Genomic DNA, 117354 nt, shown 5'->3' with positions numbered 1-117354 from the left:
AGTCAAGGCATCATTTCTTGATGCAGACCTGACAAATGTGATGACTGTCAACAAACTGATAGTGTATGAATATGAGGGATATGGTAGAAACAATTGACAGATCATCAGCATTTGTGAAACTTCAAAAATTACTAACTATTCCTAACACAGCAAATTCATTCACATAAGTAAACTAGAAGCTCTGTAATTACTAAAATATTCAAGTGCTTCACAACCCAAATTTAATCTTTAGATTTTACTGTTTGGACGGCACACGTACATATGTGCACATCATCACAAAAGCCAACCATTTTAAAGTGAAGACACTGGAAAAAACACACATAATATTCTTCTACAGAGTATTTCTTCAGATTCTTAGCGCCCAAAGGTAAGGACTTTGTTCCCTATTTTCCGTATCAATTTTAGTGGAAATACTCATGCAAGAGACACTATTTTGAAGCATAATTGTTATCAAAGGAAAAAGATTTGTCTCCAAATTACTCATCACTGTCTGTTCCACTGTCTTCTGAGGAGTCAACCAATTCTTCGGTTACTGCAGCAGTGCAATACAATTTTTTTGTACCTAGAAGTAATTAACAAAGTGTAACATTTATAAAGCAAGAAAAACCAAGAGCTTTAGAACAAATATGTAGTAGTATTGAAACAAAACAAAAACCAAAACAACAAAACCCCACACTTTAGACTACAAACCAGACCAAACCACTAAAAACTACTTCAAACTGCTCTTTGTCTGTGCTGTTCTGATAGAAAAACGCCCTGCTGCCTATAGTTTGCTATTAGAGGTCCTCTTATCTGTTTTCAGAGAATTTGAGCAAGTCAGCTAAATGTCACATATCTGAAATAAATGAGTGTTTTAGATAAAGCCTATCCAAAAATAAGGATGTTAGTAATTCTATGCGTTACAAACACTGACTCATTCATTCCTTACCAACTGGAAAAGGACTTCTATCTTCAAAATCTTCCCAGTGTTCAAAATCAAAAGACACATGAGGATTCTGTTGAAAAAAAACATTGTTTGAAGTAACTGCACTGACACACAGCGAATATGTTCAGAACATTCAATAATTCTCAAATTTCCACTTCACCTTGTTCTTCAGTAATTTGCACCACGCTCCTTTTTTCTCTTTCGTGAGAACAATAATAGCCTCTTTATCCTTAATCACACACGTAGACTTTTCTGCAAGTATATCTTGATGCAGCTCCATGTCAGCCAAATAAAGTTTGTCTCCTGAACAAGCACTACATCATAAAGAAGTTTAAAAAAAATTAAATGCAAGATGACAGTCAAATGTTGTGTTTACTATACTTAAATTTCTTAAACCTACCTGAAAACCACCTTCTCTTTAGTGAAGTCACATTTACAGTCAGCTACACTTGTTATTTTTACCTTCACTGTAACAGTCTCTTCATTTTGAAACCATTTTATTTCTGGATAAAAGCTAAAATAAAGAAAATTTAATTGGATTTTTTCCAAAATAGAAAACAACTGAGTTTTAGACAAGCTGTCTCACATACAGCCAGAATTTTCCCATTAGGTTACAAGCAACCAGCTGAGTTTCAGTGTCTGTAGGTGTACTCAACCATAATTATTTGACACTGAACAGCAGTATCAGGAAAGCATGTGATAGGATGTCAGCAAAGCTTGCGACAAAAGCACTGCAATCTCAGTCTTCGGAGGAGAACATCTACTAGTTCAAGTGGGGAGACACACTCCATTAACTTTGATATCCAAAGGAATCAAACTTACTGCCTCATTTAAGGATGTTATCATAGTCTAATCTTGAAATGACAAAGGAAAAGTTAACAGTAGCAAGACCAACCTCTGAAAGACAAAGTAAACTTTTCAACTGACCATAGACACAAATACACACTTCTCATCAAGGTTTTCAACCGCTTATTCTACAGCTCTTATGCCTCAAACTTCCCCCAAGTGCTGAAAGGTTTTAACCAGTGAAAGATAAATCCTATTAGCAGACTGCAATATACATTCATTCAGGTTCATTCCCTTATCATACCCTCAGTCATACCCATACCTCAACATGTATGACACAAAGATCTTAAACTGTGCTAGCTAAGCTGCAGGAGGAGATACATGTGGATTCAATTACCCTACCAACAACTCTTCCAATAGACTAAAATACAAAATACTTCTGGTACTTGCACAAGAAAATGTTAGTCACCCCGTAACTAGCATTAACAGGTAGAAGACGTAGAATAAGCCACCAAAGAAAAGCACTGCCCAGTCCCAAAGTGTGTAAGAAATTTAAAAACTTCTCAGGATCCACTATCTGCTGACTTTCCTCACAAACCACACCCAATATGTCCCTCAGCATACTTATAATCACAAACCTAGCATTCATTTCTACTGCATGCTTCTCAAATTATTCATCAACAGGAATTGTCTTATCCGCAAAAGAAAACAAAAAACCACAAAAGAAAGAAAGAAAAGGAAATGGGCCATAGTTTTGTGTTGCAGACACATTCTCAAAATAGAATCAGAGATTCCACGCTTCCCCCCCCACCCCAAGAACAGATTCACATTAAGGGGAAGAGACACAAAACTGATTCATCTCATTAAATACCAATATGCAGAGACAGAAGGGTAGGAGTTACAATTCAGACTTCAAATAGGATTGTCTTTGGTTAAAACATAATCCAGACAAGTGCAAGTCAGAGCTGGCATTTTATACCCATGGACTGAGCTGAAAAAGTGTTTGTTTTCATTCACTTCCTAGTACTATGGTGTCTAATTAGATTACGTAATTTCAACAGATAAAGTTAGCTTCCAGGAATAAGCAAAAGGGCAATTTAAATTACTTAAGGGATTCACAAGATGATGTGTGTGTATACATACATATCTAACAGCAACAGTAATCTCTCAAGCTCAACAGTGATGTAACAGAATACTTCTACCTGTATTATACCTATTTACTCACAAAACATAACCTCAGTAAGGATGATTGTCCTGTTTGGCAGTTCACATAAAAAAAAGCAAGCGTGGGAACAAGTCACTCTGAATTTTTTGTACCATTTACGCTGACACAGGGTAGAGTCTTCTGCTTCCTTAGTTTGAGCTACACCATCTAAAAATAAGAAATCCAGAAAGATATTTTATACTTACCTATACTACAGAAACCAGATACTTCCAGAATACCCCAGTACCATCATAAAAATAACTTGCTAGCAATCAAATTACTGCTGCAAGACTCTATTCGGCATTTATATTGGGTACTTCCTATTTGGAAAGATTTCATGAAGTTAATAATTCAACTGAAAATTTTTACCAGAAGGAGTATTATAGTTGGTATAAGAAAATTAAAAAAAAACACCAAAAATGCAGTTTTCCAGGTCAGGTAAAGGTCCAGGTTTTTTTCCAGTTGTTTCCAGTTTCAAGACATTATTTATTTGAAACCTGAAACACGTCATTTTAGAAACTGACTAAGAGTTTCAGGGATGAAACAACTAATATTGATGTTACCATCACAGCTTGAAGCATGGCATTACAGTCACTCCACCAGGTAAAAAGCCATCTATGATAAGCACTCCAGGATCTTATCTGACTTTTGCCTGCTGCAATTTTTTAATCGCTCAGCTTTCATTGCTCCAGACTCACATGCTAACTGCCAGATCATCCTCTGTCCCCCTTCTATGACTGACACAGCCGTGTGCTTTTAAGCCTCTACTGACTGAATACCACATCCTTCAGCATTAAAAAGAAAAAAAAAGATGGGTACAAAAAAGAGGGGCGCAAAAAAAAGTGACATTTTCTACCACCTTGAATCTTAGGATGGAAAAAAAACCCAAAATCTCCCAGAGTACAATGCTGTTATTCACCTCACATTTCAACAGATTTCAACTTCCTTAAATCCTATGGCCTTTGACAGCTCGTCCTCTCTACAGGAGTTTTCTTGCTCACACATTCCATTCAGAGCCAGACAATTCTCAGTCTCTCAAGGACAGAATATTTCCCAAACAGTAATACAGCTATATTCATATGGCTTGCTCTCACAGCATCTCCAGGATGCTAACTATATGGTATTTGTGGCTGTATTGGATTTGCGTGGCAAGGTTTTGGTAGTGGGAGGGCTACAGGGGTGGCTTCTGTGAGAAGCTGCTAGAAGCTTCCCCTATGTCTGACAGAGCCAATGCCAGCCGGCTCTAAAATGGACCCGCCACTGGCCAAGGCCAAGCCCATCAGTGACAGTGGTAGTGCCTCTGTAATAACATATTTAAGAAGGGGGAAAAAAACCAGAGGAACACAAAAGCTGCAGCTGGAGTGAGGAGTGGGAATATGTGAGAGGAAGGACTCTGCAGACACCAAGGTCAGTGAAGAAGGAGGGGGAGGAGGTACTCCAGACACCGGAGCAGATTCCGCTGCAGCCCATGGTGAAGACCATGGTGAGGCAGCTGTGCCCCTGCAGCCCACGGAGGGCCATGGCGGAGCAGAGATCCACTTGCAGCCCAGGGAGTGCCCCACGCCGGAGCAGGGGGATGTGCCCGAAGGAGGCTGTGACCCTGTGGGGAGCCCATGCTGGAGCAGGCTCCTGGCAGGACTTGTGACCCTGTGGGGGACCCACACTGGCACAGTCTGCTCCTGAAGGACTGCACCCCATGGAAGGGACCCACACTGGAGCAGTTCATGAAGAACTGTAGCCCGGGGGAAGGACCCACATTGGAGAAGTTTGTGGAGGACTGTCTCCTGTGGGAGGGACCCCACGCTGGAGCAGGGGAAGAGTGTGAGGAGTCCTCCCCTGAGGAGGAGGGAGCAGCAGAGACAACGTGTGATGAACTGACCTCAATTCCCACTCCCCATCCCCCTGCGCTGCTTGGGGAGGAGGTAGAGAAAATTGGGAGTGAAGTTGAGCCGGGGAAAAAGGGAGGGGTGAGGGGAAGGTTGTTTAAGATTTAGTTTTTATTTCTCATTTTCCTACTCTGATTTGATGGGGGAGAATCAGTTTAATGTATTACCAAAGTGAAGTTTGTTTGGCCCGTGATGGTAATTGCTGAGTGACCTCTCCCTGTCCTTACCTCAACCCACAAGCTTTTCGTTATATTTTCCCTCCCCTGTCCAGTTTGAGAAGGGGAGTGATAGAGCAGTTTTGGTGGGCACTTGGCATCCAGCCAGGGTCAACACAGCACAGTAGCTTATTGTAAACATTTGCTATATGGTGCTACTCTGTATACTCAGAGGTCTGCATTTGGTAAAATGACATTTAAGCACCTAACTTTAACTAAAGTTTTAAAATTTTTGGAAATTGTGAAAAGGTTTACCACATGGATGATTTCCAAAAATAATTTTAGAAGAATTACCGTTTTCAGTAGAATTTTCTTGTATTGACATATTCTGTGGATTGGACACATTCTCTGGACCAGCTGTATCTTCCTTTATGCTTCTGAACAAAGAAGACAACATTTTTAAAAGAAAGGGTTTAAATATGTTTAATACTTAAAGGATTCCTAATCATAGTTGGAAATCCTTTTGAAGTTAAGTTTTTCATTATAATATATACAAAAATACAATAAAATGCACTTCTAGCAAACCATAAATATCACCACAGGGTCACTGAACTTCAGTAACTCAGTAAGAAGCATTTATACAGAAATTCAAGTTAGGAGAACATTTAGAATTCTGATGGTACCAGCATTTCCTTTGAATCATCAAAAGATATTGGCCTTACTGTGTGTGACAGGCCTAGATAGGAAAATGATTCCCTTTTGCAAAGATTTCCAGTAGGTTTGGGGGCTTTTTGGTCATATTTCATTCTGACTTGGAAAAAGTAAAATTTCAGAATACTCAAAGTTCTTCACTCATTAGTAAGAGACCTCTGGCTTTCCAGCTGTACAGCTAGGGGCTTCACTAGCTGAACTCAAGATTCAGGAAACGTTGCAACAGAGGCAATCTACTTGAGAGCTTAGACAGATGCCACAACCCCCTGTTCTGCAACAGCCTAGGAGATCTGTCAAAACATTACTGAGAAGAACACAGCGCTGCATAATTTTTGAAACACTGAGTCATCTGTCCAAATGAAAAATACTTTCTTGCATTACCTCCAAACACCTAGTGGCATAACAGGACTGAATCCAGTCTAGTAAGCCATCACCTAATGTTTCAGACTGCATAAATAAATACTCACTTTTCAATTAATCCATATTGAAGATTTAGTATTAAATACCTATGCAGCCATCTTTATTCAGCACTGACACAGCTTACTAATTTACCTCCAAAGTAAGGTGAGATTAAAGTCATTTTAGTCATAAATGAGACACCTTTAACCACTTCTACCTTTAAAAAATGCTTTGAATCTTTTCCAGATAATTCCAACTAAACAATTCTTTGAGGATAGGTAAAATACAGCACAGCAATTTCAACTTACAGTATTTTTTAGAAACTATTTCTGAGTAATGTACTTGAAGGAATCAAACACTTTTTCACTTTTTTTAAAAGTCAAGTCTCCTACAATTTACTGAATAGCTTTGGAAAGCCTAAGTCTGAGAGAATCTAATCTTACCTTAAAGCAAGCAAGGTTCTACAAAAATGTTTAATTATTTGCACGCCACACAGAAACCCTAAAAACAGCCACCAAGCAAGGAGGTGCCTCACAAGCTGAAGGAGGACTTGAAAGGTAGGGGGCTGAAAACTGGTCAAACAGAGAACAAAGTTAGACAAAAGCTTTGTATATGAATTCTGCAATGAAGCACCTGAAATTGACACAACCAACATGTAACTGCATATTCTGCAGCAAGGAGAAGATATTCCTGCCAAAAAAAATAAAAACCAAACCACTTTTCAACCTAGGCCTACTATCTCTCCAACTGTGGAAACACTTGCAGTGAAGGATATCCTGCGTTTCTCAAACACCATTAATCAGGAGTGACTGGAATATTTGCCAAGTCTTCATGGGACGACATCCAAAGATCACATAAAGAGATTGAAGGATCTAGTGTTTTGATTGTGCATTTATTGAACAGTCAACAAGGTAGTAAATTAGAGAGATGCCTATGCATTAGAGATGGGCCATGACCTCCTCCATTATCATCAAAAAGGTCTGGAGAGAAGGCCCAGAGAGAGTGGCTTTATTCGTAACTGACTGATTATTCCAAAGCAAGGATACTACTTATATCTATAGACCATGTTAATTTTGGGAGATGATTATGTGAGCCATTTTCTTTCCATGACAAAGATGCTTACAGCAATTAAGACTGAACTTGATCTTACTGACAAGTGCTGTTTACGACATGCAAAATTCTGGCTATGCCAAGCTTGCCTGAAAGGCTGTGCAGCCTATATATGCTAAGGTCCACTGGTTTAGAAGACTGCTAACATCTGTGGGAGTAGAACACCACCACTTTCATTCTGGTCACAGAGGTAAGATCCTTGCACTGCATCTGACAAACCACAAGCATTTAATTAACTGAAGAATCTTGCTGGCTTTTGAACTAACGAGGGAGACTGATGAACAATCACAAAAAGACCAGGACTCTGTAGCAAGGACACATCATTGAAGTGAATGGCTGAGGCAAAAGAACAGAAAACTCACCCGCTATACTGAGTGCTGCTTGATGCACTAATGGGAGGTGGTTTGGGCTGCGGATGTCAGGCCGGAGTTCTGCAATGTAGGCAATTTGCCAAGTAGTTCAGAGAAAAATGAGTTTTCAAAATAGCATGGGAAGTGTGTTTTATCTTTGTGCTGTTTTATATAGTCTTTCACTGGGCAGAAGCATTCTTTGATGCAATTATCATGACCAGAGAAAAATAGGGTGATACAAGTATTAAGGGTACCTGTTAAGTAATGAGCCATACTCATAGCCAAGAAGGACAACGATAAGAGACTAGCACACTGCACACACAAATCCTAGACAAAAAAACAGAGTAATACAGAATGCTTGTCGAACTAGCACAGATTAAGGGGAGGCAAAGTGATCTGCCACATACGAAGAAGTACAAATTTCTTTTATAAAATTTAAATCTGCAATGAAGCATCTGAAATTTGCATAACCAACATGTAACTATGCATATTATGCAACAGGGAGAAGATACTCTTGCAAAAAACACCAATGAAGTTACTCAGTCAACTTCAGCTTACAGGAGCTCTTTGAGTCCCCTTTATTTAACTAGTACCTTACTAAAAAAGACTGCAGCCAGTTCTGAATGTTTCAACAGTAGTATCAGGCTTAGTGAATCTGCAAAAAGTAATCCAAGCAGTTGCGTTACAGATATTTGAGACAGAATTGCTGCACACAGCACCACAATAAAGTTGTCTGGTCTCTGGCATTACGTGCTCTGGTGACCATTAGGAGATTATCAACCTTCCTGTTCAGTAACAGCATGAAACAAGAAATAAATTCAAAAAGGTTGTGCTCGAGGTAGCGGAAACCTCAGAGCCCAAGATCCTCTGTGAGGAAAAAAGCCTTCCAAGCATCAACACTGCAAACACTGTTCTCAAATACTGATTTTTAAGGCTGAACAAAATATGGGAAAAAACAAATCCTTTTGTTAAGATTAAACTCTGGTACAGTTCCAGATAGAAATGCAGGAACCTCAATCTAAGATGGAAATGAACTATAGAGGGGGTTAGGCTTCCTCATCTTGTTGACTGGCTAAGTCACAGAAACAACAGCCGTAATTAACTTGCCCAACCCTGAGACAACACATACAGTGCCCATACTGGTATTACAGGGACCTTTTTTGTTTATGAAGCAGTATTTACTCTCTGAAAGAATATATTTGAGATTTCTCTCTTCCTTGCAAATATTAAAGAAAACTTGGTTGGTCAGACAAAAGCATTTAAATTGTATTTTCAATGATGGCTCTCCAAACTGAAGAATACATGGCTAAAGAAACTCTTGAACAAGGTGCCACACAGAGGCCAGAATGAAAAAGCTACAGATGTCTTGCTCACAAGCATTTTAAATCAAGGGTCCTAGGATCTGGGACAGGCCATGGTGAGATGTGCCCTTCCACCACATACAGTATATACTCAGTTCTGAAAGTTTACAAGGCACAGACAAGAAAAAAAAGTACAGTGCTCTTACTGCAAAAAACATCATGTAGCCATACTCTTTAAGTGTATGGCCCTAATCCTTTTAAAGTAAACTGTTTAAATATTCCAGCTTGAACTTGCAGTTGTACAAACACCAACAGTATGCTCTACTGTATTGACTGGTATTATGTACTGACTAGTCAGCATTCAAAAAAGGCACTGCTCATAATAAAAGGTAACAGAATTTGAATTCAGACTCCGTATTTTCATGATAAACTTGACTATCTGCATCAAATACTAGTTTAACATTTTCTAGAACTGGTATTTTTCTTTCCAAGATGATTACGTGGCTAAAAGGAAAGCAGACATATCACAAACACTGTTGTCTCTGTGTTTAAATGAAAATCATATTCAGTAATATTAATCATGAAAATATCCAGTCAAAATTAAATAATAGATTTTTTTTCCTAATAAAGTATATGCGGAAAAAAAAATTTGTAAACACTTACAAAGGCTCCAAGTCCTCTGCATGATCCAATACCTTCATGTATCCACATAACTTCTGAAGTTGTGTTATATGTTCTGGATTGTCAGTCCCCAGGCCCGTAGACAAAATCTCAGATCGAATGTTGTATTCATTGATAGACATCTTCAAATCTGAAAGCCTGGTAACTCGGACCTTGAATTACAAAAGATACTAAATGGAAATCATAGTTCATAAATGGTCTCTCTCCAGCTCTGAGCTGTTCTTTAAGTAAAACTTTAAACATACCCCTATTTATTTATACCTGTAAGCAATTTGTTTTCTCTGATTTTCAAACAGGAACCTATCCATGTTTAATTGTTTTCAAAGTAAGCCATCTTTTTCATTGTGATAATGGCTGAAGTAACTAGTAGCTAGTCCCATCCAACAGAAACAAGATGGCAATGAAGTAAACAGTCCTAGCCCTGATTACACAAATTACAGCCAAAATACACACTGCATAGTTAGAATAACTTCTAGACCCAAATAACAATAAAATTGCTGGGGGGCATGGTAAGAAAAACCCTAAACAAGAACAAAAGCATAGAAATCAGAGAAAGGTTGAGATATGCCATGTGTGGAAGAAAGCTACTAAAGAGAATTACTTCCAGATCATTTTCTCTTTCTACTTTATTTTTCAGCTGACTGAACGGTCAGATGGAAAACATCGCATGACACATTTTTAAGCACAGGAATAACTTACTGTACTCTTTGGCAGGACCAAGCAGCCACAAGAGGCACATCACGATCCTGCAATATAGGGAGGCCCTTCTGATGAACTTGTCCAAACCATTAAAAAAAAAAACAAACCAAACAACCCAAAAAAACACCCCTCAACTTCCGAGCTACCTTTGATAACAGTTCTTCACACAACTTCTTGCTCATAAAGTGAAATTATTTCTTCACAGATGTCATAAAAATGCAACTAGCTTGTTCATGCCATTAGTAAAGACTTAAAAGGCACATGATTTTTTTGTCCTTTGATGTAACTGTCAGAATAGATTCCTGCCTTTCAAAAAAAGCCAAAAAAAACCCCCAAAACCCCCTCCTTTCAGGTAAAACACAGCCCTAAGGCAATCTTCTACCTGCAAAGTTTTGGGAGAATAGGAGAATACTCAGAGGCAACATCATCACATGGATGACATTGTCTCTAACTCTTCCCTAGCTATCACCTTCCAGTCAGCACTACCAACAGGAATACTCTGTCCAGGCCAGTACTGCCTTTCTCACAAGCCAGGGAACTGACAGAAGAACAATACAAACATGGTACTGACCGTAACATTTTAATTTCAGGAAAACCTAAGAAGTCATCTCCAAGAGAACCAGTAATTAAAGCACTTTTATCACATGTCTGAGATTACTGCAGTGAGAAGATGTAAAAAAAACCAAACCAAAAAACCCCCCTTAATATCTGAAAAGTCAGAATCACAGCCTTTATATCCAATTGATGGTTACAGGTCCTCTTTTGAATGCTGACAGAAAGAAATTCAGTTTATGAAGAAAAACTCACAACACTACACATTAACAGTCTGCAAGACCAAGAATTCTTCTAGACGTTAGAATAAGTAAAATTGTGAAAAAATCCAAGAACAAGAGCACCCATTCTTCCTATTCTGATCAAGAAAACTAAGGAAAACAGCTTAAAAGCATTTTTTAATTTGCAGAAAAATTTAGAATAAAATTAACTCTAAACTAGTGCAAGAACCATAAAAGACAGCAAAGACTTAGAAATATAAACATAATAAATTGAGTCTCACAAAAAAGGTCTTAGACATCAGCAAACAATCTTGGAGGATCAAAGTTTCATTCTTTCAGAGGAATGTGTGACAAACTACAGAACTGATTTTACAAGACAAAACCCTAAAAACTAGTACTTCCAAAATATACTTTTGTTATTAACTTTGGGGCACAGTCTGGATGACATTTATAATTAATTTGGTGCTCTGTAACTGGTGCATATTCAGCTCTCCAGATTTAAAGTTCAGGTTTTACTCAGTCATGTATTCTATCTATATACAAGCATACATATTTATCACAGAATGGCTGAGGTTGGAAGGGACCTCTGGAGGTCATCTTGTCCAACCCCCCTGCTCAAGCAGGGTCACCTAGAGCCAGCTGCCCAGGACCATGTCCTGAGTGCTTCTGAGTATATCCAAGGATGGAGACTCTGCAACCTCTGAGCAACCTGTTCCAGTGCTCAGACACCATCACAGTAAATTAACCAATAGTATTATGCAAGTGCCACATAGAATAAAATTAAAATAGAAATGGTCAGAAGGAAAGAGAAGAATGGGTGCTCTTGTTATAAAGGAGCTTAGACACAAATATTTTGTAATGCTACAATTCTATACCTACCATTGGATCAACCCAAGCTGTGTTTCCCAAGGTATGTACTATTTTTGCTTCATGTAGTTTTCCTTTAATTTTGTGATGAATATAATCAGTTACCTAGGAAAAACAAATTTTTACTGCACTTGATATGTATACCAACATAACTTCAGTTACTTTAATTATAATGAAACAATCCTCTGAGCTTAACAATGAAAAGGGTATTCAATAAATAAAACCAGTTTTGAGTAAACTAGTGAAATACTCCAACTTTACTGTAGGTTAAAAAAATAGCACTAGCCTTTAAGTAAGGAGCTTTCTTAACGGAAGGATACTCAAACACAGGTTAATTTGCAGAGGCTACCCTTCCTGTTACTCCCCACAGATTCAAAAGCAGCAATAACTTGTTTTGGAATAAGCCATTTAAATCACAGAGAAGAAAATCCCCTAAAATTTTGCTTTATTATTTTGTAGGAAAACAAAAAAGAAAACTGACTACTTAGACTCTGGCCCAACAGCAGATTATTTATCAGTAATACTAATAAGCACTGCAAATTTGGTAACTAAATTTGCAGTTCATAATCATTTTCTTGTAGAAAATGACACGCAGAGAGACACTGAAGAACTTAAAGTAAATACCATGAAAAACCTGATAAATATTACCTTCGGGTTCCATTCAATTTCATTATCAATGGGTTTCACTCTACAAACTACAAATTCCACAGCCTGAGGTGGCAGACACTGAAACCTCGCAGGTAAGTGAAGCAGCTGATAGCTTTGAACTTGACTTGTTCTGCCTTCATCTATATATTTAATTTTGATGTTAAAGAACGAATTTTCCTCCTCTTTCGGGGAAATCTCTACCACCTGAACCCTTCATACAGTAGGGGAGGAAACACAGAATTATTATTCATATAATTAGCTGTAAAAAGTTTTTTAATCTACTCTTGTTTAAAAAAAATGGTATTTGCATAGCAAAATATCTAACTCTGTGTGTGCATGTGAATAGTCATTCTGTTTTCCATTCAGTAACTGAAAAACTATATGATAGCTTTTTAAAGAATGACTTGAATAGCAGTGAATTTTTGATGGTTTTGGGGGTGGGTTGACTTTTTTTTTTTTTTTTAAATGAAACAGTGAAAGTTTTAAATTACTTTGTATAAAAAAGTGCACATGAATAATTTAAAAAACAACATTTTTACCTGTGAAAAAGTGTTTTCTCACATAATCCATAAAGTGCTAGCTTCTCCACGTTTTTAACAGAAATTTTATTACTAGGTTTCTTAAAATACTCATTAATTTCTTCAGCAAGAATTGTATATTGGTCCTTTTGTTTATCTACTATTCGACCAAAGTAGTTTGTTGCATTTACAATGTGGAGAGGCAGTATCTGAAAGCATAAAATACATTAGAAAAAAAGAAGACTGGATGATTTCTTATATCAATGAAATGTTAAGTTTTCATATTCAAGATCACCTACCTCCTTCCAGCCCAGAGATGTGACAGAGAGGCTGCTACATGCACACATTTCAGAACATTATGAGTTATTATTATATTAAGATTATGAATAATACTAATTGCCCATAGCCCAGTCAACAGTGGACAGAAATTTATAGAGCAAGAACTGTTAGGTCTCAGTGGTATTTCACTTAAATGAACACCAGTGAACTATACTATTACCTGCCCAGCTACTAGCCACTAAGGCATTGTACACCATTCAAACTTAATTCGAAGTGTTCTCCAACCTCACAGTGAGTTTTAGAAGAACTGACTGGGGAAGCATGAGGCCTTCACTCTCTTTGCACTAAAATTACTTAAATGAAAAACTATGAATATACTACTGTCTAATGCATAGAATGCTGGCTGCATTCCATCCAAAGGGTCATACCAGGCAGAAATACTGAGATACAGCTGGGTGTATGAGGCCAGACAGGATAGTAAGAGGAACAGAAAGGTAATTTCCACTTAAAAAAAGCCTAAAAAAGCACAATGTGACTTGAGATTCTTAAAGGAAGGAAACATTATACTGGGTTCCAAACAAAAAAGAAAGTGAATACTTATCACAGTGATAATTGATTTGTAAGAGGGACACCCAGGCTCTGCAGTCAGCAGAAGCTGAGGTAGATGAGGAAATGGAAAAGGCCACAACTGCGGTCTTGAGTGCACCACAGGTTAAGTGCAAGTTTCTAATGGGAGCATCATGAAATCTGTCCACTAAATCCAGCAAATCCATCTGGCACTAAAACCAGATACAGGTAGGCTGTCAAAGGGTTTGAACTCGTACCAACCAAAAAGCTTATTTTAGGCAGAAATTGAGCGACACCAAAGAATCTACCCAGTTCTCCATATTTTCTATTCTCACAACCTGTGACTTTTCTGAATGGATAACACCCACTAACTGCATGACCTGAAGGCACCTGAATTCTATAAAAGACAGGACAGGAAGAAGGTGGAAGCAGCTCATCCAAATGGAAGGCATCCAGCACTTCTTAGACCCAAGTGCTAACTTCGGAAGGAAGCACCAATGTCTACACACCTGCCCTCAGCAATCATCATCCAGCAAGGAGACAAGAGAGAGACTGTACAATACTGCTGTATGGGAAGACACTCTAGTATAGAAGGGACTGAAAAGCCAGGTGAAGGGAGCTGGAAATACAAACTGTTGCTGTAAAGAACCACCACTGCAAAGTCAACCCAATAACCATGAAGGTTTAATGACTGTGAAACTATTAAAAAAAAAAAAAGTCCAATTAGAACAGCATGCTGTACCAAAATGGTTTTCAAAAAGCACTGACATCTTAGTAGGAAATAACTGTTCCATCTAGAAGATAAAGGAGCTGTATCCCATTTTCTGTGGATACTGCAAATGAAAATACTAGTTTCAAATGACAAGGCCAGAACACGTTCATTTTTCAGCAAGTTTGCACGAACATGTCAGCTAAGAAAAAATCCTCACTTCCAAGAAAACATGCATCATCTTCAGCTTCTCTTCAAAAGATTAATTTGTGTTTCCTCTACAATAAATGTAATTGAAGTTTGTAAGAACTTTAACCTTTGTTAATTTTGGTATATGGTCTCAATTTATAGAGGGAAGGAATAAACAGAACATAAGCCCTCTTCCCACAGAACGTCAATCTTAAATGCAGAAGAAAATGTGAGGTAAACTCAGAATCACCTGCAGAACAATTTCAATTCAAGCTAAGGATTAAGGGAAAATCTGGCACACTTCTTTATGCAAGGAAGAGAGGAAGAAAGCTAACATATAACAAATATCCAAGAGATATAGTATATACATACTACAGTAATATTAATGTAATATGAAAAAATAAGTAATATGCTAAATAGCTATTTAAGACCTGTCTTCTTGGTACCCAAAACCAAGGTAAATAATAACAACTTACTGTGACACATCCAGGTGTTTGTATAATTTTATCTGGTATATTCTGGGCCACGTCTACTTGTAAATTAATTTGATGACGATCTGGACACACTCTTCTATTCCTATGTATTAAGAAAATGGTTTTAGAAAAAAAGCCCTTTGTTTTCAGTTGTAAACTGTTTTGATGTGACTTACAACAGCTTTAAACACTAAAATTTTGTCAGCCCTGAACATTCAATTTGTCTCTAGTAGCACCAATGACTCTCGGGGTTAGACAGACATGGCCAAAAAGCTCTTGGTGGAAAAGTTTATACAAGAAAACAAAAAAACCCACCACCCACCAGAAAACTTGTTTCAGTGTAAAACAAGCACTAACATTGGATTTTTTTGTTACTTGCAACAACAGTTATCTACACTAGAAGTCATAACTGAAAATGCTTTATCTTCATCCTTCAGGCATTACTTACAACCCAGTTACACACAGCTCAGAGAAGTCATCATTTACTTCCCCACTCTGGAAGGACAGGACACAATAGGGGAGAGAGTAAAGCACAAAACTCGTTGCAATTATGGCTAGAATACTAGTCAAAACAATGGCTTAAAGTTCCCCCAAGTACATCTAAGCAGGAGTTATAATTATTCTGCTATGTCAGACTATGTATGATTGGTCTCCATAACAACGTTAATATTTTTGTTTGCATAAAAGTACCTAAGAGGAGTGAAACAGATGCAACAGTGAACAGGGCGGAGGGGGAAATCATGAGCAAAACCTGGTTTGACTAAAGGTATCCAACAGGATAATTCATCAAGGAAGTAAAAGCAGTCATCATTCAGGGCATACAATGCCTTTCTGTGTCAGTATGAGTATCAAGAAAACTTGGTATTTCCTTACTTGCAAATCCCAAATGTTTTAAGATAGCCACACAGTGGCCTTGAAAATTTCTTATCTTCTTCAGCTTCTAGCGTCTTGGCAGTAAAATCATGCAGCTCTGGTGGAATTTCAGCTTCCGCGTGCTGCAAATAGTGCAGGATCCCAAGTGCATGATATGCACTGTTTTCTGTTAGCAGAATGACTGACCTTGCCTTTGTATATTCCTGATCTACAGAAGAATCCTAAAAATATATGCATATATTTTTTAAAAGCTTTTATGTACCCACCATTTAATAGTCAAATGTAATATTAACCCATTAAAGATTTACTCAAACCTTTACCACATTACAGAAGTTGTCAGACATGCTGTGTAGACGCTGAGCAAAGATTCTTGGAGAAGGAAAACTGAAATGTATCACGCAAGTTGCATCTGTAATTCCCAAAGACTGTATGCAGTCATCTGTTAAAACTAAGCACATGTTTTATACACACATATAAGATAACTCTAATACTTCAAGCATGTGAAGTATTACATCACATTGGCAGTGGTTGTTTCCTTCTCCCCATCCATTAATAATTAAGAAAAAGGTCTTTTCCCAATACACTTACATAAGGCATTGTATTTCTTCGGTCAATATACTTCATAAGCACATGGCAGAAACAGCGTTTCATGTTAGTCTCTAATAACCTAGCATAATTTTGTATCAGTATCACAGAATAAATGGAAGTGCCCACAGCCAAGTACTTCACAAGAGTAAGACAGAAAACACTTGTAGTAATGCAGAAATGCTAACACCTTTGTATGAACCTACAAAGCAGATGTAATTAAGTCAATCTTCTTGCTTTTGATGTACAAAATGGAAAAAATTAAGTTTGAAACTGGGTAAGAGTCTTTGCTACTCAAACAACTTCAAAAATAAAGTTCTACCAGAACATATGGGAAACGATTACAATAAGTCTCTCGAGTTTCTAAATTATTTCAAACTGAAAATATCCTCTGTAGTAGGAGACAGTTGGGAAATCATGGAAATTCTCTGTAAGTACATGTAGTTCTTTTAACTAATGCATCAAAAAACTCCTTTACGTTCCCTCTAGTAAGTAAGGTTTTCCCCTGCAGCAGTTAACCCTGGGCCCCAGGAACAACAACAACAGCAGCAAAAAAAAAAAGACAGACTTAGCTGTAGCACTAATAAGTAAAGGGATAACTAGAAAGAATTCATAGGGAACTGACCCCATGGAAGTGATGAGATAACCTAGTATTAGTATTCAGCGTAGAACATGAGACACCATGAAGACATAATCACAACTAGACAAAAAAAAGAATACTCACCTAACACAACAGGAGCGCCAGAACTATACTTTTTTGTCCACTGCTCTAAGACATACTTGAAATTAAACTCACTCTCTTTATGTATTTTCAAGGAAAATATTGAATTGCTCTTCAGTGCCTGGATGACAAAGTAAAAAGTTATATGTTCTTCCAATACAGCAATAACAGCCCTAATAAACTCTAATAAATAGTATATCTTATTAGTATCTAGCATATCTTAGCTACTGGAAAGAGAGCCAAGGGAAAGAGTTAATGAAATTTAGGTTTCTTATATGAAAAAAAAATGAAAATTGAGATTATGGAGATTAAGCTTATTAATTTCCTGTACAGAAAGAAAACTAATAAAGCTCAAGTACCTATGGATTAATACATTAAACATGTTTAAGTACAAATTCCATTTGAAGTTTTTCCCACCATTAAGGTGTCCTCTCTATTCTAAGTCAATGCTATCATCTAACAACATGCAGGCTTAAGTTTCAGTTTCAGAAAAAGCACTTAAAACCCCTCCATCAATCTACCCATACTTACCTTGCATGAATGTAGTATTCTCAAAAGGCTTTATGTATTTGTCAAGTTCAACGTCCACAAGTTAATCACTACAAAAGCCTTGGTTATTTGGTAAACTGGCATGTCTAATGAACTAAGTTAAGACTTAAAATATTTTTGTAGACCACTTAAGATATTTGAAGTTGGTATACACACGGATTACTACAAACAGCTTCAATACTTCTTTACCATCAATAAACACTCTTGCATTAAGTGGTGGTGGGGTTGGTTTTGATATGCTTGAGGATATTAGCCCTCCAATATTCAAGGAAAACGTGTTAGAAAGTCACGAGACAAAACCAGATTTGCTTCCATTAACAACTGTCAAAGATTAAACATTCCAGATACTAACATTTACATAAGAAGAATCCTTTAACTATCACAGGATCTATTCCAGCTTCTGAAAGGGAATACGTTCTCACATTTCAGGACTGACATCTCTCTTCCTATGACATCTGAACAATGCAGCCACACATCCTTTTGCTATCCCAGCCCTGAAGCTATCACTAAAGGTTTTAATTCTAATATCCTCATAGCTTGCCTCCTTCAGCAAAATCATCCCCATCATCTGTATCGCCTCACCCAGGCTTAACAGAACTGCTTCCCAGTGAAGTCAGACTGCACTCCTCTTACTGCGTACTGTTGGAGGACAAGCAAAGAGACAATGAAAGTACAAGAAGAGGTTTTTTCCTATTGCTATGCTGTTATACATATTCATTGCTATAATATATGAAGAAAGTAGTATTGCAGGAAAACTCCTCCTTAGTCTCCACATCTGAAATGTTGAGCATACAATCCCACAAAAAAGGTGGGAAACTGGAGCATGTTCTATTGCAGGTAATTTTGAAGCAGTTTTATGCCAGTTTTTAAGAAAATGCCTATTAAGCATGCTACCTTCCCCCAATGCCCTATGACTTGAAGCTTAACTAAATTCTGGTAGACTTTCACAGATGATAGAAAATGCTTCTTTCATATCAGAGAAACAGCCTTCTACAATTTCAGCTACTCCAGAGTAGAAAGCAACAGAACAGAACTTCTTAACATGGTAGCTTAAGTTCTCTCCCCCCCTACCACTCCTGGAAACAGTAAAAAATAAAATCAAAAAACACAACAGAACTTTTACTGGAAAAAAGCCAGTTTGATTCAACTCAAAGTTCCAACCTGACAGACAAAACACAGTTAAGAATTTAGTAATGAATGCATTCTACGCCAGGCATTCGTGTTGGTTTGTGGTGGTGCATACCTAAAAAAGCCACTTATCTATGTAAATTTAAATACTTCACCTTATGAACCATTTCTGCTTCATTTACTGAATTAGTGAATACCAGCACCTTCTGAAGATCGTTGTGGGTAAAATCCAGCATTTGGAGTAACACAGCAGTTCTTTCACTGTTTGTGCACGGTCGCACAATCTAGAAGTAGATACAAAGCAGAGGGCTGATAATTCATATAATCTATACATATTTTACTATGTAATTCTTTCTTTTAATAAGCACTAAGCATTGTTATATAATACCAAAGAGAATCCAGTAAACAATAGCTCCAGTAAGTGGTAGGTCTTCTGTTAAACTTACAGTAGATAAAACTCAAAAGGTATGCATTAGGACAGCTGCCAGAAGTATAATTAAAGTCCAACACATAATCAAAATCCCACATTAAGGTTTTTCATTCATTTAATTTTAGGTGATTTATCAATCTAAGTTTGGCATTTTCAAGTACCACTAAAAAAACCTTCACACTCCAAAAGCATACTGCACCACCTGAAATCCTCTTAACTAAAGCATCAAAACACTGACATTTTCAGTCCTGCCAAACCATTAATTGGACTTCTCACAAAAAGCGGTGTTTTTTTTCAATTTTGTGTCGTGCTCAGAATGTCTAGTCTTAGAGATTTCCCAACATTCTCAATCCCCAAATTATGAAATTTTGAGACACAGAAGAATTCAGAAACTTACAACATTTTGTATTATTCTTAAGGGCTACACCACACTGACTGGAAATTAAATGAGAAGACACCTAAGAAGAACATGTAAAAACTTTCTGGAAATTTTAGGTCAAATTACCTTTTGCATTGCATGGCATACAGCAGTAAAACAAGTATTTCACTAGCTCTGCCTTGGGATAACTTACCTTGTTAGTTCTGCCCCGCTCAAAATTAACAATTGCAAAAAGATTCTGATAAAATTCTGGTCACAAACTATACCATTTACAAATACTTCACATAAAATTCAGATTCACTTGCACTAACAATGTGAACTTGAAGAAATATCTTCACCTCAGTCCTACAAAGCAAGGCAAATGACCTTCAGCTTCTTCAGTGATTAACTTGCACAGGTCTCCTAAGAGTCACCTCTTAGGTGACTCAGGGAGGTACATCTGAACAGTCTTTTGAGTTAGAATTGTAGTGCTACCCACTTCAAATCAAAAATCAGCAGCCACATATACTGACCTTGATCAGTACAAACAGCAAAGTGTCTTAGTAAAGAAATAGTGACATCGTCCCCAGCTTTTTACCTGTCGCACTTTTCCATAGATGGAAGCTTCTTCCATAGCTGTTATCACAATGTAAGGATCATTCATGAACTCCTTTATCAAGTGTGCTATATGTTTATTCCAATGAGTTCCAACAGCAATAATCTGATGAGGTGAATACTCCCACTCTTCAGTAATAATGGCTTTCTTGTAATAATCTAATATAGTAAAAATCTATAAAGAAAAGAAAGAAGTTTTTTCTATCCTCTTATGCTAGTCCAATGAGTATGTAACAGCAGTGAAAAGTACACTGTTTTAGCACACTGTTTTTTCCAGTCATAAAAACACCATCACAGCAAAACACAAATTTCACATCCCAAACCAAAGTGTGTGGTTTGTGCACTTTTATCCTATTATTTGAATAACTTCTGAAGCAAGAAGAAAGCAACAGCATGAGGGAACAGCATGTGCATGCACACAGGATCATAACGCAGGACTCTGCCCAGAGAAGGTGGAAATCTCAGGAAAAGGATCTGTTCAAATCTGAAAAATACTAAGCCTAGGCAAAAGGAGATCCAAGAAGTCAGAGGCAGTCAGTAAAAAAAAAAAAAAGGTAGGTAGAAGATAAGCCCAACCTGCCAGTACAGTAATTTGCAGCCCCCTCCCCCCGCCCCCAATGGGGGTGCTATAACGTCATTTATGAAAAATAAAAATCACCAAGACAGAATAAATATATTCCTGGTGACATCACCTTACTAAGTGACAAGCAGTCCAGCTGTGGAACAACATCAGGATTTCTGGCAAAGCACTACCATACTAGGAACTATTCTAGGGCTCTGGCACAATTCTAAGAGATCTCTCTCAACCTGGCACTAAACTTACCCATAGCAGCAATATTTTTAACAATAGAACATTTCTGTAACATAATGCTTTAGAAGAGCTACAACAGTCCAAACATTATCAAATAATCACTTCCATCTGAAATAGCACCTCTTCTTTCTTCTGTTCAAGACTGATGCTTTTAGGAAGCTGAGAAGATCCTACAAAAATGGCAGATACATGCACAGTATTTTACAAAATACCTTTCCCACAATCTTCATATGGTATGAAGAAGGCATACTGTCTCAAGAAGTACATAAACACAACAGAAAGAACAGCCTGAACGGAAAGAAGGAATGTCCCACTGGATAAGGATGACATTTCATCTAATGTATGGCTTGAGATTTGCTGCTACAAAGGCACATTTAACACCTTCACATATAGCAAATTGGGCAATCTAGCTCCATTAAGAAGTTTCTCTAGCTTTTCAGTTAGAAACATGGCCCTTCAGTCTTATCACCAAATTTTAAACAGGTAATATTAATAAGTTAAGGTTTAAAAGAAATTATGACATTGAAAAAAGGTGTGTAAGCTGGTTTTTGCATACTGATGTAATATTCTGTTAGTATTGCAGCAAGCATCTGTCCTATGAAGACTCAAAGCAGCAATAAAAAAACAATATGTAATTATCTCAAGCTTGAGATAAGTCATCATTTTAAAACTGATACAATATATTAATCCTTGTCAACATGGAACTTAATGCTGTTCCACTTCCAAGATTCTTTGAGTTGGGATCAGCTTCTCCTTTTACCTGCACTATCATTAAGGCCCAAGGAAGTTTTTATGATTGCTTCCAAGACTATTTGATCAATTCACCTCTGCCTTTCATTCTACAGAGACTGAGGTGCTTACCAGTAAAGATGGTTCTTGCACTGAAGCTGTTCAACCAGCACCGATAAGGGGAAAAGGAAGTTCCTTACAGATGATGCAAGTCTTTAAAGTAGATTAAAGACCCCTACACTGAAACTACTGCTACCAAGTCAAAAAAAATGCAAGCCCTTGGGAAACCATCCACAGCAAAGGAAGACAGCATAACAGAGCAGAAGTGCAGAACAGGACAAGACCATCTACCTGTTCAGTAGCATCAGAGAACAGTACATCAACCTCATCAAGAACAAGATGGCAAAGTCTACAAAACAATAATCTGTGATGTTCGAACAATCTCAGGAGGCTGTACGGTGTAGTCACGATTACTTCACCTATAGGTAGGAAGAAAAGACTGTTAACATTAACTTACAACTTGAAAGAATATTAATAAGACAATATAGGACATTGTAGTTTTATTAAAAAGGCCACATTTGCATTTCAGACACATCATCTTGAAGTTGGGGGGGGGGGGGGGGCTGGTTGGTTTTGGAGTTTGTAGGGTTTTTTTTTGTTTGTTTGTTTGTTTTAAACAGAGAACACTGAACTCTATTTTCTGACTTCTGATCAACAGTCATTTTTAGTTTGCTTGTATTTTTCTACCCCTGCATGCCTTCAAGACCTGAGTGGGTAAAACTCAGTTTTTGGAAGAGTGAAAGGTCTGAAAGTTAAGTTTACAAAGGATGCCATTTCATTTTCCAATAAGGTAACGGAAGTAGAGATAAGACCTTCAGAACCAGATAGACAGAAGGTAAATATTTAAATACGCGCAAGAGCAGCCTTTAGAAAAGTTCAGTTTTAAAAATGGAGTAAAGCACACATTGTCACTTAGATATCTACACACATATGTATGTGTGTATGTGTATATATACACACACACAAAAAAATAACACACACCAATCTTAATCCGTGCAAATATACTGACAGCTCTACTAATAAAAGATCTGAATTCATCCACCAGGCTCTTAAACTTGAATGACAGATGTAAAAATACAAACTGCTGAAACTGAAAGTTTTACACAGTCCTTCATAGTTTTATCCATATATCTTGTTTCCTTGGCAAAAAGAGCCACTTTTAAAAATACAGTTATCAATTAAGGCTTAACAAAAAGACCAAACAAGAATAGTAGAACTAAGTGTTTTAAGCAAATATGCTTAAATAGGACAAGTCTCCCAAGAGCTCTTTTACTACTTCTATGCCTCCTCTTCTCTGTGGACTATTCTCTGTATACTACTGAAGTTATACGCACAAATTACTTAGAATTTATTGCAATAAGCAAGTTGGAAACTACCATTTAAAAAAAGAAACTACTTCCAACTAAAATTTAAGGCGGACATTTATGCAACTTTGTCTGCAGAGAACTATTACCCCTTTTTAATCCTTCACTTTCCCAATATTCTTCTTAAATTGAGTAGAGAAGAACTGTGTTAAGCGTTATAGGTAGTAAAGCAGCATCAGACATGTCCCCAAATGTTTGTCAATTTTAAAAAATAAAAACCATGTACTTGAAATACATTTGTTAAAAATATTTTTGAAGAACATAACACATACGCATTACTGTGGTGCGTTGACTGCAGCCAGCAGCTAAAAGGCACACAGATGCCTTCACTCGCCCTGCCACCAGTGGGACAGGGGAGAGAACAGAAACTGCCAAAGTGAGAAAACTCATGGGTCAGGAAAAAAGACAGAGTAGTAAGTGAAGGAGGTGAGGGGGGGAAGCGATGCAAAGGCAACCACTGACAACATCCCACAAGCAGACAGATGCCCAGCCACTCATCAGATCACCCCCGCCCCTCATGTTTTTTATTGCTGAGCATGACATACAGTAGTGTATACCCCTTTGGTCAGTTTGGGTCAGCTGTCCAGGCTGTGTCCCCTCCCACCCTGGCCTACTTACTGGGTGGCAGACAGGGAAAAAGAGAATTCTTGATGCCATGCAAGTGATGCTCAGTAAGAGCCAAAACACTAGTGTGTTATCCACACTGCTGCAGTTACAAATCCAAAACACACCACTATACAGACTAGGAATTAACTCCATCCCTGACAGACCCAATACCTCTGTCCGGCAATGGATGCTCATGTACCAAAGAAAGATGTTACAAAATCTGGTTCTAAATCAAGAAAGTCCACGATTAATCCTCATTCAGCATGATCTTCAGCAAATCCCTACCAATAATTTGGCTCAAAAAATAACTGTTATGGAACTTACAAAACAGATGTTGAACACGTAGATATTTGAACAGCTTTAATACCATTTACTGTTAAACAGCACTACTGAAGCTTTATGTATCACTACAGAGTTACAGCATTAAAGAAATAGAATTATCACTTTATAGAACAAAATCTTAAGAAGTATGCATTGCTTCTATTGCAATTTCCTGCAATTAAGGCAGCCCACATTGCTTTCAAGCATAATTAAGAAGATAAAAAGTATTCTTACATCCTCGGATTTTCATGCTTCTAGCTTCTTCTTTGTTCTGCCCAAGTATTATCAACATTGGATGAAGATGTCTGGAGCATCTCTCGTATGTTTTCAGTAGCTCAAAAACAAGTTGTGCTTTCTTCCACCCAGGACATAAAATAAGTGCTAGTGGCTACATACATACGTACAAAAGTTTACACCATAGATTAGACAAGACTTCAGAATCTTAAGAATTGTACTACTTCAGCATTTAAGGCAAAAACAAAATCTGCAACACAGGCCTTTAAGTACTTCAAAACTGAAGCTTTTAGCACTATATCACCCCTAAATGCAGATGTTGCAGACCCAAGGAACCATACACCAGGTTACCTGGAGACAGAAAGGATGCATGCAACAACATACAGTAATAGGTCAAAAAATTTAACAGAAGCAGGAGCATCTTATCTTACTTGGGGTTGTACTAGGCAATTTCCAGAGGTCCCTTACAACCTCAATAATTCTGTGTTTCTGTGATCTAATACGAGTCAGAAAGTGAATTACAGTATTTAAAATGGCTAATACAAATTTTAATTTAATGACTACATACTATCCCCTTAAAAACAAAGCTTCATTAAGTATCAAAGTGATATGACATTAACTTATCAAGTAATATCTAACAAGTGGTTAAGTTTTAGACTCCCACATTCATGCAGCCCATCTCTAAGCCTCTATGCAGATGGCTTATATAAACTGGCAAGCATCATGAAGATACACTAAGATCACATTAAATGCATACAATGCAAACATCCACTGTCTTTTGGACCATTATTCTACATCTGCACTTTGGAAGAGAAAACCTGTTACTACTCTAATATATACATACTCCATTCCTGTTTGGCAAGGCTTTGTAGCAACTTCCCAACTGCAAAAATGTAAGAACTGGTGGAATATATAAAAAAGGATCATTTCCCTGATATGAGATGGCAACTACATCACAACCTCGAGCTACTGGCGGCCAACAGTAAGATTCTGTGAAGTTAGGGCCTGAAAATTTTTTCCGAGTAAGTTCCTACAGAAAGAGAAATTGAGTTCCATGTGAAAACTGTGTACTTTAACAAAACAAGACAAAACAAGACGAAACACAACACTGAGTGACTTAGACATTTCTAATCCACTATATAATAAATGTCCTTAACATGCAATATGAAAAAGTTCTTCTGAGCTGAGTTAAATTACTATATTAAAATCCAAGTCCCACAGCTTGTGGCAGTGGTTGATATACCAGAAGAAATGTGTATAATTCTTACAGCATCTCTCTGAAGCTTCATTTATTCAACTACATGAACAACCTCCTAGACATTCTGCAACCAAAATCAGGTATTACTATAATATTTATTATCTAAAGTTGGGATACAATACTAGCCTTAAGAAGATACTCAGTCTAATGTATCACATTAGCATTACCTTTTTCAGATCATCAAAAAGTGGTGCTGTTTCCAGAGTTGACGATGGCTCAATTTTGTTGCTAAGAAAGACATTTTGTTCTTCACTAAGATTTTGAAAACTCTGAAACCATATGACAAATAGATGACACAGGTAATACTTAATAAAAGGGGTTTAGCTTACAATAAATGCTTTTGAGTCATATGTATTTAAAACATGGTATTTTGATGAAAAATAGCAAAGAAATTGTAAATACATGTTAAATGTGACTCATACATACTGATAAGTTACATAGACAGTGGTGAGACAAATACTCAGTATTTCGTAAAGAAAGATTTATTAAGATTGTCTTAACACAACTATCTTAAACCACTCAAGAGAATGCACGAGATGTTCTGTGTACAGCTAGCACTCAGCTATAACAAAATCAAAATACAGTTGAAGACAACTAGTAAAATTCGCTATGGTGGGTTGGCCTCAGCTCACAGCCGAGCACCTTACACACTTCAGAAAAACACCTTTCTTCTCCCATTCCCAGGCTCAACTTCACTCCAAACTCCACTCCGCTTATAATCAATGCAGGTTACGCTCAGTCCCACTACTGAGGCAATGAGCAGTGCAAGGCAGGGATTGCAGTCAGAACTAACACTTTCTCTCTGTTGCTCCTTCCCTCTCACTTCTTTCCTCTGCTCCAGCGTGGGTCCTTCACAGACTGCAGTCCCTTCAGGTACACCTGCTCCAGCATGGAGCACCTCCTACTCTTGACCTTGGCATTGCCTCTGTTTCTCTCTCTTTTTTTTTTTGTTCCCTCCCATACATTTTTTGCCCTTTCTTAAATATGTTTTCACAGAGGCACCACCAACTTTGCTGGCTGGCTCAGCTTTGGCCTGCAGCAGGTCTTGTTGCCAATGTGGCTGGAATCAGCCCTGACCTCCTTCCACAAAGACCACTCCTGCAGCCCCAACACTACCAAAACCTTCCACATAAGCACAATACATTTGCACAAGATAAGTTAAATGAAAGTTAATGCTTGAAATACCTGTTGGTCATCTTCAATTATGTGTGTCTTCAGAGGATCAGAATTTAAGAACTGCTGAAGTCTGAGAAACATACTAATATTAAATCCAACATAAACGCAAAAGTCAAATCTAATTTATAAATACCACCAATATTTCTAAAGTGTTATGGAGCAATTCACTCAGGAAGTATTTCTAATGTATTACTTATGCCAAGGAGGAAAACCCTCAAACATGAAAGAAGAAATCAAAAAGTATCATTTTGAAAATAAAATTTAGTATCGGCTTTTAAGTATCTGAAAATATTCCACAGGAAAATTTTTTAACAAAGGTAACTGGTAGGTTCCTCAACTTCAGAAGAAAATCAGACTGGACTGTAGGAAAAAGGTTTCTTAAAGTTTCAAAAAATGAAACAATATATCTTTGCATGAGTTAGAAACTGAATTAAAAAATACTCCTTGGATTTATTACATATGCATCAACTGACATGCAGCATAGTAAAAATGTTGCACAAATCAACTCGTAGTCATATTTCATTAAGTCTGAAAACTTTATAAATCACACTAAGATTAAAATAAAGCAACTTAACATGTTTAGTGTGCAAAAAAAAAAATACTTCCCCATCACATCCTTGCTGTCAAGCTATTATTTAGAAAGAACTGCTCAATTTTTATTGTAGTGTCGATAAGTATCAGCAGCTTCAAATTCCCTTCTTCCCCAAAAGCATGCGTATGCATCTTCGGTTACCTTCCACCCTTCTAGCTGACTAAGAATAGTAACTGGAAGCATGCTACAGCTCCTAATTATCTGATTGCCCAACCATTTAAAATGCTTAACATACTGCACCATACCTGTCTGTGTGAACTGCTGTATTTTCCTTGAAAGGCAGACCTGGAATTGCTTTGACAATCTATCAAGAAAAGACAAACACATTTCTAGCACTAAAATACTGTTCAAGAGCAGCATTTTAGAAAAATTATTTCTTTCGTCTATTGAGTTGAAAGCTGTTTTCTTACTTAGCTCTAGTATTCTCCAAATATTTTGGAGAATTTTTGTACAAAATGTAAGCTTGTCTGAATAAGGCAACAATTTTGATGAAACAAACTTCAGAAAACTGTCTTAACTTGTTGCAGAACAGTATTTTCTTTAAGAATCAGGCTTGCAACAAGAACATTGCCCACACAAAAGAAAAATTAGTTCATGGTCACATCTCAAGCTATAGCCATAGCTGGGGACCTGAGCTAGTATGAACACATACGGATTAGTTTTTAAACGTTTTAATTTTGTAAAACAAAATTAAGAAAAAATCATGGAAAGCCTGCACACCACAGACGGGAGTAAAAACAGAAACAGGTTACCCAGCTGCACACTTACAAAGACAATGCACATGAACTTAAACTGAACAGCACTGCAAATCCTCAAGGGAGTAAACAGTAGTAGCACATACTGCATCCAGAGTTACCCCAAAGATGTCTGATTCTGAAGAGGGGATTTTCTAGTGTTCATCAATAGTCACCAGCAATCAACAGGAATGACTTGGTCAAAGACTTGCATCACTCAAGTGGCTGGTAAAGGTAATTCAGCTGAATTTACAGAGGGTACAAAGGTAATCCTACTCTGCTTCAATAACATCCACACAGTAGTGCGGATTCACCATCATCCTTTCCAAAATATTTTAATAAGGTATTACAGTTTAAGTTCAGAAGTGGTTGTCATCCTTCAATTCTCAGCAGAGCTAAAAAATAACTTCTGTAAAACTCCGTTTTCTCCCCTGACCTGACAGAAGAAGTATTGCTATCATAGAAGCAAATTTCTCTTTTAAAGCATCCTGCAGAAGAGGACATGGAACGGCACACAGGCTCTTTAAAAGAGCAGAGACCGCATACACTCAACAGTGATTATTTGCCTAGAATCTATCAGTTCATTTTTCTTCCCTCCCATGGACATTGTACCAGCTCCAATTGTGCAATTCAGTACACAATTTAACACTAAAGAATGAGCGCTGACATTTTTAAAATGTTTCAGAAAAAGAACAGCAACCAAAAAAAAAAAGAAAAAAGAGAAAATAGCAAGAAACCAGATTAGATATTTAAAGTATTAGACAACTCAGCAATTAAGAAGTGACTCCAATGAATGTTTACCATGGTACAGCATAAGGACTATTATGTTTTCAGGGAAACATTAAAATTTACATTTTTATATATTCAGAAAACTGTGCAGCGTAAACAACTATCACCTTCATAAAACTGTAGCAAAGGAGTGCAAAAGGAGGTACAACCTTTTCAAGGACGGTAGTACATTTTTTTAAAGTTTTCTGCAATTAAAAAAAAAGAAACTGAAGTAGAATGTTCTTTTTTAACTATATCAAGAATTAGTGCAGTCCCCCAGATCTATGTTACATAGAATAACAAGCTAGATGACTACAGTATTCCTAACCTGTCCTACATATGTTTAATTTAGATCATCTTTGACAATTTAATACAAAATATAATACTTACAGGTGCAGTATTCTCATTTAGATCTGTGCTTGACCTTTGGTATGTCTCTTCAAGAAAGGAACTGGAAACAGCAAGACCTAGAAAGATATGTAAAAAAATGCAGAAACATATTTCTGATTATCTGAACACATAAAAAGCCAGTATTTTTATTTATAGTAGGTTGTGACCTATTTGTTTAGTTGCTTCTATCATTTCCCAATAACAAAAAGAACAACCAAAAAATAGTTATCTTTATGTAAAGATAACTATGCAGATGAACTGAGTGAACAGGATGGAGGATGGAAAGCTGCATGCTTTTAAAAAGAAAGACTTGAATCATTATAAATCAGACAACTCATGGTAAACACTTGTTTTAAAAGTACCTCTGTTCAAATAAATCCCTCCAAACTCAAAAAACCAGTAATGCATCATTGATCAATGCCACAAGTAATTTCAATAATATCTAATGCTATTAACTGTATCAACAAATGCCTGCATAACTCATCCTCAGCCTTCCTTTCTCTTATATAGTACAAAAAGCTTTACAGCATTCCTGCATCTGACGATTTGATTGGTCTTTGCAAAGTTTGATCCATAGCATTGTTTGTTAGAAGGATACCATTTGATCCAATTGTTGGATTTGAACCAAGACAGTAGGTTCATGTTCAATATATCCAATTAAAGACACATGATGCATTGCATGTATGATTGTTTCCAACACACATGGTTCCCACCTGTTTCAAGATTTGTTGATACCTTCTCCTGAAACAGCACTGGCCTGAAAGCAAGCGCAGGATTAACAATTTTCACTGGAAGAGATTCAACATTTAACGATGTTTGGTTCTCCTGATAATCTGCAGAACTCCCTGTATTCTCTTCAGCTTCCTCAAAACGAGCAAAGTTCTTTGAGACAAGATCGTCATTAACGCATACCTAAAAAACCCAAGATCTTTATTGACCAGTAACAAGCAATAGGCTACACCACCACATACTTGTTCAGAATTTAATTGACGCTTTAAACAACAGCAGTAAGACATAAGCAGTATCAGCGAATGCTTTCTGAAGAATATTAACTCCAGAATAGGAAAGTCAGTCATATCTTCCTCTATGTTCTCTAAACAGGTGTTAATTAGTTGTCAGTTTCATGCTTCTGCCTAAAATTTTGTACTTAATTAACTTTTTCTATGACCCCTAAAAATTTAAAAAAAAACCCTGTTAGTAAGTCAAGCTGGTTTATTTCTTTTTGATTCAGTGTGCATCCAAATCTGGCAGAAAAAAGTAGTATCAAACCTAAAACTTCTTAAACTCCATTGGCTCAGAGATCAGTGACACTATTGCCAACTGGGACTCTAAACTGAGAGAAAATATTCAAATTAATATGTACCTTCGAAGCTATTGTCTATGGCAAAGACCACAGCCCCAGTGTTAAAAGCCTTGATAAAGCACTCCAAGTAGAAGCAGAATTCAAATAAATTCACTTGTATCTACCATACAGCTGCGTAAGTCTGACAGTAGCTACAGTGAAGATTTAGTATAAGTTACACATTTTGGTAAGAGGAACTAGGCTTTTTGGTTTGGTGTCCCCCCGCCCCCAAAAAGGTTTGAGGACTCAATCTTATGCAAAAGCAAGTGTGAACTTCTATTTATTTGTCCATTTGAAGTACTTGCTGGACTTCACTTGCTTGTCAATACCTTCCAAAAAGAGGTTCACAAAGAAAAATGGGATTTCTACCTCTTGGAATTTCTTCAGAAGTTTACAAGCAACAGAAATATAAAACAAACCCTCTAAGAAGTTAATGATTTAGCTTCTACTGTATCTGACAGAAATTACAAAACTCACTTTCAAGTAATGCTTTTCAGTCTTGAACTAATCGCAAAGTTGTAACTCGCACAGCAAAGTGCATGAATAGGTTTGTAGATATAAAAGTATCTTACCTTTTCATCTTTTATTGTCACGTAAAGAAAAACGTCAAATGTGTTATCTTCTACAGCACATAACTTGGCTTTCATTTGGGTAGTTGCTAAATGTAGTAATAAACACAAGAACAAGTAAAAAGATTAAACCCTTATAAAATTATCAGTATTTTTCACTTGTTCTTTCCAAGATAAACAAGAACAGAAATCACAATTAGATGTGTAACCTATTTCTTTAGAGAAGCTAGTACAAATGTAGTAACTTTTAAATGAAACAAGAAAGTAACACGGCAATAAAAACTTATTTCAAGTTACAAAAATGAAGTTGTCCTTAGTCTCTGAAGGAAGATTGAGAGCCAAAACAGATTAATAACCTCTCCACACAAACTAGTCTTAGTTTTACGCTAAAAGTGTTAGTTTATCTTTTGGACTCTGACAACCTGTAGTAGAAATGCATACTTTCCAAACCTGACATTTACTTTTCTTGAAGTTATATTTGCACATTTGTATAGCTTGGTTAAGCTCTTCACTCAAGCAAACATAGCTGATAGAAGTCCATCAGTAAATCCTGAAGCACTTTTTCTGCATACACTAATGATGTGCTAGCAATTTAAAAGTATGTATTACTACTTATGGTATAGCCTAGGAATATCTATGAAATTACATTCAATGTTGTTATTGCTCCCTACTAACCTTTACTTTGCACAGTGACATGCAGATGGGGGTGGGGGGCAGGCGGGAATCGTGAGAAGTACTATATCCCAGTTAGTGTGTGAAATTATCAACCTAAAGACCCTTTATTGCTTTCATAAACTCATCCTCTCCTCCCCAAATACCTTTTATGTAGAGTTTGTTATACTTGTGAGTAAGCAGGTAGGTAGTTTTTCAGGTAGAAGCATGTAAGCAAGAAGATTTTCTAATCTCAGTAAAGAGCCGCTTTTCTAGTAAGACCAAAAGCTGTCTCATACCAAAACAGAAGGCTTGATACGAAAAAGACTGGATGACCTACTGAAACACCAAACATGGGAAAGGACAAGAACAGATTGGAGAAAAAGCAGTTCTAGCTTACTAAATAACTACTTGGAGCTCAATCTATTTGTTAACAACTATAATAAAGATATTCTTCTGAGCTGGTGCTTACATCCTTGTCAGAAAAACAACTGAAAGGGTAAACTTCCAAGCCGTATCTTGCCATCAAAACTACAAAAATACAGCTGTGATGTTGATTCAAAGATTTAAGCTAAATACACAGAAAGGCTCCACTGTTCAAAACAAATGTTACATGAATGCTACCTTATTCAGCCTGTCCAAGAGCCAGATACCATCTAGTCAACTACCAAAATTTATGCAGCATGGAAGCCCACAGTACTCAAGATGCAGCTCCACAAATATTTTTGCCTTAGTCCATACAAAAAACCTTATGTAGCTCCTTTCTCTTTATTTTTAATATACAACATTCTTAAATATAATCAAATATGTAAACACAAGTACTACATTTCTCTAAGTTTATTTTTCCCAAAATAGAAGTTCCAATTAAGATTTTGGCAGGATGGTTTATTTACCTTTGAGAAGGTTTTGAAAATACTGAGTAGCAGCACTATCCCATCTTTTGGCTGGTCTAGGAAAATAAACACAACCAGTTATCCCACATGATCAAAAATTAAAATGGTAATTTTGGAAAAAACTTTGGATAACATAAAGAAATTATTTCAAGTCATGCCAAATCTTAAGAAGTGCACCAACTAGACACATTAGCAGAATCTTACTACTTAGAATGTAACTTCAGTCTTGATAATATTGTTTCAGCTCATCAATAAAGGGAACTGATCAAAAATTACTGGACATTGCTTGTCAAGGTATGATGGCTTACATCCAATCGTTAGAAATGGAACAGAATAAGCAAAAATAAAGCAAGAATCCACTTGTGGAACATATTAATTTAATAGATATTGAGCAATTTTGAAAAAGCACTTAAACACTGTAGTGCTGAAGACTGAAAGGTCTGTAGCAGAAAATCAAGTTCACTCTTTACCATCTTCTGCAACTTTAAGTATAAAATAAAAAAAGAATCAAATGAAGAGCACCATAAACAAAATATGACAATCTACTACTTTTTTTTGATAATTTGCAACGCTGGCCCACTCAAGATGTACACTATTCCTATCCAAACTAGGCTAATATTTGTTCTGTCAGAATGTTGGAAGTCAAATACTAATTTTGTCTTCCGAACAAGAGTATCAAAAAAAACCCCAAACCCCCAAACCTGAAAAAACCACCTGCTTGACCACCTGTAGTTTTGAGTATCCTTTAATGACACAAACCAAAGTAGCTTTCTATAGCTGTGGAACCACATTCCCCAGTGACCTAATGAGGTCCCTCCCAAGTTGGCAGGATCTTTGACAAAAGCATCCTGGAACTCAAGGATGCAAAAGCATTTTTCTTTACCACCAGATGCCCATGAAAACCTTATTCAAGTCCTTCAAAACTGCACTGAGAAAAAACTGACGTGAATATAAGGAAAGAGCAACAGGAATCCAAAATATGTCAAGAAAAAGAAGACAGAATGGGGAAAAACAAAGCTACCTATGAACAGCTATAGAACTTCAGCTCAGCTAAGCAGCATGCAACTACCACCAAAAAAAAAAAAAAAAAAAAGTATCACGAGTAAGATGAGCATCTGTAAGAAACAGCACATAAGGATAGATTAGTAAAGAAGTTCATGTGCTAGGAATCAAGAAACACAGCTCTGGGATGATAGACAAAAGGCAAGAACTGCCAGAAACTTGTCTAAACTCCTGAAAGTTTTTAAATAAGTATCAAAAGATTCAGACAGTTGAATAATAAAACCTGAACCATTAAGGAAGCAGTTCTGTTTAAGAACTGCTCCTCTGAAATAGAAACGGTTTTCCAAATCTGATTTCCTATGTTTTTACGGAAACATGATCTCTTCTAAAAAAATTCCTGCAATAAAACTTCACACTTAAGAATGAATAGAATACATTTAAAACTCTACTTACACAATTTTTGCAGTATCTTCACAGAAGTCGATACGCAATGTCACTGGCTTTGTGCGATACAGTCTACACTTTTTTGCTCTGTATGGGATCTGCATAAATGCTTCCAGTGCAACTCGAATGCTTAAAAACAAAGCAGAAAATAACCTAATATTACAGAGCAGGCTTTATGCTCCAGAAGTCACTGGCCTCATACACACCCTTCTATTACCCTGTATCCAACAATACAGTTCTTCCAGAAGTTTGGCTCCCACTGTGAAACACCCTGGAACCAGCATTTTATCTTTCTCTTCAAGAGAGGTGCTACCAGGAGAGAATTTATTCTTTATAAAACATAACTAGAGTGTTAATTTTATCCTTTATACTTGGTTTGGTTGGAGACTTTTAATAACCAGCAAGACACCATATGTAGCAAGCTTTTAAGATCCATATTTATCACTTTTGTTCAATTTTTTTACTTTACAATGAAAAAGCAGTGAATCACACACTTCTAATTGAACATATTTTAAACTCAGGGCACTGTCAAGTTGTTTTCCAATACAGCAACATTCAATTTAAAACCACTATTTAACTTAAGATTTTGTTATAAATATTTTAAATAAGCTTTTTAAAATTGTGGAATATTAAAAAAAAATTTCGTAAAGCTTCTTGTACGCAATTTGTGTATTATTGCACTAGAGAAATGAACTTTAAATCTAGTCAAGAGCTGGAACAGTTATTTTTTAGAACATATTTTTCACGATTTTAGAAACAGCAGGGTTCATACGGGTTTTATTAAAAACCCAGAACCTGTGAAAACTCACCTTTTTTGCACCAAGGCAAAACAGACCATCAACTCTTACTAAAGTAAACAAGCTAGTAAACTGCAGTAGGAAGAACCCCACACATTTGTATCTAGATGTTAAACGCTGGTTCCACAAGTGAAACCCTGCTTCCATATATGCCTTGTGAATGACCTTCGCTGGTTATAATTTTTTAATGTATAATCACTTAATAATGGAGGAAAGTATATATAAATAATGTTAACTGGCAATCATACAATTCAGTCATAACAAACTGACATTATTTCTATTTCAAATCTTTAAAAAAACAAAAACTACAATGAAAAGCGTCTTTAAAAATTCACAAAACAAAGACTGGTTTGCATCCACACTTGCAAGGGCCTATGATATGGCTAGCAGACCAAACCCACATCTCAATTAAACCAAAGCCTTGTCACTAGCCATCTAAATAAATAATAGTATCTGTATGCATTAACTAACAAATACATTTCAGTGACACCATCAAAAACCCCAAACACTTACTCCTTTGATTTAACAAAAATGTATTTGGCATAATCCAGAAGAAAACATTCTGCTTGATAATCATCTGTACAGTACATGATTGACTTAATAACCGCTCTACACCAGCATTTGAGTTCCTCACTGAAAACCACACAAATCTGAAAAAGAAAGAACAAGACAGCCAGTTCTTATAAATGGAGCGAATTACACTCAGTTTTTTTAGAGGCAAGAATATAGTATTTATTATACAGCCCTCAATTTTCTTTTTAAAATGCAAGCATTGCAGCTTACGTAGTTATTAAGTTTACAGATAAAATAACCCATATAGATGCCATTATCTACTTTTCTGCATAGCAATATTAAAAAAAGATTAATGCTTATCTTTGATACTTCACCCCCAAACCAATACAAGTAACAGATTATTTCTCTCTATCTGCACAATACAGCAATGATTTTACCTGGCCTTCTTCTACCGTTACTGGTTTTACTTCATCCGCATCTTTATAAGATTTGTCATAGAACTGATTCATTTCAGCATTCAGGTTTTTATATTCTATTTCATCAACTATGTAAGGCCCACATCCTTTCATAGTAACCCAAAAGCAACCTGGATCTTCAATCTGGGGCAAGGGGTAGATAACAATAACAAATACTATTAGCGCCTGCCAAAATGGTAGGGTGTTAAGAACATCTGAGCAGCAAATGTAAAAATAAAACTTAAAATCTTTAGTAAGGCACCTTAAAAATTATGGTGACTGATACTTAGCATACAGAATGTTGACAAGCAAAACATCTTTCAACTTCAGACCACTAGTTCATTAAATGACTTCTCAGCTTGCAAGTTTCTTCAGTGCTGCAATTAATGGCATGCGCAGTCTAAAAGCTAGTAGCATTATCTAAAAAGTTGGTTAAACCAAACAGTGGGTAAAGTGCAAAGACATAAAGCTTTTTACTTCTGTATTGTCCTCAAGAAGTATGTATAAAAAACCCAAAGCACACACCAATGGGCTTTTCTTCATGCTCAAACGGTCTACAGGACAGTCAGTTTCTTTAAAATGTGGTCATGGCTTTCTGCTCAGCCTTTGTGAACCTTTATATCGCAGTCTTTCAGCTGATCTGGGTCCCCAGTTGTTATGGGTTAATCCCAGTACGCAGCTGAACACTACACAGTGGCTCCCTCACCCCCGTGCAGTGGGATGACTGACAGAATTGGGAGGGCAAAAGTGAGAAAACTCATGGGTTGATACAAAACCAGCTGAATAGGTAAAGCAAAACCTGCGCATGCAAGCAAAGCAAAATAAAGAATGCATTCATTGTTTCACATTGGCAGGCAGATGTTTGGCCATTTCCAGGAAAACAGGGCTTCATCACGCATAACGCTGATTTGGGAAGACAAATTTGATAACCACACAGATGCCCCCCTTTCCTCCTCCTTCCCTGCAGCTTTTATCGCTGAGCATGACATCATATTGTACAGAGTATCCCTCGGGTCATGTCCTTGCTGTATTCTGGGAAACTATTTTTCCATGATCTCTTGCAGAATTCAGTAGAATCTAGTACTATACTACACTCTATATAAGATTATGTGGCACATCTTCCATCTTAGATTTTAGCTGCATCCCTACTGACCTCCTTTGAGACAAAACAAATATAAACACCTGAAAGATATGACAAAATGTAAATAATCCATATATGACCCCACACATGTAAGAAAGTGCTGCTGAATGGAAATACAGAGGCATCATCTTATTTGTAAATCTGACTTCCAGAGAGTTGCACTGAAATAAACAAAGAGCAATCCTTTAGACTTTAAAAAACACCAGAATACCTCTAATACCAAGACTTCCATGTTTCGCAGCTAGAGTCTTCCTCAACACTACTGTAAAAGAACAACAAACATTTGATTAACCATTTTTAAAGTCATCATTTGTTTCGAAGCATATCTAAAGACCTAAAGCAAACCTATAGATTTTTGCTACTTGTCTCAGGAGTATTAGTCTAAGCAACTGATTTACACATATCAAAGGGTTCAAACCAGCCTTCTTAATAAGGCACTATATGAAAGCCGAATTAAGATTTGCCATCCATGTTTATTTACATACGACCACATCAATTTTTAGTGCACCAAAACACACCTGTTATCCTCAACCTACTTACAGTATATAGCTGCTTATCTTACATTCAAAGGCCAACAGAAATAGGCTGATTGAAGACAAGGGCTACTACAATTTATCTACATGACCAAACAGACAGAAACATCAAGGGGAAATGTTTACATCATTTAAAAAAAAAAAAAAAAAAGAAAAGCCTAACACAAAAGAAGAGTCCTAACCTTAGCAAACAATTGCAACATAACAGAGATTTTTACCGGTATGTCACATTACATTCATCTGCAATGGTACGTATCATTCCTAGGAATTACAATGGAATAATAAAGTACCTACAGACTGAAGTAATTTGCATTTAATTTTGGCACAAACCACTACATCACAACATCATCACTGCAGTGTCTAGCTTCGCACTGGAATTCACACTGGAAGTAGATGCCTCATGAAATGTTTTGGTGGAAGTAGGTGCCTAATAAAATGTTTGGGGAGAGGAAATTCAGAACATTGGCTAATCTCTCAGTTTGAGAGGTACAAAACCAATAAATGACCTACCGAAGTATCAAGGATAAAGCACGCACCTGTAAAAGGCTAGCTCTCGTAATACGTTCCTAATAACAACATACCTATTTTGTTATTAAGAACTAAAGAACACAAATGTTTGCTCAAATCCTATACTCAACGCTAAGGATATTTACCTTGTAAAGATTCAAGAGGTCACTACGCCCCTCACCCCAAACTGCTACCTTAAGAAAAATGTAACCGGAAAAGTAAAAGGGTGCCTCTCCAGCCACACAAGTCTGATACAAACACTCCTAGAAAAACCACACAACTCGCCATCCCAGCCTGTCCCCCCCAGCCAGTCTTACTCCATCTAAGAAGTCCACACCTAAGAGGCACAGGACAAAGGAATTAGAGCACGGTAAAAGGTGAAAGACTGCTGCGGAACTATGTTTTGGCTTTATTCCCTTCCCCGTTTCCTTCATATTCTGCTTTAGTTTCACGCTCTTCCCCATAAAAATAAACCCCCGAACCTTAGTCGCCAACGCCACCGCGGCCGTAAGCGCCCAAACGCAGCCCCACACAAACCCCCTGCCGCGCTCCTCCGAAGCCTCCAGAAGCAGCCCGCTGCCCCGCCTTCCTTCCCGCCTTCCCGCCTCCACAGCGGCGCACGCGCGGGCGGGCCGCACACCGCCCTGGGGCGGCGCGCGCACGCGGGGCTCCGCCGCGCCTTTGCTGCGCACGCGCGGCGCCGAGGCGAGGCTGTCGGCGGGGCGAGGGGAGGCGAGGCCGGAGTGCGGTGGTGGCGCATTCTCCGCTCTTTAAGCGTAGTGTCGTGGCAAGTGAGAGTCTTGTCTTCCTGCTGTTCCCGCCCCGGGCGCGGAGGCCAAGAGTCGCCGTGCAGCATTGGCGGCGGCGCCTCAGGCTGGGCAGGGAAGGGGCCGGACGAGAGGGCGGAGGGGCAGCTGGAGGGCAGCGTCTTCCCGGGGCAGGGTTGCATCCCGCACCCTGAGGCGGTAACGGGCAGGGCTGCTGCAGCACGTGTCTTTCCCAGAGGCTGCAAAGTCTGAAGGCTGCAAACTAGGGCCACAAAAATGATCGGAGGGCTGGAGCCCCTCTCCTACGAGCCAGGCTGAGGGAGTTGGGGTTGTTCAGCCTGGAGAGGAGAGGGCTGCGAGGAGACCTTAGTGCGGCCTTTCAGTGCTTAAAGGGGGCCTACAGGAAAGATGGGGACAATCTTTTTAGCAAGGCCTGTTGTGACAGGACAAGGAGTAATGGATTTAAACTAAAGAAGAATAGATTTAGTCTAGATATAAGGAAGAAATTTTTTACAATGAGGGTGGTGAGGCACTGGAACATGTTGCCCAGAGAGGTGGCAGATGCCCCATCCCTGGCAACATTCCTGGTCAGGTTGGATGGGGCTCTGAGCAACCTGATGTGGTTAAAGCTGTCCCTGCTCACTGCAGGGGGGCTTGGGCTAGGTGACCTCTAAAGGTCCCTTCCAACCCAAAGGATTCTATGATTCTGTCATGCAGAGCATATTCTCGAAAGGTGTGTAAAATTACACAGATGGGGAGAAAGAACACCTGGCACTTCCCTATTGGAGTTCTGCTATGATAGTTAGATATATACATACCCACAACAGAAAACAGCTGTTGTAAATGTCCCATAGCATTTAAGGCTTAAAGAAAATGTTCACTCTCACATCTCAAGCTCTGCGATAAAGCACCTACCTTTTTTTTTTTTTTTAAATTCACTCTGTTGTACACTACCCTTTCCAGTCAGGCTTTTAAAAAAAAAAAAAAACAAAACCAAACCAACCATAAAGTGTTTCAGGCCTGATTTGGTTTTGTAGAAGGCTGCACAGACAAGGTGCCAACCCAAGAGAAGGGGATAAAACATGCAGCTGGGAAATAAAGCCCACCTCTTACGGGCAGAAGCCCATACTTGGGAGTTGCTCAACATTCTGAAACTAGAGCTTTAATCATCAATATTTTTAACTTAAAAGCCATTTATGCTTGCATTTAACGGTTGTCATCCCTTTCTATGTAAAACAGTATATTTTTGTTACTTTTGGGGGTTTTGTGTAACTTTTTTTGTCCTTTGGCCTTCAAGCTCCCCCTACTGGACCATTTTGCTTTTGTTAGTGGGGAACAAAAAAAAGTTGAGGACAATCAAAGATGGAGAGGCAGACAGTTCACTTAAGATATGGATTTAGTATTGAAGTAACTGTTTTTGACACACAGCAAAACTTATATTAGAATTAAAGGCATAATGTTCAGCAAAACGCAGGTGTGTAAAAACTGCTGTAAGAATCTAACCTGTACCTAGGTTGCTGAATAACCTCTTTCCTAAAAATATTTTCTCTTGATAGCTACTTTCTACCACAAAAGGAAGCTGTTAGAACAACCATAAGGTACAGAACAATAAATCATCAGGGAAGCTCTCCAGCAACTATGAAAGACTATATTGCAAAATAAAAGCAGTTGCAGATTACATAATTTCTTCATTTTTTTAATTTTCTTATATATATTGTTTTGTATATTTGAATTCATGATCTTGAGGGATATGGGCCAGATGAAGTGTAAAGTGAAGACCCTGAATTTTAGGAGAGTGAACTTTCAGTTGTTTGAGGAACTAGTGGATGGGAGCCCCTGGGAAAATGTCCTTAGTAATAAAGGAGCGGAACAGAGCTGGCAGCTCTTTAAGGATGTTTTTCCTAAATACAAAAGCTCTTGATTCCCATGTGTAAGAAGTCGGGCAAGGAACGCAGGAGACCAGCATAGCTGAGTAAGGCCCTTCTGGTCAAACTGAAGGGCAAGAAAGAAATGCATAGGCACTGGAAACAGGAATATGTATCCATAGGGAAGAATACAGGGGCAGCATCCCTGTATTCTGGGTGTATAGGAGTGCGATCAGGAGAGCTAAGGCACAGCTGGAGCTGAATTTGGCAAGGGATGTGAAGAAGAATACTAAGGGCTCCTGCAGGTACGTTGGTCAGAAAAGGAGGACTTAAAAAATGTATACACCCTCAGCCCTTTGATAAATGGGATGGGAGATCTAGTGACAACCCACATGCAGCTCTGGAGTCCCCTGTACAATAAGACAGACAGGGACCTGCTTGAGTGGATCCAGAGGCGGGCCATGAAAATGATCAGAGGGCTACAGCACCACTCATGTGAAGACAGGCTGAGAGTTGGGGCTGTTTGGCCTGAAGAAGAGAAGGCTTTGGGGAAACCTTATTGTTGCCTTTCAGTACTTAAAGGGGGGCCTATAGGAAAGCTGGAGAGAGACTGTTTACCAGGGCGGGTAGTGACTGCACAAGGGGTAATGGTTTTAAACTGAAAGAGAGTAGATTTAGATTGGATATATGGAAGAAATTTTTTACAGTGAGGGTGGTGAGACACCAGAACAGGTTGCCTGGAGAAGTTGTGGATGTCCCATCACTGGAAGTGTTCAAGGTCAGGTTGGATGGGGCTTTGAGCAACCTGGTCTAGTGAAAGATGTCGCTGCCCATGTCAGGGGGTCTTGGGTTAGATGATCTTTAAAGGGTCCCTTCCAACCCAAACCATTCTATGGTTCTATTACCAATTATCGCAGATAGGGTATTTTTTTTAAGCCTCTGTCTGCAGGAACAGAATAGTTTACCATTGTTGCTACACAACAATAAAACAGAAATAATTTTGCAAGTGTTTCTCCGTCCCCCTTTCCTGGGCTGAGAGAATAACCTTAATTTGCTGCATTACTGTCTACCAGCTCAAAATAAGGAATCTTGGTTCTACACAGAAAGTGAAAGAGAGAGCCCAACCAATAGCACATCTTTATCAACGCTGTGTCTTGTTAAATTTGTGTATGTTCTCATTGTAACTTGTAAAACAGCCTAGCCATTACTCAGATGACTTATTTTGCCTATTGTTAATAAATAACGTAATCATTTTGAAGCCAAGATATCTGTTACAATAGACAGCACAAATATGATCATAAGCATGCCTTTCCCTCTTGTCTTCCTAGTACTACAGTGTCAGTGTTAATCTCAAAGCTAAAAATCATGTAAGACAGCCATACAGGGTACTTTCTTTGCTTTCTCTACTCTCCATTTTAATTATCCTGTTGTGTTCATGTTCAGAAGAGTTAGCCAGAATATTCTGAAGGAGATAATATACTGCATAACATGCAGTATAAAAAATATACTGCTTCACATGATCCATGTTTAGCAGAGGTATACAAATTTCAACAGGTTCTGCAAAACCACGAACAGTCTGAGCATGTTCAGAGAGAAGAGAAAGACACACATTTTTTCCAATCCAAATGAATGCTACAAAGGAATTCAATTTAATGAAAATGTTGTGGAAGGTTTTAATTGAAATACAGAACAAAAGCTGAAACAAAGATTTTCGAACAACTTTACCGGCTAATCTCAAGTCATCATTCATTCTCTTTCCAGATAAAGAACTTACAGCACTGCTCCATTTATTCCTCTTATTGCACAAAAAAGACAAAACTGAACAAACAAAAATCCAAAACAAAAAAGCAAGCAGCAATCCTTCCTCTGAAGTTCTTAAATCTCACATATATTTAGCAAAGTAGTTGAGAAGCAGAATGTGGGATGTTGAAATATGGAAGTGGGTGTTTCCAAGGTAGTACATTATTCCCTGAAGTTGTTGGTATCTTTTTGAAGCTAAATAATTTCTTTTTCTATGTTTTAAAGTGCTAACAACTTGAAGATAAACATTATCATGAATAAAAAGGATGTTGAGAATGGACTCAATCTGATAAGACAACTTAGTTTGTCTAAATTATCTCTACCTTTGAAAATTGTAAAGTTTTGGATAGATTACCATTAGTAGAAAGAATTTAGGTATATCAAATATAAGTGCTAACTTTATAATAATTTTTTTAAAAAGTGAATTTGAGCTAATACATCTATATATACATATATACACTGTTTTTTTTCCAGAAATGAAAGAGAGAATAGACTGGGAGATGTCAGCAGATATGGAATGGGAGATTTCATTCATTCCTAGACACACATTACAGTTGTCTAATGGACAACTTTGGGAAGCATAGTAAAAGAATTCTTCAACTCAAAACATACTTCTTCTGAACATAATATGTACTTAAATTTTCAGTGAGAAAAGGACCTGTGTGACCCAACAGACCAGTATTGCAGCATATTCTGCAATTAGTGTGTAAGTAGAATAAGGCGGTAATGGCTCAGTATAATTACCATCAAATTGCATGTAAGGTAATCAATAATTAAGTTGATGGTTATGATAAATTTTCAGTAGCCTCTAAACATCATGACTGACACATCTGTGCTGTTTCAAAGACTCAAAAAATTAGGTACACATAAATCTCAAACCACACACATATGCAAAATGCTTTGGCAGCACAAAGGAATATTTTCTTAACTATTTGGCAATGGTTAGAAAGGACCAAAAACACAGTGAACATGTCTGTAATTAAAAAAATATTCTAGCTTTAAACCAAACAGTTATTATAATCTGCTTTTGTAATCTGAAGAACCAGAGTTTATCATCAATGGATTCCTATGTTTATATTTTGCTTGAATATTAACATAGACAGCAAGATTGTTGATGTTTTTTATTACTATCCTGTGAAATACACTACCCTCTTTCATGAGATCTTCAACCTTCTTATCTGTTGACATGGTTATTTTCTTTTCTCCTGTATAATCTGGATCTTCTGGGTATAACTCATCTCCTGGGGGCAGAAAAAAGGCTTTTTAGTTATACATTGCCTACCTTATTTATCAGCCTTTTGACTGAGTGGCGCTAGCAAATTTTTAATATTTATTAGGACATGAAACTGAGTGGAATGTATTTTACAATACAAAAGTAAATTGCCTCTAAACATCTTCAGATTTAAAGATACAGACATAAATTTCTGAAGTATATGTCAGTGACACTGCAGTGCGCATTCGAGGTGTTGGTTTGAATATTCCAGTGTTCTTGATAATACTAATACGCTATAATCACAGCCTGGTCAGACATGAGCTTACGTAATAAATGGAGAACAAGACAAATATTTTTCCAAGTGTATAAAGGTAGGTTACAGTAGGACTAAGAATAGAAACTGTTGTTCTGTTTTGCTGAAGAAAAGTGTTTTGCCATATAAATGCATGTTACTCTTGTGCAAGAGTGCTAATATACCACAAATACAGAAATTCTAGAGGTCAATAGTGACAAAAAAAAAAAAGATGGGAGAAAGCATAATGAAAAACAATCTAAAGAAGCAGAAAATAATAAATAGTAGGTGCATCTTTTCTTAAGGAGAAGGCAAAAATGTACATGATTATGAAACAAGACTTAAGTAGAAAGGGCAGGAGGAAAATAAATTAGTGTATCTTTTTAGACCACTGCCCTATCACTACAGTTGTGAAGACTGATACTGCAGCTATGCTTGATCTACTTGCCCTTACAAAGACAAACAGTAACTGAAGTAAATGAGAGTTCCCTCTGAAAAGGACTAAGTAGGAGGAGTTCTAATACATCCTTTGGATTGAAAGAAGTTGAAATGCTAGAATTTCTTTGTAAATAAACATATTAATGGCAACCATATGAGACAATGAGATTGTGAGTAAGTACAGAAATAACTATGCTGTCTGTCTGATTCAGTAGCTTGGCTCTGACAGTAGCCATTATCAACTGTATCAAAGAAGGAAGCCAAACAGTAGAAAAAGCATGCAGTAACTTGACTTAAAAGAATATTGTCCTTACAGTTATGGACGGATTTATGTTATGTGGCTTGAGTATGTATTAATTCCCAAGTTTTTTAATATTTAAAAAAACCTTAATCTGTTTTCTTACCTGGCAATAGCTGAATGTAGCCATCTGAAGCAGTTAACATCACAGGCATCCAACGTTCACATCCCTCTAGAGCTCGATCAGAGCTGAACTTGTGTAACTCACGGAGTGAAGAGAAGTTGCACAGCCTACACAATTCATAGAACTGAGGTGGAGCAAACCATATTTCTTGAGATTTAAAGCGTTCAATAGCTTCTGGAGGTGATGACCACTGTAAGATGAAAACAAGCCTTGAAAGAACAGTTTCATCAGCAGATAGAAAGTATCAGTAACTTTAAAAGCCGTTAGTAAGGAGGCCTTTACAGAATAAGAGCTTGAAACAGTCCAAATTTTCTGAAAACAATAAAACCCATGTATAAACTATACCAAAATAACAACAACAAAAATAAATTTTAAAAAATTGAAAAAAACTAATGAAAGCAATCTATTAAAATTACTTTATCCTATAAAAATAAATAGTTTTTATTTTACATGTAGGCATGGCAAGTTTGGAAACTAAAATTGAGACTTGTTTTAGGGGCCTGACTAAAAGTCCACTGAAACCAGCAGAAAACCTTAAACTTGATGTGAACTCAGAGGTTCCTCCTGATGCTTCAGGAATTAAAAGTACCTTTAAACATGCTTCGTGTACACATTGTTTGCAGAGCCTGAACACCCAGCTATTCATGCTTAAACGCTGCATTGTTCTGCATGTTTAAACTGTTACTAATCTTCCTTTCATCTCACATGGTGAATTTGAAATATAAATGTGTGCATAAGCATTTGCAGTAGATTTATGCCGTTATTAACAAGCTTGCAACAAACATGAACTCTTTTGAAGATAAGATCTTGGGTACTTTTAATTTTCTGTAGCAAGGTCTGTTCAAAAAACAAATATAGAAACATCTGTAATACCAAAATTGTTAGGTAAACATTTAAAGAACTGTCTCGTTTCTCATCTAATTTGCTTTCAAACTTTTCAGAATTCTAGAATAACTTGAAGACCCTAATGTACCTGACCCTGAGCTGTCTTAAGAAGTTTTTTTCATGTTTTTTACTTTTACGCCCTCCAACTAAAAAAAGAAAAGTAAAAAAATCAATGTAGCTCAAAAAATGGTTCTAATAATACACTATTGCATCAAGTTTGTATGTTACTTAATATTCCAAGTAACTACAAAAGAGAAATTACTAGCAGCTCTTGCAGTCCTGGAACACTGTACATAGCACATGGATCTCTCCAAGCATGCTGAATGTTCAGAGTGTAATGGCAATACTCCATTGATACTGCACGAATGAATGTATAAAGTGATTACTTGTCATCCATCCGCCTTTGAAAGATACAGTAATTCGAGGTGAAAATGATCTGATGTGAGACACCTCCTATGCCATTGCCCTGGTTTCAGCTGGGATCATTTTCTTCCTGGTAACTGGCACAGTGCTGTGGTTTGGATTTAGGATGAGAATAATGCTGACAACACACTGATGTTTCAGTTGTTGCTAAGCAGTGCTGACACCACTCAAGGACTTTTCAGCTTCCTCTGCTCTGCCAGGTGCACAAGAAGCTGGGAGGGGGCACAGCCAGGCCAGCTGACCCAACCTGGCCATAGGGCTATTCCATACCATATGGCGTCATGCCCAGTATAGAAACTGGGGGGAGTTGGCCGGGGGGCAGCGATCGCTGCTCGGGGACTGGCTGGGCATCGGTCAGCGGGTGGGGAGCAATTGCATTGCGCATCACTTGTATATTCTTTTTTTATTATTATTTTCTCTTCCTTTGTCCTATTAAACTGTCTTTATCTCAGCCCACGGGTTTTACTTCCCCCCCCGCGATCCTCTCCCCCATCCCACCGCGGAGAGCGTGAGCAAGCAGCCGTGCGGTGCTTAGTTGCCGGCTGGGGTTAAACCACGACAGCCAGAAAACTTCATGTGGCGGGACCGTCACGAAACACCCTCTTGTGCCAGCAGTTACAGCTGCACGTTTGGTTACGGGGGCGGCACGGCCACTGACCGGAAGGCGAGGGGTACACGGGAGAGGATTACCACGAAGATGCAGCCTCCCTTCCCTTTTCTCACACCTTAAGGGAGCGTCACCGGTCGGCTAGAGACCTCTGGGCGCCCACGCGGTGGCCTTTCTTACCAGGAAGGCCGTCACCTCTTGGTCGTCCTGCGAGGTGTGGGGCGGCCGCTCCTCCAGGCAGCAGAGGTAGAAAGCCGTGTCGTAGCGCCGGCCGCCGCGACCAGCCCTGCCGACGGGGCTCAGCCAGTTGCTCCACTCCTGCAGCGCCCAAATGTTGGGGACGCAGCCCAGGTGCCGGCAGAGGTGCAGGAAGCGGGCCGGGTCCTCCTGCACCCGGCGCCGCCACTCGCTCAGCTCCGCGGCGGGGGGCAGGCGCTCCGCTGGCAGCGGGGGGGCCGGGGCGCCCTCCGCCGCCGGCCCGCGCCCCGGCGCCAGCAGCAGGATTCCCGCCTCCTCGAAAGTTTCCCTGATGGCGCAGATGCGGAAGGCGACTTCCCCCGGCAGCGGCGAGCCCAGCCGCCTCCGGTCGGTGGCGAAGAGCGGGGCCCGGCTGCTGCCGAGGGGCGGCGGCCTGACGAGGCCCAGCCCGCACTGCGGCGAGGCGGGCAGCAGCCCGAGCCACTCAGCGGAGAAATCCGCCGCCTCCACCAGGCCCCCCGGGAAGACGTGGGCGCTGGGCATGAAGCCGCTGCGGGAGCTCCGCTGCAGCAGCAGCAGCTCGTAGTCAAAGGGGCCGAGCGGGGAGCGCGGCGGCCGCGCCGGCGTGCCCGCCGCCAGCAGCAGCGTGGCCGCTTCCCTCCAGTGCCGCAGCCGCGAGTTCATCTTGAGGGGAGGAGGAGGAGGCGGCGGCGGCGGCGGCGCCCGCGACCGCGCTGCGGGGCCGCCCGGCCGCCACCGCCGCCTGCGCTCCCGGAGGAGCCACTGCAGCCGTCGGCGGCGGGCGGGGGAGCCCGGCGGGCCTCGGGCGCGGCGGCGGCCGGCGCGCAGCTCCGCCGAGTGAGGGCTTGGCCCGCCCAGAGGCGCGGCGGGGTGGCGGCCGGGCGGTAACGCCTCGGTGCCGGCCAGCGTTAAGGCGGTAAGTAGCGTCCTCAAAGGGCAAAAGCGTGAGGCCGCAGAGCGCGTTTACAGGCAGAGGGCGAATGGCTGAGAGAAACGAGGCGAGGGCTTTCGAAAACTATGCCTGCGAGCAGTTGGCACTACCTGAGGCTTCATCGCGCTCGGTGTTTTTACAGCACGGCGAGATGTAAATGTTGAGTAGCCGCCTTGGACGCCACAGTGTTCCCGAGTAGTGCTGAGGGACTGCGGTCACAGCCCCGGGAGTCAGCGCGGGGCCAGGAGCCGCGGGCCCCGGCGTGAAGCGGCACGCCGCTGCTGGCCTGCCGGCCGGCCCCTGCCACGCCTGCCCGCAGTTCCACATCAGGCCGTGTTGATGACAAAAAATGTTTAGGTCTTTAGTTAAACATGTCGTGCTCCGAGTTGTTTGAGTTTGTTCTAGTCGACTTCGAAGGGGAGGAGTATGTCGAATTTTAATTAATTTTTATTACAGAGCGCGTCTGTTCTGAGGCTTTTAACTGCCTTGTTACCTGATACAAAAGACATATTCAGGCAAGATGGCAAAACATTGAAAAAGTCCTTTGAACAGACATTTCCCTTTAGGAAACATTTTATTTTGTTAATTTAACTTTCGATTTTGATGCCTCAGTTTAATCGTAGAATTTTTTTAATTTGTAAGGAGTTGAAGCAGAAGAAAACAGATGACACTGGTTGAGAATTTTTTTAAGAATGATATTTGCACGTAAGACGGAGAATCCTCCTATTTGTAATGCTTCTCTTGCTAGATTCCATTTGGCAAATACCCATATACCTGCACGTGCCTCTGACAACTTCTCCATTTTATTTTCTATTTAAGCATGTACTTAATGCCTGTGAGATGTGGCTCGCCATAACTGAAATGATGTTTAGGGGCAATTAAACCAGTGGGATGCTGGAATATGTTGATTGACAAAACCAAAAATCCAGTCAAGGTCTACACAGACACAGCTGGGCTGTAAGTTCATCCTGACGCTAGGCTGCCAGTCGGTAGAGAATAGGTCAGCCAGCTAAACCCCAGTTTAGCTGATTACGCTAAAACTGGGGCAGCATACCAGCTGTGGTATAGCCAGGTAATATACAAGTCTGCTCTCGCTCTCCTTTCCTTCCTTATGACCAAATATACGAGCAAAACCGGGACATCTTGTAACTCTAGTCTCCTTTTGCATACTAATTTAATCATTATTGTTCATCAGTGATTACCGTCTTAGGCAATGGAAGCGTAAGGTCCGCTAATGTGCCTGTTTCCCAGTAGAAGGCATTTTGAACCCAAAATCATGATGTTCACCTTGTATCTGTTCGCCTTTTGCACTCTTAGTATAGTTACCTATTTTATTGTGTTAAGTATGCATCTTGTTGGGAATGTGCTTTGCCTAAAAGCAGCTTTACTGGTGAAATATTAAAAAACTCCAGAGGTTTTTCAAGATTTAACATCCAATGAGCTTGATGGCTGATCAAAAAGATTTAGGGTCCATTATGTCACATCATTTCAGCATAAAGGCATTTTAAGTAGAAAGTACTCATGTACCAATGACGAATGGCGTCATTCATCCTTAGAACCTCCTGCCACCTCCAGTCCTGATAACTGGGTCAATTAAAGACTCGTATGCTCCTGGAATTTTGCATGAGATGACTTTAGCTTTGTCACGAATGGATATTGAACTACTCTTTGTAAGAAGTTAGGTCTGCTAAATTTAGTACCAGTGGAAACTGTCTTACTATGGCAAAAATGCAATGTCTGATATCTATGGAGCGCTATTTCAGAACATCTTTAGGAAAATCTGATAATAGAGAATTGTGTAGATTATATTGTTACCTTAATTTTCTAAATGGGATTTTTTTTTTTTTTTTTTTAAGCTAGTGCACTCTAAAGTCTCACAAGTGCTAGTATGTAAAGCAGGAATATCCTGGAAAACAGTTCCTCTGGTTTTACTGGTATCCACTGGTATTAAATTTAGCAGATCTAATTTCATAGGCATTCTTGCATGAGGGGTGGAAATCGAATGTGTGGCTGGTATATACACTACTGTTTGCACCCTCAAACGCATACAGATTACCTGGACTGTCAGTAGAGAAATAGTTGTATGGTTACAGCATCGTTCGTAACTGTTCTCAGCATCTGAAGATGGGACCAAAGACAGACGAGTGCAAGTTAAGGCAAACGTTAGTCTCTACTCCAGTCACTGCATTTTTCCACACAGTCCTGGGGTATGTAAGGCACCTCTTCCCCCTAAGATGACATTCCTTACCCAAGGGTCAGCATATTCACCCTATTGATGGCAATTTTTTAACTTCCTTTTGGTATTTTCTTATAAATAGCAGTTCAATATCCGTTTGTGACAAAGCTGAAGTCATCTCATACAAAATTCCAGGAGCATATGAGTCTTTATTTGGCCCAGTTATCGGGACTGGAGGTGGCAGGAGGTTCTAAGGATGCACACACAGAAACAGTGTTTCTGACACTCAGAAAATCTGTGAGCAAAGATCAAGGGTGCAAAGGGATGATTTACCCCGTTCCAGTCTCCTACTAAGAAAGGCAAAAGCTAAGCGCTCTGAGTGTGCGCCTATCTGCTCTCTTAAAGCGGTAGCTAACTTGCTGGAGATAGCTCAAATTGATACAGAAAATGTCTTAAAACCAAAGTAGATGTAAGGTTATCTATAAAGCATGTTTCGTCTCTTCATCTCCCACTTAGATGACTTCTTTTTTCAATATATTCTGCTAAAATGTAGAGCTCATCTCGCTTGTACTTAAAATTTGTATAGCATTACAAGCAATTTCAGAAAGAATGGAAAATCTGAGAATATTACTTAGGAGTGCCGGTCCTGAACCAAGCATACCAGTTTATTCCATTACTGTAGTATAAGCATTCCAGCACAAGGGCATTCTACATTCAGCTGGGCTCCAGCATTGTGCTTCAAGGGCCAGTATGTAGGCTGGGAATATGGGAGACTTCAGCTTGGAGAAAAGCCTCCCCATAGCAAGAATTAGCTAGAGAGAACGTGTGACGTCCAGTAGGATGTAAGAGAGAAGGCTGGAGAGTCAGAGGTCCCCTCCAGATTAAAGGATTTAAAAAAAAAGTATTTTTGCTAAAAAATTAAGAATTCGACTGGCTCTCGTGCTTCTTGTATGCCAGAACATACAGTTGTTAACCTAATGGACCCCAAATACTTCTGTATTTCAGGTTGTTTTCAAAACCAGATTGTGCTGTATTGAAAAATAAACCCTTACGAAGCGATGCAAAAGTTATGTCAAATGAAACACCATAAGATTATTGCACTGATAATAATTCTTTGTGGGATCATATTTCAGCAATGTGGAGGTTGCTTCAACATTTTTCTCTCCACTACAGTTACTGCTTATGAGAAAAAGAATTAGTTTGTTTAAAGAAAAAAAGATTCAAGTCACTAGATACATAGAAATAATTGTAAAATTAGCTTTCTGTTTGGTGGGGGTTTTTTTGTGTGTGATTGGAATATTTAGCAATAAAACGACTTCATTCCTTTTTGTTGCATCATTGCATAAATTATTTTGCACATACAGATCAATGCAGGTCACATCACTGTAATAATTAATTTCAGATTAAAAACAAGGTCCACCATTATGTCACAATTTAATGTCCTGTGAGTTGGAGATGATTATACCAAGTCAGTTCTTGGTTTAATTTACATGCATGTGGTAAAAGCTTTGTCCCCATGCAGATGTAGTGTCTGCTACAAGTTGTTACACCCTCAAGTATCAAAAAATTAACAGATTTCACTCAGCATGTCCGCTACTTCTTAAACTGGCTTATTTCAAAATGACATTCTAAAGCTTTTAGATTGCTTAGCTCATGTAATATCAATGAATAGGCAGACTTAAGGAATCATAAAAAGTAAATAGATGATTCACTGTATAGCTTTCCAAGTATTGTGTCCAAAATGTAAACAAATGTTAAATCTAGGAAATGCAGGTTTATGATTATAGCACCATTATATAGATTGACTAAAAATAAAAAATATAGCTACCTTCATACAAAACAATATTCCAACAAATCAAAGTAGATCAGAAAACTAGGTTACAGATATTACTGACAGCTGGAAATGTTCTACTTCCAACAGACGCATAATGGATTACATGTCTTATGCAAACTGAAATTATGGTTCTAATTCTGCCACTTTTAATTACATGAATAGTCTTCACACATGTAATTTCTCACTAAACTGAGGAGTGATGGCTTATACGAGTAATGATTCAGACCACTCCCTCTAGGACCCGGAACTCAAATGTGTATTTATATATAAAGTTACACATGCAATTAGCATATTAGATTAAGTTGCTAAGAGAGTATCATGTTTGGTGTGTCAGGTACTCCTCAGCCATTTTATATGGTATAAATAGTTAAATATTTTCTTCTGTCTTCTTTTCTCATTTCCACCTTTCTCACTTGTTTTTCCCCCAAGGTATATGCTATTTATATATAGATTCTTCAAGATCATACAAAGGAATTGAATTTGAATTATTTTTTTTTCTCAAGACAATTATACATGGCTGTATGACCTGACACTTACTATTCTTACAAAAACCCCATGATTTTTGAGGTCATGTTTTAGGCTATGTAATTCCTTAATTCTGTGACACATCAATGAATTCAACTGTGTATGTTCTTTGAACATTTGTGTGCAAGAGACAGACTCGACTGATCATAGACTTCAGTGATTATTTTAATGCATAGTGGAAAACTGACCAAAATAACAGACCACACATTTATACGATGATTGTGACTTCCATTTCTGTGCACTTGAGTTAGAACTAGCTTTTAGAAGATTTGTTAGTTTGTTTAATTTGGTGGAGATGGTACTAGTATCTGATAAATGCCGTCACACAATGCAGTGTAAATAAAAGAAAACATACATTTCAATCAAAAGAAAAAAACCTCACCTGACCCTGTGGAGGTTCGGGAAGTAAATTTCTGATACTTAGGAAAACCACAGTAGATATTCTGACAAAATTACTGGAACTGAGCAATAAACATAATTGCTTTTGCTAACTAGCCTCTGTGGGTGACTGATTTTCAGAGATGCTGTAATTGTATTTGCCTACATGGCTTCTAGTCACATTGCTTCCAGCATGAAATGCTTGTGCTTGGCTGTAGGAGAAGATGCAGAAGAGCCTTCATGCTGCTTAAATGCCATGTGACTTTTCACCTTTCCACAGGTTTAATCAGTGGTAGCTGGTTAAGCCGCATTTCCAGCTGCATCACAGTACTGCAGCAGCAAGCTGTCAGGATGGAGGACAGAATCCAGCCTTCTGGGACCACCTTCTTCCAGTAGGATGTCCCTTGTAGTGTGAAACAGAGAGAAAAGGGTTGTCTGTTGTAAAATTGATATCAACATGTAGCAAAATCAAAATATTTTTACTTGTATTCTGTGTTGAGTTAATCAAAGGATGGGTAGTCAGTTCCACTCAGGGATATTTTATATTCTTTGTCCCACTGGATATAACATACTACCTCCTTGTAGAGAAGCTATAGTTTAACATTGTGATACTATTATATTTAACAAAAAGCATAGTTTGCTAGCAAAAGATAAAAACATATTTACATACATCCATCTCCTTCCTTTTCTTGCCCGTCCCTCAACACATGCAGATAATTTTATATGAAAGACATTCTTTTCTAATCCCACTTTTATTGTATGCTTACCATAGCAAATGCTGCTCACGTGTAGACTACTATTTTGTCCCCATCTCTTCCTGCATTAAAAGACTTACATAATCGTATTGAGAGGCAGCACTTAGAGATCTATAATCCACTGGTCTTACTGAATGACTTTTTACATAATGAAAATCTGTGAAGGGTAAATATGTTAACCAGGAGTTCCATTAGCACTTAAATAATAAGGCATTTCTGGAAAATGTACATAACACAAACCTTGTAAGAGAAGGAAAAGAAAGCCCATAACCGATCCTTTCAGACTACAAGAAATAAGCACGTGTTTAATTTATAATCCGAAAGCTAATGACATCAGTCGTTTAGTCTGCTTTAAAATAATTGCATTCGTGTTAAAAATATTTTCATATTTACATGAAACATGTTGAAACTAATTTTATTTCATATTCATAATGCTGAAGTTTGATGTTACGTTGTTTGCAACATAAGGAGAATCACTTTAATTATGGTTCTGTGTTCATTTTCTTAGTAAACTAAAAAACAGTGTAGAGGGTTTTTATGCTGATAGACTGCAAGTCCTGGGATCGTTTGATACAACTGTTGATCGTTGTTGCTATCAATACCACAGGACCAAATTTCACACTCCTTAGGTTATGTGTATCTTTTGCTAAAGTAAATGCAAGCATTGCTGGCTGAAAGGGGGCAGAGTTTGGATCCTAACACAGTGAGGATCTAATACATTAGTCTAGTCTAATATATTCTCTAGTTTTCAATTGCCCAAGCCAATGGTTCTGTGCTTTACTCGACAACACTGAACAAGCAGTGCTGAAGGCAACGATAAGCCCTCTTATCTTAAATGTAGCTGTTTCCTAAGACAGAGATTGCTTGAGTTTTCAGGCTGCTGATTCCCTTCAGTGTAGATTAAGATCTATCACTATGTTCAACTTTGGGAGCTTGAGAAGGGTGCATTTATGTGAAGAAAACTGTAATGAGAGGGCTTAGCATGTTACTTTTATTCCTGGGGTTGAAATAGGAACTTTTTGTTTAGAAAAGCTTGCTGACAAGCTGTATTAATATTCCAGTTTTTGTTGGTTTTAATTACAGCTGCAAGCCAACCAGTAAGTTATAAGAACATACTTTATTTTAAGTTAAATAAATAGTGACAGTAACAAGTTTGAATTATTCAAAGTGTAGAAAATACCACCCATGCACAGGCAAAAATAGTGTAATTCAAGTCAGGAATAAGATTTTAGTATACAGTAAATTTAATGTGTGTATCCTGTGAATAAAGACAAAAGAACTGAAGTAGAACAACACTGAAATTAAGCAATGACCATCTTTTGTACTGAAAACACGATAACATTCTCATTCAGTGATCAGCATGAGAGTATTTGCATTTTCATCATGCTATTTAAATATGGAGTGTTTTGAAGTTTGACTTCCCATTTTTCACTTACAAAACCAGCATTTCCAGTCTCCTTCCAGTTGCATTCCACTGGGGGAAAAAAATGAAGACTGCAAATCTACTGCATCTCTTTATTTCTTAATTTAAAAGAAGCATCAGTACTTTTGGGCAATGGTCTTTTCATCTTGTTTTGATTTTGTGCACTGTTGTGCCTGCAGTGTCACATTGAGTGTACACTTGTATCAAGTGTCGGAGATTAATGGCAGGAACATTATCCATTTAGATGGTGCCAATCCTCTGTTAGAATTCCTCTTAATCTTTTAATTTCAGGTAGCCTAAATATAAGTGATACAGATTTTTAGGAACAAACTAATAATGAATAAATCTGCAGCCAGCTTTTGTCGTAAGATTTGAAAAGACACTATTTTTCCAAGGTCCAGTCCTTTTAAATACTAATTGTGTGCATATTTATAATGAAACAAGACTTACATAATTATAGGCTACTTATATGAATTCTTTGAGTCCTGTATCCAAAAATCCAAACTCAAAAAAATGCAATGGACTGAAAATTTACAATTTACCAACTCACTGAGGCTTACTTTTGAAGATGAGATTACCTATTTTTAAAAATTCTTCTACACAACTAACCGTGGATAAACAGTATACCCACTTCAGGATACCAAGATGCAAGATAATGAATGCTGTAGGTGTTACCATTTACTTATCCACCAGAAACCAGACTTGCATTACTTGGGCTTTCAGAACATGTGGTTAAATGATCTGATTTCAAAACTAGCATGGAGTTTTCAGGAAGCACAGAATAGAGTCCAACTTCTTATCCACCTTCCTGTGAACTAAGTAAAAGGAGAGCGCAAAGAGTGAAAATGCCCACAAATCCTTAATGACGAGTGGTGGCAATCCAAATACATATATTCTCCTGCAACTTTTGCTGTTATTTTCCATAAATATGTGTACTCAATATGATTGTGAAGGAGATCATCTCATTTAAATCAACACACAGCAATTACACCTTGGCTAGACAGACTGAAACAGTAGCACCGATAAATACAGGCTTGACTGCATTAGAAAGCTGCCAGGGATCTCTATGAACCTAGATTAACTATGTATAAAACACATCCTATGGAGTGAGTGAAATACAATAGAAAGGAATGTGGGGTCGTCTTATAAAACTGTGAATTTCCACGAGAAGGAAGCTAGACTGGATCAATGTGCAGAACTCACATTATCCTTCGACACAGTGATAGTCTATAGCCTTTAATTCAGGCCTCCACTTACTACTTTTCCTCACCTACACTATTTTTTTTCCCCACCTACAAGTGACCAGATTCAAATTTGTCACACACTTTTTCTTCCCAAATCCAGTTCTCTTAAATTTTAAAGAATAAACTGTTTGCTGCAGTTTTTCAAACTGTTTACTTCTTAACTCAAAAATACTAGCTGTTTATGAGTGTCATCAGCATAATTTTATTTAACTATCATGAAGACTGTCTAGTAACTTCACAAAACATGTCCGATTGTTACTTTTTGGTAACGTGTCCATAATAATCAATGCAGAAGAATTAATAACTTACTAAACCCCCAATATTACAGGGTCTTTATATTTGCCTGTGGAGTGCCTCATACATCTATGGCACTATAAAGTATGCACCGAGCATTCTTGAACAGATAGTGTGTGTTCACAGTAACAGAAGATATTTCCGTAAGTTACATAATAAATACCATAATACATAGGTCCTTTTACAAAACATTATAGAGCTGCTCTGCAAAGGTAGTGTCTGTCCCCCCAGTTTTACATTTAAATGTTGACAATTTTGTAGGGAAGCACTGGAAAGTTTTACGCTGCTCTTGCATTTACCTCCCAAAATTGCAGTGTATCAAATTGGACCAATCCTACGGGTTTCCCGTTTCCCGAATGATTAATCAGACATGAATGAGAGATGAAACTGAGACACATTTTTAGCTTTGTCTGGATTTCTGCAAAGAATTCAGGAGCTTGCAGAAACGTGACTGTACATACACAGGCAGCAATCCCTGCCTGTCAGGGGATCTCTTTTTGGATTATTAGAAAGGTCGGCTTTAACTCGACATCATTTTTATTTGCCAAAATCTATTTTAAAAAAAAATTACTGCTTCTGCTGTGGGTAGATTCATTGCTCCTATTTTCATAGTTAATTGTGAAGTGCAAACTCTTTGCTTCTCCAGGAAGAAAAATTTGAACCAGTGGCAAGAATCAGCCTTTCTGCAGGGGAAGACAAAATCGTGGTAAATGTGGCTGAGAACCGCGAGGCTTGCTAGTATTTTTCTGAAGTGCAACTCTCCCTTTTTTCTCTCTGGATTTGGAAAGCCATTAGTCACTTGTGTATGCTTTGCCAGCCCGTGCAACTGGGTTCTGTACAATCCAGTCAGAATCAACAAACAGTACTTGGTATCAAACATTGCTTGTTCCGTTTTCTCCATCCTCCTACACACACTCCTGCCCCCTAACCATTAACTTATCTAAAGTAGAGGTTGTTTACATTCTTTTATTGGGGTTTTTATCCTTCCCCTTTTTCTCCACTTAAATAACATTTTGCCTATTTGATGAAAAAAAACCCCTTATTCTGTTCACTTTGACGGACAAAACACCTGTGTTAGCCTCCAAATATGTATTACTCTCAAATACCGTAAACAGTGACCAGCAGCAAACACCAGAGGCTATTCAAGAACAAAAAATACAGGCTTCTGAGAACAGTGATCTATTAATAGCAGACAAATCCCTGTTATAGCCAGTAGTGATAATACCCTGATACCTCAGAGTTAACCGTTACAAGTCCAGCAGATGAAGACATCCTGTTCTGCAGGCTGAGTCGCATCTCTTTTCTTCAAAAAGCCAGAAGAAACAAATCGTGCATTTTAGGATATCGGGAGGCGAAAGTTTTGCTGTGTTTTTTCAAGTGCTAGGTTTAAATTCTCAGCTCATCCAAGTGACCCGTTTTGAAATCGAAGGTGGGGCGTGACACCCTCCAAAGACAGCCCGGCGGGGAGTCCCTCTTGTCAGAGCCCACCCTAAGAGAGCTTCACCACGCACACTGCCAGGACAATAGCGATAATGAGCACGGCAGAGAAAATAATCCCAGCTAGAACTTTGCTGATATCGCAGAAGGATTTATTTTCCTCCACCGAGATCATGCCAATGGAAGAAGCGCCCACGCTGATGGTGGATTTCAGTTCGGCGCCCGGGTCCTGCTTGGCCTCCACTGTCCACTGGGGAACGCCGACCTTCATTTCCATCTCGTACATCATCTCTCCTACCTGGTTGATTTCGTTCTCGAGGTCTTTCAAATCCACCACGTCTATATTGTGCTCAGCCTCGTATTTCATGTTCTGGACGCTCATCGCCCTGGCCGCCACGCCCGAGGTTCCCCCACTCATGCCCGTCTGGATCAGGTGCTTTTTGGGGACGTTCAGCGGGAACTCGTGGCCCAGCTCCAGGGCTCTCCGCATGTCGATCTCCAGGATCTCTAGGCACGTGGAGAAGATCACCCATAGCCTCTCGAACTCGGCTTTATCTTCCTTACTCACGGTTTTGTCCTTCAGGACCGCGGTGAGCTTGTTCCTGTTGGCCACCGCCAGCTCCTGGGCTTTCTGCCGGGTTTTCTTGAGCTCCTCCCGCAGGTTCTGGGAGTCCGAGGTGCCGCCGATGGTCAGCACCATGTGCCGGTAGCAGGCGGTCACCTTGCTGAGCGCGTCCAGCAGCGCCTTGCACTCCTCCTTCATCGCGACCCCGGCGGCGGCGCGGGGCTGCGCCCCCTCCGCTCTGCCCGCCGGCCGCGCCGCGCCGCGCCGCCCCGCCCCGCTCAGCCGGTGCCGGTGCCGGCCCCGGGCAGCTGCCCCAGCCGGCCGCCAGCGGCGCGCATGGCAAGCGGCAGCGTCGGCCCGCGCGTCCCCGGCTGCTCAGGCGGCGCCGACGCCTCGGGGAGCCCGGGCAGGCTGCGGGGAGCCCCGGGGGGCGGGCGGCATCGCTCCCCGCCGGCTACTGCCGCCCCGCAGAGCCGCGGCGGCTCACGCCGCGCCGCGCGGCAGCCGGGGCTGCCAGCGATCGGGCGCCGCTTTTCGAAAAGTGCCGAACACCGAGGAGGGAAAAAAATATGCGAAGGGTAAAGCTCCGGCGAACCGAAGCCGGGAAGCCGGCCGCCCCCGTCTGCCGCTGCCCCGCCGCTGCCGCTGGCGGTTAACTCGTCGCAGCTGGGCGCCGCGGGTCACATGGCGCGGCGCGCGGAGCGCCCGCGGCCTCCCGGGCGCGGCCCGGCCCGGCCCTATAAGGCCTCGCAGGCCCCGCCTCCCCAGGCCCTGACCCCGCGGCGTCTGCCTGGCTCCTCGCTCGCTCCCCGCCGGCGCCCGGCCATTGGCTTCGTGCGGCGCCGCCGCCGCGCCGGGCCCGCCCTGGATCCCGGTAGGGCTTGGCCGAGGCGCGGAGCTGGGCACGACGGGGGGGGGGGCGGGCGAAGCGGGCCGCCAGCGGCTGGCTGTGGCCGGGGAGGAAGGGAGGCGATGTTGTCGGTGTAAGTAGCGCTCCCGGCCCGCTCCTCGGCGGGAGGACGCCTTCCCGCGGCGCCGAAGGCTGCGGGACCGGCTCTGGGGAGCCGCCCGGCCCGGCCGCGGGGGTGGTCCCGCCGTGACGGGGGCACGGGGGCAGGGCGCGCGCCCTCGCGTGCCGCGCGGCAGGAGCGGCTCGGCCGCGGCCTGGCCGCCCTGCGGCGGGGGGGGGGGGGGGGGGCGGCCGCCCGCGGCCTGGTCCCGGGCCGGCGCTGCGGCCTGCGGCGGGGCCGGGGCGTGCTGGCTCCCCTGCCATTCGGGCGCCCGACGCCGCCGGCCGCATGAACAGGCGGCACTTGTTTGCGCTGGCACCTGCCTTCCGTCCCGCTCCTCTGCTGCTTTACCGCGGCAGAAGCGTTTAATGCGTTGTTGAACTTCATTTAACCCCAGCCACGTAGGTTATTTACGTGAGGTTGGTGCCGTCCGGCTCCAACCAGGCTTCCCGGTGCAGCGGCTGTCCCGGGGCGTCGCGGGCGCTGCAGGGCAGGGCCGGTGGAAGGAGCCCCGGTGGCCCTCGCCTCTCGCACGGGGGCTGGAGAAGGCTGCTGGGAAGCGCCGGTGCGGGATGCAGAGCGTCCGAGTCCGGCGGTTGTACATCGGAAAGTGCTGGGAACACACCAGTTCCTCGCCAGCAGAAATGACGCTTCGCAGATGGCCCTTGTCGATGTGCTGAAGTACAATGTAATGATGAGCGATGGACACCAGGCTGTGTTTATACGTACAGCTGAACTTTCTAGATGAACAGAATTGATGGTGTGCTACGTAATAAGCTAAACCGTTGTTTCTAGCATATGGTGTGTCTTTGCCAAAGTGGACTTCCGGAGAACTTGCTTATCATAACATAAGCTACTACATGTGCCTTGGTGCTTGTGGGTAACTGAGTGCTTTTCTGATGCTGTAGTAAGTTGGAAAAGGTGTGAAGATGTACTCCCATGAGAAGGGGGAGCGTGACCCTTCCCTTATCATGCCACCCCGGCAGCGCAGCGTGTGCTATGAGCGAGATAACTTGGTGTCAGGAGCAGAGTTCAGGCAGACTGGCTTTCTGGTGCTGAGCCCAGCCTGAAGAAGAGCCTTGTCTAGACTGTGTTCCTCCTTCTGGATCTTGGTAGCTTGGACTCCACTGACTGTGTTTTGTTGTTCTGCCTTAATTTTGGCCCTAATTCTAAGCCATATGTAGCTTCTGCTGCAGGTTGCCACCTGTGGAAGAAACTGCCTTTTAACTTCTGTAGACTGCCAAGTTACTACAGAGTAAACTGAGTAGCTCTCTACCAATTTGTGTGTTGGTAGCCTAGAAGGAGCAAATCAATAATGCCTGTTTCCTTGCAGGAATAGGGAAACACAGGATGATTTTGACCTGATTATAAGTGAAGTCTTATAATTGCTTAATCATTGTCAGGTGGAAAAAGGATTAGCTCTGGGTTTGAATCTGGAGTCTTATGTGACTTGAGTGTTAAGCTTATTGCTAACTAAACTATCCATATTTGTGTGTGTATAGTAGCTGTGTTTAAAGTCTGCCACATATCACTAAAGTTACTCTTCATTGTGGCACATCAGAGTCTTGAAACTGCTTCTCCGAAGGTAGCTGAAAAGGGGAGGGGAAGGGGGTATTGCTTCAGGAACATGTGACCACTTAAAGCTGAAGGTGGCAGCAGTTATAATCTGTATCAGATAATGCCTAAATACATCTTTCAGTGTGTCCTGTGGGAAGAATGGGGCTGTTACTAGATTAGTTCTAAATTAAGTTCAGCTGCATGCAATTACCCAGTTCAGGTAGATTGTGGAAACTCTTAAAATTCAGTTGTAGTTTGTCAAGCATGATATTCTGAAAATCCAACTCTTGATACCACTTCCAAACAAGATGCTGACTAGCTGAAATATTGTCCTGGGAAAACTATTAGGATGGAGTGTAAAGATCCTTAGAGGTCAGTTAGGAAGCAGCATAATGAGTAGGAGGAGAAATGTAGCCTGGTTCTGTGGAAAGGCTTTCTTGCAATAGATGTTAATGACAATATTCTTTCTATTCCAGTACCCTTAAAAATAGTTGCAAGCATTCAGTGATGCTTCTCGAACACCACTACTTGTTAAATGTTATATCCTCATTTTAATAGACTTCTAAGTAGAATTTTAGGTAAATACAGGTCTGTCTTGTTTAAATGGTTTGTAAGTCTTGCCTGACAGGCTTGCTTTTGGAGTAAGCTCATATACACTGAATTTGGTCTGTAGAACGCTGTGGTCTGGGAAAGCTTGAAGCCACTGTGAGATGAGGAAGGAAAATAAGGATGAGTGAAAATGAAACATGACATCAACCCCCTCTTTCCACCCAATTACTGATAATGCTATGTAACTTCCTTCAATAACTATCCTGATTTGCTTTCTGCTAACGATTTTGCTGGTGAAGTGGCTTGAGGATTTGATCCATAGCAAGAATCTTAATTTATATCATAGCAAGAATGTTAGACTGATATGTCTGTGTCATGGTGTTTACTGTCAGGAAACTCTTAATTACCCCAGGCTGGTGTAGCATCATTATGTAGCATCAAAACACCAGTGGTGGTTAAAATAACTTATTTTGCTAGTTAGAAGAACTTACTTGCTCAGTCATGTTCCAACTTCCCTTACCCTTGCTCTGCTCACTAAAGGAGGGAACCAGTGTAATTCTACAATGTTTTTCACAACTAGATATTCTAGTAATGGTCTGATGTTTCAGTTTCTTGCAATGAGGAGGTAAGACTTAAAGTGCTGGCCTGTAAGGACTTGGTTTACCTATTGAGATCTACAGAGACTGGATTAAATTCCTGTCCAGTTGTCTGGTCTAAGGACAATTCAAACTAAGGTAAATGGGGTACAGGGTTGCTGGCTTCACTTCCCTTGTATTTCTATGGGTGGCCTGTGCTGGGTCTGACCCTGCATACTTGGTTTCTTTACAGGCTTGCTGCTAGTCTTGGAGTTGATATCAACCTTATGTGGTCTGCTGTGAGCAGTGGTGGTCTGTAACTCTGTAGCCAAGAAATGGCGTTACCTTCTGTGACCCACATCTCAGCAGTACAGTGCTCAGGCCCACTGCACCCTCAATACACAGTCTGGGGAATTATACCACTGCCTTGCCTCAGTAACTAAAGGATTGAAATAATTGGCTTAAGTAAAAGATTGTTTATCCTTGTATTGAAACTCCTTAGTGTTTGTTCCCCCCTCCAAAAAAGTGCGTGTGCTGACACCTCTGCAAGCCTGAGAAGGTGGCTTTAAATACAGCTCACTAATATTTGGAGGGAGTCCGAGAAGCTGGTTTGGGAACTTTGTACTTTCTGTTAATGTTTTTCCTCTAAACGTGTTCATTGTAATTGTTTATGTGGTTCAGTGATCAGCACTCTTTGCACTCTGTTCCAGGACTTGCTTGTGAATAGCTCAGGACTCCCCATCTGAGAATTTAATGCAGCTTTAATAGTGGTAAGCCAAAGAATGAAAATTCTTTGCAGGTACTCTGGTGAATTTCTAAACCTGCAAGAATTGAGAATCCAGTCTCTGTTCTGCTGTGAAGAAGAGAATGCAGCTTGTTCCTAATACTTGGCTAATGACAAGTATGTTACCTCAAAAACCAGTGGAAGTGTCTGGATAAAAGTGGGAAGCTTGCCTGTTGAAGGATGAGCCACTCGTATTAAAATGTACTTTCTCTGGAGGAAAGAAGTAGTGACTGTGGAGAGTCAAGCCAGTATGTTTTTTGACCTCAAGTCTGAGACAAATAAGAATGTGTCCACATCAAACTACGGTGCAAATACACTGTTAAAATACAAAGGGTGAACCTTCTTACTACTTTTTAAGAACAAGCTCAGTTTTAGAGTTTATGAGGTGGAGTTCATAATGAAAAGCTGTGTGAGGAACTGATAGAAACCGATGTGCATGGTGCTCCCCTGTTGCTGGCAGGTGCTGTAGGGTCTCTGGGGGAGGCCTGTCTGAGAAGGGTGGGAGCAGTGGTAGGAGAGCCAGAGTTTTGGGGCCTAAAAAGAGCTTGGGGGTGTTTGGCAGAGACAAAACCAAAATGATGAGATCCTGTACCAGCTCTGAACTCTTCACTGGAAGAAATGTGTGTCTGAGGGAGAGATGCTGAGAGAAATTAGCGTCTTCCTGGAATGCTGTCAGACTGATTTTCTGGGATCATAAAACTTAGTTTTTCCCTGGTTGCTAGGAAGCCTTGAGCTGACTGCAAATTCACCACGCTCTAATCTGATAATTCAGAGGTGTTATTCTGACCTACTTCACAAAATCTGCAGCTGAATCTAAAAGGGGTAGGAATAGATTGTTTCTTCCTTTGCTCCCTCATGGTGGGCAAGGTGTGCTGGAACATGTCTCTTTGCTGTTTTTCATAAAATGCTCAGTGTTCATCCCTTAGGGGAGGGGGTAAGGTTTCTTGCGTGCTCAGCAACAGAGTAGGGATCTTCTGTTTTTCTTTTGAGGTGAATGCTGATTTGAAGGCTCAAGTCCAGGATAACCTTTGACTGGAAGTGGGGTAAATATGAGGAGTAATAGTGCAGGTAAAGCAGTGGCTGAAGTGGTAACTAGATTTTTATTTGGACTGAGACTAGTTAAATTCCACTGTTAGATTCCTGTTTGCTTGCAAAGTGCTTTAAGATATGCTTAGCTTCAGCTGTTCTTGCTAACAAGTGGTGCTCTTAAAAAAAAAAAAAAAAAAAAAAAAAACCCAAAACCCCAAAACCAACCACTTTTGAAAAACAAAAAACTTTTTTAAAGAAAACCTGAAGTCATTTAGAATTGGGGAACAATTGCTTCCTGGCTTTTTTTTCTGCAGAGCTCTGCAGTTTGCTAGTGTGATAAATATGCATACAAACTTTATCAGAAATGTCTGTCTGCTACTGTGAGCTAAACATCTTTTAGTTGAGTAATAAGCTGCTGCTTGTTCTGATTTTTCTCATTATTTTGAGCCTTTCAGCAAGTGGTATTCTAGTTACTGGTTTACTAAGCCTTAGTTGTTACTGTTGTACAGTCTGCAAGCTAAGATGACATTGATGTGAAACTAAAGAGTGAAACTTAACAGTATTGCTGTGCAAGTAAAATTTGGTGAATTTAGGCTTCTTGAATGTGACATGCTAATGGATCTGGTGTTGAAGAGTTTGGAGAACATGGCATTCTGCTGCTTTGGAGCTGGACTCTTGTGGAGAAGACACTGATGTACTTGATGGTAGCATCCCAGTGTAATATCCTAACTTGCTCTCCTGGAGAGATTTCAGGTTGCGGAACTAGGCTAATAATTTTTCCTGACTTTGGTAGCTGTTTTACTGTCTTTGCTCTGCCAAAGTATTATTAAAATGCCTTAGTGAAAACACAGAATCTTATACTGTTCAACACCGAATATGAAGTGTTTGTATACTGTTATGTATATAATTATATATATATAATTATATATATATAATTCTGTTATGAAAGGCATTTTCTCTGCAGTATGTTTTGGTAGGTCTTTAATAGTGGAAGAGCCAGACACTCAGAAGATGATGCGCCTAAGAACTGAGTAAATAGTTGTATAACTTGAATGTGGACACCATGTAACTGCCAAGTAACAATGCAAATACAATGACATCTTCTACTTTAATGGCTGTGTTTCTAAATTTCAAAATGCTGCTTAAAAGGAACTGAACCTGATAGGTCTGTAAAAGGTACCTCACTTGACCATCTCTAAAGGAAAACACCATCAATGACAAAATAAACAGTCATAGTTAAATCCTGCTCACCGTTTTCAGTATCAAAGGTCGTAAGACTTCAGTTCCAGTGTTTTGGAGAAAACAGTGATGTGCTTAGATTCCATGGTATGTTTTTCACTTTAGCTATCCCTTGTACCATTTGTTGTATCATTAGAATTATCACTCTGCTCTTAATCTAGAAAAGATTTGGCTGTTTTAAGGTTATGATTATGGGTTTTTTAAAACAGTAACATAATGCTTATTAGATTCTCTGATCAGCTAGCTTCTGTTCTTCCAGCAATTTGAGCTATTTCTGTGTTTACAGGCATGAAGCCACACACTTAAGTGATTCCATTTAAACCTTTTATATAACATTAGTAGTTGTGTATTGCTTTACAGCTCAGCATGATAGAGTGTAATAAACTTCATAATGAATATGGCTTATGACAATTTTTAGTGGGCTTTCTTTCAGGCATTAAACAGTTCTGGTAATGTATATAAGGCTTTGTACATGTCCTGCTTTTGTAATGTTAGTAAATCTAAAGCTGTCTAAGGTGCAACTAGGAGAACAAGCCTATTCCCCCTGGTGCTGCCTCCCCCCAAGTTAAATTAGGTTGAAGTAGGATGTTGTGTTCTGCCAACAAGCTCTCAACGGAATATTCTAATGCGTTCCTAGAATTACAGCAATGCATTAGCCAGTGTTTTCAGATGCATTTAACTTTTGGGGTGGAAAGAAATTGACTTAATCTCAAAAATGCCTGAGCCAAAACTTGGGGAAGCTTTAATGTACTCTCTTGATTCTGTAGGCTTAATCTATTTAAGTTTAAAGTCCTTTGTTTTTCTGTAATTACTGAAATCCACACTTCTGTCTCTCTGAATGCTGTGGATAGGTGAATGAGGTCCAAGTGAATATAGTAACTTAACTGTTAGTAAGCATGCCATCCTTTTTTTTTTCATACCCACATTTTAATCTGGGATGATAGCTATCTGCTAATGTAGCACTAAGCAGCTGCAGGGGTAAGGGAGAGAGAAAAGGGAAGGAAATTCAGAGTTGTGATTCTCAGAACAGTACTAATCTGGCTAGTGGTGGTTATTTCCTGCTGTGTAGGAACATGCATGTGGTGAGCCGTTCAGAGGTCGCAATCTGCTTCTGCTCAAGGTGGGTGACAAGTATCCATATGAACGAGAAGCTTTGGCTTCCTTTTTGGGGTGCAGCATGTTGATGGCATCTTAGTTGTGTTACAGTAGCTAAAGTGCCAGAATTCAATATTTGAATACAGTTTTTCCACTTCTTGCTGGAGCTCAAGCATGATTCAACCCTGTCAGTAGTTCTGTAGTAAAAGAATCTACATGGCTGTCACTAAGTGTTTTAAAACTAGTTATTTGTAGTGTGAACCAGGAACTGAAGATTATAATTTCAAGCTCTTCCTGTGATGATCTGTCAACTGAAATGATTCTTAAAGTACTCTAGCTGTTTATGTTTTTTCAGGTGCAGGCAGTGACTTAAGAGCCACATCAATCATATTTGACAGCAAGCTTTGTAAGCTCAGGTTTTCTGTGGGAGCTCCCCTCCTCCCATAAATCTCTTCTACCTGTTTTGCCAGGGAATGAAATGTTGGTTTTCATTCCTTTCTAGACAAAGCTAGATGGTGAGATACAGGTTTCTAGATGAGGAGGATTTGTGGAATGAGTTCTTCTCTCCCCTTTCCTATTACAGGAAGAACTCTTTGGACTTAAAGATTTTTTTTTTAAGCTGAAAAAGTGGCAATATAGCTATAGCAATTGGAAACACTTGTGTACTGCAGTTATGTCTCTGCAGTCTCATGCTTGGTTGATGCCTTGTGTCAATGTGCTCTTTTTCCCTGACACAGTACATGGCATGCTAATATCTTCTCCATCACTGTCTTGGGGAGGGTCATAGCAGTCTCATCTACCACTTGACCAGGCAGTGAACTTGAATTCACTAAAGAAGGCGATGAAGATGCCTCAGTTGGCCAACTACGTTAATAAAAGCTTGATTTGGAAAGTACCTTGACAGACCATAAATCTAGTGTCCTAGCCTCATGATGTCCATTGTCACCTCTAGTAGAGGTTTGTCTAACAGGTTCTTAAAGATTTACAACACAAGAGACTTGATAGCTTTGCCAAGCAATCCAAAACATGTGTTTGTCTTCTCTTTTGAAAAGTGTTCCTGAGCTGTAATCTGAGTCTGTTTTTTCTAGCTAGGGCTTATTTCTTCTACCAATGTGGAAACAGTGCCCTTCACTGAGAGCTTGATCCATCCGGGGAAAAAAATTCTTACCTGTTCCATGCAGTTTCTTCAGCATAAAGAAGAAATTTCTGCATTTCATGTTTTGGATCCTGCTTCCAGGGCTTTCTTGTGTTTTTCACTTCAGATTCTCTTCCAGTCAGTTCATCTCCTCTGAAGTGCAGCACCTGAAAAATGATGTAGGACTCCAAATCTTGCCATGGCAGACTATTTGCAGGCTGCATATGTGTGTACATACAGCCCTGTTTGGTGCTTGACTTCTGTATAATGAACTGTCACTGATTCATGTTTGGACTGTAAGCTGGAGTCATTTAAGATTTTACTTGGAATTGTGGCCTAGCCTGCTCTTCAGCAGGTAATTTTTTTGTAGCTAACTAGTCCTGCTTTTTAAGGTCTGTCTTAGCCTTGATATTCTACAGATCAGTGATGAGATCTGCGTTCCTGCAGCAGAGCTGCCACTGGGCTGGTGTCGCCTTTTCTCCTTCCCCCGCCGCTGGCTGAGGAAGCCTGCAGCTTGAACTTGGATTGCGGCTGCCTGCCAGGAAGCGTTTATAGCAGTCACCAGCTGTGGAATTACTGGTGATCATCCTGTTTACCAAAGCACTGTGGTAGGACAGGTCTTGTGCAAAGCTGTACTTCTAGGTTTGAAGTCTGGTAATTACTGAATGTGACTAGTCTTTTGAAGGTGTTGGTGAGCAAACATTTTCTTCCCCTTTCTGTAAGCAAACTTCAGATCCCTGCCTGGAACAACAATGCTTTGGGACTGCTGAATTAGTATTCTTTCACAGAAGCTCTTAGTTTTATAATATGTTTTGAAAGCCGATGAACCATTTTATCTGGAACTTTACAGGAAAACTCAGCTTGAGGCAGTTATCTGCCACTGCCACACTTAAGTGGTTCAGGCTGAGGTTGTCCAAGCTTTAAGCAACTGATGATAACTTTACAGTGGAAATGGCTTGCAGCTTTAGCTGATCCTCTTTATGTTTAGCTTTCTAAGGGAGCTTTCCTTGTGTCTAATTATAAGGAGGGACCAGACTGTAGATCAGTTAACAGACTATAGATCAGTTAACAGCATAGCTTAAACTGAAAGGCTATCTAAAAATCTGTGGGAGTTGGGTGTATGTTTTTCCACTCTATTTAACTGCCATACAATGTTTTTGTGTCTTCCATGATCTACAGAGAAATTTTTAGTACCAGTACAGCATTAGGTAGTAAGATATTAAAGTGCTACAGAAAAGGCATAAGAAGCTCACACCGATCAAATAATGTGCTAGGTATAATTCTACATTTAAGAAAACAGGGGAATACTGGTTGTATAAGGGTGACTTGTTCACATTAAAGTTCTGCTGCTGTTCTCATCCTCTCCTAGGACATAGTTGAAATAGCATGAGGAAATCATGCAACTTCTGTTGATTCCTAAGGAAAGCTGAAGACATAAACAGACTAGTTAATTAAGCACTTGTAAGCCTGTTAACTTCAGAATTATTTTATTCAGACAAATTGAGATTATTCCAGAAGGAACCTATTAGGGTTTTAGCTTGTGTCTAGGATGTGTCATAGTTTCTTATAGAGAATTGGAATTGAAGCAAGCAGTCAAGGGTCTTTTGCCTGTGGAGATCATCTTTTCCCTGTGGCATACCTAGTGATAGCTTTTCCAATGCCTACAGGTTGGATTTTCTGTCTCCAGTTGCTTTTTTGCTCACTGTTTTGCCAAATGTTACGCATCAGCTTGACCTTAGATTACAGAGACTTTTTCCATGGGAGTAGAGATGACCACAAATGATGCATTTCACAGTGACTTTTTAATTGACATGAATATTCATATCTCTTTGGTGTACCTCTTTCCTATAACTTTCCCTGGAAAGTTGAGGATTGCCTTACACAAGGGTTCCTGTTACACTATCTGGGTGTCTCATTGATTTGTGTTGGTCAGTAATCCTTACACAGGTGAGTCTTAAGACTTAAGTGAGCATACTGCAAAAGCATCAATGTACTGTGATGCAGTAGAATCTGCTGTAAAGAAGCTGTTAATTTGTGCCTCTTGGCTTGTTTTAGACCTTCGCAGTGCAAGTTAGCTTGTATATCAAAGTGGTAATGTAGATATTAACTTCTGTCCTCCTCTCCTAAATTTTGGCCAAACGTATCATGTGTTGTTAGACTCCCAAAACATGGAAGGCCTAAGGAGACATTATGAGGATAACTACATAACTGGAAACATATATTAATGGAAAATCTTTCTGAATAACTTCTGAGTAACAATCGTTACCTTCTTATTAGTTAAGCATGCTGTTGGCATTACATCAAGACCTGAAAATGCTTTTTTCCTTTTAGACAAGAGTAATCAAACTGCCTCCTAGGTATTCCCAAATATTATGCTGTAACGGCTACCATGTATGATATGTTAACCATTCTCCATATATGTTTTAGAAAATCTCCTTGGAATATCTGAAGTCCATATGGCTATGTATGATGAAGATATCTTGAAAAATCCCTTTTATTTGGCCATTCAGAAGCGACGTCCTGATCTATGCAGCAAAGTTGCAGAACTCCATGGTATTGTAAGTATAAATAAGTATGTTTACAAGCTGCTTATTAAATGGTAGCTATAAGTGTTTAAATCACGTGCCTGGTATGACACATGTAAAGATCAGTGCAAGACTACAGAACTTGGAAGTGAACCAGAGCAACTTTTAGTTTAAGTTGCTTGTTATTTACTAATATATTGCATGGTAGTAAAAGGTCAAAGTTGGTGGTGTTCCTAAACTTTACAGGAAGCTTATTTTCTTTGCTATGAACTAAAATTGCCTATTCTCCCACTTGTAACTTAAAATGGGATTGACCTTTTGAAATCCCTGGTGGACAGATGACCGCTTATTTCTGACAGCATTTTACATAGCAAAGTAAGACTATTTAAACAGAGCTGGAATAAAAACTCCAGTCCTTAAGACTTCTAATCTGGGTATTCTTCAGTTAGTCTTCATCCAGAGTTAAGTGCGTGGAGACACCATTAAACTTGGGGGTTATTGTTACCTGATTATAAAATTAAGCCTTAAATTGGACAGGTTCTTTCAATTGTGTGTTACTTAAGATGGTGATGTGATCAGTTAACTAGTTATGTCTGTATTCTAACACCATTTCTGAAAGCTGAATACTGAAAGAACCACTTGCTTCATGCTTCCTTGACAATGAGATGTATTTCTTTTCATCATGTACACAGTGTTTGTTGTATTCATAATGTGTTGCTTTCTAATTAAGAATTTGTCTTAAACTGCCAATCTGTTGGTGTGCAGTAAACCCAAGGTGTTTCTTCTCTTGGATATCTTTTTTCTTCCTTCTGATGGATTTTCATCTTAGTTTGACAATATACTTCTCTCTTACTAGCTGCCTAATTTTAAGTCATTCAGGTGACAGGTGCTAAGTAACTTAAACAAGATTTAATCTTCTTCTCTTAGTATTGTTTGCTTCAGCTACATCTGTCACCCTTTTTCAGATAAGTCACTAAATGAAACTTCTAGGTTAATTACCAGACTCTGTGTTTATCAATGGCCTTTCCTTTTTATTGATTTAAACAAAAGCACCTATAGTTGCTATACATTTGCTAGTAAATGTTTATGAGCCAGATTCAATTGCTTGCATCTAAAGGGCAAAAGCTATTGGTGTTTAGCTGGCGATACATGGCATTTCTCTCTAAAGCATGATCTAACTTTTTTAGGTGTTAGTTCCATGCAAAGGAAGCCTTTCAAGCAACAGTCTTTCTACCTGCCAATTTGAATCTTATGTTCTGAAGCCGCTAGAAGAAAATTTTCAGACCTTAAATGGAAAGGTATTTCTGTTTTGATATCTGAATGTAGCTTGGGGACACTCCAATAAATGATTCGCTGCAGTTGATGATTGATAGCATGGACTAATGGTTACAGAGGGGTAGCTAGGAGTTAGAGGTAACTGGCAAAAGCAGTATGTTGCCCATCTAAGCCAGAGTTCCCAGGGATATACTGCTTTCTAGCAAAAGCTGTATTTTGGCATGTACACGGGAATAGTTGTTCTGTTCAGATGGTAACACTGCCTCCAATTTCAACTTACTACTTTGGCGAGCAACTTTGTCAATTTATCTGTGTTTTGTGGCTCTTAAGAATTTTGTTGTGTGGCAGAAGGGCCTTTATCACTTAAGAGCTGTCTCTCTAGCTTTCAGGCAAATAGTAACCTGCCTATATTGTATGCAGATGCAAGTTCACCAAGGCTTAAGACAAAATTATGATGGTATTGAGTTGTATCTGAGGCCTGATGTATTAATTCAGTTCAGTAAGTAGACTAGAAACTGATTAATGTAGCAGCAAGGCATGATAACCAATGCTAATGCTGCATAGGATCACTTTTTTTCACCTTTAACTTTGCAATACAATCTGAGATCTTGCACCTGTTTGCAGGCTATCATCTAGATCTTCCTACTGCAGATGTCCTCACTGGAGTTGCTTGAGAAAATAAAGCTGAGCATGAGAAAAGTAGAAAAGATGTGTGGTGTTTTTCTGAAGCCAGACTTAGGCCCCAGTTCTAAGTTTCTTTTTTTTCAATTTCCCTTCTACTAAAAGGGCTCTGAAATTGGCAAATAGTCACTTAGACTCTGGAGATTGTGTGAAACCACCTCTAGTAGTAGACTTATAAAGAAAGTAGGTATAAGCAAGGTTTAGCTAGCCATCGTAAACTGAGGGAGTCTTTGTTTCAGTGTCTACACAGCATGAGAATATGAAATCTCTTCAATCTGGGGCTTTCTTGTCTTGCAAGATTTTCTTCTTTCCCTGGAAATGTAGCTATGCAATGGAGAAGCCAAAGAATAACTTTCTTCTGCAGAGTTTTACACTTGATCTGGTTTTCATGTTTTTTTCAGGAGATCTTCATACAAGGAAACCTCATCATTTTAGGAACTGGTTTTAATTACCATCTCTCAGTACCTGTTCTTTTTGAGGAAACTTTTTACAATGAAAAAGAAGAAAGCTTTAGTATATTGTGCATAGCTCATCCATTGGAAAAAACAGAAAGCTCAAGTATGTATTGAAGTGTTAACTTGGTGGTCTTGTTTGCACAGTGAGCAGATTACTATGTTTGATATGCTTAATACTTTTCCTTCATTCTGAAAAGCGTTGGCTTGGTTGACAGCTCTTCGCATTTATTAGCCTGCTGGGGTGGATATTGGTATGCTGCTGGCAAGAAATATTAAGTTGCTGCCAGGCAAACTTAATTCTGTAGGTTCTATGCCCCAGTCTCAGCACTAAAAATCATCTGTGGAATACTTGATCCAGCGTGGTTTTTTTTTAGCAATGCTCAGTTTAGTGCTGACTACTTAAAGAGAGTTAGTCTTAAATGCGACGTGTGTTGAGGTGCAAGGTGGATGTGCAAACAACTGGAGAGGTAAATTCTTTCATGATCGCTTCATCAGCGGTTAGAGCTTGTATAGCATAGTTATGTAGCAGCTCTTCTGGTGGTAGTCTGTCTCATTAAGTTGAATGTGCTAATTTTTCCCCAGTACTGAAAGTGCTCTTGATAAGGCTGGAACACTATTTCCAAGGCTACTATAAAAGCTGTGAATGTAACAGGATTTCCTTGTGAATTTGTATAACAATCTGTATTCACTAATTAAAAGGAACAGAAGCTTCTTGAAACATATGCTTTTTCTGAAATAAAAACATCTAGTCTTCCTAAATACATAAGAATGTCATCATTTGTTTCAAATAGATAAAGTGAAGTAATACTAGGGTAGCGTGAAAATAGTACTGTGAGGGAAGTATGAAAGTTGTTCTGAAAAAAATAGCTGTTATACATATAGGCTTAAATTCTATAAATATATAATCTAAATCTAAAAAATTATTCTTGTGGTGTTCGTCTTTTGGCCATTACTTAATGTAGTTGTGTAGCAGTCTTTCAGAAGTGACGCAATTTGTAATTTCAAAAGTAATTTGAAATGAATAAGATCTAAGCCTGTTATTAGTTGGCTGCCTTTGATTGCAAATGAAACACTTGCCTAGAAAAAAATTTTGGAAAAGCAATGTGAATTTCAAGTGAGGGATCCAGTTCTCTTATTCAGAAGGAAAGTGGATGTGGTTTAATGTTTACATGAAGCAACTTTGCTCTCCCATTCAGCAAAAGCATGTCTAAATAAAGAACAGGTTATGCAAAAATCCAGGATGGGATTTTTTACAGCTCACTTAGAGCACACTGACTTACTGCATGGGCATTCAGTCAATGCTGTAATGTGCTTTTTCTTCTACTTTCAAGCTTTATTTGCACTCAGATTATGAGTTGTGTATGTGGCAATAAATTACCTCAGGGTAAAAAAGCATGTGAAATCGGTTTTAGCTATTCCAAACAAATACTTGACATAAAAGGCAAGAGAGCCTACTCTAAATGTGATGTTTTTAATTAAAATAATTTAAAACAATACCTCCAGTTAAAGCTATAGTAAGCTGAGTTAATGTTTCGTTGCACACAAGTTGGCTGTGTATGTAGGGACAGAAAGTATGTTACCATGCATACATATTAAACCTATATGTTAATTCTTGGCTTTCATTTTAGGTGAATCTACAGCTTCATCAAACTCCTATTCTCTTAAAAATATTGAAGATGTTAGAGAATTCTTGGGAAGGCACTGTGAGAGATTTGATAAATACATAGGATCTTTCTATAGAACATTTAAGGAACATGAAAGGAAAAGCCTCCGCCACTACATAGTCAGTATCTTGCTTCTTGATGTTTAATTTACTAAATATAATTCACTTCACTGCTTTGGATATCTTTTGTCTTATTGAGTGTTTCTATGTCAGAGTAGTCTAAAGCTGAGGAAGGCAAGAAGAGAGAAAGTAGAATTCTTAATTGTGAATTACCACATCTTAACTATTAGGTAAAGGCAGTTTTTCTAGCTAAAAATTTTACCATAGTGCACACTTCTAAGGCAGGGAAGACTTCCTTTCTTTGCTTATTTATGCTTTGTTGCTTCAAATCAGGTTAACCTGAATCTGAATGTTGTTTTTTTCTCTCCCACACCAGGATTCTGTCAATGCACTTTATACCAAATGTCTTCAGCATCTTTTGAGAGATTCGCACTTGGTAAACACTTACTCCACTAAATATATAGTACATAGTGTTACTTAAGCAATAATTATCTAACTTTCTCTTGCTGTTTGTATGGCTTTCCTTTTTCTAGAAGATGCTTGCAAAGCAAGAAGAGCAGATGAATCTGATTAAACAAGCAGTTGAAGTAAGCATCTGAAGTGAAGGAAAATAACTAGCAAGCTATTTTTGTCTCTCCCTTTCATGCCTGTGCTGGTTTTTTTTTCTACAGATGTATATCCACCATGCTATTTATGATTTAGTCTTTAAATATGTGGGGACTATTGAGGCAAGTGAGGTAAGTTTGTTTGATTGCTAGAGACTAGTTACATTAACCTAATGCATTTTAAAAAACTGTTGCCTTCCTATTGATTAGGATGCTGCTTTTAACAAAATCACAAGGAGCCTTCAAGACCTGCAGCAAAAAGACATTGGAGTGAAGCCTGAGTTCAGGTGAGAGAGATGACTGTGGACTCTTTGAGGAGTCATTGAGATCCTGTCTTAAATAGGTCTCAGGCCAGCCAAAAAGTATCTTCCCTCAGACAATAGCAAGTTTTTCTTATACTTCATTCCTTTGAGATGGGGAAGCAAAGCTTTGCAAGTGTCATTTTAGGGCAGTCTTTCCATTGATTGTTATCTCCTTTGCTTTTATATTCTTATGCTTCCGTCCATCTACAGGGTACAGAAATGTAAGTGTACTTGGAGTAGAGATGGAGCTATTTTAATACCATTCTTCATTTCAGCTCTGAATAAGTTAAAACTTAGGTTTTGGACATCCTGCACAGGAACTCTATGCTAAACATTTCTTTCAAATTATTTTGTAGTTTTAATATACCACGTGCAAAGCGAGAACTGGGTCAGTTGAACAAATGTACTTCCCCTCAACAGAAGCTACTTTGTCTACGAAAAGTGGTACAAATTATTATGCAATTGCCTAGCCAAAGAGGTCAGTAATTAGTGAATTAACTTAATTTTAAACTTTTTTCTTAACCAGTACACACAAAGCACTTTGGTATATAAATAGCTGTTTGAATAGCACTTGTGGATTAAACACAATTGGACTGGGGTCTGCCTTGCAGGTCTCTAAACAAAGCAAAATGGAGGCAAGATAGAGACTTCAGCATTGTTTCTTATGGGGTGAGGTGGGGTACTTGGTTAGCTTATATATGTTTTAGCTAGAGCATGTGAAAGCTTGCATGTGCTAGGTCACTTTCTCATGCGGAAGAATTGAGGGTGATCCATTTTAAATACTGAGGATCACTGCTAGATCATTCTTGTCTATTTGTCCGTGCTTCTTGATAATCTTGAAATAGATACTCTTGAGATGCATCTTTTGCAAAAGATGCAGTGTTGGTGGGGGACAAACAAACATTCTGTATGCTGCATTCAAAGTGCTACGATGGATTACAGAAATGATTCTGTGGTAGGAAAGCATGGACCTCTTAACCCGGTACTTATGTTATCTAGCCTGAAGACAGAAGATACTTCCACTAAGCAAATGGAGTAGTACAGTGCACTTATGCTTTCCCTACTTCATCTCTTCCTTTCTTCAGGAAGACTCCTGGGTTATGAAAAAGTGTATCAACTTAGAGGGTAGTTTTTACCCTCAGTAATTTCAAAGATCTTGAGCTAGTGCTCAGGCTGTTTCTGTATAGGAAGGAAGGGATGCTATTCAAATATTGCAGTTTGTACAGTACAAACTGTATTTGTTTTTTGGCTCCTGGCAGCCTATTTCAGAGGGAGATTGAGAATATTTGAAGGGCTGTCTTGGTTACTCAATGCATTCTCTACTAGTAGAGCTGGCCCTTGGTCTTAGGAGGCGGAACTCCATTTACAGGTATTGCTCTTGATTTGAACCATGATGACTAACATCAGATGTAAATTCTTTTTTTAGTTAATATGGAAACCATGTGTGCAGATGATCTTCTCTCTGTTTTGCTGTATTTACTTGTAAAAACAGAAATCCCAAACTGGTATGTAACTGTTTTGGCTATACAGTGCTCCATCAGATCATATGTAATGCTGCTGTAGGGGCAAATGTTTCTGAACATGTAGTAATAATTTGAAAGTGTAAGAGGGGCTGATGTAGTGCAGAAAACTATTTTTAGTAGGACAAACAGCAAAGATGTATTAGATGTGACTGAATTAAGGACCTATCAGGAATTAGTGCTGTGTCTTTGTTTTGATTCCCAGCCTAGAAAAAAGTTGTAATGGGAGACCATCTGTATACCAAATCTGCATGTCAATACAGACTTCAGACTGGTCCTTCCTCATCTGTGTCTGGAGCTGTGAAACCTTTATGCAGCTTCTAGATGTTTGGTACATTTTGTCTAGAGAAACTAGATTTGAATGCTTAATTGCTTGCTGCTAGCCTGTGCCATTGTGTTTGTCTCTCCTCACTGTCAGTAAAAGTATATCTAAACTTTCCACCTGTACCTGAACTGAATTTTAGTGTTGGTGTATCCTATATCTGAGATTTTTCCTTTAATTCGTGGCTATTCCTTCACGCAGGTGCTTATGGTGCTTGAAACATTAACATGTTTGAAACATGTGAAACAATATCCTGCTGCTGTCCTTATCCTGTCCTTTGTATTCCTTATATCCAATTAATAACTTTTCATTGAATAGTTAAGAGATAAGTAGAGTTCTGATCCATCTACAAAGCTCAGAACAGCCATAGTATTGCTAGCCTAACAGTCTAGAAGCTTTTTCTTAACCTGTGTTTATTGTCTACCTGGATTGCCTAAGATGAGTTGCAGTATTAAGATATGCCATGCTAGTGCTGTCTTATTTTTCATAGTTCATGGCTTTGACTTTTTATTTCAGGATGGCCAACTTGAGTTACATAAAGAACTTCAGGCTTTGCAGTTCAGTGAAAGATGAATTGGGATACTGTCTAACCTCAATTGAGGCTGCAATAGAATACATACGACAAGGCAACCTCTCTGACAGATCAACAGTAAGCTACTCTTAAAGTCTGTCAAATGTGTATTTGATAAGCTTGTAGGACTGTCTACCACTGTGGGAGTAAATTCAGTCAGAGGATACAAACAGCTAACATAAGAGTCCTTTTTTTGGACTTAAAGAAATGAGTTGAGGTAACTATACCTGAAGCAAATGCTAAAATGATCTAAATGATTACAATGAAGTCCTAATCCTGTAGCAATACTTGTTGTTCATTGTATACTCCTTAAGGAAGTAGTTGAATGTCAAGTTTGCCTCTTCATATGATTAGAGTAAAAATGACAGCACTGTTTTCAACAGCTGGGTCTTAAGTTCAGTATCTCTTGTTTGTACTCTTTTCTGTCATGGTTGCGAAAGCAATGCAGTACTTGAGTAGGCATAGCTTAAACAGATTTTTTTTTCTTTAATAATTTTTAAAAGCTTAGCTATGCTAGCGGAGTGGAGATTGCAGTATAACTTAGAATTATTCAGTAAATCTTCGTACTCTAAAAATTCAGTGTGTTTGCAGTCCAGATTACTATCTTGCATCAAGCTGGTAGTTTAATGGGAGTGCAGGACTATAAGGTGGTGTTTGAAGGTCAAATTTGGCTATTGGGATCTCTAACCTAGCAGGGGTAGGAAGTTTGTGGATGCATGAGTTATTTCCCACTGGGCAACTAGGCCTTCTGTCAATCAGGTCAAATCCCTGCAGGCCAATCAAGGATGATATTGATGTGACTTTAGAAACTTCTGTAGAACTTTGTAGCATATTTAGTAAAGGAATCCAGTCTTACTGCTCCTGTAAAACTTTCTGCTGTTGCAAAATTAGGTTTTCCTGGTCTGATGTGGAAATCAAAAGGAGTGAACTTGGAGCCAGAGTGAATTCAACGTGTCTCAGTCTGCCCAACTGCAAAGCACTGGAATCTAGTTGCAGGGGCCAGCGTAATGGCTCAGTGTGCAGGGCTTGGGATGGGACAACCTGGGGCACAATCTTAAAGAAGCAGCACTTAAAGTAACATTTTAGCCTTTTGTTATTTTTGGTTTTGTTTTTTTTCTGGGATCTTCCCATGAACCTGTCATGCATAGGTTTGTTTTGTACACTCAAAAAAAAAAAAGCACTCTTTTGTGTAAAGAGACTGTGGTCTTTGTCTGTAATGTTGCATTGAATTATGTTTAAAAAAAAAATAAAAATATTACTTCAAAAGGAAAACAACCTACCAAACAATTTTGCTTTCTGCAGTCACTTTGCAATCATAACAATCAATATACAAAGCAATGCTGGTGGTCTGGGTGGAGGGCTGGAACCAAAGTAGAGATGTCTTCCACAACAATGCCAGCAAGCTGAAAAAAAGAATATACTGCTCTTAAATTTCTAGAATAAAAACTGTTGTCTATCAACTGCCTGGTCCTATCCTTCCTTATATAGCTAAGGATAGCAGTTTTTTATACTGGGATTACCCTCAAGTGATTATTACTTAAGTGCCACTGCCATTAAGATACTGCATTTCTTTGGGAGGCATCTGTCTTGAAAGATGAACTACATATTTGAGAAGTCTAAATGAGGGCAGCCTTATACTGCTTATGTTAGTGTCTGCACCAGTATAAGAGCAAGCAATAATGTTTCTGTCCATACCTCAGCTGGATCAGCTCCAGACCTAGAGTGCTAGCCCCTCAATGTGTGTACAGGGACTTGCACCAGGAACTCCACTCTTCTACGTTGCCTTCATAGGAGTCAACATGGCTTGAAGGCAGCACCCTGAGATGAGATGGAAAACAGCAGAACCTTGAACACACTAAGAGCTAAACTACCCTTTTCTCTAGCATAGGGTAAGGGAGAAGGCAGCACACAATGAAGAGGAAGAAACAAGGTAGCAAAAAGCCCATTGACAGGAATTGAGAAAGTGTAATGAGGAGGTGGAGAGTAACATGGTAGGAACTTTTTCATTAAGTTATCAGTCAAGATATTTCCTTTATTTTCTGGTAAAGGAGATAACTTTCTGTTTAAAGCAGCAGCAGCTGTCATGTTGGTGCCCCATGGTTTCCTTTTCCAGATTGTGCTGGAAGGGGTTGTGGGATTTAAGTGAGCAGGAACATTGCTGTGCCCTGGGGCTTCATTATAGCCCCTTATGTGGCTGCACTTAATTTTATAGCTGGCTTCAGATGGAGCTTCTGGCAGCTGAGTAATGCTGTTGTCCAATCCCTAATGAAGCTAACTACATAAAGAAAACTCAGCAGGAAACTAATGTACCCTCTGGGATAATGGGCATATTATCACCCTCATGTCAGTAAGAAAATTGCACTTAGGAGACACCTGCCAAACCCCTTCACTCAAGGTCATGCAAGTTTTGGAGACGCATTTTGGTTGTGGGGAATAGAGGAACATGTAACTGATAGCATGGAAGATTCCATTTTATGTTCTGGGAGTTGTCAACCGTATTGGAATTCCAGTTAATAAATATTAGACCTTAGTTATGCTCCTATGCACGGCTAATGTATAGTAAGACCCTCTAGTTCAGACCGTTGAAGTAAGGTATACAGTAGGGAGTTAGAGCCAGCCACTAGGGAATAGGCAGCATTTTGGTTCCCGTATGGAAAGAGCTGTAGTTGGCAATAAAGTTGGCGTGGAGGGAGTGCGGGTATGCAGGAAGCCAGGAAAGGAAGACTTGAACACAAACTGAGGCTAATAAAGTATTTGGGGAGGAGAGGGAGTGGACATAATTTCCTGAAGTCATGAGCTGTAATCTGTGAAAGTCACCTCGGATAGGTCATTATACAGGTACACCCTCATAGGTACAAATATTTCATTTCTCTAGTATAGAGAGTAGTGTTAGATTAAAAGATCATTAACATTTGGATGTGTGTTTTCTAGATAATATAGATTTAAAATACCTGTGAGTGCCACTCAAAGCAATTTTTTTTTTTTTTTATTTAAATTCCTGGAATGCAAGTAAAGCTAGTACAAGTGAGTTTTGTCTTTGAAGGCCCAAACTTGCTTAATACTTCAGCCAATCCATGATTCTTCTGCCATTCTGTATTTCACTTTTGAGGATATGTAGTTTTACCTGGGATGGAGTCTTTTTTCCTGATTTGTATAATAAATAAGATAATACTTGTACATAAGGATTGCTGTCTCAAGCGACTCTTTGAAATAATTATTCTACTTGGGGAATGCTTCTCTTGTAAGATACACTGTGGAAGGAACAGTACTAAAACTACAGTAGGTCTTGCTAGTGGTTACTTAGATTCTCTATAGTGAAAGTGCAAAGCTGTCTGTGAGCGTTTGTATTAGAAATTCTGATTAGACTTCAGAAACTTGTATCAGCAGTAAAGCTTAACGTTTTTTTCTAGTTAATAAAATTTTTGATCGAATATTTCATAGGGAAGTTATTCCTGATCACACTGAAGAATCTACCCAAGGAGACTAGTGTTATGTGCCTTGTAATTCTGAAAAGATATGCTTGGGTATCTTTAGCTAAAGTACTTAGGTTTGAAGAGATTGGCAAATATTTGTCGTTGTCATGTATCTAAATACAAATAACTTACTGTGAAGTACAGATCCAAACTTATACCTCTAGACCTCACAAACATGTTTTGAACTACATTATTTGCTATACAGTGGAGGGTTTTTTAGCTTTATGAGAGGCATCTGTGTTGATTTTGAAACTTGAGTGATTGAATTTCTAGAAAATCTGTACTCTTTATTTTTGGTGTTCAAGTGATCTTGTTTTATTTGCAGTTCACTAGTTTCTTAAACTTCATGCTGACTTACTGATGTTAAGAGTCGGGCTTTTTTTACTCATTTATATCTGGTCTTTACAGACTTATTGCAGAAGCTATAGCCTGGATCCTAACCCATCAAAGTTTATCTGATACATGGGCGTCTATCTTAAATGCAGTGGTCTTCAGTTTGATGGATGCTGGGAGTCTTTCCATTTCTAAGGAGATAGTCATTATCCAAAAATAACATCCAAAGACGTGATATCACTGCCAGCCATAAGCAGTGGTTGAGTGGAATCAACTATATGCAAGTGTTTCCACCTACTTTTTCTAAGAAAGTGTTTTCTTTAGATTGTTGTTTTATTTCGTGTGAGGTTCAATGTTGCGATTTCAAATTCTGACTCTCCTTAAGAATTTTCACCTGGTTTTGGAAGCATATGTATTCTTTAATGCATCCTGAAGCGTATCTTCAGATTTCTCAGAAAATGGGAAGTACTGATGTGAGAGTTGCACTACTTGTCTGCGTAGCTCAAGCTCCAATTTTCAAGAAGTGACCAGTAGGAAACACCATATGAATGAGTCTGCTACAAAGTAATGCTTCACCTGGTACAATCTTTTATTTTTCAGCAAGTAGCAGAGAGTTCAGAAGTCTTTGAGTCAGAGTTGTATCTGGGTCATCTCTTTTAATAGCTACCAGTAGACACATCTTACATGAATTTGTCTAATGCCTTTTTGAGTCCATTCGTACTTTTGGTTTTTGCAGTATCAAATGAGTTTTCCAATGAGTTTTCCAATAAGAGAGCATTTTTCTTCTTCCTCTTCTCCCCACACCTAAAGTGTGATGTTTTTATTGGCCATCCCACTTCTTATATTTTGAGGAATAGCGGATATTCATTCTTTGCATGTTTTCTTTGGACTTGCTATGATTTCTATAGACCACTGTAGTGCAGTCAAATATTTTCCAGAGTGAAGAATCCTAATTTCTCCTCATAAGAAAGCTGCATTGCACCTCTTCTAGTTCTTGTTGTCTTTTCTAGTTTTGCTGTGTTCTTTTTTAGCTGGTACAACCATAATTTCATTAATGCTCAGTTAGTTTGTGGAGAATTACAGTAAAGGAATATTCTGGTGAACATCTACTTATTATTTCTTTGAACAGCAGGTGTGCAGTCTTTTAAGTCTCAGAATCCTAAATGTGAAACTGATTGAGGTTTTATGTCTGGTAATTCATAAGTGGTAAATACAGTGTTTAATATTTTTAAAAGTTAATTCCACTGTTAAGGTACTTTATGTTTGCCTGTAAATGAGTATATAGGCTATTGATCTATATTTTATTTTTAGGAATCTGAGAGACTGTGTGACAAGCTGCTTTTAAGACAAACGATGAACTTGTTGTCCCAGATGTCTGATACTCCAATAGACTACTTATTTAAGGTTAATAACTTTTACGGCAGAATATATATGTACTTGCGTATTGCATGTTTATCTTCTGTGATTTTCTGAAATGTAATGTAGTGTTAATTACGTTAGTACTGCAAAATGTGTTTTAGTAGATGCTAAAAGTGTGTTTTGAATCTAGTGCATTTCTGTGCCAAAATGTTACCAAGTTAATACAATCTTATGGATTTCAGCACATGTTAAAAGAAATATGGAAGCAAATCAGGATTAAATGCTACTGCTGTTGCTATTGATTGGCCCGTTTAATGCACAGATGCGATATTACTATCTGGTTGTCTCTCACAGCTTTTAGTGCTTGAAATTGAAAGTTTTCTGAAATAATTTAAATGTGGTCACCTGACAGCTACTATTATATGTTAATCTCCTATTGTCATTTTAAAAGAATTTTGCCTATACAGGGACACAAAGCAGAGCTTCTAATTATAGGTGTTCAGAGCTTATAGCTAGAGGATTAGTAATTTTATAGGAATGTTTTTGCACAGAGGGAGCTCAATTTCGTGATTGAGTCTAAAGAGAACAATAGGAATTGTTTTAATTTTTTATAGAAAATGAAGTAAGCCAAGAACAGATTCTTTTTAATATTGAATGCCCATTAGGGGGTTTTGTGCTGTGACATTGTGCATTTCTGCTTTCTAATGCTTGAATACATGTCTTTTATAATCGGTTCCTTTCATTTTGTGCTTCAGTAAATTACTCTATTTTTTGTGTTGTTTTTTTTTTTTTTTCTTAAAAGGAGGCTTTTTAATATTGTTTCCTCATTCTCTTTCTTCTCTTGGCTTTTTGTAGCATATTGCTTCAGGTAATCAGGAGGAAGTGGAGCGATTACTAAGTCAAGGTGACAGTGATAAGGACACTGTACAGAAAATGTGTCATCCGCTCTGTTACTGTGACAAATGTGAGAAGTTAGTTTCTGGGTAAGCGCTTTTCATCTCCACAAATACACAAAAAGCTATGTAGAAGTCTTCACCGAAGATTTACTTTAGAAGGCATGCTGCTTTTGGTTATAGAGGAAGTTGGTAGCACTTTGGGATGTAGTAGAGAGTGTACGTTTGTGTGGTTTAAAAAAGCAGAAGAAATACTAGGAGAACACTGTGAATGCCTTGGACCCAGCCAGTTTTGTGATGGAGACTGTATATGCTTTGGTAAACGTGGCGTGAAATGTTTCTTCTCTTGAACCTAACTTACACATCTTGGACAAAACCACATCTCTTAACAAAATGTAAAACTCTGTATAGAATAATTTGTTGACGTGAGAGGATAAAGGATGAAAAGTTCCAAAATAATTTTTTTGTTGGCCTTGGCAAGTTTCCTCTTTCTCTCCTCCTTACCACTGCTGCATAGGTAACGAGCTGCTTTTAAACCTTTGTGTTTTAAAGGAAACTGAATGATCCTTCCATTATCACTCCATTTTCCCGAGATGACCGGGGTTATACACCACTTCATATAGCTGCTATTTGTGGTGAGTATTGTTGGTTTTCTTCACTAGTGTTTTCTACTCCTTATGTTCCTTATCTTTATGTTAGCATGTTTTCCAACTTTGCATTAAAGAGTGAATTTTGCGTTAAATTGTTTTCTGCTTATTTGCCATGGAAACTGGTATCTTGGCACAGACTGAAGTTACTATATATTCTTTTAAGCTCAGTTTCTTATGGCTAAGTTATTGTTTGTTTGTTTGCTGGCTGTTTACTTTTGCCTTAGTGGTTGGCACAGTAGTTCTTTGTTCAGCTGTGAAAAAAGTAAAAATGTGTCATCAGAAACCAGTCTTGTTTTAAAGAACTGGCAGATTGAGAAATTAATCTTTTCTCTCTCCTGCAGCTGGCTATACATGGTAGATCTGTACCATCTCCTGTCTTGTAATGTCCATTATGCCATTGATCTTACATTTATTAGAAGATGTATTAATTTTCTTAGTGAGGTTTTTTGTATAAATAATTTCCTTTTTTATTCCTATCTTGAATCCCAATAGGAGAGTGCTTTGTGTGACATGGCTTTATTTTCTGTTTTCTTACTCGTAAGATGCAAGCATAGCTTGTTTTTAGCTGGAGGTTCTTCTATGGAGCTTTGACCTTGAGTAATCTGCAACAAAAAAAGCAAATACCAAGGAAGTGAATATACAGCATGTAGAAACATAGTATGCAGAAAGGCAGGCTATCTAGGTTTGTAGTTCATGTTTGAATTTAAAAAGTAGCAATGTTCTTGTGCAAAGTTTGCTTCTTTCTTTTAATGTCTGCATATTTTTCAAGGGCAAACATCACTGGTAGATTTACTAGTAGCCAAAGGAGCCGTTGTCAATGCTACAGATCACCACGGTTCAGCTCCACTTCACCTTGCCTGTCAGAAGGGATATCAAAATGTTACAGTAAGCACCAAAAGGCTTAATTAGAAATACAAATAAATACTTAACCTAAATAATAAATATATGGCTCTTACTAAGCTGTTCTACTGCTACTGTCATTTAGGTCTTCCGAGAAGCTTTTACCAGAAGTGTATACACTGGCAGAACTGAGAATCTTTTATCATTGTAGTTTGCATGATATTTTATTTTTTCCTATACTGCAAGGTTTTCAGCCATTTGTAATAACCAAGCAATTGACAGCTATGCATGCCTGATAATTCATCCATTTTATTAATACAAATCTCTGGAGAGCCTGTTAACATCTCTGCTCTTATTTAAGACAGAAGAACCATTGCAGTCCTTGGAATGAATTAAATGACTTCACAGTGTGTTTAGGATAGACTGTGTAACTATATTAATTATTGGGTACTTGAATTTTATATATGTGAGATTCTTCAATTAGCATTGTTGAAATTCAGCTGTGTCTTCACTTACAAAGGCTCTTAAAATACAGGATAAATTATCATGTAGTATATGTATTGAAATGTTTGCTGCAGGAGATGATTCGTTTTTTCAATGACAACTCTGAATATGTAAGAAGCAGCTTTTACTTGGTTCTTAGGGTAGGGCAAAACCAGTACTGTAATGCCAAGAGGGCAGTGTCTGAAACAGGAGAGACATAGCTAGTTTTTCATGAACTGCTTCATCATGCTAGAAACCTAAAGGAATCTACAGAGTAACAGTTGTTTGTCCATTAATTTTTTAGTTACTTAAATGTCTATTTCTATTTTTCTTTTAAGCTTCTATTATTGCACTATAAGGCAAGCACTGATGTTCAGGACAATAATGGAAATACTCCACTTCATTTAGCCTGCGCTTATGGTCATGAGGATGTAAGTAATTGTTTTGTAACAAACTAACTGGACATTGTAATGGAATGGAATTGAAGTGTGATGCAAATGTGCACTAAACTTACATATTTTAAGAAGTAATTAAAAAAGATTTGAAGGGTAACTGTTTAATGTTGTAAATTAGGACTTTATTCAATAGTCATAACAATTTTTAATATGCATTCACATTAAAGATTGTATTGTGCAAATTTAGTTGAGTTATTTAACTCTTTGTTTAATGACACTGAATCGTAAAAGCCTGCCCTTTAGGCAGTGGATTATATGAGCAGCAATGAAAAAAGCCTTTTTGGGATTGCACATGTTGTATGAATTGAGAGACAACACTATAATTCATTGATAGCTTTCCTTTTCTTTCCAGTGCGTCAAAGCTTTAGTCTACTATGATGTGCATTCCTGTAGACTAGATATTGGTAATGAAAAGGGAGATACTCCTCTCCATATAGCTGCTCGTTGGGGCTATCAAGGGATCATAGAAGTGCTTTTGCAAAATGGGGCAAATCCAGAAATTCAAAACCGGATGAAAGAGACTTCCCTACAGTGTGCATTAAATTCCAAGGTATTCCTCTTTATCTTTTAGCCTGATTTCTTTCTGATGCAATTCCACGGAGGTGTATATGCTTACCTGCTAGTAGGATTTTGTGGTCTGGTACTATTAAAGTGAAAATGTATGTTTGTCTTTGTCCTGGTTTCAGCTGGGATAAAGTTAATTTTTTTCCTAGTAGCAAGCATAGTGCTGTGGTTTGGATTTAGTAGGAGAAGAATGTTGATAACACGCTGATGGTTTAGTTGTTGCTAAGTACTGCTTATGCTAGTCAAGGACTTTTCAGCTTCCCCTGCTCTGCCAGGTACACAAGAAACTGGGAGGTGGCACAGTCAGAACAGTTGACCCAAACTGGCCAAAGGAGTATTCTGTAGAACATGACGTCATGTTCAGTATAGAAACTGGGGGGGGTTGGCTGGGGAGCAGCAATCACTGCTCGGGAACTGTCTGGGTATCGGTCGGCGGGTGGTGAGCAATTGCATTGTGCATCACTTGCTTTGTATATTATTATTATCATTATTGTATTGTTGTTACTATCATTACTATTTTACTTTATTTCAATTATTAAACTGTTCTTATCTCAACCCAGGAGTTTTTCTCACTCTTACTCCTCCAGTTCTCTCCCCCATCCCATTGGGGCAGGGGGAGTGAGCGAGCGGCTGCATGGTGCTTAGTTGCTGGCTGGGGCTAAACCACGACAGTCTTTTAGGAAGAAGGGTCACATTTTAAATCTAATAGCATGAGTACAGTCTGTGGTATAGAACGTAAACTTGTAAATGGGTACTTCTAATCTGCACAGTCATAATCTGTTACTAATATTAGGTTTCCTCTTTAAGTGGAGTTACATTGGTTCTCTTTATTAATATTTTTATGCAGATTTTGTCATTGATGGAATTAAACTATCTAACGTTTGAAAGAGGACAGAGTGCTTCTGAGGTAACAACCAGTGCAAGTTGCTAAACTTTTTTTTGCCTATGTTTAACCTGCTTAATCTGATACGTAACTTTTTCTGGGTTTGTTTGTTTGTTTTTTTGCCAACTTTAAGTCACCGCTTAGGTCTCCTCAGCGCTCAGCAGAAACTTTCAGCAGAGGATCATCTGTCTCAAGCCTGTCATCAGCATCAACTGATATAAGGCAAGAAGAAGTAAAAAATAGTTATAAAGAGGTAAGACTGAGGTGTAAGTTGTGACAATAAGCAAAGCGAAGGAAGCTAGAAGAGTGATATTTTGCAGCGCTGTTTTAAAGTGTTTCTTCAGGAATAGCCTTCTGTCTGGTTTGGAAAATTATATGCTGCTATCCTCAGGTGCTTGTCATCTCAGTATCTAAACACTTATTTTTGTATGGTATCAACTGCTCTGCTGGCTGTTTCTGGGGAAAAATTGAAAGCATATTTCATAGAATCATAGAATGCTTTGGGTTGGAAGGGACCTTTAGAGGTCATCTAGCCCAAGACCCCTGCAGTGAGCAGGGACAGCTTTAACCAGATCGGGTTGCTCAGAGCCCCATCCAACCTGACCTGGAGTGTTGCCAGGGATGGGGCCTCCACCACCTCTCTGGGCAACCTGTGCCAGTGTATCACCACCCTCATTGTAAAAAATGTCTCTTCCTTATATCCAGTCTAAATCTATTCTTCTTTAGTTTAAATCCATTACTCCTTGTCCTGTCACAACAGGCCTTGCTAAAAAGATTGCCCCCATCCTTTCTGTAGGCCCCCTTTAAGCACTGAAAGGCCGCACTAAGGTCTCCCCGCAGCCTTTTCTTCTCCAGGCTGAACAACCCCAACTCTCTCAGCCTGGCCTCGTAGGAGAGGTGCTCCAGCCCTCGGATCGTTTTTTGGCCCTCTTCTGGAACTGCAGCAGTTCCATGTCCTTCTTGTGCTGAGGGATTTGGAGTAGTTGTTCGGATTTACTGCAGTTAACTCCATAATTTGAGAATTTGTTGAGGTTTACAAAATTGTAATGGCAGTCAGTGCCCTGAGGACCTTGCTGTCCTGTCCAGGAATTAAATGCCATTGTTAGTTTACAAAATCTGTCAGCAAAAAGAGACTAGTACAGGCATACTGGCAAACAACGTAACAGACTAGGATGTTACGCTTTCCAAAATAGGCATAGGAAATCAATTTTGTAACATACGGAGAAGTACACACTATATACTGTGTCTTGCACGTATGTGTGTGCTGATTTTGCTCTGTCCACACCAACCAAGATGCCGTCCTCTGAATTTTTTCATGTGGGACCTCAGATCCGTACTTTCCATTTGTCCCCTCCTAAGACTCTCATATCACCACTCCTTCTGATGCTTGTCTCTCTACTTTTTTTCCCAGTCCTCCTGTTCCATTTTTTTCCAAATTGACCTCTTTAGTATTTTTGTTTCTCTCCTTATCACCTCTACATTCAAATTCTTCCTTTTCCTGCTATTAAAAGGTTCTTCACTTGCCAAAAGTTTCTGTTTTCTAAAAATGTTCAAGAAACTCAAAGATGTAAAGTCTGACTAGACAATATTGCTTCACACTTCATTATGTTATTCTATGAGAGTCTCAATGTAGGAATGTACCTCCCTGTACTGAGTCAAGCACTCTAAGATCTTATGTACGTAAAAGTTCACCTCATAGATTTAGGATTTATTTTTCCTTAAAGGAACAAATTTATCACACCTGAGAGCTAAGACTGTAGTTCAAACGAGGGAAAAAGATTACAAGCAGCTTACACCTTAGATTCTTGGGGTTAATGACCTTCTCCTGTAATCCAGCTTTAGTTCATTTCTCTCTGCCAAGTTTCACATGGGCTCTTACTCTTACTAAGCAAAGAGGCAAAGGCCTAATCCTGAGAGAGCTCCATGAAGGGAATGCCCACTGGAATTAATGGGAAGCTGGTAAGGTCAGTTTTCCAGACTTCAAGGCTTAGACCGTGGATGAAAGGGATGCAGCTAGATCTTTATTAATCAATACTGCTGGTGAATTAAACTCTTCACTTAAATGATCCAGTCATGGTGTATGTCTTGTATGTGGCTCGTTTACAATTTAGAAAAGAGAGTAAAAGAGTCAGGCATGTAAATTTGGAACTTCCTCTGTTGGAGCTAATAACTCCTTGCACAATTTCTGTTCAGCAACAGAAAAACTGAGCATGCAGGTGAATTGTAGTAGATTTGTTTCATCTATTTTTACATTTAAAGGAAGGTACTTGTGTTCCATGGAGGAGTGAGAAAGCAAACTGGAAAGGTGGGGAAGTGCATATAGTAGACATTTTGTCCTAAGTACTCTTAATAAATTATCTATAAGCTGCATTACAGATGTTGTATGCTTCTCCACTGTTAGGGCCTGAGGCAGTTTTTAGATCTGTAAGGAAGTTGTTATTTTTGGAAAGAAGTTATCAGAGCTTGTGGGTCACTTGCTGTTACTGTTAGGCATCTTGTATGGGATAAGACTGGCTCCTGAAAATCATCAAGACTTTTACATTTTACAGTGACATTATCCTATATGGTTAGGGGAAATTTATGGGAGGTACAGATCTCCATAGGATATGTTTTAGATGTATATGTGTAGAGATTGGGATTCGGCTCACCTAACTTCAGATGTCTGAAAGACAATTGTCTTAACTTTAGACATCTGTTTTCCCTCCTTAGTCAGTGGAGAAAAATTGGTACCTCCAGAGAGGAATTAATCTCAGACATACTTAGTTTGACCTGAGTTGCACTCAAGTGTCGTATGTTGACTGCATTCTGTTCTGTAGTTACCAGAGAGGGAGTTTAAATGACTGGCTTAGATTTAGACAGCTAACTTTTAGACATTCAAAGTTAGGCAAGAGGAATCTTGCTGTGAGTGCCTAGTGCATGACTTCAAGGAGCTTTACCTTGTATTAGAAATGTAGTAATAAAATACAACTTAGCAGCTTTCCTAAAAAGAGATAAAAATGGATGGAGAGATTTAATCTAGCTTCTGGTCTTTCACCTGTAGATTTGTCCTGTTCTTCTGCTAAAACCCTGAAGAAAGGGATCAGACCAGTAAAACCCAACTTCCTTTTAGTCTCGTTCTTCCTTGTTTGCTTTACGAAACACTGCTGTCACAGTCAGCAAGATAGTAATTTCTAGATAAAGATTGACATGTGACTGTAGCTGTTACTCCATGACATCTTCAACTTGCAAGATGTTTCTTAATATTGAAACAACTTTGTTCTACACAGCAGCATTTTTGGTGATGATGGCACAGTGCTAGAATAATTTGCTATAATGCTGAAATAGATTTTCGTAAAGCTTATTAAATGATTCTTCAACAATCTGCAGAGGCCGGACAAGTTGCCTGTTGGTAGTACTAATGGACTCTCCCTGCCCTTTTACTGGTACCTGTCCTATTTCTATCAGGTTAGATCTAACTCCTTCATGTGAGAGTAGAGAATCAGAGAAGTGGGGAGACAAGTACATCTCATTCTCCTGCTTTCACAAGCAATTGGAGGGATCAGAGGAATGGTAGCAGTGCACTGCAGAGCACCTCCCATCTCTTCTTCACCCCAGTTGCCTCTTTCCCCCCTGCAGAGCTCATAAACAGAAGAATACTTCCACCAAGCAGTTGTGCTCAGGCATTAGTTGGCCTGAGCACACACATTGGTCTAATGCTGCTTCCCTGGAATAACTCTTGAGTTGAAGAGACCTGGCTTTTGCTAATGCATGCCCTTTGATATTTATATCTTCAGATTTTAAGTAAGAAAACAAATTTCATACTTACACTCAAGTTAGGTTTGTAAATGTGTTTTAACATAGGAATAAAGCAGTAATCTGCAGATGTGAACAATTGGAAAGCATCTTTTTCATCTTAAACTGTTGTTTCTCAAAGAGCAAAACCTGCCATCCTTTGTGCCTCTGGTAGCATATAGGAGCCTCGCAAGAGTCCAAACAGTACTAGTGTTTATCAGGGTAGAAATTTGTCTTGAGTAGGGATTTTTAATGTAGGGTTCACAACAGAAAGGCATGGTCAGCTGCTGCTGAAGTGGCATAGTAATGTATATCAGCTTACATGGCTTTGTTTATATGTGGGCTACATGTCTTCTATTTAGGTAGGTACTGTTCATCTTTAACTAAGCAAGTCAAAGATCATCAAATGGCCATAGGCCTGGCACAGTTCTTGTATTTCATAAAGGAAGAATATTTTTGCTTTAAAACTTGATCAACAAATATGAAATGGGCCAGCAGTAATCCTAACACGTGAGCTTAGGAGGTTAGTAAAGGACACAGGATCTTCTGTGTACCACTTAATAACAGTACTAACAAAGCAAATAAATTGTTTTCTTCATACATAGGTGGAAAAACTCCTAAGAGCAGTTGCTGATGGAGATCTGGAAATGGTGAGTCTTCGCATGGCTGTTGAATATTACTGAATTCCAAATTACCTCATTCAAATTGAGGCAGTTATTTGTAAATAATACTAAGTGAAGAATACTTTGGGTAATACCTTCCTTCAGCGACAATTAAGCAAATTCAGCCCATTTTCTACAAAGAATATTTACTCCATGTCCCCAAATTATTTTACCTACAGTGCTTTAAGGCCCATTATTTTGGCATTCCCATGGCCTCTTGCACTAAAGAAATTACCTTAAATTGAATAATTCCTTTGTGAAGGCCTGTCATTTAAAAATGTATGCATAGTCACCTCTAGGAGATGCGAAGAACTTGGGAAGAACAACATTCAGGGCAGGCATGTTGAAAAGAAATATTGTGGGAAAGAGCAATTTATTTGCTTGCAGGTGCTCAAGCTGCACTGTCAAATGCCGTTGTTAGATGGGGAACATGCTGCATTGCAGAACTGTAAAAAGATATGTATACTGAAGTCACAATACTGGACTGGATATGCAGTCAGTACAAAAAAAACAAAAAAAAAGGCAAAATGGATGAGTTTTCAGGTAAACCTGATTTTTTGACAGCAAATCCAATAGAAAGTGATATTATTCCAGTTGCTTGTTCCTAAATCACAGAAGTACATCGTGTCTTTTCCCATATGTGAATTGATGTACATGCTCGAGTGGCAGTGCTGTGTACCAGTTCTGGAAATTGAATGGTGGGATTTACAGTTTGTGGTTTTTTTGACTTAGGAAGTGTTCCAGTAATACAGTGTTTTTAAATCCACAAATGCTTTTAAATTCCTAAATTGCCAGGTTCTGTAACGCTTTGAATATTGTATACTCCTTATTGCGTGTTTACTGCATGTAGTAATTGTACATAGGTTCTATAAATGAACAATGGGCTCTTATTTTGTTTGTTGTGATACCTTTTTATTAATATTTCATACAGAGAGGAAATTTAGGTGGCACCAGTCAGTACAGAGAAGTTATCTCAAGGGCATACAATTTTCCTGTAGTTTGGATTTCACTTCAGATAGATAGCTGATGGCTGTAATGATACCAGTTTCAGAGTTGATGTTCTGTAATTTGTGATACTTACGTGTCTTGACATATTTTTTCGTTACTGTTGCCCTTTATTGAAAATTTGAACAATAAGATGCTTTCAATGTCATTCTACTGAAAAACTGAAGATGACATGGAAATCTTTAGATGTTTTGTCTTTGGAAAGATGTATAAGGCTGTACATTTCTTAATTGTTTTGTAGTTTACAGAACAAAATCATGAACCCATGTGAGGATGCAGGGTTTCTCTGCTGGAAACATGTTCTGAAAAATTTGTTTAGGTGATATATACCAGGAGTTACAGATGCTAATGAAGCATCACACAGTCAAAATAGATAATCTGCGTCACAAAATACATACCATGTTGATCTTGATTCTCTCGTGTTTTATTCCAGTTAGATGATAAAACTAAATTAATTTATCAACTGATAGAGGAAAGAACTGTTCAGTTGTTAAGTAAACTTCGTTATCCTAGTTCACAATGTAACTTAATCTTAGTAATTATTTCCAGGTCAGCCCTTAAGTAATTTCAAGAAGCAGCAGTACATACAATGGTGATACTTACCATATTCCTGGCAAGTAGTAAACATGAATGTATTACAATTAACTTCTCACAGACTTCGTGAAAATCTAAACTGCATCATGAAAATATTTAAGGAAATTTAAATATAGTCCTATAATTTGCTGGAAAACTACTGTCTAGCACTGCTTAACAGATATCAGCAATGAAAAGCATACAGAAATCTAATCTATGCATTCAGATGACAGAATCACCTTATTTTTGTGGCTTTACTGTCCACATTACTGAAGTTCATGTAAAACTGTTCATTATAAAGAGAATTGTCCAATTGGATGGCAAAGGTTACAGCTTGCATATCTATTAAAAACCACAGTTATTTTAAAACCCTTATCTTGTTCTGACAGCCTGAAGACTGTCTCCATAGGAACAGAAGAAGCAGTAGGGACATTAGCGCTGTTGTAGATTTCTGCTGTGACAGCCAATTGAGCTTTGGAAGAGGAGGTGTTAAAAAAAAGTGCTATGAAACTGGAAGATTTAAAAAAAAAAATACTATGCTGTGATTATTCAGGAAGCCAGAAAACAACCTTTGTCATCATCGTAGCACCTGCAAACTTCAAAAGCAGGTGTGCTTTAGATTAGAGATAATGATGTTAATCAATGATGGTTATTTTAATCAGCTGACTCAATGGCAACTAACTCTATATTTTGAAAATAAAATTTAGCCCACTTTGGTAAATTTTCCGTGTCTGTAGTGTGAAAGAGATGTTTTTGGGACAGTATGGAGGGAATAGCTGTATAGAAAGGATTAAGGTTTATTCCCAAAATATGTTTCACAGTTATGCAGCAGCTTTTTGGGGGGAGATTCTCAAAATGTACTTTTTATGTGTTTAGTGGTTGCTGAATTGGTAGAAAATTATTATAGCTCCATTATCAGTGGAGACTGTTAAAGAGTTGTTGTAGCCCACTGTATATTGCATTGAACAAAGCCTCTATGTGGCTCTAAGTCAGTAAAGTATGGTGTAGAAGTAGTCGATACTGCTTAACATCAATTTTTGGTCTTTCATTCTTAGTGATTGGATTTGGTGATCAGGTGTACGCCATGGCTCCTTAGTGATGGATGAACCATTCAGCTTTCAACAAAGATACTTAGATTTAAAAAACAACCAAATAAAAAAAACCCCAACCTTTTATTATTAGAGCAGGATAACACTAGAACAGACCTGGGAGGTTACAGAACCTGTTCTCTTAAAAGTATTTGAGAAGAGATTGGTCAAACTTCTGTCAGCGGTATTAAGGAAGAATTGACTTTCTCTCAGTGTAGAATACTGGATTAGGCACTCTTCTGAAATTCCTTCCAGCCAGCTAGTCTTGACTCTTCTGGTGGAATGGATATGTGCAAATCCACCACAAAAAAAAAGCAGATCTCTTGTATAAAATCTTGTGGAGCAGCTAAAAGTCTGGCATACAAGGTACAGTGCTCCTGGAGTGCTCTGCTGAATATTCCAGGAAGTGTTACTCTGCAATGTAAAGACCGTTTTAGATAACAAGTTACCTGGCAAAGGGAGATTATGGACAATTTCTTGAGATGCTTCAGTATGTGTCTGCAAAGTACATTTAACCTTTTGACCAAAAAACTTGTAAACAAAACAAAACAAAAGGCTATTCCACTGTAATATAGAGGTATAAAGGGGAGTAGCATGTTCAGATTTTTGGTGAGACACTGATGTTGGTATGTTGAGAGCTGTGTACTTGGATAATGAGAGCAGCAGTATTGAGTTATGATAGAAGGAGAAAGTGTCAGTTGTGAGAATCTTGGTCAGTCTGCAGGGAAAGGGGGAAGTGAAGTGACAGTAATATTTATTTTAGACTTGTACAAATGTAGCAGATAGTAAACCTTCACTGATCTGGCCTCCTGTAAACAGACAAGCTTGAGAGAAGATTTATTTTTACTCCAGAGAACAATGTGGAATTTGCAGGGAAAGTAATATTCCCTGTGAAAAACATCCCTTTTCTGTCTTAATTATGTTATTATTCAGAATCATGTATATGGCCCGTACTAGTTGCCCTAGGATTTATTCTAGCTGCATCTGTTTAATTGGATAGATTATTAATGTGTGTTTGGTTTCCCAGAGCTACCTTAATGGTAAGAAGCAGAACTTACTGACAAGTGGGAGGAACCTGTAGGAAATTCCTTTCTCCCCATTCTCTTCTTGACTAGCATCTGTAGAGCTCTTCGATTGGTCCAGTTCTGTGGCATCAAACCCAACCCACCAATCCAGCAAAGATGCGTCTGTCTCAGTTTCAGCAGGAAGTGGTTTCTCAATTTTGCTCCATGCCAGTTTAGTGGGAGGCGAAGGGCTAATCTTTCTTCATGGTAACAAAACAATGATACATCTTTTGACAGCTCTCTTAAAAGCTGCTGAAAAAAAAAGAGTAAAAGGAAAACCCTTCGCAAGATGACATGTATTACAGCTTCACACCCACTATGTAATCCTGTAACTTGCTGTGTCTGGGAAGTCCCAGAAGATCTGCAGGAGCTCTGAGAGATCTAATCTCCACACACAAGTGCCCTGATCTTCCTTCTGTCTTGGTTTTTGACTGCTGTGATGTTAGCCCTTTTCATGCACCTAGAAAAAGGTGACTGATAATGTATTGTCCCTTGCATTATGAGACCAATTTAATTCCCACTTCTGTCTTGAGTTTCTGAAAGACTTGTCTCATTGGCCGTAATACAAACTCAAAATGATAAACTAGATAGATGTCAGAGTTAACGTTGCCAGGTGGTATAATAATGGAGACTTAATACAGTAACTAATTCTAAGATGTCTTTAGTTTACAGTGGATTAATGCATTTCAAGGTAAAAATGTATTTCTTGAACATCTTTTTCTTGTTGCATAAAATTTAATGTGAAATTAACATGCAGTAAGCATCACTATTTGCAAATTGCACATGAATGCTCTGCATCCTAAGACTATCTTCACTGAAGGACTTCTCTTCCTCAAAAATGAGGCATTGTACTTTGAGGAAAAAGTGAAACTGTCAAGCTCCTGGGAAGTGACAGACCTAAGAAAGGTCAGTGCCCCTGCAAAGTTTTGGATATCGGTTAAATGTCATCATCCTTGTCACTTCTTCTATTTGTAAAAGCAAAAGGTGAAACAAAATTTGCATTGATATGAGTTGGCACAAATCATCTGAGCTAAAAGGATTTAGAGGTTTGAGAATAGGTGAACAATGAAGTCTTGATTAGGCAGCAGGAAGTAATTTATAATTTACTTCACTGCTATACTTGGTGAACTTTCTAGCTGCTTTGTCAACAATAACATTTGATTTTTTAATTTGGCTATGGGCAGCTGATGCCAGGAGGTAGCTGTATAGACTCCCTGAAATACTCAGAAGTGTATGTTTGTGAAATCTTACTTGTCTACAAATTACTTGCAAATTTATTAGGACATGGAACCTTTGGACTCTGTAAAGGAGGACTTGCTTTTTATGCCAGGTACGTTATCTCTTGGAATGGATGGAAGAAGACTTAGAAGATGAGGACAACACCATCAGTACATCAAAACCAGAATTCTGTCATCCGTTATGCCAGTGCTCCAAATGTGGGCCAGTACAAAAGGTTGGAATATTCATTCTGTAAAAAGAGTAATTTATATTCTTGTAATGTAACTTTTAGCTCTAGGGAAGAAGCATTCATATTGCCTCGCACCTCTGTATCTCTGTCTAAAAAGCAATTAAATATATACAGATCTTTGGAGAGTTCATCTCATGTAATGAAATTGTTCTCTTTTTAATTGAACTGTAGAAAATTTTGGATACAGTAACAGTGTTCAAAGACTTGCTCAATATCTAATGGAGTGAAAAAACGTTGCAGTTTGCTTTTAGGATGTGTGGATTGCTGTAATTAAGGTTTGGAGAACTTTGAATAAATGGGAGAAATCTTTTTCTAAGCCTCAGTTTCTCCTGGTTCTCTTCTGTAGTTTACATTGCTAACTGTCACAGAGTATCTACTTACCTGTTAGTTTAGCAAGGAATACCTGCTAATCCTATAATCAATGTAATGCTGATGAAGTCTTTTTTTAATTGCACGACATCTTTCATACAAGCTATATCTAAAACCTCTTCAGAGATTAAATATAATTGCAAAGACTTCCTTCACAATTGCAAAGACTTCCTTTCCCCTTATTTATCATGGACTGGAGGAGAATCAGGCTTTACAACACACTCTTTAATTTTTTTTTTTTTTTTTTTTAAATTTAAATAAGGAATGATCCCAGCTTCTTGGAAATAGAAAACCAATTACTTGCCTTTCAGGAAGAAAATGTATTACTATGTGTGAAGGTATACATAACTGGATAAGTCATTGCAAAATAAACCAAAGTACGAATTTTCAGTATATTGGCTACTTTGAGGTAACAGTATCCTTATCACTTAACTGAGAAAATGTGAGATGGCTTAACTTAACTTCTTCTAAATAGCTTATGTTTATTTTGTGCAGGCTAAGAGTATGCTAGAATGCTTCACATTCACACTGTGCTTTATTCTCTGGTAACATGTGTCCGTGTACCCTGAGTACAGAGATCATGTGCTGAAGATGCCAGAGCCTGAGACCATAAAGTTCATTTTATTGATAACAGGGGAAGGAATGGCATTTGCTGTAGCATTTACTTGCCTACTGACTGAAAAGTAGAAGGACCTTGTGAACTAATCTTAACCACCGTATTAGGTAGGCACACATTTAAAAGCACATTGAGGATAGGCAGAATGAAAGATTGTCTACCACTGTAAACGTTAGGCACCTACACTGTTTGCGAGAGGAGTAAAAAAGGATGCTCTGTACTGCTGTGTAAGCTGTCTTCCAGGTAGTTTCCTTATCTTGACTCCCCATGGGAGTCTGTTCTCTGGGCCAGTGTTACTTCCACATGAATAAAATTAATTTTAGTTTTTATCCTTATTACCTCGAGCTTCATGTAGTAGTAAAACAGGTGTGTAGTGTCTGTCTCCAGGAGCATAAATGTCTGTATAAATGAAAGTAACTTGTAATATTAACACTTACTGTCCATATGTATGAGCATCCTAACAGCTATATAAAAACTGTAAGTTTTATTTCCGCCTCAAACTGCTGCTTTAGCCTCTTTTTAATATCATGAGTACTTTGCCTCGAATTTCTCTGTATGAAGCTATCATTTTGGAAGAAAAGAGAGAAAAATAAAACTCATTGTTCTGTTGAAAAATACTACCAAGCTGCTCTGGTTTACTAACTCTTTTCCTGAAGGTCTCAAATTAGGCTCTGTAGCAGAAGTTCTTGTAATGTCCATCTACTCATTTTATATATACTTAGCAGGTATTTGGCTGCTTTTTGGTCAACGGAAAGTAGCATGATTAGTTATATAGTTTTGCTGTGTATTTTCCTCAACAGAAATTTGCAAGGATCTCTGCTAATGGACTTGGAGTCAATGTTTCAAACCAAGATGGTTTCACACCATTGCATATGGCTGCACTGCATGGACACTCTGAACTTGCCTCTCTCTTGTTGAAACATGGAGCCAGTATCAGTGCCAAGAATGCAAAACATGCAGTTCCTCTTCATCTAGCCTGCCAGAAAGGTCACTTCCAGGTAACTGAGCCTCTTTGTAAATGCAAGCTATTTAACATTTAGAAAGCTGTTTTGTGAAATTGTCAACAAGACTAAACCAGTAACAGTGAAAATTAGTTTGGTGATTCTGTTTTGTCTTTCGATGTCTAAAATCTCCAGATGGAAAGGGGATCTTTCAACTGAAACAGTTTCAGTAGGCACCCTTTCTTTCTAAATGACCTAAAATAATGGTTTAATGAAAGTGCTGCAAATGGCTACTGTCATACATCAAATACTTTAAAAATACCTTGTGTGGCTGAATCTTCCTACGTATTTTCTCTGTGTCCCTTCTGTTCAAGGAGGTTATATGTACATCTGTTGATGTAGTGGACTTGGTATCTTCAATAGTCACAGTATTAAATATTTACTGTATCTTTACTCATTTAAGTAGATTATGAGCCAAGTGGAGCTCTGAGGGTAGCAAAAAACCTCATCCCTGACTTCAAGTCAGGGAAGCATAAGCAGTGAAAGAGAAGCATGAGCTAGTGAGGGGAGGATATTAAAACAGGACGGAGAGTAAATGAGAGGGGAAAAATACTGATAATGAAAAAGCAGGTGCAGACAGGCAATGGGAATATGCAGAAAAGTGAAAAACTAGGGTTTTAAGAATAAGGAGCTGAGGACTGCAAGAGGAAAAAAAATTGAGAGAATTGTGAAGATGATGGGGAGGCAAAGCACTAGGGAAGCAAGAAAATAAGAATGCAACTCAAACTTGTAGGTTAATGAAGGTTAGCTCATGGGGTATTTACAACATAAGGAACTCCTTCCAAGGGTTCAGATGAGTTCAGAAAGGGGGAAAGTGTACTGTTGCTGTGGTGGTTTGGTTTTGACGTTTTGTTAAGTTACTGATCGTGTATGTTTTTCACATACCTTGAGTTTTATTTTCTGGCCTTTCTTTCAGTTGCTTAAGTTTGGGGTTTTTTTTTAAAAGTCTGTGATAAAATATGAAAATTAGTATGATAGGAGGAGGTGCTTGTGGTTATCATCTGTTTGGCAAAGATGAGACTTGTTTCCTCCATTCTTTTTTAATCCATCTCTTTTTCATTCTAGATTTCAAAAAAACGTTTAAAAAAAGGAGCAGGGGGCTTTCACTGCATGATTATCATTAGCTGGTATCTTAAATTAAAGAGTTGTTCCTTCCTTCAATAGGTGGTAAAGTGTCTGATTGGTTACAATGCTAAACAAAATAAAAAGGATATCTACGGAAATACTCCTTTAATTTATGCATGCGTGAATGGTCAGTATGAGACTACTGCGTTGTTGTTACAGGTGAGAACACTGAAAACAGAATGTTCAGAATAGTATTTCTTAATGTGATATCTGTGCTTTTCCAGTACTCGGGATCAGTATTTTTAGTTATACATTTCTCTGTCACAACTAGTCAGGGAAAAAATAAGAGTATTTGTTATGTCACTCCTTTCGATCCCTTCCCTTCATGTTTTTTGTTAGATAAATACTACTTTAGTGTTGTACAGCTGGCTGTTTTTATGGAACGTCTTTGTGGTGGATGTTAGGTTTTCTTGCTTATGATTCTATTGCATAGGTTTTTTGGGGGTTTTTTTTGATTTTTTTTTTCTTTTTTTAAATATCTCTTAAATTTGGAATATGTAGTAGATACATGCAAAAATGAAATGAGCTGGTCCCTGATATTGTGGCTATGAGAGAGGAGGAAATAATAAGATCAGGTGGCTTATTGTTGAACTGGTGATTGCTAGCATATACTTTCTGTGTTCATATACAGCTGCAAGGCTTCTGTTGCACTGTTCTCATTCATACTTTGAAAATAAAAGGAGAGAAAAACAGAATAGTAATGTGCTATCTCCATTTCATACTACTCTGTCTTTATAACTTCAATTTTATCTTGCTGTCCAGCATGGAGCTTCTGTTAACCTTTCTAATGCCAAAGGAAATACAGCACTGCACGAGGCCGTGATAGGGAAGAATGAAGCCCTGGTAGACTTGCTACTTCAGAACGGTGCAATGACGCACATAAGGAACGAAAGGAACTGCACCCCTGCAGACTATGCTGAGCCGGTGAGTGCAGAAAGCTCATTTCTAAAGTTAGATTTTCCTGAAGTTCCATGTGCATGATGTAGGAAAGAAAACAAATATAACTACTTGTCACAACGATATTTGCCAAGACTTCTGTATTTAACAATTATGTGTGATATAAAGACTAAGATGCCTGTTTATTGTACAATGTACAATATGATACCTGTGTTACGTGAAACCTGTTGTGTTTCTAAAATAAGTTTTCCTAGACAAAAAGGATGAGTCTAGAAAGAGCAAAAACACATATGTGAATGAAAATGACATTAACATCTATGCTGGTAATGACAAGAGAGCCCCCAAGAAATGCTGAATGTAGGAAAATGAACAACTTTCACTAATCAGTTACACTGCTAGCAATCTTCCTTTTTCCACACAGCATCTTTTGCCCTTCATGCCTTATGATACCTTTTATCTTGTCATCGATAACTCTGACCTTCCCCTTTATTAATAGCAATAACATAATATATAATATTATAAAGAATTATTTCACTCTTTAAATGATTTGATGCGTCGTCCCTATCTTTATGTGCTTAAATAGCCTCTGAGATGTAGCATAATGACCACAAAATTCTGTACTGAATCAATTTTAGTATGTGTATTACCATTTAAACTGAAATTAGCTTAACCATAAATAATACAGTTTAATACATAGGTCAAGACCACAAAATCATCCCTCTGGTACAGTGCAACTTGTGGAACACTGATTTTGTCCCTACTCAAAATGATACAATTTAAAATTTGTATTTATAATGAGGTATTTTTGTGTGTATTACATTCATTTTGGCAGCAATTAATTAACACACTCTGCATAGACTAGAATCCTAAATTGTACTGATGTTTCTCTTTTTCTTTAATAATGGTGGAAATGGAAACTTTTAAAATTAAGAATTCAAATATCATTAAGTTGCTGGAAACAGCACCAAGCTATGTACCTACATCAGCAGAGAGAGAAAAGGAGTGTGAGCAGCATGCTACTATCAAGATAAGGAAAAAAGGTACATGTCATATTTCCACTGGTATGAATAAAAAGGGATTTAGGAATTCATGTGCAACTACATCCAATATTTTATATAATTGATTTACATATAATTAAAGAGCAGACAACTATTTTGCATATTTATTACAGGTAACACCTAAAATACTACCACTAAATGCAGCAGACTTTGTATTATACTCATGACCGCTGCAAACTCAGTTTTCATTTTTTTGGGGTGTGTGGGAATTCTACGTACAAACCCATTTAAAGTTTAAAAACATGCCACGCTTGAGATTATATAATTAACCATGTAACAACTGTCCATTTCAGTGCAAAGTAAACCAGATTAATTAAAATCACCTCCAGTTGTCATTTACATTGCCCTAAAACAGGTTAGGGAGTGACCCTTCCATTAGTGACTGTGTCTCATGTTATGGGACAGAAATAAGAGCTACAAAGGTAACTGTCTAAACCATTAAGCACAGTTTGCAAAAGAATGTCTTTCAGTAAATGGCAGCATATAGTACAGTCTAAGCAAATATGTTGAGACATTTGGTACAGTTTGACAATACAGCAGAGCTGATGTAATGGCTTATTGCCACTTAAAAGAGATGAGGTTACTCACCGACCATCCTCACCTCTTCCCTCTCGCCCTCAGCTTCTGGTCTTGCTTATCCACTGCTTTCCTTATGCTGGCTCAGAAGTTTCTCAGATTGATTTTCAAGCTGATTACAGTTCACTAACCTGGGGCAAGGGGTGTAACAGGTTTTGTGGTGAGCTAGACAACTCAGCATAGTTAAGGACCCGCTGCCACCAGAACTGTGGAAAGAAGACAGCGAGGCTACACGAGCAGGAATTAGGGAAGATGAGGAGCAGGAGTGCCCATTTCAGCATCCATGAGTTTTAGTTAGGCTTTTCAAAATAACTCTTGCCTGCTTCCCTAGGAAAGATGGTGAATGTTTTGTTAATACAAAACCAAAATTAATCACAGTATGCTGATGCCAAAGATTGATACAGTCCTTTCAAATATTATGAGAATAGCTCTAAAAGAACAACAGAAGACATGAGTAGGTAATATCAATGAAGAGGTGGTATAGCATCTGTGTGTTAATTAATTCAGGTTTGTAAAAATTGGAATTAAGGGCCTCAAAGTCCACAATTACATGGTCTCTTCAGAAGCTTGGCTAGTCATGCTAATCTGATGAAGAATGGTTACTCCTGAGACTAAAAATGCTTTAAAATTTCCAAAGATAAATTGTGACTCTGATTCAAGTTATTACTATTACAGTTTTACTGCAAAATTTTAAATCTTACGTCAGTAGATACCACTTTTCATTCAGAATTGTGGGTTTTTTAATTCTCCAGTGTGACTCGGTTGTAATTTTAGCTGCCTGTTCTTTTAAACCCCTAGTGAATTCTAAGCCATGTGAGAAAGCCGATGATCCCATAAGCAGACAACTTCAACTGGTCCAATCAATTAACAGATTTAACAAGTAAGCACAGAAGCTTCCTCAGAAGTACGTTTATTGTTTCCCATAAGTGAACAAGAAATAAAACTGTTAATAAAGCCCAGAAGTGGGTCAAGCATTGTTACACGTCACATATGACTAATTCAACAGTGGATGTTAATCCTCCAAGGCATGCACATTCGTATCGCCAGACAGATGTTCAAGGCATGACATACTCACTGGTGGTGAACAGCAGTGACGTGCTGTGCAGCAGGAGGGAAAAGCTGGCTGGCGAAGGAGTACTTGCAAACGTGTTTAAAATTGGTTTTGTGCTACTACTTGGTGTACCATAAATGAGGAATTTCAGAGCCAGACTGCTTTAAAAAGATTATATTGGTGCCTCACTCAATGGCTGGTTTTTGCCTATGATCTTTTAAAACGTTAATGTATATTCTGTGGTTAAACACAGGAAATAGTAGTAGGCTGTCATTTTGAGGTCAGAGAGCAGCCTTTCCCTGTTGAGATAGCACCACCTTGTGGTTTTTTGTGGAAAAACGTACATAGTTAATGTCTTTAAAAATATTTTTTAGAGCAAAACTTTTACGGAGAACAATAACAAGAGATAAAAGTGTCCCTAATTTTGACTATCAGTTATTGCATCAGGTAAGTGGAACTACTTGCTTGGTTTATTTGTATAATACAGCAAATCTGTTTGTTTTGTCTGCTATTAATATAGATACATATAACAGGAAGGTTTTTTTACTAGTGGCGGTCAGTGAATCCCGAAAGTTCTGACCTGTTTGCTAAATTGTTAATGTTTCATCATCGTTCAAACTTCAGTGGTGCTTCTATAACACCTCTTAAACATCATATTCTTACTTTTAAACCGCTTAAGCCTCTTATTGCCAGCTTCATCTCTGTATTGTTTTCTGTGTGACGCCTAGCAAAATGTAGGTTATACCAAGGCTTGAAAAACTCCTACAGCTTATCAGAGCTGTAGCCAAGCAGAGATGCTATTTACAAGAGAAAAAATTTTCAGCAGATTAAAATTGGGGGTTGCATGGTAAGTCTGCTTGTAGGAGGATAGTTTGCAAGGGTGATGGCAAACTGCATGTTGGATCGTCAGCTGTGGCACAAATGTATGTAATCAGTTCATCTGTGGTTGGGGGCACCATGGCACCCTACGCCAATCTTGACTGCTGGATGCTGCCCTCCACCCCGAGCATGCGCTCCCTCTTCCTCCTTTACATTGGCTTTGGCTCTCATTGGAACTTCTGCTGAGCCATTTCAGCGTACTAAATCAAGAAAAAACCCTAACCTATTCAAAAGAAAACAGTTTTCTACCAGGTTAGTTCAGTAGCTGCACATTATTAGATTGACATAGCCTTGGAAATGCAGACTCTGCTGCTCGTCTCCATCTAGAAAATGGAATCCTGTTCCATTTCATAGAACCCTTATGAGATTTAACATTTGCAGAGCCTTGAGAATGCCAAATGAATGCTATAAAACTGTAATATTTTATTAATTCTTTCTAGTATTAATGATAATACCCCACTATTTAATTAAACGTGGGATTTAGATTTTATAATTGTGGATCACTGAAGGCAGTATGTCATGCAAGTACAGCAGGTGTCAAAAAACTAATATGTAACCATGATATATAGCACCATAACCACATGCGACTATCATGGCTTTGTGAATTTACAGGTTATACAGCTCTAAATTAGTGGGTTTAAATGTGTATAAGCTCCATCTGAAACTTTTTCAAGATTGTTGCCGTTATTTCAGTAAAACAGTATCATGATTAGTATCTGCCTTTAGTTCTTACCTTAGAAAATCTGTCATTAGCATGCTTGGATTCTCTTTTTTTCTGTTAGTTATTTTAACATTTGCAGAGTGGCCAGTAATCAAGGAGAGCCACCCACTCTGAAAAGGAAAAATCAGGAGTAGATATGGAAATGGAAGATAAGAATAGTTGGAATGACCAAAAAGAGTCTTTAAGCGGGGTGGGGAGGGTGGGTGTCTCCTCCCTGACAGATAAGATCGGGAAGCAGGGAGTTCTTGCTTTTGCCTTCAGCAGTGCCTGGTTGAGTGTGTCTGTATTACTACTTACACGTTTCTTAATGGTAAAAGAAATGGCTGTTAATTTCAAGTACCTTGAGACCTGTGTTAAAAAGGTGTTTAGAAGAGTTAGGATGATACTGGGATAGCGCAGTGAAAATATGTTTTGGAATACCTTCATTAGCTTTTCATTTCTGGTACTGATGTATGTGTAGCCTGGGGCAGGGTGGCCTCTTCTTGTTTTCTCATATGTAGACCAAATATAATTACTGTTCTACAAAGTATGTTATTTTTAATCCTTGGCTGTGTTCTCCATATGAAGAATACCATGAAATTAATGTGATAATTATATTCAAGAAACACTATATTCATTTTACTTCTTTATAATGAAGAAAGTAGTCAATGCTTTTAACATACCATTTTTCTATCCTCACAGTTAGCTATTAAAAGCTTTGATAAAACCAAGTTAAAATCGGTTCAAACGCTGGACCAGAGCAAAGTTAAGATTATTGACGCAGGATGCAGTGGTGAGTTTGTGAAACACGATGACGTGACAGAAGTTCCTCACAGGAGTAAATTAATGCACCGAAGACACACTGTTAATGTGCCACTTCCAGCAGAGAATGTCAGTGATAATAGTTTAGCCAGCTCTAGAAATCCAAGTATTTCACAATCAAGAGACTGCTGTGATGACTTGCTTTCAAAACATTGACAAGGAAGCGTGAATTTGGTGTCAAAAGCTGAGGAACTAGGTGGTGTTAATTTCCATAACCCTTCACTGTATATCAAAGAATTCAGTGACGCTTGCAAGCCTGCCTTCAGAACAGAATATGAGGATGACTCTTCAGCAGAAACAGAATGTTCCTAGCACTTTCGAAGATTGACTCCTCTGTTTATGTTGGAGGTAACTACACAGCCAGATCATTACTGATCTCGACGAACAGGGACGTACCGAGATGTAGACAGCAAAATTACTTTCCTATTCTACTTAGCACTTATTAAAAAAATATATGTAACAGTAAACCAAACCCTGTATTGTATTTTTCAGCCACCCACTTTGTTTTTAAAAGTCTTTGAATAATTTTTGCATTTTCAGTTTTTATCACTACATTGGATAAGTATATATAAATATATATATTTATATATATAAAGATATATCGGATAACAAGGTATTTATTGCCAGAGGTAACTGAAATGTCTCTATTTTTATTGTAACATTACAAACCATTATAGTATATATTTCTGTATATTTCAGTAACTGGGAAAACAATAGTCCGTACGTCTGCGACGCCACATAAGAAATTTATAAATGCCATTAATGCAAAGGGATGTAATCCTTGCTAATTTCTTTGCAATGCTCCCCTGTATTGGATCTGAACGATCAAGTTCTTATACAGGAGCCAAGATACTGAGAGCCCTTGACAAAGCTAAACTTTGGACTCACTGTTCACAGCCTAATGAAAAAAAATACGCAGAAGCAAGCATGTATAAGGACACTCAAAATTAAGTTGGCTGTTTGGGTTTTTTTCCCCCTTCCTCTAAAGCAAGTCATGCAAAAATGCACAAATATTGATGATTCTGAACCTGGGCAACATCTGCAAACAAAATGGCTGCTTAGGAGCCTGCTCTGGACTGTTCTTCAAAAAGGTGACGTTCCAATTATGAAAGGTACTTCTCACATCAGTAAGCATTTGTTGGAATAGGCCAAATATTGCCCCATTCCTAGAGCCGATCACTGAAGAATTGAAAGCTCCCAAGTAACTATAAGATGGCTGCTTAGATTTGGACTTCATTTTCTACTGTTGCAGTTATGGTAGGAGAATGTGTAAATAGCACAAGCCAGGTTTCTAAGTGCAGTGTTTTTTATTTTGGCTCATCACATCCAGCTTGCATTTTATTTCATAAACTGTTTGTATGCATAATTCTATTTCTTTTAACTGTGGTATTAGTAAACTGCCTGGCAAAGTACAAAGCTGGAAGACATACTGGTGATTTTTTTCAAATAACTTTTTAATCTAAGAGGTAAAATGTGCAATAAGTGCACATAGGGACATTTGGAGATGAGGGTCATGTGTTTATTTTTCTAATAATTTATGAGTTCTTCTGATTTTCTAATGTGCCTTGGATTTGTGCCAAATGATGGAAAGAAAAAACTAGTAAAATAAGTCTTGAAAATGCTGTTTTCTTTGAGTGCGTTTTTCAAAGCAGTCTTCTACACAGAATTCCTTGCTTTTGTTTTTGTAGGCATTTGAAGACTTCACCTTGTGTCTATTTGTAAATTGAGGGATCTGTTGGAATTTACTCTCAAGTTCAGTATGACCTTCTTCCTTCCTACATTCATGGATTACTATTATTAGGTTGTGTGGTTCTGGATTTAAGGCATAGGGGAGTACAATATAGAATTGTTAGTGAAACCAAATATTTTCACATAACTTCCTTCTCTAGCTCTACATTCCCATTAAAAAAAAAAACAAAAAGGAAGGATGTTCAGCTATTACAAGCCAAAAGACCAAGAGGAAAGAGATACGAACTAGTTTTTTTCTTCTTGTGACACTATAAAGATGACCTTGAGTAAGTCACTTATCCTTACCTGTAGCAAAAATAACCTAGCTATTACTTAGAAAGTTTAAGATAGATCTGATCTCCAAACTACATAGTGAGAATTTTGCTTGTGTTTTAATTATACTATGTATTTAACTAAATGATTCTCGTCTTAAGACTGCTTGACAATATGGATGAGAAAAATCAGTTTATTAGCTTTTTAATACTGGTGATTCAATGCTACAGAGTATAAGTACAAAATATACTGCTGTGACTACTGAACATGAGTTAGCACAATGACACTAAGTTCAGTATCAAATCTGTTTTTCTTGATCCTTAATAATAAGCACGGTGTGGTTGAATAACTTTGGAAACAGGTTTTAAGATAGCTTATTAAACAACTTCAAAAAGGGTTAGAGACAAGTATCAGAGGATGTGAACTCTGAATTTAGTTAGTTACTTCTTTTCTATTAAAAACAAATTTTGAATACAACGGGTTATGGAAAGCAACTTGTTCAATACTGTTGTATTTTAAGCTTAAGGCATTTTGTTGTATTCTGCGCAAGCGATGAAACAGCTGCAACACTCCCAAGTTTCAGCCTTGATACGAACAGTTATATAATTATTGGTTAATTTTACTCTTAAAATTTAAGAATTGGCCAAGTGTTAAAGTAGCGCTTGCCTTTGAAAAACTCCCTCCCAAATGAAATACAAAATTTGCAAGAAAAAACGGCTGTAGTTGCTTACTAAGGCAAGTTAATGCAGACTTGGTGCATACTGCCTACTCTATTTTTTAACAAAATCTGTATTTTAAGACATCTATCAGGAGAATACATATTTTTTTTAGAGTTTTATAGAAAAAGTACAAATTTATTAGAATTAACCTGAGTTTTCTACTCTGTTACAGTATCAAAACAGTTGTCCTTGTGAACCTGAGGCTACTTAAGTGACTGCTTCAGTTTTATTCTGTGTACAGTCTAGGATAAAGCTTATTTCCAGGCATTTTGGATGTATACAGTACATTTAAAAGAAAGCACTTCAATGCCAAACAGTTCCACTATAATCTAAATGATGGAAAGATAACAACTAACAAATTATTTAGGTAAATGAAATAATTTGCAAGTTTCCTTTGACATGCTTAACCAAGCTTGTAATTAAAATATACCTTAATATTCAGAGATATGATGATCAAAGGCTAAACTGGAATAGGAATTGAAGGGAGTACCCCTGGAAGCTTCCCCTGGCAATCTGTAGTGCAAATAGACTGAAGTCAGCTTCATGACACTTACGATTTGTCTGCAAAGCATGTTACTGTACAGTCCAGTTTAATCTTCAAAAGGTTGTAAGTTAAAATAAATCCAAAGCATTACTTCATTTTGACAACTGAGATTCTGGAGCGGCCGCTTTAGAAGAACAGCAAGGCAATAAAGCTTATGTTGTTACACGTAGAATTTGATAAACTTAGGAATGGGAGTGTGAAGCATGGATGCTTAGCATGTGTCTATAGCCCTAACGGGAAAACTTTCACCATACCTTGGCTTGAAACTCTTCGCACTGGTAAAACGTCATTAGTCTAAAGAAACTTAGCATATACCCCCGATATTACTAAAGTTAAGGAATTCTAATTACAAACATAGACAAGCAGAATGCCCAGTCTAGTCCAAATGAAACAAAAATGACAACTGTTTAAATACTTTTTAACCACATTCACACATGATTAAAAACACCCACTAGGGCTCACTTTAAACAATTTTATTCTGTTCCAAAAAACAGTGCAGTTGGGATCATGCATGCTCCTGTTAAATTATGTCAGAAAAGGGTTTTGTGGTGGTAGAGTGTTTACCACCACATTACAGTATTTATCCTACACATTTCCATAACCATATTTTTGAATAAATGTATAGCACAAGTTCAGTTTTACTTTATGCATGCAGGAGTTGCAGAAAGTTTAGGAAAACAGTCTTTTTTTCCAGGTAAGAAACACTCCAGCCATTTGATAAAAATGGAGGTAGTTTTAAGAATACACAATACCAAGTGTCTGAACAGTGCTGTATTACACAGTTAACTTGCTTTTTTTGAGATAGCTTGATTATTTCATAGGGGAACAGTTCAATTGTATGCTGGTTACAATTTCTTTACACAGACTGCCTGATACGAAGTCCTCCAATCCAAACACTACTTCAATACCTTCACTTTATTTTATAAATTCCTAGGAAAGATGTGAGAGCCAGTGAGCTGCTGGATAGAATTCCTTCGGGGCTCAGGAAATCTCATTTCTAAAACTTCTGATTTAGAGCCTGGAGGGAAGTCTTTAAACTCTTAGAGGGAGGGGCTTTTCCCAGCTTTACACTTAGCTCCTCCTCATGTTATGGTATCTCCAATAGCAGCAAGTTAAGTGTGTGCAGTTGCTGAAAGCATAGCTTACACACTGAGTTAAGGGGCAACAAAATGTTCATGCTAACCAAGCAGTGGGGAATCCTGCACTGCTCAGGCCTCTTATACTACAAAAATGTAAGTAACAAAATCCCCTTCTCAGATTTATTTTACAAGACAAGTTCCTTTCTTGGCCTTTTTTATAAAAAAAAAAAAAGTAAAGAAGCGTAAACGTTTTCAGATCTTGCATTCGGCCTGATAACAGTATCTTGCCTTTTTCCAGGCCTTTTGTTTGGCAGACAGTCTTACAGTAGTATTAATAATCATCCTCTTCATCAGAATCCAATACTTTCCTTCTGTTGAACTAAAATGAAATATGTGAAGTGAAAACAGAAAGGTCACAGTAAATCCAACCTGGAGCAAGCCTTTCAAACTTGGCACATTTGACAATGAATACGTTACATGGGAGCACAACATTCACCCCATGACACCCCACCAAGTCCCCGCCTGGCGTAACGGTACAGGACAGACACAGGGGAGGCTGTCTCACAACTGAACACTGATACCCCGGTGCCAGTATCTGCAAATTACACTGTTGATAAGGACTGCTATGATTTAATCCCAGTACTTAGCAGTGTAGGTAAAAGAGGTGGTAAATACAAAATTAAGTTCTACCCTGAAGTGAAATGGTCCAATACATGCAATTTTCTGCTCTATATTATAACAAATTAAAATTACATTTTGGAAATTAAGCTTACCTTTACTGTTGTTTTCTTTTCTGTTTGCTGACTCACTTTTTCAAGTATTTCTATCAAACCTTGTTCTGACACCTAGGAAAACAAAAGCAAAGCCATATAAACAGATTCTGAGAGATGCTTAGGATCAGACAACTGAATCACACCTTCCCTTCTTAAAAAAGGTGTTTGATTGAATTATATAATAGTATTTAGAAGCTCTCAATTGCCTCTTTCAGTTATTTAATTTACAGCTATTAAAAACATCCAATTTTTTTAGAGTGAATTAGGTTTGAAAATGAATATAAGTGAGAAAGAATTAAAAAAACGTAACTCACCTTTCCAGCTAGCTGTCCAAATCTTGCCATCTGTATAAGATAATTCTCTACTGCTTTTGCTTTGTCTGGTTTCACAAGTGCTAAATTGCTTACTGCAACAAAAACAGGCTCCGTTCATTTTGTTTTAAAACATACTCAAATACCTTCAGTAGTAACTAAAAAGTGACAAATGTCCCTATGAAACACTCTTCTTCATTCCAGGGTCATGAAATAAATTGAAAAAGGCATTTGCATTTATATAAAGATAAAAGACAGTTATAGTTCTTAAATATTTGTTCCTAATTAGATTAACTAATTCTGACTCTCGCTACAATTCCTACTAATTACAAAAAATTTTGATTAACATCATTCAGATGTCAGTTAACCACTCCCCTCCAACCATTGATATCACCAACTGAAAAGCTGTAATAGTTTTATCTTCCCATCAACAACAATATTCTTCTAGTCTGGCCTCTATACAAGCACATGCATGATGATTTGAGCAGCACTGGAGTACACTACATGAGAATTTTTTATTAGAAAGTTATTTGGATACTTACATCGTGCACGAGCTGCTTGATCAAGAACTTGAGCTAAAATAGTATTTCTTATCTCTGCTTCCCTGTAATTAAAAATTAACCACACATTAAAAGTGGGATTTCAAATACCTAAAATAATATGCACAAAACAGCAAAGTACAGAAGACTTTGAATTCATGTAAGTGACTTCTTGAGGTCCCTCCAAACCTTACACCTACGTGATTGCTTTTATACATTTTCTGTCATGAGTAGCTCTATGTACATTGACAAAGTTACATAGCTGACAACATCTTCCAAGAAATCAAGACGGAGTTTACTACTTACACCTTATTACTGTTTATTATTTCATCTTAAAGACAAAAGCCATGCTACCCACTGTAAAGATTCTGCTTTCAGTACCCTGTGGAATTTCACCAGAGGCAGTGTATGGTAGAGCAGGCATAAGGAACAGTCCATACAATTGCAAGACAGAACCAAACGTCATTATTTATTTAGAATTTTTCAATGAGTCTTCATATACTTACAGTATTTGGCTAAGTATTTGCAAAACTGGCATTTTAGTTTATGCATTTCAGTTAACACAAACTTTGTGTGCAAAGTCTAGCTCTTTAAACGCTTATTTTAAATTTTCTACTTGGTGCAAATACTAAATGCTGGTTCTGCACTAAGCTCTGACATGACTCGTTTTGTTTCATATTTTTAACTGCATTAGATGTCCCAGAAAAATCAACTAGGAAAGCACGTTCCCATTGCACTAACAGAGCCAAACCCAAAGTTGTCATTCAGACAAAACTCCAGTTTGGGAAGAGTTCTGCCAGCCTTCAGGATTTTCTTATGACCAACTCCCACCAACCCTGAAAAGCCAAGGTTTGTGAGTTCCAGAAGCAGATGACAATGGGAGTGATGATGCTTTCCAAAAACATCCTATTATATCACTAATGGTTGTGAGGTTATTGCACTCGTTAAAAATGAGCTGGTACTGCTGTTGTCCTCCATGCCCTCCCACCCCAGTCAGGGTTCAGACTGCCTGACAACTCTGTTGCAGATCATCCAATATAGTCACAGCCTAGGAGCCACACTTGGATCAATCAGATTTTAGCTATCCTTGGATTAGATCTTTGACGTTTCAGCTTCTTTATTGGTGGTTTTTCCAACAACAACAACAAAAAAATCAGGTGAGTATTCCAAAGACATGAAATATGCAAAAAAAGAAGTAAAAGCTTCAAAGCAATTACATTAAGACCAAAAGTCAATAGTTCTCATTTATACCTCTGTTTTGCTTCCTGTTGTGATGGATCACCAGAAGGATCCTAAAGAATGAGAACAGAATAAATACGACCATCCAAAAACATTCCACACAGGACAGTGAGTTTAAATATTCCAGCAGAGTCCACGTAAGCTAAACCTGCCTGCTAAACCCGCCTGACCATGGACAAGATCCTGAAAATAAGAATCTGCTGCCCTAGCAAATAAATACGCCACACTATGCTTTCCTCACAAAGCAGTAATGCACACCAGTGCAATGACTAGCGCTACTGGATCTATCCACAGACTGTTGTAGGTCTGGACATTAAAAGGCCTTCCTGTTAGGTCTAAGATAATAAACTTTGGGTCCCAAAGTCCAGAAAACAGACAAAAGCATTTTAAACCCATTAAAGGACAAATGAAATTCAATGTAACACTTTGTATTTATCAATACAGAAGAAATCACAATCCTAGCATGGTATTTTGGGACTAATATAGGCAGCTGAAGTGATGACTAATCAGATGCAAATAACAAAAAAAGGGAAAAAAATGAGTTTTATGTTGAATCTCCACCTCAAATTTTATAGGTAACATTTCAAAGTGTGAAAGCAGAACGGGAAAGCATACAGAGAGAAGAAAGGAGGCTGATGGTAGGTATGAAAGATCCCTTCCCAGGAACAGCGGAACAGACTGATACACTTCAGCTCTGAAAACAGAGATGACTGAAACGACTGATGATCGCAGTCCATAAAATTGTGAGTGGCATGGAAAACGGTCGGGGGAGGGAAAAGCGATGTGCTGAGCCCTTCCCAGGCAGCAGCCAGGGCACCCAAGGCAGGCAGCAGCAGGCAGGCAGCAGCAGGCAGGCCCAAAGCGCCCCGAAGGCGGTGACCGCTCATGCAGCAGGCGAGCAGGCGGCCGGGGGGGCCCGGCGGGCCCTCACCCCCTGCCCCCCGCCGGGCGCCCGTCACCGAGGCCGCGGTCGGCGACGTTTCCAGCCAAAGCCCCGGGGCACGGCCGGGCCGCTTCCCGCTTCCCCCCCGCCCTCGAGCCGAAGCCTTTATTCACTCGGAGGCCGCCTCAAGGCGCGCCCCGCCGCCCTCCCGCCTGCGCTCCTGAGAAGAGGCCGCGGCACGCGTCCGAGGGAGGCTCGGGCGGCGGGACAGGCCCTGCCGCGCCCGGCCAGCGCCCGCCTCCCCCCCGGCCCGGCGGCAGGGAGCGGCGGCAGGGAGCGGCGGCAGAGCGGGGGCAGCGCCGGGGCGGCGGCGGGGCGGCGTCCCCGCGCCTTACCCCGTGCTTGGCCTGCAGCTCGGCCAGCCGCTGCTGCCGCAGCGCCTCCAGCTCCTCGTCCGCCATGACTGCGCCCGCACCGGCCCGCGCCTGCGCCGCCGCGCCAGACGCTACCAATCCACCGCCGAGCGCGCGGCCGAGCGCGGGGCGGGGCCTCGCGGGGGGGCGGGGCCGGGCGTCGGCCCGGCGGAGGTGGCGCTGGTGCTGGGACCGGCCCTGCGGTTGGGCGGCCCGGCCCCGGCCCCCGGTTCCGCTCAGCCCCGCTCCGTGCGGCGGTTCAGGCGTTGCCCAAACTGCCGCTCCGTGAGCTCGCCGCTCCCTTCCCGTTCCCAGGTCTGCCAGGTCGGGCAGCTTCATTTCTCCAGCTGCAGCAGCACTGATGCCGCGAAGGAAAAGCGGGGGGGGGGGGGGGGGGGGGGGGGATTCCAGCCGCTTTTTTGAGCCGTGCAGACGTAAGGAGCCCGAATCAGGCTAGGCCGGGCCTGCTCGGCCTCTGGCTCCGCTTCTGTGTGTTGTGGCCTAGCCCCAGCCAGCAGCCGGGCACCCGGCAGCCGCTCGTCCCCTGCCCCGGAGGGGTGGGGGAGAGAATCGGGGCACTGGGAGTGAGAAACGCTCCTGGGTCGAGATAAGGACAGTTTAGTAATTGAAATAAAACAGGAGTAGTAGTAGTAGCAATAACAATATAATAATAGTAGTAGTAATACACAAAGCAAGCGATGCACGATGCAATTGCTCCCCACCCGCTGACCGATGCCCAGCCAGTCCCCGAGCAGCGATCGCTGCTCCCCGGCCAACCCCCGCCAGTTTCTATACTGGGCGTGACACCATACGGTATGGAATAGCCCTTGGGCCAGTTTGGGGCAGCTGGCCTGGCTGTGCCCCCTCCCAGCTTCTTGTGCAGAGCCCTCAGCACAAGAAGGACATGGACCTGTTGGAGTGGGTCCAGAGGAGGGCCACCAAAATGATCGGAGGGCTGGAGCACCTCTCCTACGAGGCCAGGCTGAGGGAGTTGGGGTTGCTCAGCCTGGAGAAGAGAAGGCTGCGAGGAGACCTTATTGCAGCCTTTCAATACCTAAAGGGGGCCTACAGGAAGGATGGGGACAATCTTTTTAGCAAGGCCTGTTGTGACAGGACAAGGCGTAATGGATTTAAACTAAAGGAGGATAGATTTAGACTAGATATAAGGAAGAAATTTTTTACAATGAGGGTGGTGAAGCCCTGGAACAGGTTGCCCAGAGAGGTGGTGGAGGCCCCATCCCTGGCAACATTCCAGGTCAGGTTGGACAGGGCTCTGAGCAACCTGATCTGGTTAAAGCTGTCCCTGCTCACTGCAGGGGTCTTGGGCTAGATGACCTCTAAAGGTCCCTTCCAACCCAAAGCATTCTATGATTCTATGAAATATGCTTTCAGTTTTTCCCCAGAAACAGCCAGCAGAGCAGTTGATACCTCTAAAGGTCCCTTCCAAGCCAAAGCATTCTGTGATTCCATGATTCTATGATCATAGCCACTGACCTTGAACTGATTGCACTTTGGCTGTGTCTCCTATAGCTCCTATAGCTCCTCTGATTTCCTCAAAAACACCCGTGGGGGGGCAGGATTTGGTTAAGCTTCCTGCATGTGCAGCATGGGCTGGTATTGCCCCAAGCTCCGTTCAGCTGTGACGCCCCAGGAGATGACTTACTGTGCTGTGACCACTGCTTCCAAGTTCAATCCACAGTTGGCATTGGGACTAAGAAAAGTGTGCAGTGGTACAGCTTCCTGCCCCTCAGCTATGAGGTCTGGCCCCGTCTCTGGGATCTAAGAGGGTGGAAAGCTGCCAGAAGGTACCAGCCTTGATCAGACTTCATACAAAATCACTCTAATAGTTCAAAGTGACTATTGTCAACACACTCACTTGACAGCTTCAATCGTGTTAAATGAGTAACTTTGACATCTCAACTTTCAGCTTTTAATGTTGGTTGGTCACACGTTCTTATTAAAGGCTGTATATTTTTCACTCATACTTTGAGATTTAATTTAACCGAAGAAACGACTTGAACAACAAAAGCTGTTCTACCAGGATAAATAAGCCACAACTTCCTAAAAGTACAGGTTTCTATAAAGATATATTGCCAAATATTTCCAGTCTCGTTTTAAAAAGTAACAAAAAGTATCAAGGGCTTGTTTCATTAATACTTTTAATTAAGAATTCCTGCAGTGAATGCAGACACAAATAGTGGAGCGGGATTAATTTTCTTTGGAGCTTTCCATGCTGCATGCCCCGAGTGCATAACATGAGCCTGTCAGTCCTACATGAAAACCTTGCATCCATCCAGACAGCGTGAGAAGCATGTTTCTACCTTGATAAATTGAAAATCAGGGTCTATTTCAGGAGCACTTTTTTCGTGGA

The 117354-nt window shown here is 39.1% G+C and overlaps 5 protein-coding genes across 8 annotated transcripts; 1 reads left to right on the top strand and 4 right to left on the bottom strand.

The window, feature by feature from the left end:
* Positions 1-476: 476 nt before the first annotated feature.
* TDRD12 (tudor domain containing 12) lies at positions 477-37571 on the bottom strand. The gene is made up of 30 exons (XM_075715037.1): positions 37551-37571; positions 36181-36342; positions 35744-35880; positions 34443-34562; positions 32988-33043; positions 31447-31532; positions 30246-30444; positions 29533-29609; positions 27886-27944; positions 27058-27118; positions 26040-26141; positions 25459-25644; positions 24615-24768; positions 22381-22508; positions 20473-20664; positions 19242-19370; positions 17413-17530; positions 16418-16551; positions 16104-16324; positions 15234-15333; positions 13035-13222; positions 12496-12706; positions 11860-11952; positions 9491-9660; positions 5272-5393; positions 3029-3083; positions 1326-1439; positions 1086-1239; positions 929-995; positions 477-562 (listed from the first exon to the last, which is right to left on the bottom strand). The coding sequence occupies exons 1-30, from the start codon at positions 37569-37571 to the stop codon at positions 477-479; spliced, it is 3702 nt and encodes a 1233-aa protein (XP_075571152.1).
* A 5093-nt stretch (positions 37572-42664) lies between these two features.
* NUDT19 (nudix hydrolase 19) lies at positions 42665-47973 on the bottom strand. The gene is made up of 3 exons (XM_075715039.1): positions 47272-47973; positions 45159-45366; positions 42665-44052 (listed from the first exon to the last, which is right to left on the bottom strand). Exons 1-3 carry the CDS (start codon positions 47971-47973, stop codon positions 43826-43828), a joined length of 1137 nt encoding a protein of 378 aa, XP_075571154.1. The 3' UTR covers positions 42665-43825.
* Positions 47974-58359: 10386 nt separating this feature from the next.
* On the bottom strand, positions 58360-59070 carry RGS9BP (regulator of G protein signaling 9 binding protein). Its single transcript, XM_009479811.2, has one exon. The coding sequence runs from the start codon at positions 59068-59070 to the stop codon at positions 58360-58362; it is 711 nt and encodes a 236-aa protein (XP_009478086.2).
* A 651-nt stretch (positions 59071-59721) lies between these two features.
* Positions 59722-108083, top strand: ANKRD27 (ankyrin repeat domain 27). Of its 4 annotated transcripts, XM_075715188.1 has the most exons (29): positions 59722-59746; positions 70273-70403; positions 71558-71668; positions 72728-72884; positions 74410-74564; positions 74881-74940; positions 75038-75091; positions 75176-75241; positions 75320-75396; positions 75768-75889; positions 76838-76916; positions 77770-77902; positions 82942-83034; positions 83845-83972; positions 84435-84517; positions 85302-85417; positions 86194-86286; positions 86663-86860; positions 87722-87781; positions 87891-88010; positions 92134-92178; positions 97251-97373; positions 99174-99371; positions 100539-100658; positions 101262-101423; positions 102328-102436; positions 103829-103910; positions 104456-104528; positions 106363-108083. In XM_075715188.1, exons 2-29 carry the CDS (start codon positions 70302-70304, stop codon positions 106636-106638), a joined length of 3195 nt encoding a protein of 1064 aa, XP_075571303.1. In that variant the 5' UTR covers positions 59722-59746; positions 70273-70301; the 3' UTR covers positions 106639-108083. The 4 variants fall into 4 exon arrangements, with proteins under 4 accessions (XP_075571303.1, XP_075571304.1, XP_075571305.1 ...); XM_075715189.1 differs by lacking the exon at positions 75176-75241; XM_075715190.1 differs by lacking the exons at positions 103829-103910; positions 106363-108083 and having other exon boundaries at positions 104456-104519.
* A 1698-nt stretch (positions 108084-109781) lies between these two features.
* PDCD5 (programmed cell death 5) lies at positions 109782-115031 on the bottom strand. The gene is made up of 6 exons (XM_075715138.1): positions 114966-115031; positions 113700-113740; positions 112452-112513; positions 111913-112004; positions 111599-111670; positions 109782-111204 (listed from the first exon to the last, which is right to left on the bottom strand). The coding sequence occupies exons 1-6, from the start codon at positions 115029-115031 to the stop codon at positions 111157-111159; spliced, it is 381 nt and encodes a 126-aa protein (XP_075571253.1). The 3' UTR covers positions 109782-111156.
* Between the last annotated feature and the right edge of the window lie 2323 nt (positions 115032-117354).

This window comes from Pelecanus crispus, chromosome 8, assembly GCF_030463565.1.
Source record: "Pelecanus crispus isolate bPelCri1 chromosome 8, bPelCri1.pri, whole genome shotgun sequence".
NCBI classification, from domain to species: domain Eukaryota; kingdom Metazoa; phylum Chordata; class Aves; order Pelecaniformes; family Pelecanidae; genus Pelecanus; species Pelecanus crispus.
This window is presented reverse-complemented; position numbering and strand designations above follow the sequence as displayed.

What these genes read in the sequence shown, in the direction of transcription:
- TDRD12 (XM_075715037.1), bottom strand. Translation starts at nt 37,571, where the DNA reads ATGGAAGTCTTGGTATTAGAG. An exon ending in ACAGCAGTTCACACAGACAG is followed by an intron (nt 27,119 to 27,885) that starts GTATGGTGCAGT and finishes TATGTTTCTCAG; the next exon opens with ACTTCAGCAGTTCTTAAATT. An exon ending in TTTTGGAAATCATCCATGTG is followed by an intron (nt 3,084 to 5,271) that starts GTAAACCTTTTC and finishes TCTTATTTTTAG; the next exon opens with ATGGTGTAGCTCAAACTAAG.
- NUDT19 (XM_075715039.1), bottom strand. Translation starts at nt 47,973, where the DNA reads ATGAACTCGCGGCTGCGGCACTGGAGGGAAGCGGCCACGCTGCTGCTG. An exon ending in AAGAGGTGACGGCCTTCCTG is followed by an intron (nt 45,367 to 47,271) that starts GTAAGAAAGGCC and finishes TTCATCTTACAG; the next exon opens with TGGTCATCACCTCCAGAAGC. An exon ending in CTACATTCAGCTATTGCCAG is followed by an intron (nt 44,053 to 45,158) that starts GTAAGAAAACAG and finishes TTCTGCCCCCAG; the next exon opens with GAGATGAGTTATACCCAGAA.
- RGS9BP (XM_009479811.2), bottom strand. Translation starts at nt 59,070, where the DNA reads ATGAAGGAGGAGTGCAAGGCGCTGCTGGACGCGCTCAGCAAGGTGACC.
- ANKRD27 (XM_075715188.1), top strand. Translation starts at nt 70,302, where the DNA reads ATGGCTATGTATGATGAAGATATCTTGAAAAATCCCTTTTATTTGGCC. An exon ending in GGAAAAAACAGAAAGCTCAA is followed by an intron (nt 72,885 to 74,409) that starts GTATGTATTGAA and finishes CTTTCATTTTAG; the next exon opens with GTGAATCTACAGCTTCATCA. An exon ending in TCAATTAACAGATTTAACAA is followed by an intron (nt 103,911 to 104,455) that starts GTAAGCACAGAA and finishes AATATTTTTTAG; the next exon opens with AGCAAAACTTTTACGGAGAA.
- PDCD5 (XM_075715138.1), bottom strand. Translation starts at nt 115,031, where the DNA reads ATGGCGGACGAGGAGCTGGAGGCGCTGCGGCAGCAGCGGCTGGCCGAG. An exon ending in AGCTGCAGGCCAAGCACGGG is followed by an intron (nt 113,741 to 114,965) that starts GTAAGGCGCGGG and finishes CTCATTCTTTAG; the next exon opens with GATCCTTCTGGTGATCCATC. An exon ending in CAACAGGAAGCAAAACAGAG is followed by an intron (nt 112,514 to 113,699) that starts GTATAAATGAGA and finishes TTTTAATTACAG; the next exon opens with GGAAGCAGAGATAAGAAATA.